At 35.5% G+C, this 143,275-nt stretch overlaps 11 protein-coding genes and 1 pseudogene across 19 annotated transcripts; 11 read left to right on the top strand and 1 right to left on the bottom strand.

The window, feature by feature from the left end:
- The first annotated feature begins 4,706 nt into the window (after positions 1 to 4,706).
- On the top strand, positions 4,707 to 5,380 carry LOC125422380 (receptor-like protein 47). Its single transcript, XM_048473806.2, has one exon. The coding sequence runs from the start codon at positions 4,745 to 4,747 to the stop codon at positions 5,378 to 5,380; it is 636 nt and encodes a 211-aa protein (XP_048329763.2). The 5' UTR covers positions 4,707 to 4,744.
- Positions 5,381 to 8,334: 2,954 nt separating this feature from the next.
- Positions 8,335 to 9,366, top strand: LOC125422451 (uncharacterized). The gene is made up of 3 exons (XM_060814184.1): positions 8,335 to 8,406; positions 8,498 to 8,729; positions 8,817 to 9,366. The coding sequence occupies exons 2-3, from the start codon at positions 8,621 to 8,623 to the stop codon at positions 9,287 to 9,289; spliced, it is 582 nt and encodes a 193-aa protein (XP_060670167.1). The 5' UTR covers positions 8,335 to 8,406; positions 8,498 to 8,620; the 3' UTR covers positions 9,290 to 9,366.
- Positions 9,367 to 35,392: 26,026 nt separating this feature from the next.
- Positions 35,393 to 36,040, top strand: LOC125422381 (putative receptor like protein 25). Its single transcript, XM_048473814.2, has one exon. It carries the CDS (start codon positions 35,393 to 35,395, stop codon positions 36,038 to 36,040), a length of 648 nt encoding a protein of 215 aa, XP_048329771.2.
- A 1,191-nt stretch (positions 36,041 to 37,231) lies between these two features.
- LOC107417508 (phenylacetaldehyde reductase) lies at positions 37,232 to 40,133 on the top strand. 3 transcript variants are annotated; one of them, XR_007240585.2, is made up of 7 exons: positions 37,232 to 37,492; positions 38,019 to 38,188; positions 38,282 to 38,473; positions 38,779 to 38,941; positions 39,129 to 39,315; positions 39,514 to 39,714; positions 39,843 to 40,051. XR_007240585.2 is itself a non-coding variant. In XM_016026114.4 (6 exons), the coding sequence occupies exons 1-6, from the start codon at positions 37,372 to 37,374 to the stop codon at positions 39,985 to 39,987; spliced, it is 978 nt and encodes a 325-aa protein (XP_015881600.2). In that variant the 5' UTR covers positions 37,234 to 37,371; the 3' UTR covers positions 39,988 to 40,133. The 3 variants fall into 3 exon arrangements, 1 of the variants encoding a protein (XP_015881600.2); XR_007240586.2 differs by having other exon boundaries at positions 39,514 to 39,744; XM_016026114.4 differs by lacking the exon at positions 39,514 to 39,714 and having other exon boundaries at positions 37,234 to 37,492; positions 39,843 to 40,133.
- A 775-nt stretch (positions 40,134 to 40,908) lies between these two features.
- On the bottom strand, positions 40,909 to 42,755 carry LOC112491814 (uncharacterized). Of its 4 annotated transcripts, XM_060814744.1 has the most exons (3): positions 42,239 to 42,755; positions 42,064 to 42,103; positions 40,909 to 41,436 (listed from the first exon to the last, which is right to left on the bottom strand). In XM_060814744.1, the coding sequence occupies exons 1-3, from the start codon at positions 42,746 to 42,748 to the stop codon at positions 41,351 to 41,353; spliced, it is 636 nt and encodes a 211-aa protein (XP_060670727.1). In that variant the 5' UTR covers positions 42,749 to 42,755; the 3' UTR covers positions 40,909 to 41,350. The 4 variants fall into 4 exon arrangements, with proteins under 4 accessions (XP_060670727.1, XP_048330146.2, XP_048330145.2 ...); XM_048474189.2 differs by lacking the exon at positions 42,064 to 42,103 and having other exon boundaries at positions 40,909 to 41,573; XM_048474188.2 differs by lacking the exon at positions 42,064 to 42,103 and having other exon boundaries at positions 40,909 to 41,432; positions 42,239 to 42,754.
- Positions 42,756 to 79,844: 37,089 nt separating this feature from the next.
- Positions 79,845 to 83,430, top strand: LOC107404164 (uncharacterized). 2 transcript variants are annotated; one of them, XM_025068539.3, is made up of 3 exons: positions 79,845 to 81,763; positions 81,849 to 81,992; positions 83,179 to 83,430. In XM_025068539.3, exons 1-3 carry the CDS (start codon positions 81,632 to 81,634, stop codon positions 83,305 to 83,307), a joined length of 405 nt encoding a protein of 134 aa, XP_024924307.3. In that variant the 5' UTR covers positions 79,845 to 81,631; the 3' UTR covers positions 83,308 to 83,430. The 2 variants fall into 2 exon arrangements, with proteins under 2 accessions (XP_024924307.3, XP_048330213.2); XM_048474256.2 differs by having other exon boundaries at positions 79,846 to 81,763; positions 83,172 to 83,430.
- Positions 83,431 to 89,211: 5,781 nt separating this feature from the next.
- Positions 89,212 to 92,323, top strand: LOC132800687 (receptor-like protein EIX2; annotated as a pseudogene).
- A 2,336-nt stretch (positions 92,324 to 94,659) lies between these two features.
- On the top strand, positions 94,660 to 100,843 carry LOC132800686 (receptor-like protein EIX2). The gene is made up of 3 exons (XM_060814905.1): positions 94,660 to 95,715; positions 99,020 to 99,176; positions 99,435 to 100,843. Exons 1-3 carry the CDS (start codon positions 94,660 to 94,662, stop codon positions 100,841 to 100,843), a joined length of 2,622 nt encoding a protein of 873 aa, XP_060670888.1.
- A 5,075-nt stretch (positions 100,844 to 105,918) lies between these two features.
- On the top strand, positions 105,919 to 109,471 carry LOC132799254 (phenylacetaldehyde reductase-like). 3 transcript variants are annotated; one of them, XR_009635796.1, is made up of 7 exons: positions 105,919 to 106,178; positions 106,679 to 106,848; positions 106,945 to 107,136; positions 107,444 to 107,606; positions 107,802 to 107,988; positions 108,516 to 108,752; positions 109,325 to 109,471. XR_009635796.1 is itself a non-coding variant. In XM_060814743.1 (6 exons), exons 1-6 carry the CDS (start codon positions 106,061 to 106,063, stop codon positions 108,655 to 108,657), a joined length of 972 nt encoding a protein of 323 aa, XP_060670726.1. In that variant the 5' UTR covers positions 105,919 to 106,060; the 3' UTR covers positions 108,658 to 108,776. The 3 variants fall into 3 exon arrangements, 1 of the variants encoding a protein (XP_060670726.1); XR_009635795.1 differs by having other exon boundaries at positions 109,269 to 109,423; XM_060814743.1 differs by lacking the exon at positions 109,325 to 109,471 and having other exon boundaries at positions 108,516 to 108,776.
- A 3,950-nt stretch (positions 109,472 to 113,421) lies between these two features.
- Positions 113,422 to 122,463, top strand: LOC132800457 (phenylacetaldehyde reductase-like). The gene is made up of 6 exons (XM_060814141.1): positions 113,422 to 113,539; positions 119,997 to 120,166; positions 120,301 to 120,492; positions 120,813 to 120,975; positions 121,654 to 121,840; positions 122,319 to 122,463. The coding sequence occupies exons 1-6, from the start codon at positions 113,422 to 113,424 to the stop codon at positions 122,461 to 122,463; spliced, it is 975 nt and encodes a 324-aa protein (XP_060670124.1).
- A 2,927-nt stretch (positions 122,464 to 125,390) lies between these two features.
- On the top strand, positions 125,391 to 133,648 carry LOC132800458 (phenylacetaldehyde reductase-like). The gene is made up of 6 exons (XM_060814142.1): positions 125,391 to 125,523; positions 130,961 to 131,130; positions 131,263 to 131,454; positions 131,710 to 131,872; positions 132,576 to 132,768; positions 133,342 to 133,648. The coding sequence occupies exons 1-6, from the start codon at positions 125,406 to 125,408 to the stop codon at positions 133,484 to 133,486; spliced, it is 981 nt and encodes a 326-aa protein (XP_060670125.1). The 5' UTR covers positions 125,391 to 125,405; the 3' UTR covers positions 133,487 to 133,648.
- Positions 133,649 to 136,441: 2,793 nt separating this feature from the next.
- On the top strand, positions 136,442 to 141,454 carry LOC132800685 (phenylacetaldehyde reductase-like). Its single transcript, XM_060814904.1, has 7 exons — positions 136,442 to 136,869; positions 137,263 to 138,250; positions 139,040 to 139,172; positions 139,349 to 139,373; positions 139,521 to 139,728; positions 140,394 to 140,586; positions 141,169 to 141,454. The coding sequence occupies exons 2-7, from the start codon at positions 138,130 to 138,132 to the stop codon at positions 141,320 to 141,322; spliced, it is 834 nt and encodes a 277-aa protein (XP_060670887.1). The 5' UTR covers positions 136,442 to 136,869; positions 137,263 to 138,129; the 3' UTR covers positions 141,323 to 141,454.
- The last annotated feature ends 1,821 nt before the right edge of the window (positions 141,455 to 143,275 follow it).

Below are 143,275 nucleotides of genomic sequence, written 5' to 3'. Positions count from 1 at the left end.
TTTTATGGGTTAAGGATCTAGTGATTTGTTCATAGTATTGGTGGTGATGCTAGAATTAAGATTTAAATTCCTTATTGCTTGAGGTGTGGATTCATGGAATTTATTTGAAATGAGGGAAACTTAGGGTTTTCAAGAATGGTATTTGGATGTTGAGAAATTTTATTCATGACCTTGATGAATTTAGTTAAAAGAAAGATTGATGTTTGTCGAGGTTAAGACTATTGGTTAATCAATGAGGAGCAAGGGTTTTATAATTGTAAGTACTAGGAGGGTAATCGAAGACAAGTGAATTAATCTCAACCTTAACTTGGCGATACCAGTATTTGAGGAAATTAGACTTAAGTTCTAATCTTACCTTTTGAATTGCTGATTGAGTTACGAGAGTTGGTTGTTCGTTTAAGGATGCATGCTTCAGAAGCACTTTATGGTTAGCGTTCGACTATGACCAAGACTTGCAGATTGTGTTCTCATGGACTAATTTGAATATCCTTAATTAGTGGGCATGAGAAGGAAAGTTGCATAAGAGGAAAGTTAAAGTCACTATTAGGCGTGATGGTAGTATAGTGATAATGGATGAGGCCTCTATTATACTTGCTATGTTATGCTGCCGACAAGTGGAAGCGGGAAAGCAGACATCGGCATGCAGCGTAATTGACGTGTTGTTGCTACAAAAGGACATCGAAGACCTGTCAGAGTCTCATGGTGAATTAATTTAGTCAAGGAAGCGACGTGGAAGCTCGATGCACAAATCCGCGACTGATGTTCTTATGCGTTCCAGTGACGTGCGGAAATTTCGAGGATGAAATTTTTGTAAGGGGGGAAGGTTGTAACACCCCGTCCCAAATCGCACCGGAATCCGTGCACGTTGACCGAGGTTGACCGTTGACCGAGCGGGTCAAAAGTTGACTTTTTGCTCCAGTTGGAATTTCTAGTTGACCAAGGTACCGTGGCGAAATGCATGACGCCCTGAGTTCGTAGACTAGCAGCACGTCGAAAACGGAGCTACAGTTTGAAAGTTATGGGCGAAACAAGTCGAAGTGCAAACAGTCCAAAAGGTGCCGAGAGTTGACTTTTTCTTGTGGTGTAATTTTGTGTTGACTCTTGTATGGTTGTAAAGTACTCGTCGATATGAGTTCATAGACTAGCGGCACGCTTGAATCGGACGCTTGGTTAAAAAGTTATGGACGTTTGAAATTCGCTGGATACCGTATTATTTTAATATATCTGGCTTAAGTGCACAGTGATGCCACGTGTCAGCTTCTGATTGCTCCACGTGGCATGAACAGCATCACACGGGGGTTTTTATTTGATAAAATTCTCGGGGAAGAGAGAGAAAGAGAGAGAGGAGAGAGAAAGAGAGAGAGAGTCTGACCGGTGCCGAAATTTTTCAAATTTTCTGGCCGAGTTACTGTACACGCACCGGCCAGCAATATTCCCCTCCCCATTTCCGACAAAACCTCAAATTTTCACAGCGATCGGCCGCCGGGCGCGCCCGGATCGGACGTTCGAAGATCGGCGGCGAGTTTTTCCCTCCACCGCCGGCCACCGCAGATCGACCCACTTCCGGCCATTTTCCAACCACACGCGCCTGACACCCTTCATCCTCTCCTCAAGTCCGGCCGACCCACCAAGTTTCACGGCCATCGGACCACCAACGCGCCGGGATTGGAGTGTTTTCCGGCGAGAGGCCGGAAATCTTCAAACCGTGATTTCTCCGCCGTCCGGCCTCCGTTTGCCTCACCGCCGGTCCCGTTGGATTGCTCTCCCTTGATCTTCAATTCTGCAAAAAATCACAGCCAACGGCCACCGCACGCGCCGCCGACGACGACGGTTGCCGGTGACCGCGGCGGCTCACCGGAAAGTACTGTTCCGGCAAGTACCTAGTTTCCCGGCAGGTTCTAGTCCACTGTGTTCGACCTCCTGAATCCGAATCTGGCATCCGTTTCCACCAATTCACGATGGTTTGGGAGAATTGCGGAGCCGAAAGCCGAAAAGCTTTCCGGCGAAATTCCGACCCCATCGGGTCCGATCATCGGAAATTAAGACCGAATCTGTGATCACCATCACTCGAGCTTCGATTCAGTATATAATTCGTAAATTTTAGATATCGTTTGGTGTTCGCTCCCCGGGTACCCATTTGGGGATTACCCGAGTAAAATATTAATATTGTGGTTTGGTGTACTGTGGATGTTTAGGTGCACGTGTGAGTAGCGGAGTCGATCCTACGGAGGATCTTGATTGAGATACGTGCTTGAGGTGAGTGACCTACCTTCAAATTAATTTTGGGAATTTAAATTTGTGATTATTATGGGTGGTCTGAATATTTGGAATTTAATTTCTATGTGCCAAATATTTATTGATTTATTGTGGCATTATTGGTGAATTTATTGAATTTAAGAAAATGTGCATTATATAAATTTATGCCATGTGAAATTATTTTATGGTTTTTGAGAATTTTGAAATTCTTGTGGTTTTAACGTTAAATCGGGCATGGTTTGATTTTCAAATATTTCGAGGAAAATATTTGTTTATGTTGGTGACTCCAATTTTTATAAAATATGCCCATGGAATATTTTGAGGTTTAATTATTATATTTCGAGAATTATTTATGCTATTGGAAAAATGTGAATATTTGAATTGGTGGATTTGGGAGTTGGTGGATTTGAAAATCATGGAATTTATGGTGTTGATTATAAAGAAATTACGGAGAATTTCCAGGTTCAAGCGGATGGACTATACCCGCTGTGTTTATGCAAAAGTGTGAGTTTTGATATATAAATTTAATATGTGGATTTTATGATTTTTGGATGCACCGTGCACGTACTGGTGTTCTGTTTATATGTGATATGGTTAGTGTGCACACGGGTTTGATTAGCGCGCAGGTGGGTGTGAGTAGCGCGCGGTTGATAATATGAGGTTGTCCTGTGGTTGCCATCGGATGAGGGTAGGCCACCCCCCATGGCCGGGACACCAGGTTAGTAGCGGCGTAGTGGGACGCCACGCAACCGTATGCCGGTTTCTTTCTATAACCTCCTGTCTGGCGGTACCTCGGGACGCTGGGTACTGTTGGCGCCACTGGTATATAGTGGGTGCATCAAATGATTTTCAGAACTGTGTTTTAAAAATAAAATGTTTGGAAACTGTATTGGAATTAAAAATATAATTATTACTGTTCTGGTATTTAATTGATGTCTTGGTTTTCGGGGATTATGAATAAGGGGTTTTGTGAAAAGGTTTTAAAAGGGGAACTTTTCCAACTGAGAGAATTGTAAGGGTTTTGAAAGAAATTATTATTTTCCAATTAATTATTATCTATCTACTGTATTACTGTGGTATTATATTGTATAGTAGGTAGGGTCACTCACTGAGATGATTAGCATCTCACACTCTTAAATTCCGTTCCCCTAGGTCCAGGTTGGAGACGTTGATTGTCCGGGACGAGCTCAACGTCTCAGTTCGTTGCCGAAGGTTCAAGAAGTTTTTTCTTCCCTTTTTCCTCTCTATCTTGTATTGCTTCTTTATCTGTCATTTTATAAATTCCACATTGATCTGTATAATGCTCTGTATACTGTATTGGACGTGTTGTTTTTATTTATGCACTGGGTTGCTGCTGTTATTGTTTGGAGTGCTGTAATTTGTGGAATCAATTAGTAGTATCGTGGGAGGAATAAGGGGATTTTTTTTTGAAGTGTGTTTTCAGTGCAGGTAATTTTTGGTTAGTCCCACCCTTAGGGGAGGTGCTGTCGGATTTTCCGTTGGAAGGTTCGGTGGTATTTCCCTGGGATCAGGGCTTGTCTAGGGTTCCGGGGAAGGAATTCTGGACGGGTCCTAACAAAAATGATATGTAACTAGTTAACTGTGCTACATGCTATGGGGAAGTAACAAAGTAATTGATGCTGTATTCTTGTAGCCCATTTGCAAAATCAATGCAAATGTTAGATAGGCTACAACCATTTGTCTAGAGCCATTCCTACCTTCTTGGGTGAACTAGGTGAGCTTAAATCATTGCATTTAAACGACAACAATCTCTACGGACAGCTCCCATCATCTTTCCAAAACTTATCGAGTTTGGAGACCTTAAATCTTGGAAACGACAGATTAAAGGGTAGAATTCCACCATGGATTGGGAAAGGATTTGAAAGTCTAAGAATTCTTAGCTTGAGGTCTAATTCATTTTCAGGAGAACTTCGAGCTCTGTTATCAAATTTTAAGTTCACTACAAGTCCTGGACGTAGCAGAAAATCAGTTGACAGGCAGTATTCCAGCTAGCTCTGGACATTTTAAAGCTATGTTACAAGCCCAGATCATTAACCGTTATCTATTGTATGGGGCTGCCCCTACACACCAAAATTCCAAAACTAGGAAGCATCCTGATAGCTGCGTAGGTACTGTTAGTTGAGAATTATTCCATGTATCTTGAAGATAAGGTTTATTTATTAGGAAGTTGATAAGTTTATAGACACAGATGCATGTATGCATGTACTAAGATTTCTAGGAGTGTGATACGTAATTATTGTTCTCAGTCCACATCCACATTCATTGTTTCTGAAATTATGTTCCTATTTTAAATAGCCTTGTAAAACTTAATGAATTTATGTATGAAGAAATGATATATGAATGTTTTAACAGAAGAATTTCTATATAGTTTATGGTCATTTTGTCTGGTGTATTTTACCAGCATATTTCATGTTTATCAACAAGTACCATGCAGTTTGGTAACTACTATGAAAGTTTTATTGTAAATATGAAAGGCCAACTTCTAAGATACACCAAGACCCTCTCTCTTGTAACCATGCTAGACCTCTCAGGGAATAACTTGAGTGGAGATCTTCCTATAGAAATGACAAACTTGTTGGGTTTGATCGTTCTCAACTTGTCAAGAAACCATTTCACTGGTCACATTCCCAAAAGCATTTCGAAGCTGAAGCAATTGTCTTCTCTTGATCTCTCAAGTAATAGGTTCTCTGGTGCTATTCCTCAAAGCTTGGGGTCACTCTCATTCCTGGGGTATCTGAATCTGTCAAACAATGATTTGTCTGGTCCTATTCCTTATAAAGATCAGATGGTCACGTTTGATGCATCCTCTTTTGCTGGAAATGTTGGCCTTTGTGGTGGTCCACTTGCTGTAAAATGTCCAGGTGATGACAAAAATGGGAAACCGGATAAGGAATGGATGACTCCCATGGATACTGGTAATGGTGAGAGCTTCACTGATAAGTGGTTTTATTTGAGCATTGGATTGGGATTTACAGCTGGAATTGTTGTCTCGTATTTGATAACGGCAATGAGAAAACCGTGGAGCGGAGCCTACTTTGATGTTGTTGATAAAGCTATGGATAGAATACTATATCTGTGGTTGAAATATGTAACCATAAAGTAGAGGACTAGAGGGTATCAGAGAAGAAGATAAAGGGTATGTTTTCTTTCTTCAGTTTGTTACTATATCTGCTTTCCTTTGCGAAGAAGATAAAGGGTATGTTTTCTTTCTTCAGTTTGTTACTATATCTGCTTTCCTTTCTTTGTTCATGTCAGGTTACGTTTTCAAACTGACTTTTTGATAAATAGTACTTCTAAAGTAACATTCCTGAATTATAATATGTTTCTTTGACAATGTGTTTCTCATTTACTTACTATACGAAACTCAGAAAATGTCATTTCTGTTTGTGACTACTTCCAGTTGGGGAAGGTGAGAAGCTTCACCAAATATTCAAGGAGGAAGCAAAGAGGTTTTCAATGTCAACTTCATTTCTTTGGAAGTGAATTTCAGGGACAGTGTTGAAAGCTTGAAGGAGAAGGATCTCCTAGTAGATTATATAATTACAAGTAGTACATTTCTTTTTGCTGTTTCACTATCCCTACCTTCTGTAATTTGTGATGGTTTTAAAAGCTGTGCTCAATCAACATTATAGTAAATGTTAGGGCCTGTTTGGCCAGCTGTTTTTAGAACAGTTTTCTGTTCTTGAAAACAGAAATTTGTTTCCAAAACAATTTTATACCTGTTTGGCCATTTGTTTCTAAAAACAAGTTCTGAAAACAAGTTAAAAAAAAAACAAAATTGGGAAAACATCAAAAAGATGTTTCCACCTGTTCTTTCACCTTGGCCTCTCTTGTCTCTCACCTTCGTCGCTCGACCAGCCCCTTCACTGGCTTGCGAAACGTTCACCGCTCGTCGACCCACACACACCAGCTAATCTCCATCGAACAGATCTCGAATAGTCAGCCGTGCCTTCAACAAAAACAGATCTCTGCTGAAGTTCACCGATCAGGTTTCCTCTCTTCTCAAATCTTTCAATACTAGTTGGATTCTCTGTTGATAAATTGTGTTTGTAATTGTTTTAGATTTGGGTTTAATTGCTTATTATTGATTATGAATTTTTCTTGGGTTTAATTGCTCATACCAATTCCACGATATGGCAAAAAAAATTCAGTCGGGACAATAATGATCCAATTCCATCAAAGAAATTAAATTAGGAAGTTCTGAATAATAATTGCTATTAGTTAATAATACAGCTATTTCACTTCACCCACCTCTTTTACGATAGCAGTTTTTGGTAAAACTCTCTTTTTCTCATGGAGATGTTGATGATGATGATGAAGAGGTTGGCTCAGTTTCTGGTTCTGGACTTATGAAGAGCAGAGTCTTTTAGAAATATATGCAGGAGGAGTAAAGCTAGTTTCCAGCTCTTCTCCATTTTTGTAGTAGAGGACACCCAAGATGATTATTTGATGGATCCTTTTGTAAGGTTGTCCAAATACGGCTGCAGCATTAAAGAGAGTGAAAAAAAAATTTGGTAGGGTTAATTAGTCATTCAATAAGTCCTGACTGAATTTTTTTTGCCATATTGAATTTCCCTTTTCTATGCCTTTGCTTTTTTGGTGATCTGGGTAAAAAGCTATACAGAAGTGTGTGGGTATTTTCTTTTTTTGCTGTGAGACAAGGACGCCTAAAGCTTTGGGTCTGCAACACTCTTCCACTTAGTTAAAGTAGTGAACCAAAATACAGGACCAGTTGATAATTAAATCTTAATAGTTTCTTTTAACAAATTAATTTTCTTTACAATCAATTTATATATAAACTGGCAGGCTGCTCTGCTCATAAAGAAGAAATGACTTACCACTAGGAGCAAAAGAACTATCCCAAATGCTGGGAGTCCTCCCATCTTCGTTTGCTGCTCCTTCCACCTTCCATGGAATAATATCTTTAACATAAACATCATTAATTACTTCTATGGCTTCTTGCATGTATGTATTTATATATATATATATATATATAGTCCAGCTCTTATCATGAGATTTTATTTTTAAAAAAATGCATATATTTAAAATGATATATATGAGAAAGCTGATTAGCTGAGGTTCCAGCGCCAAAGAGAAAGCCAGTAGGGAAATCTTGTCTGCTAAAAGCCTCAACCGCTAAGACCCCAACGCTGGTATTTAGCACAAAAACAGCAACAAACAGACTCTCGACATTTTTCTTTCTGCCGATCACTACTAATTATGATTTAGAGAGAGAGAGAGAGAGAGAGTTTTTTGATCGAACTGTGATAAATACACATCGAATACACAGTCAATATAGTCAATAGTGATTTATCTTTTCAAGCTGCATAATTATTTCCTTCTCTCTCACCACTGGAAAAGATGTCGATAATTTTAAATGATTCTTATTATTATTTTGTTTTTTGTTCTACAAAAGTTATTCGGATTGTTGTTTGTTTGGCTGCTTGGAATAGACAAATCATTATCTTTATGGTCCTACCTACCTACACACGCATTGAATTTTCCTTTTCATGGGGATAATTATGGATTATTCTCTTTAATTTTTTTACAGATTTGTTATAAGTGCAAGTGTGGCCTAATAGAGAGACATGTGGACACCTTTTATGTTTACATGAAACCGTGTACACATACATACATATACAAACAAAAGAAAAAAAGATAAAGGATGGGATGTTTTGACATGTGTATGTATATATATATATATATATGCATGGAGCCAAGAAAAAGTTTGTGTGGCTAAACAAAAGACATGTGGATACCTTTTCACATGTTTATATATATATAAAAAAAAAAAAAGAAAACAAAGCATATGGAACCGTGTGCTTTTATGGATTTTGTCCAAGTTCTACATGTATATATATATATATATATAGGTGGAAATTACATGTATATAAATATATATGTAGGTGGAAATTTCTTTTGGTGGGTTTCTTTAGATATATATATATATATTATTATTTGGATGAAATATATATATATATATATATATTATTCACGTTGATTATTTTTATTGCCTTTTCATTGATTGTTTTATCTTTGTGTCAGCATGGAAAAGAATTGATATGTCATACAAACTCTCCATTGCCTTCACATATCGTCAACAATCCAAAATATTTTCCATGGTTTGAGGTAAATACTTGCTTTTGTAAATATAATTTATGAATTTTGTTATTCTTAGTTACTTTTTTAAAACTAATACTATAATATTTTGGTGTTTTAGAAATGTATTGGTGCAATTGATGGCACACACATAAGCGCACATGTTCCTGCTGAAAAGCAAGTTAGCTATAGAGGTAGAAAAGCTATAGTGACTCAAAATGTTTTATGTGCATGCAATTTCAACATGATGTTTACTTTCGTTTATGCTGGTTGGGAGGGCACTGCAAATGATTCAAGAGTTTTTCTTGATGCAATTACAAGATCTGAGAATAAATTTCCATTACCTAAAGAAGGTAAACATAAAAAATTTGATTGTCTTATTTGATGTTTTTTAATAACCAAAATTTCCATACATGATTTCATTTTTTGTATCTTTTTAGGTGAATATTATGTTGTTGATTCTGGATTTCCATGTACCATGGGTTTTCTTCCTCCATTTCGAGGTGAAAGATATCATTTGCAAGAATATCATGGTAGAGGTCGCCAACCAAGAGGACCAAAAGAATTGTTTAATTATAGACATTCTTCACTTAGAAATGTTATTGAACGTTGCTTTGGTGTGTTGAAAGCGCGGTTTCGAATTTTGAAAATGATGCCACCTTACAAGCAAAGTAGACAACCTTTGATAGTTATAGCTTGTTGTACACTACATAATTTCATTCGAAAGTCGGCACAAAATGATGTTATGTTTACACAATGGGAAGAAGAAGAACAAGAGATTGAAGATGAAGAAGCTAGTACAAGTGGATCAAACAATAGTATAGATTTGTCAGACGAAGCAGCAACAGCTATGGCAGCTTATCGCAATCAGCTTTCACAAGTAATGTGGCATGACTATGTTATTCATATGTAAAATTAGTAATTTAATGGATATTTATAGTTGGAGATTTTATATTAGACTTATAAAATTTAATTTCCTATTAGCAACAATTATTTTATTATATACTATCAACTACGTTTTATTATATAATAATAGACAAAAAAATTCAATGGAAAAAAAAGTTTTATTAGATTTCAATATATATTTTATATTATATATGTATATAATTCATTAATATGGAAATGAATTAATATTATGTAAATATATATAAATATATTATAGCTACATATATTATATATAAGGTTCTTTGTATGAAAGAAAAATAAATAAAAACCTTGTATGTAACCCAAAAAAAATAAATAAATAAAAATAAAAACAAAAAACTGTTTAAAAACATGTAACCAAACATATTTTCTGTTTTTTGGTATTGAAAACTGTTTTCAAAAATAAATGGCCAAACGCTCTTTGTTTTCATAAAACAAGAGAAAACAGTTTTCTGTTTTCATTTCTGAAAACAATGTTTCAAAAACAGAAAACAGAAAACATGGCCAAACAGGCCCTTAATTTTCTACTAGTTTTCAGCCTTACGATATTTGTGAAATTTCAGGTTAAGTGCCGTGAAGCATATTAGCTTGAATATTGACATGCATATTCTTGGCTTCCCCATTGTAACACCCCGTCCCGAAGTACACCGGAAATTTTCCAACTTTGACGGAGGTTGACCGTTGACCGAAGGGATCAAAAGTTGACTTTTTGTTCTGGTTGGAATTCTAGGTTGACTGAGGTACCGTTACGAAGTACATGTTGGCACGAGTTCGTAGACTAGTAGCACGTTGAAAACGGAGCTACGGTTTGAAAGTTATAAGCAAAACAAGTTGAGGTCCAAACTGTCCAAGGGGTGCCGGAGTTGACTTTTTATTCATGCAAGGTTGAGCTTTGACTCATGCATGGTTGTGAAGTGCTCGTCGATACGAGTCCATAGACTAGTGGCACGTCCGATTTGGACATGTGGTTTGAAAGTTATGGACCTGTAGAGTTTTTCAAATACTGTATTATTTTAATATTATTTTTGAACGTGTAACGATGTGCCACGTGTGACTTAATGAAAGTGACCATGTGTCATCATGTTGAGAAGCCACATATCAACCATGTGTAATATCATATAATTTTATTATTATTTTAAATAATAATACTATTATTAATATTATTTAATTAATTTTAATTTATTTCTTTTTATTTTCCTTTTTATTTTTCTTTTTCTTTTTTTTCTTTTCCCCACGTGGGAAAAAAGGGCACGGGCCCTTCTTCTTCTTCTTCTTCTTCTTCCTCTTCTTCTTCTTCTTCTTTCTTTTTTTCTTCCTTTCCTTTCCTTTCTCCCTCTCGGCCTCACCGTATTTTTCAAATTCCGGCCACCCATAAGCTACACGCGCCAGACATAGACGTAGATCACACGCCGGTGAGCTCACCAGCCAAATTTGGCTACCGGCTGGCCGGCGACGCGCCCAGATCAGGCCGGGCAAAGTTGCAGCGGCGGGGTGAAATTTTTCCGGCGATTCTCGCCGTTTCCGGCCAGCCCAATCCAAATTGCCACCCCTCTCCCCTTATTTTGGGTCCTCTGAGTTCAAATATGGCCTCCAATCTCAAAAATTCGAAGCAGTTTGCGAGATACGAGGAATTGAAAACTGGCCGAAGCTTTCCGGCCAAATTTCGGCCACCTCCGGCGGAATTGGGGTCGATGGAGACCGGTAATGCGATCCTCGTTCCACGAGCTTCGATTCGGTATATTATTAGACCATTTTGGTTAACGTTTGTGTTTGACCCCCCGGGTACCGGGTATTATTTACCCGATTAAAATATTAATTTATTTGACTGTGTGTGAATTGTGTTCTAGGAGCACGGGTGAGTCGTGGAATTGATCTCATAGTGGATCGTGGTTTAATTGCGTGCTCCAGGTGAGTGACCCACCTTCAAATTAATTTTGGGAATTAAATTGGTGAATATTATGTGTGATTTGAATATTTGGAATTTAAATTCTATGTGCCAAATATTTAGTTGATTTATTGTGGAATTATTGGTGAATTTATTTTGACTAAAGCAAATATGCATTATATAAATTTATGCAAATGTGAAAATTATTTTATGGTATTAAGGATTGCGAAATTCTTGTGGTTTTAACATTAAATTGGGCATGATTTGATTTTCAAATATTTCAAGGAAAATATTTGGTTATGTTGGTGACTTCAATTTTTATAAAGTATGCCCATGGAATATTATGTGATTTAATTATTGTATTTCAAGAATTATTTATGCTATTGGGAAAATGTGAATATTTAAATTGGTGGATTTGGGAGTTGGTGGATTTGAAAATTATGGAATTTATGATGTTGATTATAAAGAAATTGTGGAGAATTTCCGGGTTCAATTGGATGGAATAAACCCGTTATGTTTATGGAAATTTGAGATCTTGATTTATAAATTAAATATGTGGATTTTATGATTTTTAGATGCACCGTGCACGTACTAGTGTTCTGTTATATGTGATATGGTTAGTGTGCACACGGATGTGATTAGCGCGTAGGTGGGTGTGAGTAGCGCGCAGGTGATTTTATGAGGTTGTCCTGTGGTTGCCATCGGATGAGGGTAGGCCGCCCCTCCATGGCCGGGACACCAGTTAGCAGCGGCGCGGTGGGACGCCACGCGACCGTATGCCGGGTTCTCTCTATAACCTCCTGTCTGGCGGTACCTTGGGACACTGGGTACTGTTGGTGCCACTGGTATATAGTGGGTGCATCAAGTGATTTTCAGAACTGAGATTTTAAAATAAATATTTTGAAATTGTATTGGAATTAAAAATATAATTATTACTGTTTCTAGTATTTATTTGATTGGGGATTTTAAATTGGTTTAATTTTCTCTTTACTTAATAATTCAATAAATTAATTTCCTTTAAATTAAAATTTTTGGATGCTTGACTTATTATATTTTATTTGATATTTAGTGAATTAATTGATGTCTTGGTTTTCGGGGAATACGAACAAAGGGTTTTGTGAAAAGGTTTTAAGAGGGGAACTTTCCAACCGAGAGAATTGTAAGGATTTTGAGAGAAATTAGTATTTCCAATTAATTATTATTTATCTACTTTACTACCGTGGTATTATAATTGTATAGTAGCTAGGGTCACTCACTGAGATGATTAGCATCTCATATTTTTAAATTCCGTTCCTCTAGGTACCAGGTTGTCGGTGTTCATCCGAAGCGGACTTGATCTTCATCGCTGTCTTAGTTCGTGAAGTACCCTGTTCTTCTTTTATTGCAGTTATAATACTTCTTTCACTCTTGTTGTATTCTATACTTAGTAGTACTTCCTAAAGTTCTGTATACTGTATGGGACACTTATGTATTTATTATGCACTGGATTACTGTATTTATTTTTGGAGTGCTAAAATTTGTAGAATCAATTTGTAGTATTGTGGGAGGAATAAGGGGACGTTATAGAAGTGTGTTTTTAGTGCAGGAATTTGTGGTAAGTCCATCCCTTAGAGGAGGTTCTGCCGGATTTTCCATTGGAGGGTCCGGTAGGGTTTCCCTGGAATCAGGGCTTGTCTAGGGTTCCGGTGAGGAATTTTGGACGGGTCCTGACACCCATCGTGTCAATTTCATATGTTTGAGGTTGTTACACCAATTTTACAGGGAGGAGGGAACATAACTTCCTTGCTTTCTTGACATTCTTACTTTAAACACACCCCTTCCCAAAAAAAAAAAAAAAAAAGGAAAAAAAAAAGAAAAAAGGAAAAATCAATTACCAAAACAGAAAACAAAAACAGAACTTGCCTCTGTTTAGCCTTGTAATTGCAAAATAGCTTTCCAGTTCTAAAAAGCAACATTAATGAGTTATGCATGTAAACAAAAATGTAATTTGAAACTATACTAAGCAAAAACTTTTGTCAACTCAAGTAATAAGCAAAGCCTTTTGTCATTTCTGGTTTTCCATTATTTCCTTGCATAGAAGCTCACTGCTTCAAAAGTTAATCATTTCTATTCGATACCATGTTATTCTTACATCTGATAAGTAACTTTAAAAGCAAAAAAGTCATTACTTTTGCCGCACATTTTATATATATAGCTTTTGAAAAAAAATTATTTTCTCCCAAGATTTTAATGGGAACTAATCAGACATGAGTGTTTTTCTTTACTCAAGACTAGAGAGTTAATCTGCATATTACAAAAGTTGAATTGCCTTTATAATATCTTTCACAACTTTATTTGATATTAAAGGAGAGAACTTCTGCTAAAATCCGACGTCTAAACAGGGCTTTAATGCTTGCAGATTGATGAAAAATGTTAAAACCAATAGCCTTTAATGCTCTATTTTGTCAAGTCTCATTCGGCCCTAACAAACTTTGCTATTTATAAATGTTTCAAGAAATACTTGTCAATAAATGGTTTGTTAAATATGGTCTTTGCTCCTTAGAATCACGAACAGCTACTTATTAATATTGCCTACAGTCTACAGAGCGAGTACTTTACATGCATAAAAATGATTTGATAAACAAAAAATTGGTTTTCTTGATCCATCTTCAGTTAGTTTTCTCATTTTTTTCAATTTCCGCATGATTTAAGCATCTATCAGCATAATGGGATCATTCCCTTAACAATACTGAATCAGACATTGACATGCTTTGTATTGCTCATTAAACCACAGTTATAAAGGCTATCCTTTTTCTTTTTTCTTTTTTTTTTTTAAATCTTAAAAATGCATTCTTAGTTGGGTTGGATATCTAATTTTTCAGGCATTCACATGCCTTTTTCAGTCAATTATTTAAATAATCTGCATAGCTTTGGTTTTATTTATAACTTAAAGTGATAGTAGTTTACAGTTAATAAAAAGGAAGGCAAACAACTTTTACGATCTTATGCTATCAGAATTTTGACTAGACAAAAGTAGAAAATAATTAGTAAAAAATATGGATAGATATAGCTGTGAATCACTCATCATTGTAAAATTGTTAGACAATAATTGAATGGTGGTGAAAAGGAATTATTTTTTATGTTAAGCTACTCTTATATATGAAAGGCGAAAAGCTAGATGATTATTTTATGTGGGGCTTTCCTAATCTGTTCTATTTGATATGGATCTTGTTACCGAAAGTACGAGAAATGGTATTCCCATGGTAGCATAGTTGGTATTTCATTTCTATATATTCTTTTTCTTTATTTTCTAATTTCTACTGTAAAGAAAACTACAGTAGGTATGATTGATGTTAAAAAAGGGTAATTGGTGCGTTTCCTCTTGAACTGAATATGTTTTGGCACTTCAGTCCCTGAACTTTGTTTTATACTTTGGTCCCTGAACTTGAATTATGCTTGCACAAATGGTCCTTAAACTAATCATGTTTTAGCACTTGAAGGACAAAATCTCAAGCAAAAATTGACTTTAAGGATCAAAGTGCCACCATTTACCCTAAAAAGAGAGAGAGAGAGAGAGAGAGAGAGAGAATAAAGAACACATAGAGTTTGTTGAAAATCCAAAGAGAGCAAGTTTTAAAATTTGCAGAGAAAGAAAAGTGGGAAACCAGGTTTGAATAATCAAAGATAAGGATGCAACATCTTCAAACTATTATTGCAAATGTCATCCTTAAAGTAAGCCTTTCGTGGATAAAATTTCAACAAATTTGGAAAAAAAAATGAATCTGATTATCACTATTATCTATATTAAACAACCAAAATGACTTGCTTTTTAGCCACTTTTGTTATAGTTTTATTCTTGTCTGCCATAAAGGGAGCTAAGGTCGAGGAAAGAAATTTGTATATCAATATCAGGGAGAGAAAATTGCTTTATCACTGACTTGGTAAAGCGACATACTTGCCTTGAGGGTCACTCTCTATTTGATTATTATAATAAAATACACATTTCATCAAACACTAGAAAATGATTACTTTTATATATAGTTTTACAATACTAGATTCCCATAGACTTTTCAACATGCATGGTTGAAATATAGAAGAGCAAATGTATCAATTCAAGTTGTAGAGAGAAGACCATGATTGGTTAAAACATAGAATATAAATATAATAGGCAACTTGTAGAAATTATATCATGAAGAAATATATTATGTGAATATATAAGGTGGAAAGGCATGCATAGCTTTATTTTATACCTATAAACAATTTTCCATACTTTTTGACAATTATAACTATATTTTACCATGAGACTGCGGAAAATATGAAAAGAAAAAAGGATAAATTAGCTTTACATGATCATGAATTTTTTTCCATGGCTTCCTCAAAAGTTGTTCATATTTTGGTTTCTCATTCAATCCAAATCTTCTATACTTTCATATTATTGTAGGTTAATTGGAAGTTTGTTCTTATATAAGATGCTTCTTCCTTCTTCACCAAGACACAGTTTATTTTTCAATTTCATTTCTGGTTTCTGATTATAACCCAACCCCTGAAGAAATACGCTTCTACTATAAAATGCTTTTGTGTAGAGGTGTTTTTAAAGTCTTCTCTTTGTAGTCACCAACTCAGTCTGAGTTAAATTCTTTGTAAGCAATGTACATGTCTTTTATTTCATTTTTTTTTTAGTACTTTTGTCCTTTCTTTGGTTTTTGTTTTTTGTTTCCGTTTCCCTTTTTTTCCCCCCATTTATTTATTTCTCTGTTGTAATTATTTTCAAATAAAGAATCTTATATATAAAAAAGTTCCCTATCATGTTGAATTTTTTACGTTGACAAACGAAAAACAAATATATATATATATATCGAAGTAATGAACATTTGAGTACAAAGTTTTAAACGTTAAAGTTTGAGAAACATAGAAGGACGAAGACCTTCTTTCGAGATTTGAAATAAGGAATGCAGAATATTGGATAAAAACCAAAAAAAAAAAAAAAAAAAAGCTTAATGACTATAAAATATCATTTACATTTTAAGTGCCAACTTTCATGAAAGAATTATTGCCTTTTTTTAAATAGTAGCAGTAATATTTATCACTCAATTAGCTAAAGTCATTGAAAGATAGTTTATGACGAAGAGAGTTTATTTGCTAGCGACATAATGAATGCTTAAACAAATATTGGAATTTACAATAAAAAATTAAAGGTAAATATATATTTTCATTATCATGAAATTCTGCCTCAAAAGTCATTAATGAAACTATACATGGCTTACATATGGATTAAGCCTTTTTTTTAAAAAAAACTTTTTGTTGTTTGGAAGTTGTTCTGATCTTTTCCTTTGTTCTTATTTCCCATAACTGCTAAATTCCTCGTGTATGAAATTAAAACCTTTTTCTTTACTTAGAATGCATTACATATTGAAATCCAATGGATGGTTTGTGGCTTACAAGGCTCCTTAACAATGCATTTGTAATTGGTAAATTTAGTGCGTGTTTATGATCCAACTTGGTCAATTTGTTTCCGTGTATGATAGCCATTAGGTCAAGGTCTTCGATGTATATAGAATTTGAAAATACTATAAAATTATCTTTGTTTTCTAATATAGTGAAGGAAATGTATTCTAATAAGTGGAAGACAAAAATGAAATGTCCTTATTGAAATTGAATTTATTGCGACTGAATTAAACCAAGTACATATACTTGAAAAAGAAAAAAAAAAAAAGGCAAAAACTCCCCCCTCCTCTGAGTGATAGATCCACATAGAACAGAACCTGTTTTCATTTGTATAGTTGATAATGCCAAAAAAAATATTGGGATTTATAATGAAATTTAAAAGTAATTTTGAATATCAACATAAATATGTTTTAAAACAACATTCAAATTCCATCTATACTAGTGTAAACATATTACCGTATCATAAAATTCTGACTCATTAGTTGTTAAATGAGTCCGTCTTGGTTGCTCATTAAATTCAACTTTTCTATTTTTATCGTTTTGTTGGTTGGAAGTGTTCTGATATTTTCCTTTGCTCTTATTTCCAATAACTATTAAACTCCTTTTGCATACGAAAGTAAGAATTTCTTCTCCACCAGAATGCATTATATATTGAAAATTAATGGATGGTTTGTGGCTTACAGATTTAGTGGTCTTCCCCAAGATGCCATTCTCATAGACCTTTCCCCTCAGACTAGGCTTTTTGACAATCCATTTCATAAAGGTAAATTTAGGGGGTGTTTATAATCCAACTTAGTCTATATAACCATTAGATCAACGTCTTCTATATAAAATTGGAAAATTAAGTGGCAGTTTGATTATGTTATTTTCTAAACAAACTATAAAAAGCCAACCCAACATAGAGTCAAATTATCAGAAATGTATTCTATTAGTGAAATACAAAAAATGAAATGTAATTATTGAAATTCAATTTATTACAAATGAATGAAACCAAGTACATATATTGAAAAAATAAAAAATAAAAACTCTAAAGCTCCCCCCTTATTTTGTCTTTCTCTTCACTTTCTCTCTTCCCATCTTCATCTATCTACTTACTTTCTCTTTTCATTTTATCTCTGTTTTCTCCCCCATTTCTATACTTCTAGCATTCTGTCTCTACTTTTATCAAATCCACCCTTTCTTTACTTTTTTCCCCTTAACATCTTTCCTATCTACATTTTTGTCTCTACTCTCTCTTTTAATTTCTCTTTTATTTACATTTCTTTCTACTTATCTTACACCTTTTCACCACTTTCTTCTAAAAACAATCTCTACACGTTTCACTACTTTCTCCATAGATACCTAATCTTATATAATCTTTTAAACTTTCTATTGCCACCTTTTCACCCTACACTTTTTATACTACATTCTCTTTCTAATCACTCTAACTCCTTATTCTAGTTGCTTTCTCCATTTGGCTATTGCAACAAAGTAAATGACTTATTCCACAAACTATCAGTGCCTTCTTGCAAATCCTATTTTATGTCTTTAATTATAAGTATTTCATTCATTACACTATGCATTCTTTTGGATTATTTTTTTAAGGTAAATTTTCTTTTCTCGTATATTTCTATCTATGTTGATAATTAGTACATGTGTCTGTAAGTCTTTTATCAAGTTACAGTTTTTTAAGGTAAACTCTAATTTCCTATTTATATACTAATTATAATGGTAAGTCTTTCATCCATTAACGCTATGTATTCTCCTCGATAGTTTTTTAAAGTAAATTTTCTTTTCTAATACATTATTATTAATTATCTATGTTGATAATTATTACACGCAAGTCTTCTATCCAATAAATGTTGTTAAGGTAAATCTTAGTTTCTGTTTACTATTAAGTTTATACGTGAATATATCTAATAGTGTTTTTTTTTTTTTTTAAATTAGTACTAAAAAAACTTAAAGTAAAAAACTTAAATATTAAATTATCTAATAGTTTTAAGTTCTTTTACTACTATTTTCTTAATAATTATTACAAGTAATGAAAGAATTTACCTGAAGTTCTTTTTTATTTTTAAGTTTTTTAATTACATTAAAAATGCAAACTATACCTTTTTTTTTTGGGGAAAGAATTGTAAATTATGCTTAGATGAAGAATATTTTAAATTATAGTCTTTATGAATTTTTTTTTCTTTTTACTGAGAGAATAACAATATATATTAAAATTTAACAATATAAAATTAAAACAATAAGAATATTTTGTTAATTTCTTATTTTATCTAAGTTTACTAATTTCTTTACATTTCTTAAATTGTGTTTCTAATTTCTTATTAAGTTTTTTGTTTTATTTTGTTTTCATGCCTATTTTAGGTTGTTTTACTATTTTACTTTTTCTTTCTTTTATCATTACTAATTTGCTTAAATGTTCTTTTTGCACGTCTAATCTTTTACTAATTTCTTATTTGTTTAATGGTTGGTTTCATTTTGTTATAACATTACTATAGTTCGTTATAATAAGAGTATAGCTCCTTTCTTTCTTTCTTTCTTTCTTTTTTTCTTTCACATTTAATTTTTTTAAGGACATATCAAAACTAAGCATTGATAGCATGTGGAATAAATAATTTACCCTATGGCTATAACGTCACATTGAAAGTAAACTAGAAATAAGGAACACAAAGAAATTAGTAAAAGAAAATAGAAAAGAAAGTTGAGAGAAAAAAAGTCAGTAAGAGAAAGTTTAAAAAAACAGACAAGAAAACTAGGGAGAAAGTAGCAGGTGTTGAGAAATAAAATAGAAAAAAGTATACAGAAAAAGCAGTGAGAAAAAGTAAAGAGATAACAACAAAAGAGAAAGTCAAGAGAGAAAGCATTGAGAAAGAGGAGAAGGAAAGGCAGAAAAAGAAATGCAGAGATAAAGACAGAGAGAAATTCAAGTGAGAAAAATTGAAAGGGAAAGGAAGCAAATGAGAGACAAGAGAGACATGCACTGTGATAGCCCAGATCATCCGCATGCGATATTGTCCTCTTTGGGTCTGAGAAATCCTCTTACAACCCAGCCCTCAAGGTTTTAAAAGGCCTCGCAATGAAAAGGTATCCACACGCTTATAAGCCATGCTTCGTTTCCCTTTCCAATAGATGTGGGACTTCACATGCACAGCACACCAACCCACACAAGAGGGAAGAGAACCTTGGGCAATTTCCGCATGATTCTCTTCACCTAAATGCCAAAATTTTCAGATTTTGTCATTAACAAAGAGTTATCACAGCAGGACTCAACCTTGCTTTACACCAAATATACACCCCCGACATTTTCTTTTTTACACATCCATGAAAAGTTTTCTATTGTGTAGAGAGGGAAGCCAAAGACCATCTGTAATTACTACATAAACAAAAAAATGAAAATTATCAGCAAGACTATCATGCATGTACATGTACATGTGATTTACCACAAGAAAAATACATGTACATTTGCAAGTAAGCAAGTCTATCATGCAAATATACAAGTTATAAGAGAAAAAACCAAACATAATGAGGAAAAATATAAAATTGACAAACTATGAGGATAAATTGTAACGTCATGGCAGTAGGACTTTAGGCAGATGTCACATAGGTCACCACTTATAGATTTTGAACATGACTAATAAGTAAGAGAATCTTATTTTTTAAGACGTCAAAGATCGATAGATCAATTGCGAACAAGGTACAAACTGACAAGCAAAATTATTTATACCTTTGCAAAGTAAGCATGCATTAGGCATGTTTAAATGTAATGTGCTCTCCTTGCCAACCAAAATTCAGACACTTTCTCTGGAGTTAAATAATCCCTAGTCCATTCAGATGCCTTTTTGATTTTTACAATAGTTTCCCCATCTAAATTTGAAGTTAGAAACTGAGAATTAAGGAAGACTAGGTGGATTTAATCATGGTATACATCATATAAAAAAAAGATAGAGGAAACTCAGTGTAGTAGACACCATCTGGGGGATTTGGACTAACAAGCCATTGGTAAGTATTATATTCTTGTTTGGGAATATGAATTACAACAACATCAGCATAGTTCTAAGAATATCAAGAAGGATATAATGAAATGTCACTATTAAATAAATATTCTTGACATCTAAGCAATTGCATCCTCTATTCATGCACATTGTCCAGGTAATATATTTATTTTTTCTTCAAAAAAAAAAAATACAAGAAAAAAAAAGGCATTGTCCATTAGCTATTATGCAGAAGCATCTAACATCTTCATAATCTACAAATAAATTTTGCCCCAAAAGCTGATAGCATATAGAAAAAAACTCACTTGACAACCAGTTTAAACCAACAAGAGCAGGAAGCATATAACAACAATTGCAGGCACAACATACATAGTTTGCGTGGTACAAATCTTAAGTGCACAACTTGAAGCTTGAAACATGACATCAATTACAAGCACAACAGTTTTGGCAGTCTTTGTAATGGTTCAAAAATTCTAGCAAGAATGCAATACACCCCCGAAATCACAAATAACTAATGCAATAATGTCATAGTTAGCAGTTGGCAAAGGGCATAACCATTTTCACATCTTAACATAAGGAGGAAAAACAGATATCATGTAAAGTCCATTTAACTACATCGTTTACCCCTTTTTAGATTAACAACGAATCTATTTAATTGTCAACTTTCATTTAAAATTATTTCTACATTAATATACATCGAAAAATCTGATTGTGTTTTGGAGGTTAACACAGTTATTTAACTCATGTTTAAAACACGGATTGAATAAGAGGTTGGAATGTTTTAGGATTTCAATACGACATAACATTAGTTTTTAAACTTAAACTGATTCAAAATAGTGTAAACTCATTCAATCAATAACTAGGGAAGGAAATATGAGAGAGATACCAAAACTAAATACAAATTATATTAGCTAATACTTGGTAATGTAAGGTGTTACTGGGATCATGCCAAGCCTTGTCGGATCCCATGCATTAGATGGTGTCTGTTATAAACCCCAAGTGGCAACTTTTTTATGCATTTTCACCACCCCTTTGAGTCACCCTGCCACTACCTTACCTAAAAATTCAATCATTTTTAACGAGTCACCTGCCAAATACCAAGAAGAATGACTTTTGTCAGGACCCGTCCAGAATCCCTTCCCCGGAACCCTGGACAAGCCCTGATCCTAGGGAAACCCTACCGGACCCTCCAAAGGAAAATCCGGCAGAGCCTCCCCTAAGGGATTTACTTAACACAAATTTACCTGCACTGAAAACACACTTCTAAAAACATCCCCTTATTCCTCCCACAATACTACAAATTGTTCCACAAAGTACAGCACTTCTCAAAAACAACAACAGTCCAGTGCATAAATAAAACAGAAGTATTCCAATAGTATACAGAGCTTTAAGAAGTGCTAAACAACAGAAATACAACAAGGCTGAAAGAAATAATACACTGAAATGAAAGAGTACAGAAGTACTTCTCGAAACACAACAGCAGCGGAAAACTTGGTTCGCTCCGGAAGAATGTCTACCACCACTTGCACCTAAGGGAACGGAAATTAAGAGTGTGAGATGCTAATCATCTCCGTGAGTAACCCGAACTACCGAACACCTCTATCATTAATAAAGTAGTAATAATAGCAATTAAGGAATAGAACAAATACCAACAATTAATAAATAAATAATAATAACTGTTGGAAATAATAATTTCCCTCAAAACTCTCACCAATCGCTCCGTTTGAAATGTTCCCTTTTTAAAACCTTTTCGCAAAACCCAATGTACATACCTCCCAAAAACCAAGGGATTAAACCATTTGATAAACAATAAATAAATAAAAACATACCCCAATATATAAAAATATAATAAATTACAGTAAATACTTTTGAACACCTTTGGGGTTTAAACCATTATTTACAATTTACACCGACGCACCACACCATATACCGGTGATGCCCTCCGATACCCAGCGTCCCGAGCACCGACTGGCGGGGGGTTAAAGAGAGAAACTTGCAACGGTCACTTCGGCGTCCCGACAGTACCGCTGCTAAAACCATCACCCGGCCAAGGAGGGGGACGGCTATGCGCAACAATAACCTTGCCTGTCCACGGTCCAATGGCAACAACGAGTGAAGTAATAACCGTGCGCTAAACCACATAATAACCACGCACTACCACGTGTCCATACACCATACACCAGAACACCAATACTGTATGAATGCGTCTAAAAATAAACATTACTAACCAACCGTACCGTTTTTCCAAAAACCACCGTGGGAAGTATGCCAAATTTTCACAAAACACCATTCCACATATTTTTATTCAATAACCCGGTACGAAACATTGATAACCAACAAACCTCAATTTTCTCGAAGTACGTGATGCAACCATAAAAATACCGCGGACATAATTTATAAAATTAAACCACCAACTTAAACAAATATTTTCATAAAATATTTAATCCAATTATGCCCGAAAACAATATAAAATCTAAACCCAATCAATTACTGAAAATACTTGCTCATGTGTAATAAATACCGTTTAATCACAATAAAATAATAATCGGGAATTTTCTAATGACCCCAAAATTTCATTTAGCACCATTGGGTAAATATATATAAAATAATATTTTTCCCGATTGTATTTAAAATACACCAAATGAGCACAAATTACAGATATCAAATTAATACCACATAAATACATTTAATTACCCCAAAAATATTTTTAAAGGTGGGTCACTCACCTGGAGCACATAAATCAACTAAGATCTTCCTCGGGATCAACTCCACTACTCGCGCGTGCACCTAAACAACCACAGTGCACAAACCAAAAATATTAATATTTTATTCGGGTAATTCCCAAATGGGTACCCGGGGAGCGAACACCAAACGATATCTAAAGGGTTACGAGTTATATACCGAATCGAAGCTCGCGTGATGAGCAATCCAACGGGACCGGCGATGAGCAAAACGGAGGCCGGACGGCGGAGAAATCACCGTTTGAAGATTTCCGGCCCCTCGCTGGAAAACGCTCCGATCCCGGCACGTCGGTGGTCCGATGGCCGTGATTTTTGGTGGGTCGGCCGGACTTGAGGAGAGGATGATGGGTGTACGGCGCGTTTGGCTAGAAAATGGCCGGAAGTGGGTCGATTTACGGTGGCCGGCGGTGGAGGGGTAAAACTCGCCGCCGATCTTCGGAGGTCCGATCCGGGCGCGTCCGGCGGCCGTTCGCCGTGAAATTTGGAGGTTTTGCCGGAAATGGGGAGGGCAAGCTTGCTGGCCGGTGCGTGCACTGTAGATTGGCCGGAACAGTGGAAAAACTCCGGCGGCCAACGGTCTCTCTCTCTCTCTCTTTCTCTCTCCTCTCTCTCTTTCTCTCTCTTCCCCGAGATTTTTATCAAATAAAAACCCCTGTGTGACACTGTTCATTCCACATGGACCAATCAGAAGCTGACACGTGGCATTTCACTGTTCACCGACCCAAAAACATTAAAATAATATGGTATCCAGTAAACTTCAAACGTCCGTAACTTTTTAACCGGATGTCCGTTTCGAGCGTGCCGCTAGTCTGTGAACTCGTATCGACGAGCACTTCACAACCATGCATGAGTCAAAGCTCATTTCCCCATAAACAAAAAGTCAACTCTGGCACCCCCTGGACAGTTTGGACCGCAACTTGTTTTGCTTATAACTTCCAAACCGTAGCTCCGTTTTCGACGTGCTAGCAGTCTACGAACTCGGGGCAACGTGCTCTTCGCCACGGTACCCTGGTCAACTCGCAATTCCCACCGAGTCAAAAAGTCAACTTTCGACCCCCTTCGGTCAACGGTCAACGGTCAACCTCGGTCAACGTGCACGGATTCCGGTGCGATTTGGGACAGGGTGTTACAACTTTCCTTTCAGTTTACCACCCCATTGTGTTTTTTCTCTTTTTAGTCATTAGTTAATCTCACTTTTGCTGTCAGGATCCATCTAAGACCCCTCACCTAAACCCTGGACAAGTCCTGATCCTAGAGAAACACTACCGAACCTTCCAATAGAAAATCCAGCTACATTTTCCCTAAGGAAAGGACTTACCACAAAATTTACTTACACAAAAATGTACTCCTATATGGTACCACCTTATCCTTCCCACCTTACTACAATAATTTCCACAGTGGCAGCACTTCGACAACAATTTGTATAAAACACACACACATATATGTATATATATGCAATAGGAATAATCAACTAAATAAACAACCAAATATACCTTTAATCATTCACGTCCACCCACACTACCCATTTATTGCCATACATTTCAAATACAATTCAAATATCGTCTTACAAAATATACCGATGCGGAATATAAGAAGAAAAGTAAAACAATCATCACATCAACAACAATAATAATAATAATAACAGTCGTTTTCATTATAAAAATAGTATTAATATCATTTGTCATACTTACTCGAAGGAAATCACTTGTCCAAGGGCTATCACATAATCACAGCTGTCCCAAGGACTAAATCACCTGTCCAAAGTCTACCACTTGTCCAAAGACTATTATACTTGCCCAGTGACTATCTTTCTTGCCCGTAGGCTATGATATTTGTCCGGATATACCATATGATGATAATAATAAAAGAAATAATACTAATAATAAAAATAAAAATAAATAATGACAATAATAAAAAAATAATAATAATCATAATGATGATGATAATATTAGTAATAATGAAAATAATTGTAAACATAATTTTGATAAATAATAATTGTAATATTAATAACAAGAATAATATTAATAATAGTAATGACAATAAAAGCAATTAAGTATAATGTTAGAAAATCAGGTCATAAATAGATAAAATAGTACGAGATCAAATAATATTTTAAAATTCAAAATATATTATGAAACATACACTGGTATCACGGGTACAAACGATACCCTCCAACATGATGCACAATCCATGATTCCAGCTATCCCCAACACCACGTTACCAATACAGTCCGAGGTGGTTGCCTAGATTGGCCGTCCAATCCCCTGGACTGGACTTGTGGGCAACATAATTATGAGGCTATCTCTTCATGGACCACATTAGACCGTTGTTCCCGTATAGTGTGATACATACAAATATAAAAAAAAAAAATATATATATATATATATATATATGTATATATAAAAGATACTTGATGCACATACTATATACCAGTGATGTCCTACGATGTCCAGCATCCCGAAGCATCGTCTGACGGGGAGGTTAAATAGAGAAACCAGTATACGGTGGCATGGCGTCCCACCGCGCGGCTAATAACAGGCGTCCTGGCCATGGAAGGGGGTGGCTGATGCTCACTATGCATTATACCCTACCTACCCTCAGTTCGATGGTAACCACAGGACAACCTTATAAATCAACCTATGCGCTAATCACATCTATAACTACAGAACACCGGTACATGTATGGTGCAACTAAAACTCTAAATTTTTGTAGTATTATTAAAATAATGAGTTTCGATAAAATAAGGTAAAATCAAGTGTATGAATAAATTAATTAATTAATTAATTAATGCATAAATATATTTTTTGAAAATACTTAATTTTAAATAAATATTTTTCTTCAAATCCATGAAATCAATTTTCAACAAAACAATATAAAAATTGTTACATAAATAAAATCACATAAATGCATTATTTATGCATCAAAATTTCAACATTTGAATCAACAATAAACTTAATAAAATTTAAATCATAATTTCATAAAATTAATCTCTTTCACAGTAATTCAATTCAACACAATTTGGAATCTTCAATATAAAGAATAACTTAGTTAAATATCCAACATAACTTAGCATCATAAATTTAAATAGCAGTTTCTTAGTATTAAACACATATAATACAATAAATTCTATATAACTAATATATTTAAATCACATAAAACTAACACATTAAAATCAAATAGCAATTCCTCCTAAAATTTAACACATGTATAAGATTGTTCAAAAATTTGAATGATATAAAATATAATATGTGTAAACATCTTTATATACTAAGCATATATATATATATATATATTAACATACACACGCACTTACATATATATATATATATGTCTCATGTATATGTACATGCACATGCATATATATATATATATATATATATATAAATTTAAGAAGTTAAAAGTTAGGCATTATGATCACCTAACTATAGTACACAGTATAATGTTCCAATTACTAACCCAAACTCAATGCCAACCAAAGCTTCTTGGTATCCATGCACCATTTCCATTGGTGAACTTTTAATAGAGTATAAAGATATATATATATATATATATATATAGGAACCTTTCACATTTATAATCTCAAAATCCTCAAGAATTTAAACCACCTTAGCATTGTGAATTCTAATACATGTCAAAACCTCACATTGGGATACACACACACATATATATATGTGTATATATATATATATACTCGTATACATATATTCATAAACTATTCAAATTCATAACATTTATAAATATTAGCTAAAAAATAACAAATTTCTAAATACCCACAATCAATTGACATATGATATATCAAATGGGAGCTTGAGAAACATATATTACCAATATTTAGAGTAACCAAGCATGTCCTCTTGGTACACCACAAACAAGCTCGAATTGAGCTAAACGGGGATCACCATCATCTTCAGAAGGTTCAGATTAGTGAGAAAGCACCGAAAGTTTACCGGAAACAGCCAAAATCCGACGCATTGAAAGGAAGCCAGTCGCCGGCTTTTATGGTGTTTTCCAATGTGTTTCCCACCGTCTCGGTGAACAGCGAGCACCATGGAATTTCTGGCATGATGGGTCATCAGCTGGGCATGGCGGTGATGCTCATTCCGGCTGGCATTGATGGCAGCACAAGGAGGAGGATGACCGGCGGGGAGGAAGAAAGGGAGAGCTCCAAAGAGTTCCTAAAAGACGAAGAAGAAGAAAAGAAGAAGAAAGAGCGGCCCGCCCCCCCTATTTTTCCCACGTGGGGGAGAAGAAAAGAAAATGAAAATAAATAAATAAACATATAAAATAATATAAAAATAATAATATAATATAATATAATAATATAATATAAAATAATAAAATAATATAATATGTAATTATGTTTGACATGTGGCATTTTCTTGTCGTGATACATGGTATCCTTTTTAATGTTACATATGGTATCATTGTTCACACACTCATATCAATGAATAGCAACGGTTGCATCGGAAAAACTTTAAAGGTCCGTAATTTTTAAATCACATGTCCAAATTAGGCATGCCACCAGTCTACGAGCTCGTATCGATGAGTACTTCACAACCATACATAAGTCAAAGCTCAATTTTATAAGAATAAAAAGTCAACTCTAACACCCCCAGACAATTCGGACCACAATTTGTACCGCTCATAACTTTCAAACCATAGCTCCATTTTCGACATGCTACTAGTCTACGGACTCAGGTCGATGCGTACTTCGTAATGGTGCCTTGATCATCCTAGAATCCTTGCCTAATCAAAAAGTCAAAGTTTGACCCTTCTTGGTCAACGATAGTCAACTTCAGTTAACTTGAGAAATTTTCGATGTACTTATGGACGGGGTGTTACATTTGCTCTCCGTTTTGGTTTCATTTTGTCCTAACTTCAATGATGTTTTATTTGTTGTTAGGGTTTTGTTTATTAAATGTTTTGTATACTTAACTAACTATGCAAGTGTTTTAGCAAAAAATCACTCAAAGAGGAAACAACAAAATTTACAAGGACATTTGGCAATGCAATTTTATTGTACAACCAAATCTAACCACATTTACTTCTCTGAGTTACATGCAAATCAAAATTATCTAACTGATTAACTCAACCATCAGAATGCATCCAGAAGCAAAACCCATATGTGAAAATTACAAGATTTTATGTGATTTTTAAAACCATTACATGATAACCGTGATCACCTGCAATCTCAATGATGCTTCTCTGAGTCAATCACTTCCAAAATAATTACCTGGTAACCACAACCATCAATTTCATCAACAGTTCCTCAACTTTCAAGGAATGAATCAATAAATAAACCCAACCATCAGACCGCATAGAAAAGCAAACCATATGTGTAAATTACAAAATTATGTGATTTCCAAAACAATTATAACCAACAATTCCAATGATGGTTCTTCGAGTCAAACCCACAACCATAAGTATAAAACAAGAAGAATATAATAAAAATCAAGTCATTTTCTCTCCTTTTCAAAACCCAAAAGGTAATTAAGAAAATTACGCACCTTTACAATTAAACATTTTACAATTAAAGACAAAGTAGAAGTTAAGATCCACCACAGAGAGTGAAAACAAACAATAATAGTAAACCCTAAATAATGAGACGAAAGCCCTAAATAGTAATCAGAGAGTACGAAAAATTTTGCATCTTAACCAATTCTTGGGATCGCTGATTGATGAAGTGGCAGACACTGGCCGACCCCATTACATTCTTCAACAATATTTCTTCCTTTGTCTTACCCATTATTATTATTTATTTATTTATTTATTTATTTTCCTTCCAGAGAAAGACATGGATTCTCAGCTTGGGAAGTTCATAATGTAGAAATATAAGGAGGGCTAAAAACCAAGAAAAGAAATTTTACCATTCCTAAATTCGAATTTTTTTTTTTTACCGTTTGTTTTTCAAAATTCAAATTATTATTAATATTATTATTAATTTTCTCTCTCTCACTCTCCTAGCCCAAGCAGCATTGGGTTACATTCGGGGTTTTTTTTTAAAAACTAGCCACCGTATAACTTAAAACGTGAAAAATAGCAAATTTTTTTTCTTTTTTAAAAACTAACCAATATTTTACACATTCGGACTAAAGTACCCTTTTTTATGTTTTTTTTATTTATTTTTTTTTGTTCTTTTCTCTATCAAAAAGCCTTTTGTCTTTTTTTTTTTTTTTTTGGTTTCAATTTTCTTTTTTCTACTTTCCCTTTGAAAACGCAGCTAGGGCTTTTCAAAAAATAGCATCCCGGTCGCCATTTTCACTAACATTCTTCTCCCGTTCACCGGCATCGTCCTCGCCCATTGTTGTGTCAGCAAGATTCATTCGATTGAGAGCCACCAGAGACAGAGGAGAGACACGAAAGGAAATGCCTTCCATACCGTTCACCACCATCGTCATCTTCACACCACTGTCGTGCCGTTCGCCATCGTCGTCCTCCCACCACGGGCTAGCCGTTGCCACAGCTACAAGGTAACCTTTCTCTGAAAGCACTGGTGCCGTCTGTTTTTCTTTCCAACAACTTAACATTTTTTTCTCCTTCTTGTTTGCTTAAAATCTTCAAGTACATAGAAAGTGTGCCATAGCTCACTGTTGCTTGCATTCCGAGTCAAATAGCAAAGCGTTCTTTTTGGGTGCGTGCAGCTTCCCCCACTGTCTTCGGCTTTCATATCATTTTCCAAAATAGAAAGAGAAATAGAAATAGAGAGAGAGAGAGAGAGAGAGAGAGAGAGAGAGAGAGAATTAGGGCATAATTTCATATTTCTATCATATTTCTATCATACAAAGAGTCCATTATATATGCCAAACGCACCCTCTGTCTCCACCATCTCTGGCCGGCGAAGATTTCTTCTTCTTCGTCTTCTTTTCTTTCACCACTCCATCCACCCTCCTTCGCCATCTTCTTTTTTTCCTCCTCAAGGTTCTCATTTTCTCTTTTCTGTCTTTTAGGATTTATTCTTCTTCTTCTTCTTCTTCTTTTTGTTTTTTTTTTTCATTTTTATATTTATACTTATATATATATATATATATATGTATGTATATATGTGCTTGTGCTTGTTCGATGTATGTATTTTCCATCTGAGCTTCACGATTCTTTTGATTATCAATTTTCTGAAGCATGTTCTTCTCCAATTGAGTATCTGATCATGAACTTAAAGCTTATGCCTTTCCATATTCTTATTGATTTTTTTTATTTAATTTTGTTTTTGGTCATTTCTGTTTGATCATTTTCGTTTCCTAGTTTTGTGGATTAGGCAAGTGTTTGGTCGATTGAGCAAGTTACGAGGTTAAAAGTTTATGGGAATTTATTATTCCTTTAGTGAATTGATATTTACTGGAGAGAATGTTTGTGTATATGTGTTGGCCTTCCAAATGGTTGAGCTTGGCCAAGTTATATTTGTCAGGACCAGTCCAAAATCCCTTCTCGAAACCCTGGACAAATCCTGATCCCAGGAAGACCCTACCGGATCGTCCTATGGAAAATCTGGCAGCATCTCCCCTAAGGGTAAAGCATGCCCAAAATTTACTTGCATAAAAATGTACTCCTATAAGGTACCACCTTATTCCTCCCACCTTATTACAATAATTTTCACCGTGGCCGCACTTCGATAACAATTTATATAAAACACATACGTATATATATACAATAGGAATAATCAACTAAATAAACAACCAAATATATCTTTAATCATTCACCTCCATCCATACCACCCACTGATTGTCGTACATTCAAATATATTTCAAATAATGTTACAAAATATACCGATGCGTAATATAAGAAGAAAAGTAAAAAAATCATCACATCAACAACAATAATAATAGTAGCAATCATTTTCATGATGACAATAGTACTAATATCATCTGTCATATTTACTTGAAGGTAATCACTTGTCTAAGAACTATCACATAATCACAGCTGTCCCAAGGACTATCTCACCTGCCAAAGGCTACCACTTGTCCATGGACCATTATACTTGCCCAATGGCTATCTTTCTTGCCCGTAGGCTATGATACATGTCTGGATATATCATATGCTAATAATAATAATAGAAATAATAAAAATAAAAATAAATAATGGCAATAATAATAATAATAATCATAATGATGATGATAATATTAGTAATAATGAAACTAATTGGCAATAATAATAAAAATAATAATAATAATAATCATAATGATGATGATAATATTAGTAATAATGAAAATAATTGTAAACATAATTCTGATAAATAATAATGTAATTTTAATAACGAGAATAATATTAATAATAGTAATGACAATAAAAGCAATTAAGTATAATGTTATAAAGTCAGATTATGAATAGATAGAATAATATGAGATCAAATAATCATTTAAATTCAAAAAAAAATATTATCAAATATACAGTCGTATCAAGGGTACAAACGATACCCTCCAATATGTTGCGCAATCTATAATTCCAGCTGTCGTCAGCACCCTGTTACCAATACAGTCCAGGGTGGTTGCCTAGATTGGCCATCCAATCCCCTAGACTCGTAGGTAACATAGTTATGAGGCTAGCTCTTCATGGACCACATCGGATCGCTGTCCCTGTACGGTGTGATCCATACAAATATAACATATATATATATACAAAAGATACTTGATGCACATACTATATACCAATGGTGTCCTACAGTGCCCAGCGTCCCAAAGCACCATCTGACAGGGAGGTTAAAGAGAGAAACCGGCATACGGTCCTGTGGCGTCCCACCACGCCGCTACTTAAACCGTCATCCCGGCCATGGAGGGGGCAGCTATGGCCAAGATCAAACTTGCCTGCCCTCGGTCCGATGACAACTCACAGGAGACATTATAATCTGCGCACTAATCACATCCACATTCACCTGTGCGCTAATCACATCCACAACTACAAAACATCGGTACATGTATGGTGCATCGAAAACCGATAAAAAAATATTTTATAATATTATATATATTTTTTAAATATAGTATAATATTATAAAATTTGAATTTTTATATGATACACTTAAATTTATGCACTTTTATCAAATTCACAAAATTTCATGCATAAATAAATAATTAAACACGTAAGTATAGTTTCGATCACAATAATTCAATATAATTAATTCTGCAAACCTTCAAATTAATTCATACTAAATGTCAATAGAACCACATACAATTCCACAAATAATTGAGCATATAAAGATACATTCTATTAGCCATCATAACTTCACATAACCTCACAGTAAAGTTAGCAATAATTTAACAGTAGTTTAAAATCTACAGCTTTCCAAATTTTAGAAACATTAATTCAACCCATATTTATGCAATTCAACACCATTGGACATCATCAATATAAATAGCAATTATTTAAACATCAAACATACATTTTTCAGATTACCACATTAAAATAATATTATTTTATCCAAAAATGGCATCTTTCAAAATACTCTATCATAATTCACAAACAAGGTACCTATAGAAAGCTAAAGAGATGAGGAATATGTTACCGACTTCCATTGGGCTCAATTCGACCGGCGGTGACTGGAAAATGGATGGAAAGATTCAGTCAAAGTTCAACTTCTCATATCTCTCAAACAGCAAGGAATTGAGCTGAATGGATCTCAAAATTGAACTCAGAGGGTCCGAAAATAGTAGAAAGAAGTATCAATTTGGCCGGGTGATGGCCGGATTACTGGAAAATCAACTTGCCGTCGCCGAAAATGGAGGCCCGATCCCGGTGCGTCCGGCAACATTGGACCTTGTCTTTATAAATTTACAATATTAATTAAATATATTATTTTTTTATTGTAATTATAAATAGAATTTTAAAATTTTTCACTTTTAAAAAAGTAAAAAATTATAAAATAGTTCAATCCTACATCAAACATGAAACAACTATTCCAATATTCAATCCGGAGCTATACCAAACACAGGAATGTACTATTCTATCCTGTCTAATCTAGTCCGATCCAAACCTATCCTGCGTACCAAACGCACCCTAAGACGCTACTTTTTTTTCTCCTTAAAAAGGGGTTTATATTAACCAAAAAAGGCAACCAAACATATACAAAGATGCCAAGGAAGCAGGAAAATGATATTAAATCATTTAATGGTCCATTATTTCAACAAAAGAAGAAGAGATGGTGAAAGGAGAGACAATGCCTATGCTATCGTTCATAAGGCCCCATCTGGATGCAAGATGAGCCAAGGTGTTGCTCTGTCTTGGAGTCCAGCTAAAACTGATGGATTCAAAATAAGGGTATAAATCCAGGATTTTCTAAAGGAAACTTACTACAGTCCAATGGCTGCAGCATTTGTCCGGGTTCTTTATACTTTGGATAATTAATTTAGCATCACTCTCACAACATAAATTTGAGTAGCCTTCTTCCAAAGCTAACTGAACTGCCCTCAGAATGGATGCTGCTTCAGCAGCCTCAAGAATGTCTATTTGTTCCTAAAGAACTTAAACTTTGAGGACCTTTCCAAAGTGGTCTCTGACAACAAGACCTAAACTCGCACTGCCATGACCCATAGAAGCATCTAAATTAATTTTGATTGTTCCTAAAGGAGGGGGTCTCCACGAAGGATTAGTCAATTGAGCACCGATAGGAGGTCCATTGGGGGAGGATGAAGTGGCCAAGAATTCATCAACCTTGCTGTAAATGATTTTGACTTGTTCCTTAAGATTACAAGTTTTACCCTCAACTGGAAAAGATTTCTCACTTTCCAAATAGTATGAAGGATCACCGCTGAGAGGAAGAATTTGCTTGTATCCTTAGGGTGGACTGGCAGATGTGTATCTGGTTTCGAAAGCCATTCAAGATAAGAGTCCAAGTTAAGAGAGGGATCTTCCAACCATCTGACACTCCAAGGGGAAGCCAACCAGATGGATCAAGCTACATTGCAGTGGAAAAAAAGATGAGTTTCATCTTCAATACTATTACACCCACGGGGACATCTGGGATCATCAATCTGCCAATTGTGACTAGCTAGAGTTGCACATACTGGGAGGTTGCGAGAGGATAGTCTCTACATAAAAACTTCAACCTGTCATGGAGATTACTATTCTAGAGAAAATTCCACCATTTCCGATTGTTGAAAGCTACTGGATTTAAGAATTGGTACATTGATTTAACTAAAAACTTCTCTGAAAAGCTTCCCATCCAGATTAGCTTATCGTCCAAATATAATATCAACCCAGAAAATGTTGGAAATTTTGTTTACAGAGTCCCTATCGAAAATCTGTTCCAGAAGAGGTATATTCCATTCACCACTTGGAAACAAAAGAGAGTCAACCATCCCAACCTGCAAGCTAGTGCTATTCAGAGTAGAAGTCGGACAAAAATTAAGCATATTGGGAATCCAAGGATCCTCTTTGTAGTTGATGCCACTGTCATTACCAATCTTATAATACAGACCTTTAGCTAGGGTGGGTTTCACGCCTAAGATGCCTTTCCAAAACCAAGAGCACGATTTTTTCCAAGTACAATGCATAAAGTCTGAGAATACTTAGCTTTTAAGGCTTACACCCACATCAAGTCAAAGTTGTTTGCCAGCGACCAACCTAATTTACATAGAAAAGCTCTATTAACATCTTCTAGTTGTTTTAGTCCCAACCCTCTTGCTGATTTAGGTTGACAAAGTCTCTTCCAAGAAACAAGACAAGTTGACTTCTCTTGATCACTTTCGCTGTTCCAAAGAAATCGGTTGGCCATGCTATCGAAATGCCTGTACCAGCTCTTTGGAATTTTTGTGGAGGACATGGCATAGGTAGGCATTGAAGAGATCATTGTTTTTACTAGCACAAATTGACCCGACTGCGAGATAAGTCTGTTCTTCCATCCTTGAAGTCTTTGTTCCGCTCTTTTCCGGAGCTCCTCATAGCTTTTAATCTTACTGTGCTCAATCAACAGCGGGTTTCTCGGGTATTTAGCATATTTTGGGAGCTTTTTCATATTGAGGATATGTTTGATGTTAGCTTTGCGACTTCCTGTTACATTCTTAGAGAAGAAACACCTAGATTTCGCAGTGTTCACCATCTGAGCAGTCCAATAGGTGTTTGAAGAAAACTTGGTTGTGAATATGAAAGACCAGTCTCTGATTTTCAGCAAGATCCTCCCCCTTGTAGTCAGCATGGATCTCTCTGGAAATAATTTGAGTGGAGATCTTCCAAAAGAGATAACAAAATTGTCAGGTTTAGTGTTTCTGAACTTGTCAAGAAACCATATGACTGGGCACATTCCGAAGAGCGTTTCAAAGTTGAAGCAATTGTCATCACTTGATCTCTCAAGTAATAAGCTCTCAGGTGCTGTTCCTCGCAGTTTGGCATCACTCTCATTTTTGGGGTTCCTGAATTTGTCAAACAATAACTTCTCTGGTAGGATCCCTTATACAGATCATATGACAACTTTTGATGCACCCTTTTTTGCTGGAAACATTGGTCTTTGTGGTATTCCACTTGATGTGAAATGTTCAGGTGATGATGTTGATCCAGAAAAGGGATTGAGTACTTCGAAGAGTAGTAGAAGTGGTGACACTTCTACTGATAAGTGGTTTTACTTGAGTGTTGGATTGGGATTTGCAGCAGGAATTCTTGTTCCTTATCTGGTAATCGCGATGAAAAGGTCTTGGAGTGTAGCCTACTTCGATGCTGTTGAGAAAGTTGTAGATAGAATACTGTTCCTGTGGTTGAAGTATAGAACCAGACAGCAGAGGAACCAAAGAAGATGAGAGTATGTTTTCTTTCTTCACTTTGTTATCTTGAAATGCAGACCCTGCTTTCTTTGTTACTAGTTCATGTTAGCTCATGTTACTTGTCAAGTTCCCTTTCACCTAATAGCTCTTGTAATTTCATTTATAAATTGTGTTATGTTCATTTGACTGTGTTTCTCATCTATGAACTATCACTTATGTATCTATATTTCAATCTTCAAAGTATTTTTTTCCTTGTTTATAATTATTGTTTATTTATTTATTTTTATGTAGAAGGGAGAGGGAAGCATGCACTGTATTATATTTGAAAATCTCAATTTTTGTCCAAGTAAAAATTGTGAAGGTTCTGTGATATGATAGAGCTCTAAGGAAAAGGTTGCTTCATTACTTCAAGATGGGAAAGTGAGAAGCTTCATCAAGTACCCAGAGGAGAAAGCAATATGAGTTTAGGACACTGTTGACAGCCTGAAGGAAAAGGGGTTTCTCAACATATAAGATAATACATATATATATATATATTTCTCAACATATAAGATAATATTATATATATATATAATATATATTCTTTTGTTTCTCTATCCCAACGTCACTGTAATTTGCTATTTTATATCGTTTGTGTTCAAATCCTTATAGCAGGAAATGATAAGCAATTTTTTAAGCTTATGGAATTTATGTTTACTCGTTTGCCAATGATACTTGGTTGTGGAATGTGCTTTTCTTACCATTTTCATGAAACATTAAGAGAGTCAAGGTGGTGACATTTTAAAACTTAAAAAAGCAGTTCATTAAATTTTCAGAATTAAAAGAAATAAATTATATTTAAATCAAATTTTAAAGGGGTGATACCATATATTCCCTTTTATAAATGCTATATATTCTTGACCAAAACTTTGACAAAATGGTCCCAGGCTGAGCTAGGTAGTGATTAGTACACGTGGTAAAATTTAGGAAAAGACAAATGTAAAACTGTCAGATGGGAACGTTTTTACTAATTTTGTCACATGGACTTTTTCTACTGAACAAAAAAAAAAAAGAAAAAAAAGAAAAAAAAAAGGATAAAAACTCAGTTGATTAATATATATATACATATATATATTTTTTACCAAGTTTTGATTCAATAATTATGATTCCAACGCGGATGGGAATATTTTTCTTAAAAATATATATATATATATATATAGAAAACTCGTACTAAAATTTAAGTAGGTGATCCATTCTGTTCGGACAATAATGACCATTTACATCGTATCTTTTCTTTATTAAGTACAACATCTAGTCAACACATCTTCGACGGACTTTGACAAAAAGGTCCTGACCAGACAGAGCAAAGCAGAGAGAGCAGAGGAATCATGGGTGGAGCAGAGCAAAAGGTGGTGTGTGTAACAGGAGCTTCCGGTTACATAGCTTCGTGGGTGGTGAAGCTCTTACTGGAACGTGGATACACTGTCAAAGCTTCTGTTCGAGACCCAAGTTGGTTTTCTTTACTCTTCCTTTTTAATTGGCTTCTTCAGATCTATATCAATTAGTCTTGTAAATGGTTTTTTATTCCATATTCTGGGTTTTCATTGTTTGTTGTTTATTGTTAGGAAAAATAAATAAATAAATAAAACCCAGAATATAAAATCTGAAGAGCAAGCTTTCGGTATTAATTTGTTCTGGTTGTTGAAGCTCAGGAAATGTTGATCTTGTGGTTTTGTAGTCAAATCCTTGTTTTGGGTGATGAAAAAAATAAATAAAAATAAAACGAAAACAAAAACCTTAAAAATAATATTGCTTCTTTCTTTTTTTCCCAATTTGATGGAATTGAGAGTTGAAATTGAGTGAGGTTTGTAGGTTTTGATAATAGCTTGTCAAAGGGTGTAGTGTTCTGTATGTTGAAACATAAAGAAAGCACATGGAAATCAATGGCTTGTCTGCGAGCAACTTCTAATTATACATGTTAATTGCATATGAAATCTCAGTTTCGAACTCCTGTTTCTGTATATGTATGTCATAGATGATCCAAAGAAGACAGAACACTTGCTTTCACTCAATGGAGCTAAGGAAAGACTACATTTGTTTAAAGCTGATTTATTGGATGAAGGAGCTTTTGATGCTTTAGTTGATGGCTGTGAAGGTGTTTTCCATACAGCGTCCCCTGTAACCTTTTCAGTCAATGATCCACAGGTTAATTCTTTGACTGCAATGCCCTAAACATTTTTTCCTTGGTTTTCGTTAGTCCAGTACTTATAGATTTATGCAAAATTTTGTTAATTTCAGGCAGAGCTAATTGACCCTGCAGTGAAGGGAACATTAAACGTTCTCAGATCATGTGCAAAAGCCCCTTCTGTAAAGCGAGTGGTTGTAACATCTTCCATGGCTTCAGTTGGATTCAATGGAAAACCTCTTGGCCCTGATGTGGTAATTGATGAGACATTGTTTTCAGATCCTGTATATTTTGAGCAGATGAAGGTGTGTACTATATCAATATGGGCTAAGCTTTTATTATCTCTTTCTAAATTTATCAATTTACTTCTATAGAATATCTTATAGAAAGTTCTTTTCAGACACACTTATGCAAAATTTATAGCATTACTATTTATACTACGATGATGAGTTTAGTAAAAACAGCATAGAATATAAAGCCATCATTTGTATTTATATCTATTGTTTAGTTCGTTTTTACTGGTAGCAAGGATATAGTAAGAGAGAAGTAGAGGAAATCATGCATCAATTTTTCTATATGTTTATTGTGCTGTAAATTTTTTCTTTTCCAGCTTTGGTATATGGTTTCGAAAACTCTAGCTGAAGAGGCTGCTTGGAAATTCGCAAAAGAAAATGGGATTGACTTAATCACACTACATCCAGGACTTGTGATTGGTCCTCTCTTACAGCCAACCGTTAACTTCTCTGTGAAGCGTATTCTGAATCTTACAACCGGTACCCTCTTGCAACTAATCCTTTTTCTTGCATGAGTGAGGCAGCATCACTTTTCTTGGTACAGCTGATATATATATGTATATATATATAGATACTCTGACCTTTCTAGAGTGCCTGAAACTTTAGACATTTGGCTGGTGGAACCTTGTTTTCCATTTCTGCTATTTTCTTTTTCTTTTGGGTGCAGGAGCTGAAACCTTTCCCAACGAATTTTATAGATTTGTTGATGTTAGAGATGTTGCATATGCACATATTCAAGCATTTGAAGTTCCTTCTGCCAGTGGAAGATATTGTTTATCTGGACAAGTTGAACACATGAGTGAGGCTTTGAAGATTTTGAAAGAACTCTACCCTTCCTTGAACCTTCCGGAAAAGTAAGTTTCCATTTGCAAGTATTAAGAGTCATGCTTCTATGGTGCATTTTGCAAATGCAATCAAGCTTTACCTATTTTCCTTATTAGTTCTTGTCAGTTCATGGTAATTTTTTGTCGTAAATATAATGTGTTTCTACTTGGTTGTGATTGTGTTTTTCTATGCTAAGTCTCTAAGTATACTAATCTACTGTCATACAGAATTGTCCCTGGTGTGTATTCAGAATTTTGCGTTACTTTCCATGTATTGAATGGATGACTAGCATTAAAATAGAGAGGGATAATGAGACACAAAAACACACTCAGAGAAACACAGTTCCAATACTTTCCATGCTTTATTGGGTTTTGCAATCACGAAGCAGTCTTGGTGGTTGCTCAAACGATTTCATGCTTCATTATAATGTATATTGGATTTCTTTCCTCGCATATTAGGTCAAAATTCTCTATCTGTTATTCTTTTTTACAACGAAATTTGATGATATGCAATAAACTTTGAAGTAGAAAAAAATTCTGTTTTTCATTAATTTCAGGTGTGAAGATGACAAGCCCCTCACGCCAACCTGCAAAGTATCCAAGGAGAAAGCAAAAAGTTTGGGTGTGAATTTCATTCCTTTGGAAGTGAGTCTTAAGGACACTGTTGAAAGTCTAAAGGAGAAGGGTTTTGTTAATGTTTAGATCAATGTCTTTGAACAAGATATGATGGAAAACAATAACAAATAGAACATATCTTGTTTTGTTACCCCAGTCTGCAGTACTTTGTTAGCAGTAAGGTAATTTGAACCTGTTCCCCCTAGCATCCTTATTGCTTTCAAATTATTTAATTTGTGTCCAATATTCTTTATAATGTAGCTTCTGAGAAGCTCAAACATATTAGTCTTTTAAGAAAATCCAAATGCATCAATCTAGGAATCATGGAGAAGTGCTTAAAACGTTTTTTACTTCAAATCTTAGGTATTATTGGAAGCACTTGAGTGGCCCATGAAAGATTCTTCATTTTAATCTTTTTTCTCCATCTCTTAGGAGCTAACAAAACTGAAACTCTGATCTCTAGGAAGGAAACACCATTTCCGTGGGGCTACACACTATCACTACTCTGTTCTTAAATAACTTGTATTTTTGCATTTAGCTAGAGTTGGTGAAATTCTTACCTCAATCATTAGACATATGGTGGGAGTTGAGTTCTTGCATATGTTAGATCTTCATTTTCTTATCACCAAGCTACAGAATTTGCAAACACTGAAACTATCACGCTGCAGTTGCTTACAAGAATTCTCAAGAGGCTTCAAGAAGTTAGTCAATCTCAAACATCTTAAGAATGATCTATGTGACACGTTGATTTATATGCCACATGGACTTGGACGATTCACTAACCTCAAGACTTTTAAGAAATTTCATATTGGATTACTGCAAAAAATAAAAATAAAAATATAAAAATTTCATTTGGGACAACCCCATTGGTTCTACCCTTAGCTGGAAAATAGTGAGGTAGGTGTGCTTAGTGAACTGGCTATTAGAAAAATTAAGACATGGAAAAGATGATAGCATGGTATATAAGAATGCAAAAATAAAGGAAAATCAAGAAATTAGTCATTTGAGTTATTTTGGCCACATAGAAGTGATGATATTGATGCAAATGAGTCTGTTGATTATGAAATTACATTGGAAAGCCTACAGCCACACCCAAATCTGAAAAGCATTGTCTTTGAGTTATTACTCTGGTTTTACACTTCCAAGTCAGTCTCCTTCGCTTACAAGACTTGTCAAATTCCTCTTAGTAGGATGTAAGAAATGCCAAAATTTGTGGCCACTGAATCAAGTTCTTTGTCTGAAGTCCTTGAAGTTGTTTGACGTGCATTCTTAGGAGTATATTTCAAACAACAATTGGCTTCACCAACAGCACTACTGTCAAACTTACAAAACCTTCTGGCTTCGAGACTTGCGTAATAAAGGGTTGGTGGAAGGGTCGTCTAGGTACTGGATGGTGAAGACTGAAGAAGATGATCGCTGTTGTTTACCTTCATTTTCTTGTCTTTCTGATCTAGCTATAAAGGACTTCCCCAGATTGACTTCCATGCCGCTTTACCCATATCAGTAAGATCTTGGGTTGAAAAAACAGTTGGCTGCCTTTCAAACAAACAATGCAAATGAGTATAGTCAGCAAGTGTCTCCTCTCTCAAATTTGAAGCATATTGAGATTTCTAGCATTGAGGATGAACAATCTCTTCCAGACGGGCTAAAGGTGCCTCACTTTTCTCAAAAGCCTGTGGATTCATTATTGTCCAAAATTAAAGTACTTGTCTCCTAATATTCAACATCTATGAATTAAGAATTGCCAAGAGATTGCCAACATAGATAGGAATATGTAGGAAGGTCTTAAAAGCCTTCATGGCCTCTATCTTTGAGAGCTTCCACAATTGGAACTCTACCACATGACCTCAACGCATCATCACTCTACAAGATCTTACTATCCGTGGCTATAAAATTAATTAGTAGCTATTCCAGAGTGCATGGTTCAGCAACCTCCATCATCTCTATCAGCTCCACCACTATTCAATTATCATTTTTCAATTTGACTATCGTTGAACTTCATATATAATTCCGAGTTCAGGAAAATCCAAATAGGTACATCAGTGTTCCTATAGCATGTTTTATTATGTGTTTCTATAGCATATTTTATTATGTGAATGTCCTACAAAGCTGGCAAACTATAAATTGTAAACATCATTTGAAAATGCAAACGCTCGAGCTTACTAAATTCAGGAACTGGATCAGCCGGCGTCTCAATGAGAACCTAATAAATAACCAAATTAAAAAAAAAAAAAAAAAAACACTCACACATAAACCAAAAATTGACATAATCCCAAAAATCAAATAATAATAATAATAAATAAAAATAAAAATAAACAAATAAATAATTGGGTGTAACCTCAGAGCAAATGCACAGATGAAGTCTCTTGATTTGAGGCAGTAGAGTCCGATAACTATCAAATTTGAATTCCTCCCAGAGACGGATCATTAAATAGGAGAGATTCGGAGCAGATATGTTGATTTTTATGTTTGCTGACGGAGGATGACAAGTATCCATTTCCATTTCCATCAAATTAAGGATTGGATGCTGATTCTGATGATGATGATCACTCGAGGAGAAGGAAGAGATTTCGATGTATTTCAGACTACAGTACTCGGGGGACTGCGTTATTTTAAAGAATTTGAGATTGAGAGGGAGAACAATCTTGAGCTTGTGAGTTTCACGTATATCTGCAACAGAAAAACGTTCAAGAAACGGAGAGTTGGAGAGCAAGCGGTGGATAGCAATTTCAGGGAGAACACAACCCTGGATATACAAATCCCTGAGCCAATACATTGGATACCTATCAGCCAGGACATTAGCGTCGCATGGTATTGGTAAGAAGGTGTCGAAGGATTTTAAATGCATTCCATACGGATAAACTTAACATTACTTTTGTTTAATAAATCGTAAAGTGGAATTTTGACATAAATAAATATTTTAATGATTTAACAATTTTAACAATGTATCTGCGTGATTTTTACTTTTTTATTTTAAATACTTATTAATCAGAACTCAAAAAAACAAAAGTTAAATTTCGATTTAATATCTTATAAGAGTTTTAAAAAATGGAATTTTATAAAACTTAAAACTAACGTGAGGGAGATATATTAATATTTTTAGTAAAAAAATAAAAAAATAAAAAAAATAAAGTAGGAATCTTTAAGGACAATTACCTATTTACTTTTTCTAGTTTTCATCGAGGATAAAAGAGGGCTTTCATTTTTATTTTGTGTCCCAATGTCTTGTGTAGCCCTAGAGAAATCTATTTTATTATCCTCCTGAGATAGTGCTTTTCATAGAAGATTCAGCCTAGGTCCTTGGTAATTCTCCTATTTTCTCTATTGCATAATGTTTACGTTTGGTGCTTTTCGAAGATTCTCTTTTAACTCCAGGTTAGTTCTCCTGCCATTACCTTCAATTTAACTTTTCCTTTTCGTCGTTGTTGTGCCTATCCTTTTCTTTGCTGAAATGTCGACTTTCACCGTTATATTTTGCATTCCCGCTGAAACAAGAAATTATTCACCGAGACTTCTTCTGGTGATAAATATTAGAAGAAATATTTCTTTGTTTCAGGCGAGTGGGGTTGTGAGGTCCCAGAATCAAGGCCATTTAGGATGGATTGGAATTTTCATTTTTGTGAGCTTCTCTTTATTTAATATAGATATGCCTTGCTTTCCCTTTCGCAGATCCTGCTTTGAATATTCTTCCAAAATATCTGGAGGAACAGATTGCAGTTTCAATCCAACTAGCAACAGTAGAAAGTTTTTCCTTACCCACAATTCTTACTACCGAGAATTTCAAGAAAGCTTGTAACACCCCGTACCAAAAAAATGCACATAATTAAATAAGTTTGACTAAGTTTGACCAAGTGAACAATATGTGGGTCCGAGTTGACTTTTTCAACAGTTAATATTTTTGGTTTTATTGAGGTACCATTGTATAGATCTCATCGTTACGAGTTCACAGACTGGCGGCACGCCAAATTCCGAGTTACGGATAAAAAGTTATGGTTCTGAGAAGTTTTAAACATAAGTTTTATATCAGTGTCCAAACCAGTCCCCAATTTTTGTCTGTTAGTGATTTAGGCTCTATATATGCCTCTGTAATTGTGCCAAACAGGAAGAAAAATCCAAAAATACTCTTTTCCTCTCCAAAAAACCCGAGAAAAAAAAAAAAAAAACACCCCATACCCACGGGCTCCAACTGACCCTTTTTACCTCCAACCGGATTTACGCCGTTTGACCCATCGGCGGCCACCACTTTGCTACACGCGCCGGCCAGAGAGGAGCGGAGGGAGGAGGCGAGCTCGGCCCTAAAATTTTCCGGCCACCGGACTCCGGACGCGCCCAGATCGAGTCGGCGAAGCTTGACGGCCGGAGTTTTTCTCTCTCCTCGATTTATGTGTTTTTCGGCCAACCTAGCTCATCCCATACCTCTATCCCACCATTTTTGACCTCTCTGAGTCCATTTTCGGGGTTAGATTTCCCAAAATCCCTACCGTTTGAGAGATCCCTCAAGTTTAAACTTGGCCAAGGTAAGGCCACTGGTGAACTCCTTGTCTCTTGGGCTTTCCATAGACATATAATTTGTGAATTTTGGAGATCGTTTGGTAATTTTCCTATTTTCGGGTTATTTTATTAATCTTTCAGATAAAAATTAGACTGTGTTTGGACAACAATTGGTCAAATAAGTTGAAATTGGAGTTGTATTAGTGCAATTAGATATTATTGGAACCTGTTTGGTGGGTCAATTGCGAAAAATTAGGCTTAGGGCAAAAAGCCCCAATTTGGAGTACCGGGTTCGAAAGGGACGCAGTATAATTGGACCGCCCGGTATCCAATTTTGAAAATTTTAGAGTTCGATAAATTATTGTAAGGCATTTGGGTTATAATAATGCCTTTAGTTTAGTTATTGGAGCCTGAGAAATATTTTTATATTATGACAGGCACAGGTACTGAGACCGGAGGTGAGCCTGCAGGAGAGCAGAGTTGAGCAGCATCTATACTGTGAGTGGTTATATTATTTTTAAATGATTTGGGTACATAGTATAGTATATATGTGGTTTAAATATTTTACATTTATATATCATTTGATTGGAATGTTGTTTTATGCGTATATAAATATTTGCTTCACATATATACGTTATCATTTTATATGATTTTTGAAAATATTTTAAGTGATTTTAAATTTTAATAGGTCCATAAATGGACTTGTGATATTTAAATATCTTGGTAATTAAATTGAGAATTTAAATCATTTTGAAAACTATTTGGTTTGAGAAACTAGATTGAAAATCATATAATTTTATGTGCTTAAAATTGGTTTATGGTGAATATAAATCACTGTGGTATTTCTGGTTTTCGTATAAAGTGACGATTTGAAAATTTTGAAATATTTAAACAAGCGGTTGAGCTTGATAGTTAAATTATGATTTATGATACAGTATTGTTTGGAAAAGTATATATACAATCTTACAAGATTGTTTCATGAATACTATATTGGTTATTTTAAATTGATATACCATGTAATGCCAATACCTTGGATTAGAATTATATTATATTATATTACCGCGCGCTGGGTTTACCACGGTGCCGTGAGGTTGGTTTCATCCAACGGTTATCTATTATTACCACGGACTGTGAGGTCGGGTTTACCCGACGGTTTGTTATTATTACCACGGTGCCGTGAGATTGGTATCATCCAACGGTTTATTATTGCCACGGACTGTGAGGTTGGGTACGTCTCGACGGTTATTTATTATTTCCACGACACCGTTCATATATTGAGGGTCGTGAGGTGGGTGTATCCCACAATTTGTATATTGGTATATCATATGATACATTGTATATGTTTATATATATTGTTGATTTACAAATATTGTGGTGATTTCTACTTTTTCATATTTATTTGGTGAAACGGTATTCATTATATTTTATGCCCAAATGTTTATATCATGAATTGAGACATTTCATAATATTACAATGATTGTTCCTTCATACTTTTGAGCACCGGTTTACATAATATTAATTGAGGTACAAGTTTGGGTTTTTGTGAAATGCTTTTTAAACGGGGAACCTTTCAATGAGTGGAATGAGAGGTCTTGAGAGAAAGATTTTTCGGAAATATATCATTATTTTTCTATTATACTATACCACTCACTAAGATTCTTTATCTCACGTTTTATTGTTTTAAATTCATTCCCCTAGGCCCAGGCAGCTAGTAGCAGTCTACCTCGCGCACGGCATACCACTTGTTTCCTTCCACTATAGCAGCCGTATTTATCCTTTCTTTACCTATTGTTATCTTCTGGACTTATTTATTTCTTATTTGTACTCATAGACCCTGTTGACACTCTTAGAATGCTCTGATATTAAATTTAGGACTCTATAAAGACCGCGGTATTTATGTTTTGGTTATGGCCTGTAGTACCTTAGGCCGGTTGTGGACTTTTATGCTGTTGTGGATTTATTTATATTTATATGTTGGGGTATTATTGATATTACTTGTGTGGGTTGTCCACGTGTCAAGTGGAGTTCCATTGGATATTCTTAGGAATTGTCCAGTGGTACTTCACCAGGCGGGACCACCAGGGAGATCCTAGAAGGGTCCCCGGGGCGGGTCCTGTCAAAGCTGGTCTTCACATGGCTTGCAAGAGACTCATGGCTGATATGGATCCATCCAGGCTTCAGATGATTAAAGAAGCTAAAAAGGCCAAGACATGAAAAAGGAAAGAAGCTCCCGAGACATCTCACGTAGAAGAAGTTTTACATGAGAAACGCTGGGCTTTTGAAGAAACCTAAGTTACATAGGCAAATCTTTCTGCTGGCTCGGCGGACTTGGTTAGTTCTTCTGTGGGTAGAGGGGAGATACCTCTTCCTCCGAAAATAATGAGATCCGAGGGTGCTGAAAACCTGTGAAGGATTTTTTTATCCGAGTCTTTTAATGGGAAGGAGGTTGTAATTACTTTTCCCGAGGGTTTTTCAGTGAGCAAGTCGAATCCAGATCTGCTTAACCTCACTAAGGCAATGCTACCTCTTGAGGAACAATACTACAGCGCAACTCATGGAACAAGACGCTGCTCATCTTTATTTGATGGCCCAAAACTGTATTGTAGCTGTCGATAAAGTCAAACCTCTAAAGGATAACGTGAAAAAGTTTCCTTCTTTGAGTTTGTCTTTGACCCAGTATAACCATGAGGCTGAAATTGCTTTGAATGCTGCCAAGGAAAAACTTGCTAAGGTTGAAAAGGAGAGGGATAAACTGCGCTCCGAATCTGAGACCTTGAAAAGGGATGTGAGAGAGAGAACAATAGCAGCTGAGAATGCTAACGATGCACTGGAAGTGAAGACTACTGAATCCTTGAAACTTTCTAAGGAATTGAAGAAGGCCATGGCCTTAGCAAGTCTCATTATCGAGGATGCTATTTTCAATCTCTCGGACATTGAGAGCGAGGAAGAAGTTTGGGTCCGACCCAAGGTGAAGTTCCTGGAAGTTCTGAACTCGCCACAGATCCACAGACAGATGCAGCACATCCAATCTTGGTACCTTCAGGTTCAGTCCCTAGCCGACCTTCGAAAAAAAAGGATAAGTTCGACAGAATTGCCAATCTAAAGATGATGGTCCGTGGTATGTGGGAGGTTGTTAAACAGAAATCCAGTGGAAAGAATCTCAATCAACTAGCATTTGCATGTGGTATTATCCTCGAATCGGAGACTAATACACATGGGGAGCAGTCTTTGCCCATTGAGGAAAGGACACATGACGAGGATGTTGCCAATTGACCGACGCCATCACCTGCTCAGCCTGATGCTTCTCCTGTTCATCCATCATAATCAACATATTCAGAGGTATTTTGACAAATCACAAATAATTCAATTTCAAATTTATCATTAAATATACATATAAGGTCTATGTATATATTGATTGTTTATTAATTATGTTATCTATATGTTATTATCACATGTACAGATAGAGATATACTAATTAGTTTTAACATTATCTCAAAGGGTCTTAAATGCTAGCTTGCCCTAGGCAGTGCCGATAATATTGTAGCACATGGCACTGTGTTCCCTTATCTCCCAATAGATGTGTGCCACAGTGTTAAGCTAGGCTAGCATCATTTAAAAGTCAGTGTCAAGGAGGTGTTAAGGCCAGGTGCCCCTTTGCATGTGCCGACGTCTACCTTTGGGCGTGTAGGAGAAGCTGAAAGTGAGTCATTGTATGGCCAATCGGTCTTGTTATTTTCCCAGATTCAGAGGTACCATTTCATCCGTTTGGTTTGTGCTAATTATATTATTAAGTTTAGCCAGTGTAGTGTTGTTGTACTTAAATAATTTTCTTTTGATATTTATAGGGAATGTCCATCCCATGGCCACCACATGTACCGCATGTAGAGGAAGTTTTAGGTGGTTACAACCCACCACATGAGGAGGCGACACATATGGTGGAGATACCAGATGGTTATAACCCACCACATGTGGAGGATACACATGTGAATGAAGTTCCAGGTGGTTATAACTCACCACATGTGGGGGAGACACATGTACCACATGCGGAGAACACTAATGTGGGACATATAAACCACATGTGGAGGAGCCTAATGTGGTGGATGAGTTATGATCCAGTAATCCATACCCCATTGATTCAGGAATTACTAAGATGAATAGAAGGCTTTCAGTGCAATCATTTATGGATACTCCCAATGGAAAGAGGAACTGAGGGGGATGTACAAGAATTGAGCATATCGAAGGCTGACATAACCGATTTCTGCAACATGCGAGAAATATCTTCAGAGTGCATATTGTTTTACATAAGGTAACAAAACTACAAAATGCGTGTGTAGTTTATATGTTATCCAATGTAAAATTTTATATTTACTTGTACGTTGATTCATGGATATTGGTAGGCACTTATATAATAGAATCAGAACCACATCGGATGTAGGGAAGTATTACTTTGTTCATCCCATACTGATTACACCATTTGGGAATCTCGACTTAGAACAGCGAATGGAACATATTTTGAGTAAATGGAAATATTCAACGCGCGGCCAATTATGGTTATTTCCGTACTGTGCAAGGTCGATGGTGTTAAGTTATAGTAATTTGTAACTTAATTAATTTACTAGTTCTGCACATATTAACTAATAATTTATTATTGGCTTGTAGCAAGCATTGGATGTTAAGGGTTGTTAACCCATACTTTGCATATGCTTGGTTCTTTGATTCTTTGGAGAGTCATAAGAATCAAATCCATACTGACTTTAAATCCTTGATCGACAAGTAAGTTCAAAAATAATTAATTATAATCATTCATTTGTAATGAAATTTAAACAACATTTTGTAATATTATTATAACGATACAATGTATGTGTTGATGATATACTACATTCGTTGCATGGAGGACAGGGAAGACAATGAAAAAATAAATTAAATGGCATAGAGATACAAAGGTAAATAATGCTGTTATAGTGAGAAATGGTTGTTGTTCTTACTTTACTTACCGATCAAACACATTTTGCAAATTTCTTACCTAATATTACAGATTCTATTATGTATGCAAATTTAGACTCCTAAGCAGCGTGGGAGTGTCAAATGTGGTTACTACATCTTGATGATAATGCGGGATATCATTAGGCAATGAATAGAACACGAGGACATAAAATCACATGTAGCGTATCTAATTGCCTGTACTTAAGATCTTTATAAATATTTGTATTAATTTCTTATATTTGTATGCAATTGTTGATGAAATTAACTGCATGTGCAGTATGAGGGTATGACTTGGCCGCCACATGTTGTCAACCAATTAAGAGCTGAATGGGCAACAGCTATGTGCACTGCTATTCCTCGTCCAGCACTACTTCTATAACAGTCTTGGGACTTTCAACTTCCTTTACCTCTTCGGTTAAGGGTTTGAGGTTCCATGATTGCTGTTTGTCTCCATAAGTGTTTTCTTTCATGGTCGCCACATAGCAATTTCGAGCACTGACTTGATCAATCTGCACAGCCACAATCTGATTTCCAATGGGTAACTTCACGACCTGATGGTAGGAAGATGGTACAGCTCCCATTGACAGGATCCATGGTCTCCACAGAATGGCATTGTATGCTGAATCTGCATCAATCACCATCATCTTCGAAAGCACCATTTTACCTTTTGTCAGGATGGGCACAGTTACTTTCCCATGGCTCGGCTCGTTTCACCATTGAATCTAACAAGATTTATAGCGTCGACCGTCTCTATATTGTCATTTTTCCACTTCATTTTGTTCAACGTTGATAAAAAAGATAATGTCGACCGAACTTCCGCTATCCATCAGAAGTCTTGAAACTAAATTGTTTGCTATGTCAGTTTTGATGATTAGTGCATCATCATGTATCATATGCAACCCTTTTGTGTCATGATCCGAGAATACAATCTGGTGGGTTGATTCCAGTTTGATATGTTTCTCTCTTTCTCTCACCGAGGTTCCTCCACATGCAAAACCACCATGGATGGTGTTTATAATGTTGTCATGCTTCTTTTGAGACTCGTCCTCTACGTCTGGCTTTTTCCCCTTCAGTTGGTATAAATTCCGTCAAGTATCCTCGTTTGAACAGCACCTCAATCTCCCACTTCAGCTGTCTGTAGTCTGCAGTAAGGTGGCCATAATCGTTATGGAAAGCACAAAACTTTCCTGCATCTTGGTGACATGGATCTGTTGTCATCTTCTTTGGCCATTTTACATACTTCTTCCCTTCCAAATGTTCGACCAAGCGTTCAGGAGAGACTGTCAGAGAATAATGTTTTATGTATACCCAGTACTCTTTGGGTTTTGTAACTATTGTAAATTTTGCTAATAATCAATGAAACTTTTTCTTTACTCATCTTCTGTTATATCTGAATGAATGCTGTTGTTGCTTTTATTGCTCTGGTGATTGTAAAATAATGTATGTACATCAATTACATTGTGTAGCAATTCAATTTTAGAAAAAAGACGTCGAGTGACAAATCCACCAATTTTCTTAATGCCAATTTCTCCTAATAGTTTTGGCTCTAAAATTCTGAATCTTGTATGTTCATGGCCGGATGACCAAGATAACTTTTTCAGGCCCTTCCTAGTTTGGTCCTAACTTTCGACATTGCATTCTTCTCCTCCAAGAAAAGCTTTCCTAAGGAAGAAATCCCCTACTTTGACTGTTGAATTATAATGCTTTGCTGTAATTTGTTGATATTTTGCAAGTCTAATGGAAGCAGCTTCTCCCATTTCTTCAGTCTTGTCAATTGCTTAGTTCATTAAGAGATCTTTTATTTGTCTAGGGTATCCGCTTGTGCATATAACTCCTTTCTGATATTTTGGCAGGAATGACTGCTTTGGCTCCGTACACAAGGGAGAATGGTGAGTGGTTTCTTACGCGTCGAATCATTGTCCTATATGCCCAAAAGACTCAAAGGGGTTCTTCGGCCCATAAACCTTTTCCATCTTCAAGTCACTTTTTCAGAGTATTCATTATACTCCAATTTGATGCTTTAGCATGGCCATTTCCTTAAGGATGCCTAGGAGAAGAATATCAGAGTTCTATCTTTCATTCCTTACAGAAAATCTTGAATCTTTTGCTGATGAAATGGGACCGGTTATACGAAATCAATACTCTCATCAAGCCAAATCTGTATAAAAAAATTTCCATACAAAATTTATCAAATGCGACACCTTGGTCTTTGCTAATAGAATCAATCTCCATTGTTTAGAAGCCAAGGGGAATGGACAAATAATATCGATTGCCCATCGCATGAAGGGCTAAGGACTAGACATGTTGTGAACTTGTTTGCTGGTACATGGTGTACAGGTGCAAACCTCTGGCATTTATCATATTCTTTCAAATACCTTTCGGTATCTTTCACTAGATTCGGCCAATAGAAACCGTGTAGTATAATTTTCTGATACATCTCTTTCCTGCGGAGTGATTGCCACAATGGCCTTCATGTACTATGGATATGACTTTCAATGCTGTAGCTGGTCCTAAACACCTTAAAAGGGTCATTGACAAGATTTTTGATATAGTTTATCTTCGAGGATACAATATCTAGCCGACTTTATCCTCAATGACCCTGATTAATATATTCAATGATTGGCATCATGCAGCTTTTTTCATCAATCTGATCACTGGTCAAGAGAATTTCAACTTCAAATATGCTTTTTTCGGGAAGAAATTCTATCGAAAAGGTTCTTTTCTGATTGGACTTGACTGAAGAAGCTATGCTTCATTCCTCGATGGTTGCTTTATCTAGGTATCTTCCAACTTTTCTAGCAACTATCTTAGCTTCTGCAAGTAAGCTGCCCTTACAGGATTAGTAGCCATAAAATTCCAACTCACATGAATTACTATCGGTACTTAGTCATTGTGTATCTTCGGCTTCTATGCTCTGAATTTGTAGGCTACATTTAATCTCTCAATCAAAGCCTCATATTCTGCCAAGTTATTTGGGGCTTGAAATCCAAACTGAAGAGAGTGTTTGACAATCTCCAATTGGAGTTTTCAGTAGTATTCTAGCTCCCAAACATTTTTCATTTGAAGATCGATCAACGAATAGTCTCCATGACTCGGTGCTTTCTTGTGAGGTTCCTCTTTGGGATTCAACTTCTAGCACTGCAAATTCTGCTAAGAAACCCTCTTATAATATTTGGGATTTAATGACCTATCTTGGGTCATAATCAATCCTATTGTCCGTTAACTCCGCCGACCAAATCGCCATCTTCCCAGCTTTATCGGGCTTGTTTGATAGAGATCGTATCCTATATGCCGATACTACATCTTCTTTGTTGCTCTGGAAAAATGGCTTGATTTTCCTGACTGTCATGACCAGTGCGAAGACCAATTTCCCCTTGCTTGTGTAGTTTGTTTCAGTATCCAACAAGATTTTGCTCATGTAGAAGATTGGGTGTTGTTTTTTACCAAAATGAACTAATGGTCAAAACCAATTTCAGTTGTACTGGTAGATATAACTAAACTACTTCTCCGTTGTTTGGTTTCACCAAAAGGGGAGGTGAACCGAGGTAAGCCAACAACTCTCGAAATGCTACCTCACATTCGGCGGTCTAGACAAAATCTTTAAGAATGTATAACTTCTATCTCAAGACCTTGACATAAATTGACTTAAGGGTGCAATTCTGCTGTTTAATTTCATTACTTTTTTTTTTTTGGTTCGAAGAAAAGGCATATCTACCAAGGCATTGATTTCCTTCAGATTTGCTTCGATCTTCCTTTGAGTCACAACATGTCTGAGAAACAACCCTATTGGAACTCCAAAAGTACACTTCGTGGGATTGAGCTTCATCCTGTTTTTCTCTTGCACATCGAAAGTTTGCCCCAAATATACTAGATGATCCTCTGCTTTAGCTGATTTCACGAGCATGTCATCTACATAGATCTCCATCGTTTTCTCGATCTGATCTTTGAACATCTTTTTCACTAACCTTTTGTAAGTTGGACCTGCATACTTAAGTCCGAAGAGCATTACCTTGTAATAGTAGATTCCTAGGTCGGTCACAAATGATGTCTTTTCTTAACATTTCATAACCAGTTGTTGCATCCACCAAGGTTTCGACCATCGGGAAAGGGAAATTGTCTTAAGGTCATGCCTTGTTTATGTGTGTGAAATCAATACAGACTCGTGGCTTTCCATTCTTTTTCATCACTACCACCACGTTTGCAAGCTATTCCAGATAATGTACAGCCCGAATGAGTCCACTATCCTTCAACTTTTGTATTTCTTCATTGATGACTCGACTTCTTTCGGATCTTCATTTAATTGGTGTGTGATTATCTCCAGATTTATTCCTTCCATGTCCAAAAAATCCCAAGTGAAACAATGCTTTCTTCCCTTTAGAAAGTTTCGAAACGGTTCTTTCATTCCTTCGGATAGATTTGCTCCGTTCTAACATTTTAATTTTGTCTCTCCTCGTCCAGCAAGTTCTTTTATAACAGTCTCGAGATTTTCAACTTCATTTACCTCTTCGGTTAAGGTCCCGAGGTTCTGTGATTGCTATTTGTCTCCATAAGTTTTTCCTTTCATGGTCGTGTCATGGGGGTGAGTAATTCCCTCAAAATTTTCTCACCTCTGTGCGGCCTAGGGCAACCACTCCAATCAGCCTCTTGATTAAGACTGCTCCAACAGGTTATTTTACTGCTCTTTTCAGACATCATTAGTAAAATATCAAGTGTGTTCGTGTAATCCTATTATTGTCCATATTGATGATATCTTGATGGTTGTGGAGAATTTTTATGATGCAACCCCTGATGTGTTGCACAGATGGAAGTCTTATGATGATTCTTAATTTAATTTTAGATACAGGTATGCAAACAGAGCAGCCTCCAACAACCATGCAAGAAATCTATAGTTTAGCCATTCAAGAGTGGCTGCTTGAAGTTGGAACCAACCACACATCCGATTGCTGCGAGGGACACATGAATAAAAAATTTGCAGTATTATACTATCTCATCCTACTATTTGAACAAAATTCCCTATGAAATTAATTTTAACAAAGTTGTACATTTTATTGAATGTCGTACAATGTTTTTGTATACTCACTGAAGTTTGTGTGGAATGCAAACTCCATTGAATTTGTTTACTGTATAGACCTCCTCACAATCTTCAAGAGCAAAATTTTTTTGTTAATATAAAGACAAAAATATTATTGTATTTAATAGTGAATTCAATCAATAATAAATATAATTTTACGATTCATTTACCATAGAAAGGACAAGTAACTGATTATAAATGTTATGAAATGTTTATAAATAACATTGCGAAAGGCATTTTTCAAGTTAGCAGATTAAACCTTTGCAAATGGGAAATGAATGGCTACATTTCTGTTCACCAATTTTCCGATCTAAGTTGAAGATCAAAGATCGGACACTGATTAAAAAAAATAAAATTATGTTGCAGACATTGAAACAAATACCTTTATATGAATATAAAGATTTTATTCTATTCCTAAATAGATCAAATTACAAATTTAGCTCGGATGCTCAATTACAATAAGCTTGAGTGTTTCGTAAAAGCTACAAATCTAATACAGGAAGACAAAGTTTAAGCGGAAAGCTACAACACGGCAGCAATTTCAACTCCGAACAATTTCACCAGCTGCTTGGAATCTTCTTCCGAGGGATCGAAGGACAAAATTTTTCCACCCTAAGGCAAATAAGGTGGATCCATCATCAGTTCGGTCCCTTCTAGCCGAAGAATCAAGATGCCAAAAACTTTGGAGCCATCTTAAATGGCAACCATGAAACTCAAAGAAAAGCAGCTCGAAACTCTTGGAACTCCGGAGCCTCCTTCAAAAAATGCTCATGAAACTGAAGGCCATTTGGAACTGAAACAGTGATCTTCAAAAGGACATTCCAACAGTAGTTTTAACATCCAATTAAGCTTTGGAAGTGTCATATAAAGGCGGCAACTAGAGGAACATTGGTTCACTGAAGATTGCAAATCGAAAGATATGGTTATTATTTTATTATCCAAACAATCACAAGAGCAAAAGGTGGAATTTCTTAAGTCCCTTTGCATCTTGCCTAGTCAAAAGCTTGATTGAATAATAAAACAGAAGCCAGTCATTCATTGGAAAAGTTATATGAGTTTAATATGGCAACAAAGGTTGTAAATATATGGCCTAAAAAAATTTTCAAAATCCACAAAAACTAGAACCTGGAATTTGAAAGAATTTGAATTTCAAAAGACGGGATAAAAAAAAGTAGATAACATTTATCCGCAACAAAAAGCTACAAGTTATGTTTATCCCTAAACATAATTATGAAGGAACTTTATCAAAAAAAAAAAAAAAGACATGCAAGTTAAGAATCTTCAGCCGCGATGTCAGGGTTGTTCTCATCTTCCTCGACCGTGATCGACGAATTCAAATTCGCTGAACTAGAAGGAATCAAGCTAGCATTTGTTGTCATCCCAATGTCAGGGTTCACAGCAAGGTTGAAACCCCCTACACAAGCTTCATCACGAATCAAACCTGAAGTCACCTCATCACCTTCGACATCCGAGAGATTGAAAACCACATCGCTTGATAAAGCGACGTCGGAAGATGCAGTTAAAGGATCTTCAACCAAATATTTCTTCTTGCATTCACTCCAACTGTGGTGGTATCCCTTGTCCGAGCAATGAGCTTTGATAATACTTGCTAAAGCCATAGCTTTCTTCAAGTCCTTAGAAAGCTTTAAGGCCTCTATAGTTTTTTCCTACAAAGCTTCAGCATTAATCTCGGCTGCCGTAATTCTTTCCTCCAGATATTTTTTCAGAAATTCGGACTTTGATTGCAGTTTGTCCCTCTCTCTTTCTACCTTAGCGAGTATCTCCTTAACAGCATTCATAGCAATCTCGACTTCATGGTTTTTCTGAGTTAAAGATGAGTTTAAAAAGGACAACCACTTTACATTATCCTCCAAAGTTTTAACTCTTTCAGCAGCCACTGTGCAATTCTAAGCCATATAAAAAAGTTGAGCAGCTTTTTTCTTCATGAGCTCCAAAGTATAATGGCTAGCCATCCTACTCTCATCTTCAAGAGGTAGCATTGACAGAGTCAGATTAAGAAAATCTTAATCCGATTTCTGAACTGAGAAATCCTCTGGAAAAGTAATCACAACTTCTTTTCCATTAGATGACTTGAACTAAAAAGCCCTTCAAATATCCCCATCTCCCTCAAATTTAACTCTCTTAGGGGGAAGAGTTTTCTCCCCTTTATGTATAGAAGAATCAACCAAGTCGGTAAAACCAATAGGAGGATTTGGAGATGTAGCTGGAGCCTTGTCAATAGTTCCAGAAGTTGTGGAAATAGCCTAACGTTTCTCACGTGTAACTTCCTCAGCGCGAGATGTCTCGGGAGCTTCTTTCCTCTTCTGCGTTTTGACTTTCTTAGCTTCCCTTGCCTTCTAAGCTATGACATGTTCACTAGCCATGTGGAGACCTGCTTTTTTAAGTTCTCCATAGTTAGAATGGTGGGTAAATAGAGACTCTCTATTGATGCCAATTGAATTGAAGCTGAGATTTGTTCTTCAGAGTATTCTGGAAGAGTATTTAAAGCAGGATCTGCAAAAGGGAAAATATATAGTCAAAATCAAAGCAAAAAGTGTTTATATCTATGAAAGGAAGGAAAAAACACAAAACTCACAAAAATGTAAATTCCAATCTATCCTAACCGACCTTGAATTCGAGACTTCACAACCTCACTCACCCGAAATGAAGAAATATTGTTTCTTCCAGTCTTTATCACCAGAGGAAGTTTCTGTAAATAATTTCTTGTTTCGGCGAGAATGCAAGATGTATTGGTGATAGTCACAAGAATTTTCTCTAACCTCGTACAACAACAACAAAGTGTTGACATTGAGGTTAATGTGATGCGAACCCGCCCGAGCTCACACCACCAACAACTCGCTGGGGTACTGATTTGATATGGATAAAGACTGGACCGATCACTAGGGCTCAAGCTAAGAGGTTTAAGGATAACCTTGCTGCCTTTATCGAGAGAGTAATTCATTCTCAAAAGGGCTTGTCCATACCTAAAGATAAAAGACCTGTTTTAAGTATCTAAGTGGTGGAGGTTGATACATCGAATACCCATACATCGGACATTTTATATCGGACACCCTTGTCTCGGACATCAGAGCCTTGCCTCGGACATTTGATCTCGGACTTCAGACATCGGATGTAACTTAGCTCGACCAGACACAACTTAGCTCAGACATACAACAGTTAGCTCGGCCAGACATAACTTAGCTCGGACAGACATCAGTTAGCTTGGCCAGACACAAGTTAGCTCGGACAGACATCAGTTACCTCGGATAGGCCATAAGTTAGCTCGGACATCAGGCAGACATAAGTTAGCTCGGTTGAAGACATAATTCAGCCTAGATGTCAAAGTCAACTCGTTACCTAATTTGAGATTGACTTTATTTCTTTTTGGGTTTTTATTTATTTATTTTCTGGACAAATAACTTTAGGAAGGTTTTTATTTTATTGTAAATTAATTAATTCCTAATTTAATATAAAGGAATTAATTAATCAAACTTAGATTAGAAAAGGAAGTATAGTTGCGGCCAACTAGGTTTCCTTATGTGTGGCCGGTTTTTCCTAGGGTTTTGAGGGTTTATTTTGTTTCTTTCAAAGCCTATTTAAGGGCTTATTTTTCAATAAGAATACAACTTTGATTTGATTAAGAAAATACTTGTGAGATTAATTATCTCTTTGTTCTTTGAGAACACCTAAAACACCATTAGAGAATTGGTTGTTTTAGCTTGACTTATCAATAAGTTTTCCATCCCCTATTGTGGCGTCTACATTATACCAAGGTTTCTAACCACAAGTTGGTTAGGGGTTGAGGTCCATTCCATTAGAACTTGAACTTAATTGAGATTCACGCTAATATAATACGGGTTTAGGAGCAGGTCGTCCTAGGTTCGTATTATTTGGTATCAGAGCTAAATTTTGTTCAGGTTTGAATCTATCTTTATTTGCTTTATTTGTTTTTATGTTGTTCTGCAATTTTAGCATTAGGTTAAGGCTGCATCCATCCCATACACGTTCTGCCTCTTTAAAAAAAATAAATAAATAAAATTCATTCCTAGTTGAATTAGGATTTCCTAGTTTTACCGTATTTTTTGTTTCCTAGTTTGTTGGTTGTTTTTCATCATTGTTCTTGTTAATTTTGGTTTTTGTTGATTTTTCTTTGCTATTTTAGTCTTAAATATTTGCATTCATCTATTCAAAAACCAAAAAAAAAAAAAAAAACTGCACATTTGTGTTTATTTGGTGGTCACGGGTTTGGTGAAGTTTTGGAGTTGGAATTGCAAATTTGTTGTTTATTCTTGCTACTGCAGTTGTGTCTGATATTCACTGAGTGAAAAAAAAAAGAAAAAGAAAAGAAAAAAATCGAATATTAAAAAAATATATATATATCGGTTTATTGAAAATTGGTGTTGAATTTTGTTGCTCGAAATTTCTTGTAACTGCTGCTATGTTGATTGTTTATTCCATATGTGGAGTTTCTGGAGAGTTGTTTTTTTTTTTTTTTTGCTGCTGGATATTTGAGTTTGAGTGCTAAATTATTTGGATTAAAATTAGTTAAAGGATTTGATACAAAACTTGAATTACAAGAACAACAACCAACATTTTTCCATATTTTTGTTCTCTTTGATTCTTGTTCGTATTTGAATTTCTTTTTCTAGAATTTTATTCTTGAACTCATAATCTACTACCATCTGGTGCAGTTTTCAAAAATTCCAACGTTTTCCCATTATTTTATGTGTTTTCTTGTCTAGAAAGCGGAAAAAAATTAGGATTTGTTGGATTCTTTCGGTATTGCCTACCTTTTGCTTGCTGTTTGTTGATAAGTTTAATTAAAGCATACTAGTGATCTAATTGTTGTTTTGTGGGTGTTTTAATTAGAACTTTGAGATAACTCATTGAGTGGAAAAAGGCAAGAGTGTGTGAGCTTAAAAGAAGGTAAAAGACGAAACAAGTGTGCAAACACGAGTGTCGAGTCCTCATTTGAGTGAAACACGTAAGGGAGTGAAATTATAAGGTCCTATTTTATTTCTATTGCATTATTATACTAACATGACAGAATCAAGAATGAGGAGAGGAGATCCACCTTTGAGGATCAATGAGGAGGAGTCCGTAGCATTCCATGGCGATGCCCGAGCTACCGGGAGTGGAGACCAAGTGGACATGAGAGCTGTTAAGGAGTCAATACAGCGGGTTAGTGCTCAAGTTGAGCATATGAATCAAAGAATGGGAAGGCTAGAAGTTTCCTAAGGAATTCTGAACACAAGAAATAGGCAAGAATTCCATGGAGGACGAGGAGGTCGCGAGAGACCGAGAGAGGAATTTGATGAGGAGCCATTCGGTGGAGACTTTGAAGAAGGTATGGACGAAACTTTTGCTGTTCAAGATAGAGCTGGCCATGGAAGATATAGGAGGGAAGATACAGATGATGATTTGGGAAATATCAAGGTTAACATTCCACCTTTTATGGGTAAAAGTGATCCCGAAGCTTATTTGGAGTGGGAAGAAAAAATAGAGATGATTTTTGACTGCCATAACTATTCGGAAGGTAAGAAGGTGAAGTTGGCAGCAAGAGTTTGGCCATTATGCACTCCAATGGTGGAAAATTGAGCAAAGCACCCGAAGAAGAGTTGGTGATGACTTGATTACAACATGGCGACAAATGAAAGGAGCCATGAGAAAGCGGTTTGTGCCATTCCATTACCATAGGTTGCTGCATCAAAGGCTTCAATCTTTGTCTCAAGGAAGTAGGTCCGTGGAGGATTATTACAAAAAGATGGAGATGTTAATGATGAGGCTGAATATGAATGAGGATAGAGAGGCAACAATGGCAAGATTTCTTGGAGGGTTAAACCGTGACATTGCCAACCAGCTTGAATTACAACAATACTTGGAATTGGAGGAGATGTTGCATCTAGCAATTAAGCTTGAGAACCAATTCAAGAGGAGGGGTGTTAGCACACGGTTTGGAGGAGTTTCTAGCAGTGGAAGGACAAGTTCAAGTGGCTGGAAAAACAATTCTACTTATGAAAGCAAGTTGAAGCTGAAACTGGGTGAAGAAACTACCAACCGGCCAAGAAGAGAAATTAAAGCCGAATTTGCCCAAGCCATTAAAGGTGAGGTAAAATCTGAATCTAAACCTCAAAAGTCAAGAGAAATTATTTGTTTCAAGTGCTAAGGAAGAGGACATATAGCCAGCCAATGCCCAAATAGAAGAATAATGGTAATTAAAGGTAATGGAGAGGTGGAATCCGAGAGTGAGGCTAGTGGGGCTGAAACCGAGCAAGAGGAGGATTGCAACGAAGATGAAGCCGAACCTGTAGATACATCTAATGCCGAGTTGAGCTTGGTTTCAAGGAGAGTACTTGCTGTCTACAAAGATGAAGAGTAGATACCAAGAGAAAACATCTTCCACACTCGCTGCGAAATACAAGGTAAAATTTGTAGCATTATTATAGATAGTGGGAGTTGTACTAATGTGATAAATAATCTTGTAGTTAATAAATTAGGCTTGAAAACAATTAAACATCCAGAACCCTATAGGTTACAATGGTTAAATGATAGTGGAGAGATGAGGGTAAATAAACAAGCCAAAGTAAAATTTAGTATAGGTAGATATGAGGATGTAGTCTTATGTGATATTGTTCCCATCATTGCTGGACATATACTATTAGGTAGACCATGGCAATTTGATAAAGATGCTACTCATTTTGGTCGAGAAAATAGTATTGTTTTCAGGTTTAAAGGGAAGAAGGTCAAGCTGGAACCATTATCTCCTAAAGAAGTTTACAAAGACCAATTACAAATACAACAAGGAGAGAAATCGAAAAGCTCAAGGAAAAAGCAAGTATGGCACCAACGGCTTCACCATCCTTTCAAGAAGGTAAGATTGAGGTTGCCTACCAAGGTAAGGTTTGTAAGGTTCATATTGAGTGGAAAGATCAAGGGAAAACCGAAATAGAGGGAAAAGGAAGTGGCAAACCCGAGAGCTTGGAGAAGGAAGAGAAATCCGAAGGTGTGCGCCAATCCAAGGGAAAAAAAAGAAAAAGAAAGAAAAGAAAGGCTAAGTAGCAATTTTTATTTGAGTTTAAAGGGTATTAATAAGGCTATTGAGTGTAAGAAACCTTTACTGGTCATGATTTATAAAGAAAATTATTTTAATGATCAAACTAACTTTGAAGAACTTGAATTGCCAAGTTCAATGATTTCTCTTTTGAAGGAATTTGGAGATGTCTTCCCAAATGAAATTCCAAGTGGACTACCACCCATTCGAGGGATAGAACATTAAATTGACTTTGTTCCAAGAGCTGCCATACCAAATAGACCAGCTTACAAGAGCAATCCTGAAGAAACAAAGGAGCTGCAAAAACAGGTAAGTGATTTGCTTGATAAAGGATACATTCGTGACAGTTTAAGTCCATGTGCTGTTCCTGTTTTGTTGGTACCTAAAAAAGATGGTTCTTGGAGAATGTGTGTTGATTGTAGGGCTATAAATAACATTACCATCAAATATAGGCATCCCATTCCTAGATTAGATGATATGCTTGATGAGTTGCATGGTGCTTGCATGTTTACAAAAATTGATCTTAGGAGTGGTTATCATCAAATTAGGATGAAAGAAGGTGATGAATGGAAAACCGCATTCAAAACTAAATATGGGCTGTATGAATGGTTAGTTATGCCTTTTGGATTATCCAATGCACCTAGTACTTTGATGAGGCTTATGAATCATGTAATACGTCCATTTATTGGTAAATTTGTGGTTGTTTATTTTGATGACATTCTAATATATAACCGAAATTTGGATGACCATGTGGATCAACTTAGGCAAGTTTTGCAAGTTCTTAGAAAGCAAAGATTGTTTGCTAACATTAAAAAATGTGAATTTTGCAAAGATGAGCTTGTGTTTCTAGGATTCGTAGTAAGTGCTGTAGGAATCAAAGTTGACCAAGCTAAGGTGAAGGCAATTCAAGAGTGGCCGGTTCCTACTTCTATCACCCAAGTGAGGAGCTTTCATGGCTTGGCAAGCTTTTATAGAAGATTTGTCAAGGATTTTAGTACCATAGCAGCACCATTGAATGAAGTTGTCAAGAAGAATGTCGGCTTTAAATGGGGGGAAGTACAAGAAAAATCTTTTAATTTGTTGAAAGAAAAATTGTGTAATGCACCTTTGTTAGTTTTGCCAAATTTTTCTAAGACTTTTGAAATTGAGTGTGATGCTTCGGGTGTAGGTATTGGAGCTGTCTTAATGCAAGAAGGAAGACTCATAGCCTACTTTAGTGAAAAATTAAATGGAGCTGCCCTCAACTACCCGACTTATGACAAGGAGATATATGCTTTGGTAAGGGCTTTGGAGACGTGGCAGCATTATCTCATGCCAAAGGAGTTTGTTATTCATACGGATCATGAGTCTTTGAAGCATATCAAGGGTCAAGGAAAGCTCAACCGAAGGCATGCCAAGTGGATTGAATTTATTGAGACCTTTCCATATGTGATCCGCTACAAAAAAGGTAAAGAAAATGTGGTTGCCGATGCATTATCCCGAAGGTATGTACTCTTTTCTACCTTAGATGCTAGATTGCTTGGATTTGAACAATTTGAAAGAACTTTATGAGCATGATAGTGACTTTGAAAAAGTTTTTAAAACATGTTTGAAACATGGATTTAATAAATTTTACATATTTAAGGGATATTTGTTTAAGGAAAACAAACTTTGTGTGGCCAATTGTAGTATTAGGGAGTTATTGGTTCGAGAAGGACATGAGGGTGGTTTAATGGGTCATTTTGGTGTTTTAAAAACTTTATCCTTGCTGCAAGAACATTTTTATTGGCCTAACATGAGGAGAGATGTTAAGAGAATTTGTGAAAGATGTTTGAAGTGCCGAAAAACAAAATCAACATTGAAGCCGCAGGGATTGTATAAGCCTTTGCCGATTCCTACCTATCCTTGGGTAGATTTGTCTATGGATTTTATTCTTGGTTTGCCTAGGTCAAGGAAAGGTCAGGATTCAATATTTGTTGTAGTAGATAGGTTTTCTAAGATGGCACATTTTATTGCACGTAACAAAACTGATGATGCATCCAATATTGCTAATTTATTTTTCAAGGCAATTGTGAGATTACATGGAATGCCAAGAACTATTGTTTCGAATAGGGATGCTAAGTTCTTAAGCTATTTTTGGAAAACTTTATGGGCTAAATTAGGTACTAAGCTTTTATTTTCAACTACTTGTCATCCACAAACTGATGGACCAACCGAAGTAGTAAATAGAACCTTTTCTGCATTATTGAGAGCACTAATTAGTAGAAATTTAAGAACTTGGGAAGAATGTTTGCCAGATGTTGAATTTGCATATAATAGGTCTTTACATTCAGCAACTAAATTTACTCCATTTGAAATTGTTTATGGTTTTAGCTCGGACAGACATCAGTTAGCTCGGATAGGCCATAAGTTAGCTCGGACATCAGGTAGACATAAGTTAGCTCGGTTGAAGACATAATTCAGCCTAGATGTCAAAGTCAACTCGTTACCTAATTTGCGATTGACTTTATTTCTTTTTGGGTTTTTATTTATTTATTTTATAGACAAATAACTTTAGGAAGGTTTTTACTTTATTGTAAATTAATTAATTCCTAATTTAATATAAAGGAATTAATTAATCAAACTTAGATTAGGAAAGGAAGTATAGTTGTGGCCAACTAGGTTTCCTTATGTGTGGCCGATTTTTCCTAGGGTTTTGAGGGTTTATTTTGTTTCTTTCAAAGCCTATTTAAAGGCTTATTTTTCAATAAGAATACAACTTTGATTTGATTAAGAAAATACTTGTGAGATTAATTATCTCTTTGTTCTTTGAGAACACCTAAAACACCATTAGAGAATTGGTTGTTTTAGCTTGACTTATCAATAGGTTTTCCATCCCCTATTATGGCGTCTATATTATACCAAGGTTTCTAACCACAGGTTGGTTAGGGGTTGAGGTCCATTCCATTAGAACTTGAACTTAATTGAGATCCGGGCTAATATAATACGGGTTTAGGAGCAGGTCGTCCTAGGTTCGTATCATAATGCTATAGAGGTTTATCAGGATTTGTGTAGCCAAAAGAACACGCCATGTGTTAGGCATTAATTGACCAGGGGAGGGATTGAAATATGAACAAAATTCACGAATGAAAGGAGGTAGAGGAAAACAAAGCTTTAAGTCTAGAAAATATTCATACATACATACAAATCCTTCCCAATATGAAGGTGCTCTTTCATCATCCTCAGCCAGAAAAAGTTTTATACAGTCGGGAATCATATATTTAGCTCTGATAATGTTAAGGTCATCTACAGATTTGTAAACAATTTTTAAACTAGACGGGTTAGTTTTTTTCCCTTTACTTAATAAGGGTCGTGAAGGTGTTTAGTTCTAGTTTCGGTCCAGGAAACATCAAAGTCTTCATCCGAAGAAGAAGGTTCACTATATTGGGTGAAATTTTCAGGATTACCCATAGAAGTCAACATTTTAGCAAAGAATGGGACAGGCACACAACGACGAAAAGGGAAAGTTAAATTGGAGGTAAGGGAGGAGAACTAACCCGGAGTCAAAAGAAAATCTTTGAAAAGCACCAAACATAAACGCTATGCAATAGATAAAATAGGAGAATTACTGAGGAACCAGGCCGAATCTTCTATGAATAGCACTGTCGTAGGAGGATAATAAATTACATTTCTCTAGGGCTCCACAAGATTTTGGGACACGAAATAAAAATGGAAGCCCTTTTTTATCCTCGATGAAAACTAGAAAAAGTAAATAGGTAATTATCATTAAAGATTCCTACTTTATTATTTTTGTTTTTGGGAAAAATATTAATATATCTCCCTTATGTTAGTTTTCATTTTTATAAAATTCCATTTTTTAAAACTCTTATTAGATATTAAATCGAAATTTAACCACTTTTTTTTTTTTAGTTCTGATTTATAAGTATTTAAAATAAAAAAAATAAAAATCATGCAAATACATTGTTGAAATTGTTAAATCATTAAAATATTTATTTATGCCAAAATTCCACTTTACAATTTATTAAACAAAAGTAATGTTAAGTTTATCCATATGGAATGCATTTAAAATCCTTTGACACCTTCTTACTAATACGATAAGGGTGTGTTTGGTAAGTGGGATTGGTAGGATTGGATGGGACTGTGTTCCAATCTGATGTTTGGTTTTACAATTTGAGATCCGGACAACTTATCCTAAACAGTGTTTTAATTCCAATTTATTGGGATTCATCTAACCCATCCCCCCCCCCTCCCCCCGCGGGTCATTTTTGTCCCAAACTCAAATGAAGCTTAGCTCACTTCGAGAGTGTTCTCTTGCAGAAGCAGATCCTCGGATCGTATCAAAAATCGAAGGAGCTCTCTTTTCCAGTGAACGATTGTTTCTCTCGCTGGACATCTGCACCTCTCAGAGAGACAAACACCGCCGGTGAGTATGGTTCTTACTCTACCCACCATCTCTGCATCTCTGTATCTATTCCAGCCGTTTCTTGACGTTTTTCTCCTTCTTCCTTCCATTTTGTGACCTTTCTTCTCTTTCTATTTGAAATGAAAGCCGATCTTACTCGATCTAGAAAATTTAGGGCTACAATTTGCCAGGACCCCAAATTTCCATCACTTCTTAAATCCCTACCAGATTTGCAAGGACCCAACCCTCTTCATATCGGGATTTTTTGCTTATTTATTTCTTTTTGGAATTTTTATTTTTTGGACTTGTAATTTAGATCCTTTTCTCAAGTGGGTTTCTTTTAACTTGGGAAAAGATTCAACCTTTCATTTTAATTTGAAATTTCAGGTTTGTTTCTCAGTTGGGTTGTGCTCAATCTCTGCTTCCCCTTCACTCAGCGGTATCTTGTGCTCGGCTCACCTCTTGCCTCGGTTTTGACTCCAGGAGCTCAAGGTCATTGTCTAAGGGTATGCTCTGCTGTTCAAACCCACGAGTTTGATATCTCCAATGTTTTGTGTTTAGTATCTGTAAGCAACTTTTCTATATAATTGTTTGATATTTGAATAAAAAGTTTTGATAATGATTCACTGAAATTAGTGACCTGTTTATGTTGGTTCATATTGATAAGTAAAAGTTTTCTATCACAGAGCATCAATCTGACTCTTGTGTGCTTGTTGGGTTGCTAATTGCCCTAAGTCCAACTTCTTGTCTGCAAAGAAATCTAAATAAGAGCTTGGAATAGATATTTAGTCTATGTTATTCTTGTTAAATTTGAGATACTTAGCTCTAGAACCGAGCAGAGACCTCCTGAGAACAATGATTTAATCCAGTGTTCAAGATACAATATGTTAGGATTTGTAGGTCTGATTCTTATATATATGAAGTAATAGTGCTGAAAGTTTTGAAAAATAAATTCTAACCATTAGCAATCATGATACGAATCTAGGACGACCTGCTCCTAAACCCGTATTATATTAGTCCGGATCTCAATTAAGTTCAAGTTCTAATGGAATGGACCTCAACCTCTAACCAACCTGTGGTTAGAAACCTTGGTATAATGTAGACGCCACAATAGGGGATGGAAAACCTATTGATAAGTCAAGCTAAAACAACCAATTCTCTAATGGTGTTTTATGTGTTCTCAAAGAACAAAGAGATAATTAATCTCACAAGTATTTTCTTAATCAAATCAAAGTTGTATTCTTATTGAAAAATAAGCCTTTAAATAGGCTTTGAAAGAAACAAAATAAACCCTAAAAACCCTAGGAAAAACCAGCCACACAATGAAGAGTTCTAGCTTGACCGAATCTTTCATTTTCCTAATCTAATTAATTAATTCCCTTATTTTCAATTAGGAATTAATTAATTTACAAACAAAATAATAAAATAAAAACTTTCCTAAACTTATTTGTCCAGCAAATATATAAATAAAAACCAAAAAAAAAATGAAAGTCAAACGCAAATTAGGTAACGAGTTGACTTTGACATCTAGGCTGAATTATGTCTTCAACCGAGCTAACTCATGACCGAGCTTGTCTTCCATCCAAGTTAGCTTGTGTCCGAACATGCCTTTCATCTGAGTTAGCTTGTGTTCGAACTATATAGTGTCAGCTGGCCAAGATAGTTGATGTTGTCCAAGAGTAAGATGTTCGATATAGTTGGACAAGAGTAAGATGTCCGAAATAGTTGAACAAGAATCAGATGTCCAAGATAGTTGATAGCCGAGGTGGAATGTTGTCCGAGGTATGAATGTGCTGTTGATGTCCAAAGGAACTGGTGTTGTCCGAGACATGGATGACACCAGTGTTGTCCGAGACATGGATGGACTGATGTTGTCCGCGGTAAAATGCTCCCCGAGGTGTGGATGTCCTCCAACGTATGGATGCCCTCCGAGGTATCCGAGGTATGGTTGCCCTCCGAGGTATGGATGTCCTCCGAGACATGGATGGATGTGTGGGCATGGACAGAATCACATCAAATCAGCTCATCATAATATGGAGAGAAAATGTGCTTTCGGTAACGTATGCACTAAAAACCACCTAATTGCACATTTTCCAAGGAGGTTTTTTTTTATCTAAGTTGCAAGACTAAAAAGCACATATTTATCAAAGGAGATTTGTGAAATTCTTGCCTTCTGTGCTAGTTCTATGGTGCTATAATTGCAACAGCATTCTTATGATTTTGGAATGATAAAACTTCAGTCCCAAATCAAATGGGGAAAATGTCACCATGACTTTGATTTGTAGCTATTCCATTGTTTGTATGCTCTTGAAGGATTACAAGCCCCCTAGGCCATGGTTTTTAAATGGTTGGTGAAATTATGGACTTGGATCAAAATGGGACAGCTGTATGTTCTGGTTGTAATTTGTTGGCATTTACCAATACTTCAGTTGAAAAGGTTTAGTTTTCTTTTTTTCATTCAATTTACCTTTATCTAAATGTGTTGGTGAGTTGACTAATTCTCACGCATTTATTAGAAAATGTCCCCAAGTTTTACCACTTCATTGTTCATATCAGTTTAGTTTGCTTGTATAGATTATCATTCTAAATGACTTATTGAATTCTTAAATTTTTGTTACATTATTTATTAGTCTTTTGGCCGTGGGACATGCATGAATCTCCTTGACCAATTAAACAATCAATTACATGAAATATATATAAATTATTATTAATATATATGTATGTATATATAAATATATATAATATGTATACAATATATATATACACACACACACAACTCGGATGTTGATCTAAGATCATGGACATTGGTGCTTACAAACATTAATTAAATAATTTTCGAAGTTGAAATCTACATGGGGTTTTAGTTATGTTGCTTATGTGCATCAATGCTAATATATGTGCTTTGTTTTCTTTTGAAAATATTCAGAATTGGGTCTCAGTGTGCCACGATAAGAGATATTGAAGTCGAGAAGAATATAGAGTTTGATATCTATGAGAGTTCACCGCCCATACACGTGCTAACTAATAATGAGTGCTGTAATGGTTTCATATTAGGCTGTTTATTTGGATTATTATCAATGGGTGTATTTACTTATTTGTTGTATAAGGAAATTATCCTTTACATATGTATGCGGACAAGTATGTGAAATCTATGTTATCAACAAGTTCTTAATTAAATATAATATTAACTTTTTTTATTTGTTGTTAATTGTTAGTTATGATTTAACATATTATAATTTCATTTTAATTAGTTTTAAAAACCATATATTAATGTAATTTGTGGGTGTAAAATAAAATTACAATTTAATTACAATGTAAAAAAAAATTACAATTAGAAAAGTTCATTAATTATCTTTATTTTTAATTAATTGTTATTTATAAAATATTACGTTATAATTTAATTTTCATTTATTTTTAAAATTATAAATTAATATAGTTTTGTGGGTGTAATAAAAAATTAAATTTCATATGTAAATACAAATATATAAATTTACAATATTAATTAAATATATTATTTTTTATTGTAATTATAAATAGAATTTTAAAATTTTTCACTTTTAAAAAAGTAAAAAATTATAAAATAGTTCAATCCTACATCAAACATGAAACAACTAGTCCAATATTCAATCCGGAGCTATACCAAACACAGGAATGTACTATTCTATCCTGTCTGATCTAGTCCGATCCGAACTTATCCTGCGTACCAAACGCACCCTAAGACGCTACTTTTTTTTTTCCTTAAAAGGGGGGTTATATTAACTAAAAAAGGCAACCAAACATATACAAAGATGCCAAGGAAGCAGGAAAATGATATTAAATCATTTAATTGTCCATTATTCAACAAAAGAAGAAGAGATGGTGAAAGGAGAGACAATGCCTATGCTATCGTTCATAAGGCCCCATCTGGATGCAAGATGAGCCATGGTGTTGCTCTGTCTTGGAGTCCAGCTAAAACTGATGGATTCAAAATAAGGGTATAAATCCAGGATTTTCTGAAGGAAACTTACTACAGTCCAATGGCTGCAGCATTTGTTCGGATTCTTTATACTTTGGATAATTAATTTAGCATCACTCTCACAACATTAATTCGAGTAGCCTTCTTCCAAAGCTACCTGAACTGCCCTCGGAATGGATGCTGCTTCAGCAGCCTCAAGAATGTCTATGTGTTCCTAAAGAACTTGAACTTTGAGGACCTTTCCAAAGTGGTCTCTGACAACAAGACCTAAACTCGCGCTGCCATGACCCATTGAAGCATCTGAATTAATTTTGATTGTTCCTAAAGGAGGGGGGTCTCCACGAAGGATTAGTCAATTGAGCACCGATAGGAGGTCCATTGGGGGAGGATGAAGTGGCCAAGAATTCATCAACCTTGCTGTAAATGATTTTGACTTGTTCCTTAAGATTACAAGTTATACCCTCAAACTGGAAAAGATTTCTCACTTTCCAAATAGTATGACGGATCACCGCTGAGAGGAAGAATTTGCTTGTATCCTTAGGGTGGACTGGCATATGCGTATCTGGTTTTGAAAGCCATTCAAGATAAGAGTCTAGGTTAAGAGAGGGATCTTCCAACCATCTGACACTCCAAGGGGAAGCCAACTAGATGGATCAAGCTACATTGCAGTGGAAAAAAAGATGAGTTTCATCTTTGATACTATTACACCCACGGGGACATCTGGGATCATCAATCTGCCAATTATGACTAACTAGAGTTGCACATACTGGGAGGTTACGAGAGGATAGTCTCTACATAAAAAACTTCAACCTGTCATGGAGATTACTATTCTAGAGAAAATTCCACCATTTCCGATTGTTGAAAGCTGCTGGATTTAAGAATTGGTACATCGATTTAACTAAAAACTTCTCTGAAGAGCTCCCCATCCAGATTAGCTTATCGTCCAAATATGCATCAACCCAGAAAATGTTGGAAATTTTGTTTACAGAGTCCCTATCGAAAATATATTCCAGAAGAGGTATATTCCATTCACCACTTGGAAACAAAAGAGAGTCAACCATCCCAACCTGCAAGCTAGTGCTATTCAGAGTAGAAGTAGGACGAAAATTAAGCATATTGGGAATCCAAGGATCCTCTTCGTAGTTGATGCCACTGTCATTACCAATCTTATAATACAGACCTTTAGCTAGGGTGGGTCTCACACCTAAGATGCCTTTCCAAAACCAAGAGCACGATTTTTTCCAAGTACAATGCATAAAGTCTGAGAATACTTAGCTTTTAAGGCTTACACCCACATCAAGTCAAAGTTGTTTGCCAGCGACCAACCTAATTTACACAGAAAAGCTCTATTAACATCTTCTAGTTGTTTTAGTCCCAACCCTCTTGTTGATTTAGGTTGACAAATTCTCTTCCAAGAAACAAGACAAGTTGACTTCTCTTGATCACTTTCGCTGTTCCAAAGAAATCGGTTGGCCATGCTATCGAAATGCCTGTACCAGCTCTTTGGAATTATTGTGGAGGACATGGCATAGGTACGCATTGAAGAGATCATTGTTTTTACTAGCACAAATTGACCCGACTGCGAGATAAGTCTGTTCTTCCATCCTTGAAGTCTTTGTTCTGCTCTTTTCCGGAGCTCCTCATAGCTTTTAATCTTACTGTGCTCAATCAACAGCGGGTTTCTAGGGTATTTAGCATCTTTTGGGAGCTCTTTCATATTGAGGATATGTTTGATGTTAGCTTTAAGACTTCCTGTTACATTCTTAGAGAAGAAACACCTAGATTTCGCAGTGTTCACCATCTGAACAGTCCATTGGCAGTACAGCTTCAAGCAATCACTCGCTGCTTTGACTTCCTCTTGATTAGCTCTACAAAAAATCATGATATTATCCGTAAAAAATAAATGAAAGATGGCAAGGCTGGTCCTACTAATTTTAATTCCATGGATTGTACCCTCCTTTTCCAACTTATGAAACAATCTAGATAAAAATTCAAAAAACTATAATATATATTATAGTTTCTAATCTTTATTTATTTACTTATTTATTTATTTATTAATTCTGATTCTCCTTTATCCATATGCGACATTGACTTTGTAGTCATTTATATTGAAATAGGACCCTGATGGAAATAAGGTTGTCAAAGAAGTCATTTTCAGTCGCAGCACAAAGAAGAATAGGTTCTGTAAGGTGAGAAATTGAAACAGCGTTTTTTCAATTTTAACTTCAGCTATAAGAATTGAATTCTTTTTGGTTTTTTTTTTTCATTTTTGCCTTTTTATTTAGGACTGATCTAGTCTGAGACTAGTTTGAAGCTTTTATTGTGAAGGCTCGACCTTTTAGGGCAAGCGCTCTTCTTGTGCTGTTCCACATCCTTATTGATGGCATCATGACATCTCGATTCTGTAGGATTATCGTAATCAGAGATAATTATGAGAACAGATATGATTATCGAGATTCGAAAAGATGTAAGTAATTCACAATATGGAAAGGTTTCACTTACGTGTATGGCATGGATTTCTTTCCTATTTTCTAGGCTCGTAATGTGCCGTACACTTTGAGAAGGCCTAAATATAGGGCGAGGTGGTTCCACTGTTTGTTCCATAAATGTGGCATTACTTTTTGGGTTTGTCTTTCTCCTTTCACTTGCTCTTCTTTTTCTTCACTTTTCTTCTTTCTGTATGCCAGTAAAATCATTGCTCTGGTTACCATGGTCTCGCTTAGGCAATGAGATCATCATTGCCAGTATCTTCAACATTTTCACTAAGGAGTGGGAATGTTTAGGGGATGCTGGCACCGATGATCTTTATTCTCTTGGTGATGGCTATTCGATACTAGCAATGTTGATCTCATTGGCGGAGGGTTCTTTGTAGGGTCTCCGGCCTTCTAGGGTGGGCAAATATTTCAGTGAGGAGCGTGGATAGTTTCATTTCCAAATCAATAAAATTATCCACCTGCCTATTTCCTGAATTCCAGCACGACTCTTGGTGGAGTTCCCACTCCTTAAAGTTATTCTAGAGGAGTTCTTTTTTTATCGTGGGGAGCAGCTTTCATCTTTTAAGGGATTTCTTCTCTGAATAACTTCCTAACTAGTCCTAGGGAGAATGGAAGTAGTAGAAGACATTGTGTTCCACTTGAAGAAGAATTCATAGTTTTATATATATATATATATATATATGTATCTCGAAAAAATATCCAATGTATACCCAGTACTTTTTGGGTTTTGTTGCTATTGTAAATTTTGCTAATAATCAATGAAAATTTTTCTTTACTCATCTTCTATTATATCTAAATGACTAGTGTTGTTGCTTTTATTGCTTTAAATGACTTTAAAATAATATATGTACATCGATTACATTTTGTTTCAATTCAATTTCATAAAAAAGACGTCGAATGATATATCCACAAATTATCTGAATGCCAATTTCTCGGAATAGTTTTGCCTCTAAGATTCTAAATCTTGTATGTTCCTGGCCGAACAACCAAGATAACTTTGTAGGGCCCTTCCCAATGTGGTCCTAACTTCACGACATTGCATTCTTCTCCTCCAAGAAATGACCGAGATAACTTTCTAAGGCCCTTCGCAGTTTGGTCCTAACTTCACAACATTGCGTTCTTCTCCTCCAAGAAAAATTTAGGAAGGACTAAATCCCCTACTCAAAAGATCCGAGGTTAACTTTTGGATTATCATGCTTCGCTACTATTTGCTAATATATTGCCAGTCTGATCGAAGCAGCTTCTCTCATTTCTTCAGTCTCGTCAAGTGCTCATTTCATTAAGAGATCATTAATTTTCTGAGGTATCCTCTCATGCGTAAACTCCTTATGATATTTCAGCAGGAGTGAATGCTTCATCAACAAACATAAGGCAGAATAGTGATTGGTTTGTTTGGGCTCGGATTGTTGTCCTAAATGGCCAAAGGACTCCAGGGAGTTCTTCGGCCCATAAACCTTTTACATCTTCAAGTCGCTTTTTCAGAGTATTCAAGATACACTTATGTCATGCTTCAGCTTGGCCAGTTCCTTGAGGATGTCTCGGAGAAGAATATCGAAGTTTGATTTCCATTCTTTGCAAAAATTCTTGAATCCTTCGCTGATGAATTGGGACCCCTTATCCAAATTCAGTACTCTTGCCGAACAAAATCTACATATAATGAATTTCCATACCAAATTTATCAAATGGGGCACCTTGATCTATGGATAAGCTTTGGCTTCAATCCATTTTTGAGAAATAATCGGTTGCTACCAGAATGAATATCAGTTGTCTAAAAGCCATGGGGAATGGACAAATAATATCGATTCCCTATAGCATGAAGGGTCAAGGACTTGATATGCTCGTGAGCTCGTTTGCTGGTGCATGGTGTAAAGGTGGAAACCTCTGGCATTTATCACATTCTTTCAAGACCTTTCACAATCTTTCACTAGAATCGGCCAAGAGAAACCATGTAGTATTATTTTTCGAGACAACGATTTCATCCGGTGTGATTGCCACAATGGCCTTCATGTACTTCGACCATTTTTTTCAATGCTGTAGCTGGTCCCAAACACCTCAACAAGGGTCCTTGATAAGATTTTCGATGAAGTTTCTCTTTGAGGATACAATATCTAGGTGACTATCCTCAATTTCCTTGCTTCGGATTTGTCCAAAGGTTGACTACCCCTGTTAATATATTCAATGATTGGCATCATCCAGCTTTTTTCATCAATCCAATCATTGGTCGAAAGACTTTCTCCTTCAGATATGCTTTTATTCAGAAGAAATTCTATAGGAATTGTTCCTTCCTGATTGGACAAGACCGAAGAAGCTATGTTTGTTAGTGCATCTTCAAGATTATTCTGATCCCTTGGCAATTGCATTATTTCGGTATCTTCGAACATTTCTAACAATTGTCTTATCTTCTGCAAGTAAGCTGCCATTACAGGATTAGTAGCCATAAAAGTCCAACTTACCTGGCTTACTACCGATGCTGAGTCACTCTGTATATTTAGCTTTCGTGCTCCTAATTAGTAGGCTAAATTTAATCCTGTAATTAAAGCCTCATATTCTGCCACGTTATTTGCGCACTAAAATCTTATACGAAGAGAGTGTTCAACAAGTTCTCCAATTGGAGCTCCTGACACTTTTTCATTTGAAGATATGTCGACGAATAGACTACATGACTCGATCCTTTCTTGTGAGGTTCCTATTTGGGATTCAACTTCAAGCACTGCGAGTTCTGCTAAGAAATCATCTAATATTTCAGATTAACTGGCCGATCTTGGGACATATCAATCCTATAGTTTACTAACTCCGCTGCACAAACCGCCATCCTCCCAGTTATGCGGATGGCTTGTTTAAGAGAGATCATATCGGATATGCCGATACTACATCTTTTTTGTTGCTTTGGAAATATAGCTTGATTTTCCTAACTATCACGACTAGTGCCAAGACCAATTTCTCCATGCTTGTGTATCTTGCTTCAGTATCCGACAATATTTTACTCATTTAAAAGATCCAATGTCATTTTCCTCCCTTGTTTTTTATGAGAACCAAACTAACATCCTTGTTTGATACCGCAACCGATGTAAGCCATCAACTCTTATAACTTCTATCGGACAACCTTTATATAAATCGGCTTAAGGCTGCAATTCTGTCGTTTAATTTCATTTTTTCTATTCTCGTTCGGAGAGAAGGCATATTTACAAAGGCTTTGAGTTGTTTTGGATTTGCTTCGATCGCTCTTTGAGTGACAACATGTCTGAGAAACATTCCTCCTGGAACTCCAAAACTACACTTCGTCGTATTGAGCTTCATCCAGTATTTCTCCAGCACATCGAAAGTTTGCCCCAAATGGTCTAGATGATCCTCCGCTTTAGTTGATTTTGCGAGCATGTCATCTATACAAATCTCCATGGTTTTCCCAATTTGATCTTTAAACATTCCTCCTGGAACTCCAAAACTACACTTAGTCGTATTGAGCTTCATCTTGTATTTCTCCAACACATCGAAAGTTTGCCCCAAATGGTCTAGATGATCCTCCGCTTTAGCTAACTTCACGAGTATCTCATCTATACGGATCTCCATTGTTTTCCCAATCTGATCTTTAAACATTCCTCCTACAACTCCAAAACTACACTTTGTCGTATTGAGCTTCATCCTCTACTTTTCCAGCACATCGAAAGTTTGCCCCAAATGATCTAGATGATCCTCTGCTTTAGCTGATTTCACGAGCATGTCATCTATAAAGATCTCCATCATTTTCTCGATCTGATCTTTAAACATCTTTTTCACTAACCTTTGGTAGGTTGCACCTGTATACTTAAGTACGAAGGGCATTACCATGTAACAGTAGATTCCTCGATCGGTCATAAATGAGGTCATTTCTTGATCTTCTGGATGCATCAGAATTTGATTATATCCTGATTACGCGTCCAGGAAGCTTAACATTTTATGTAAAGATGGTGCATCCACCAGGTACTGTTCTTTCACTTCTTCAGATAGATTTGCTCCAATTCTAAACTTTTGGTTCGGCTTCTCCTCGTTCAATACTACTTCTATAACAGTCTCAGGAATTTCAACTTCATTTACCTCTTCGGTTGAGGTCCTGAGGTTTCGTGATTGCTATTTGTCTCCATTATTTTTTCCCTTCATGGTCGCCACGTAGCAATTTTAGGCACTGACTTGATCATTCTGCACAGCCACAATCTGATTTCCAATGGGGAACTTTACAACCTGATGGTAGGAAGATTGTACAGCTCCCATTGAGTGGATCCAAGGTCTCCCCAGAATGGCACTGTACACTAAATCTGCATCAATCACCATCATTTTCAAAAGCATCGTTTTGCCTTTTGTCAGGATGGCACGATTACTTTTCCCATGACTCGGCTTGTTTTGCCATTGAATCCGACAAGATTCATAGCATCGACCTTCTCTATATTGTTGCTTTTCCACTTCATTTTGTTCAACGTTGACAAAAAGATGATGTAGACCGAGCTTCCGTTGTCTATGAGAATTCTTTAAACCAAATTGTTTGCTATGTCCTTTTTGATGATTAGTGCATCATTGTGTGGCGTATGCAACCCTTTCATGTCATGATTCGAGAATACAATATGGGGGTTGATTCCATCCTTAGGGCTTTTCTGGTAGGGGTACTTACCGAATCTTTCCTGCATCTCGGTGACATGGATCTGTTGTCATCTTCTTTGGCCACTTTACATACTTCTTCCCTTCCAAATGTTCGACCAAGCATTCAGGAGAGACTATCAGAGAATAATGTTTGGAGGGATCGTTAACCTCATCTTGCCTTCTTCTATCAGCTTTTGTTTCTTTTATCTGAAGTTGGAAGGGTCGAGCGGGTTGCTGTCGAAGTATTGTTCTTTTTATCTCCACCACCGGCTCGCCCTTCTTGACTCTTCTTATGCTGTCCCTTTTTTTCATCTTTTGGTCATCTTCTAGGTTGATATACTTCGTTGCTTGAGACATTGCTTCAATCATGGTCTCAGGGACTCTTTTCATGAGCAACTCGTATAACCGATTTTCCCATAGTAACCATTTCCTGAAGGCTTCAATTGCAATTGATTCATTGCAATCTAGGATGGTGACCTTTTCTTTATTGAATCTTTGCATATAAGCTTTCAAAGATTCATTCCTTCCCGGAGTTATGGTGAAAAGGTGATTCACTTCTCTCTTAACTTTCATGCTGAAGGCGAATTGTGCTCCGAAATGGTTCACGAGCTCCGCAAATGAATGAATTGATTCTGGTTTAAGACTATCAAATGAGGTAAGTGCTACTCCTTTGAGACTAGTAGCAAAGATTTTGCACATTATAGCCTCTCTTTTATAATGGGGCAGTCCGAGTGGGAACATGGCTTGGTGTTTGTGCGTCAAATGTTCCAATGGATTAGCTGCACCATCATAGAGGTTGAATTTTGGTGGGACAAACCGAGATGTTTTAGCTATCCATTTGGTGAATGGTGTATGTACCAGATTTGAGACCCATCATTGGTTAAATTGGGCTACTCCTTTCTGTCTTTTGACTTCCTCTTGTACAATCTCTCTCAAATCTTCTTTAAAATCTTCATGGGGTGGTTTCTTCATTTTTGAAGTTCCCCTCAACCTGGCCATGTCTCCTCTTCCGTTCCTTGTCATTGTGACTTTTCAAAGCTATATTGCGGAGCGATTGAGATTTCAATAGCCTATCCTGGGGTGACTTGTCTTGGCTTACATCCCTCTGATGCTCTTCCACCACTTCTTCTCTTCTTACTCCTAGAAGAGGGAGAAACTGTTTCCATTGCTGCATCAGTTCTTGATTCGCCTTTTAGGCTTGGTCGTGCATTGCCACCATCTCCTGAATTTGTGTTTGAAGTGTTTCCACTTCAGTTTTCAAAGCAAGGATTTTTCCCCTACCTGGTGAGCTAAACTGTTGATGTCGAAATTCGGTTGGCCTCCAACTCAACAAAATATGGACACGTTGATTGAGGATATGGCAGTAACAGTACATCTGCGAGACAAAGAAATGAACGACAAGTCACCTAGGCACCGGTGTATTACCGGCCCAAGGCACTTCAACACTCAAGTCAGACAACAAACAAAGGAAGTTGAAATTGTTTAGAGTTGGTCAATTTCTCATACCTTGAAACGGGATGACTTTGTATCCTTTATAGCAGTTAAATTTAGAATATATTTATAACATATTTCAAGAGGATTTTGTGGGTTCTGTTGACCCGATTTGAATTTGATTTGAAAGAATCTTGATTGCTGCTTTACCCGTTTTGATTCCTGATCTTCAGGATTTTTGTTAATGAAATCCCAACATTTATTCGATAATAATTTTGCCTCGTGCCTTTTATATTCGATAATTCAACATGTACGTCGGCTTCCATGGTATTTTGAAATATCTCAGATGATCTACGTTGGATGCTTTTTCTCAGACATATGGCTCTTATTCCACTTGTTGGATCCGAGTCATCTACCTCTAACCAAGCCATTGTAGTACTACTGCTGATGTGTCACTTTTTTGTTCATACGTGGCAATGTTGTTGCTATCCATTTGGACCAAAATTTTGTGACGTGTCCTTGGTTCATTATTTTACCTATACACACACCACCTAAATAAAAAACATCAAATCGATCATAGTTATGAGACAAATATATAGAACCTTCGACCAAAGTTGATCTGATTCTAGCTGAAAGTGACTTTGATCAGTATCAAATATACATAACAATTGACCCAAAGGTATACTATCTAGTCAAGCACCATTTTCAACTTCACAATACAAACTTCTTTTTTATTTATCAAATCTTATGGAAGTAGTTATGCAAATCATCGATTTAATTGCAATAATAATTAAGCAACTCTTTTTTTACGTCAGGAGACTCATGACCTAATATAACTAAGAAATTATACACAATTAGTTTGTTCAAGAGTCATTATCTGTTCAAAACATCACAAAATTCTATGGAATTTGGCTCAATACCCACTCAAATAGGTGTTTAATGATACATACATCCTCCTTTGGATGCTTTTTTTCTTTATCTACCGATATTTTTTGTATTATTTTAACTATACCCTTACTAACAACTTATCCACCACATTCAAGTTCTTTCTGTCTCTCTTTATTATCTTACCATAACTTTTTGCCTTTTTTTTTTTGGGGGGAACCAGTGGTTTGAATAAAAATTGTATGAAGTGAGGGGATATTCATCGTTGAGGTCATTTTTTTAACTTTTGAAAAATTAATAATGTTACAATCAATTTGTTTGCCTAAATATTGGGTAAAGGTTGCTATTCATTCAATGATACTATCCACTTTGTAAGTCCACTTGCATTGGGCTGGCCTAAAATTTTGGGGCCTTGGTCTAATTTTATAATTTATCTTTTTATTAACATTTAAAAAATAATAATAAATAAAATAAGCAAAAACAATAATTTTTATTAAATAAAAAGAAATCAAAATTACATATTTTAATATTTTGACAATTCTAAAAGTTCATTTAAAATTTACTATTCTAGTATTTTTAGATGCAAATCAGTAATCAAAATACAACAATTAAGTTGTTCTTGCATTAAACTACCAAAATTGTAGCTTTATTGGAAGGAAAAAGAAGAAGATAATTATGATCTAATTTTTTGTTTTGAGAAATGACAATATCATTTAAAAATATTAATGTCTAATTAATAAAAACAACCTAAAATAATAAAAAGGCCTATCTCTTATGATTATTTTTACTAAAACATTTTAATATTTCAATGTTTTAAACGATTTCAAATATTTTAAAAAATAGAAAAATTTAAAATATATATATTTGTAAACTTAGGGCTGGACCAAAGTGGGGCCTTGTGCCACTGTACACCAAGCCCATGGTCAAACTCCCTCGTACAAATGCCTTAGCCCTATTTTGCCATCTTCATCTCCTTCTTCCATCCCATCTGCTTTTCAAGAACCCAAAACTATATATATATATATATAAATATATATATATCAGAAGCGAAAATGGCGACTCCACAGCTTCGAGTTATCATTGTCGATTTCATGAAGGATGCTGGTGATAAGCGCATTCCTGATCAGGGAAGCAAAAATCGTCGAGACGGTGGAAATGTCAGCGACAGTTTCCGTTGTCGACCCCGTCCGACACTGACAGCGGGGGGAAGAAGTTTCTTGCACGCGTGTCGTCGATTTGTCGTCGGAATCGATGGAAGTCGACGGAATCGTCCATTGTCGGTGAAGATTTCGGGTTTTGGGTGGATAAGATGGAAAGATCGGCCGGTTGTCGACAGGAAAAGGTGGAAGTTTCTGGGATATGTCGGTCGGACTGGTTGGGTGTGTTTGTGTTGATTTGTGTGTGTGTTTGGTTTGTGGTAATCGGTCGGAGAAAAAATGAAGGGGGAAAAGATGGGGATACACAGAGAGAAGAGAAGAGAAGTGAAGAGAAAAGAGAGGGCCTGGAAATTTTGGTTTTTTTTGTTTTTGGTTGTTAACTGATCTGGCACAGAAGGGAGGGAGGAAGAAGACGAAGGGAAGAGAGGAAGAAGAAGAAAGGATAAGAAAGAAATCTTTCTTCCACGTGGGGGAAGGGAAAGCGAAAGAAGAAAAGAAAAAAAAGATAAGAAAGAAATCTTTCTTTCACGTGGGGGAAGGGAAAGAGAAAGAAGAAAAGAAAAAAAGATAAGAAAGAAATCTTTCTTTCACGTGGGGAAGGAAAGAGAAAGAATAAAATAAAAAACTAAATAAAAATCTATGTGATGGTGATTTGTCGTGGTGGTATGAAAAAGTGAGAAGCAACTAATTCAATTATATTCTTAGCTTTTACCTCATCTAATTCATGTTATTGTTTTTAGTTATCATTTTTAATATGCTTGATTTTTACTATGATAATATTTTAATATACATCTTTTTATTTTTTTATTTTAATGTTTAATTTAATTTTATTTATTTTTTTAATAAATTTAATTTTATCTATTTAAAAATAAATAAATAATATTGTTAGTTTTTTTGTTATATAATATATAAGATTTTAGTATATATATTTAATTGGATGAGTATTTTATTATTATTGTACTCTAATTATTGAATTTTTATATTATTTTATTATATTAAATATTTTATATCTCAAAATTTGTATTTTAAATTAAAAATTTACAGTTTCCATAATCTTATCGATATTTCCATCGATATGTCTGTAAATTCATACTTTCGATATTTTCATCGACATCGATATTTTCTTCACTGTTCCTGATCTGTGTCGACACGTGCGAGAAGTAAGGACTTAGCACGGCATCAACCGAAAGCACAATGGCAGGGATTGCGTCAGAAGGATCGTCATGGATGAGCTGAAGGAGCTCGAGAAGGTTGGGGAAGTAATCGTCAACAGGAAGCGCCATACTTGGACGCTGGTGGTGAGGGAGGTTTCTCCTCTCCGTGAGGCCAACCTAGATGGATTTGTTACGTATGGGGTGAGGGTGTTATTTAATTATTTATTTTTAGTTATAGAATTTTAGCAATAATTACTAAATAAAGAAATTGTTGTCTCTTGTCTAGGTCATCTTGGATCTTTTTGATGACAAGAAGCCTGGAAGACTCGCGCAGACATCCCGTTACTACGAACTGCGCGAGAGAAATCGGGATCTGCAACTACCGCTGAATCGGTCGGAATTTTCCACTCGCTCTTTGAGGCCTCGAATGGTAAGATTACACAGTTGTTGAATCCTTGCTTGGATTATCTTTTCTGGCATGTATTTTAGATTTTAGGTCCTAAATATATAAAGTGGATGATCTTTTCTGGCATGTATTTTAGGTCCAAAATAGTAATATAGAATCAAGCTTATTGTGGCTCTATTTTATTCTTGACAATTCAATTTTTTATCTATATAATCATCTTCTCATGGACACCATTGGCTAGTTATACCATATCTGAATTTATATTATGTATTCTTTTCGATAATCTCTTTTAAGGTAAATTTTATATTCTCATACATTTCTATCTATGTTGATAATTACTGCATGCGTATTCAAGTCTTTTATCAAATTAGTGTTTTCTAAGGTATACCCTAGTTTCCTATTTATATAGTAATTAATGGTATGTCTTTCATCCATTATAATGCATTATTTTTATTTATGTTGATAATTATTACATGTAAGCCTTTTATCCAATAACTGTTTTTTAAGGTAAATCTTAGTTTCAATGTACTGTTAAATTTATACTTGAATATCTGATAATTTTTTTTTTGGTTAAATAGTACTAGAAAAACTGAAGAAAAAAAAAGAAACTTAAATATTAAATTATCTACTAGTCCTAAACTTTTTAAGACTACATCCTTAATAATTATTACAAGTAATTAATTTTTTTCTTTTTAAGTTTTTTAAGTATATTAAAATTGTGTAAACTATACTTAGATGAAGAATATTTTAAATTATGTTCTTTATAAAAGCTGTTTTTAGTGAGATAATAACAATATATATTAAAACTTAACAATATAAAATTAAAAACAATATAAAAATTTTGTTAATTTCTTATGTGAGCTAAGTTTACTAATTTCATTACTTTTCTTAACGTGTATTTCAAATTTCTTATTTTATTTTTTTTATTTTGTTTTTTTAGGCCTATTTTAGGGTGTTTTACTAATTTACTTTTTTTTAATCATTACTAATTTACTTAAATGTTCTTTTTGCACATATAATCTTTTACTAATTTCTTATTTGTTTAATGGTTGGTTTCTTCAATGCGTTTCATTTTATGTTTTTTTTTTTTTTTTTTTTTTGTGTACATATTATTTTATAATAAAAGTATAGCTCCTTTCTTTTTTTTTTTTTGTTTTTGTTTTTTTTGTTTTTTTTTTTTGGTTTACATTTAATTTTTTTAAGGACATAGGGAAAGGAAGCAAATGAGAGACAGAAAGAGAGACACGCACGGCACTCCAACAAGAAGGAAGAGAACCTTGGGCAATTCCCGCATGATTCTCTTCACCCAAACGCCAAAAATTTCATATTTTTTTATTAACAAAGAGTACAGAGGGACTCAACCTTGCTTTACAAATAATATACATACACCCCTGACATTTTCTTATTTACACATCAATGAAAAGTCTTTTATTGTGTATAGAGGGAAGCCAAAGACCAGCTGTAATTACTACAGAAATAAAAAATGAAAATTATCAGCAAGACTATCATCCAAGTACATGTACATGTGATTTACCAAAAAAAAAAAAATACATGTACATGTGCAGGTAAGCAAGTCTGTCATGGAAATATACATATCGTAAGATAAACAAAACCAAACGTAATGAGCAAAAATATAAAACTGATAAACTATTGAGGATAAACTGTAATGTCATGGCAGTAGGACTTTAAGCAAATGTCACATAGATCACCACTTACAGTTTTTGAACATGACTAACTAATAAATACGAGAATTTTATTTTTTGAGAGGTAAAAGATAGATCAATTGAGAATGAGGTACAAAACGACAAGAAAAATTATTTATACCTTTGCAAAGTAAGCATGCATTAGGCATGCTTGAATGTAACGTGCTCTCCTTGCCAACCAAAATGCAGACACTTTCTCTGGAGTTAAACAATCCCTATTCCATTCAGATGCCTTTCTGATCGTTACATTAGTTTCCCCATCCAAATTTGAAGTCAGAAACTGAGAATTAAGGAAGACTAGGTTGATTTAATCATGGAATACATCATATACTCTTAAGAATATTAAAAGAGAAAAAAGACAGAGGAAACTCAATGTGGTAGACACCATCCGGGGGATTTGGACTAACAAACCAGCAGGGAAGCCTGCAACCATTTGCAAGTATTTTATTCTTGTTTGGGAATATGAATAACAACCACTTGCAACATGACACAGTTGCAAGCACCATAGTTTTGGAAATCTTTGTAATGGTTCGAAAATTCTAGACCAGAATGCCAATATGCCCGAAAAGCACACATAACTAATGCAATAATGTCATAGTTAGCAGTTGGCAAAGAGCATAACCGTTTTCACATCTTAACATTCAGAGGAAAAACAGATATCATGTAAAGTCCATTTAATTATGCCTCTTACACCTTTTTAAAATAATAAAAAATCAATTTTATTGTCAACTTTTATTTAAAATTATTTCTACATTAATAAACATTGAAAAATCTGATCATGTTTTGGAGGTTAACACAGTTACGTAACTTATGTTTAAAACATGGATGGAATCAGAGGTCCAAATGTTTTAGGATTTCAATACTACATAACTTTAGTTTTTAAACTTAAACTGATTCATAATAGTTTAAACTCATTCAATCAATAACAAGATACCAGCACAAGATGCAAATTATATTAGCTAATACTTGGTAATGTAAGGTCTTACTTGGATCATGCCAAGCCTTGTCAGATCCCATGCATTAGATGGTGTCTATTATAAACCCCAAGTGGCACCTTCTTTATGCATTTTCACCACCCCTTTTGAGTCACCCTGCTACTACCTTACCTAAAAATTCACATCATTTTTTACGAGTCACCTGCCAACTACCAAGAAGAATGAATTTCCTTTCAGATTACCACCTCATTGTGTTTTTTCTCTTTTAAGTCTTTAATTTTCTTTAGTTTTGCTCTCCTTTTTCCTTTCTTGTTTGTCCTAACTTCAATGATGTTTCATTTGTTGTTAGGTTGTTTGTTAAATATTTTGTATACTTGAGTAACTATTTGAAGGATATTCAACATTGACTGGTGTTTTTAGAATTATATATTTGGACAGCAAGTAAAGCTTTGGAATTGGTGAAGAAAATATCTAAGTTTTGCACCGACTTTGAAGAGAAATCCAGAAGGTTTGAGTGAATTTAGCAACCGACATGCGCATGCTATAAAAAGGGAAGCTAGGGTGCCATGTAATGTGAGTTACTCATTGAGTAGAGTAGGCTCCTAGAGAGAGAGCTCTCATGTTAGAGTTACTAAATAATGCGAAGTGTTTATGTGTTAGTGTCCCAAAGGTTATCATGTGTGTGGATCCCGCTGCATGTATGGATGTTTTATGCTGTGTCCATGTAATTGTTTTGTATAAGTCATTAATCTAATATAAATGATTTATTTTCCTCCTAACACTGTTGAAGTATTTTATGAAAAAATCACTTGAAGGGGAAACAACCAAATATACAAGCACACTTGGAAATGTAATTTTATTGTACAAACAAATCTAACAATTTTACTGCACAAACAAATCTAACAACATTTACTTCTCTGAGTTACATGCAAATCAAAATTGTCTAAATAATTAAATCACCCATCAGACTGAATCCAAAAGCAAAACCCATGTGTGAAAATTACATGATTTTATGTGATTTTCGGAACCATTACCTGGTAACCATGTGAAGGGTCAATATTGACCTAGAAGATTCTAGAATTAACTAGTATATTTGATATACTTGGTTGGAAGTCGAGCATTGGAATTTGTGAAAAAAATATCTAAAATTGAGGATGAGAGCAAGTACACAGTAGAGAAGTCTAGAAGCTTTGAGTAGGCCAAAGCAACCGACTTTGTCAAGTATAAAAGGAAGCTTTGGCTTCCCTGCTTGGTGAGCTAGCAAGGGAGCTCCAAGAAGGCTCTCGGTTAGTGTGACTGAGAGCAAAGTTGTGGTAGAGTCTAATGTGTGTCTGTGTAAGTGGTGTACGTATTAAAGTGAGTAGAGTAGGCTCCTAGAGAAAGAGCTATCTTGTCCAAGTTAGTAGTGTCAGGTGTGTAGGTGTTAAAGTGTTTTATAGGTTATTATATATGTGGATCCCATTGAATGTATGAATGTTTTATAAATATATATATATATATATATATGTAAAAGTCTTGTAGAAGTCATTTCATATGGTATAAGTTATTATTTTCTCCCCCAACACCATGATCACCAGCAATCTCAATGATGCTTCTTCAGTTGAGTCACTCCCAAAACAATTACCCGGTAACCACAACCTGCAAGGATTCAATCAATAAAAAAAAAAAAAAAAAAAAAAAAAAAAACCCAACCATCAGACCCCATAAAAAAGCAAAACCCATACATCGTAAATTACAAAACTATGTGATTTCCAAAACAATTATAACCAGCAATTCCAATGTTGGTTGTTCGAGTCAAACCCACAACCACAATTATAAAACAAGAAGAAAATTACAAGAAAAATATGCTAAAAATCAAGTTATTTTCTTTCCTTTTCAAAACCCAAACGGCAATTAAGAAAATTACGCACCTTTACCATTAAACATTTGGGAATCCTCTGATTTGTGCTTTCAAACACCTGCACACCAAAGACAAAGTAGAAGTTAAGATACACCGCAGAGAGTGAAAACAAAAAATAATAATAAACCCTAAAAAATGAGACAAAAGCCCTAAATAGTAATCAGAGGGTAAGAAAAAGTCTCTGTCTTGCCCAATTTCTCTGGGAACGCCGATTGATGGCGTCGCAGACACGTGCCGATCTCATCACCTTTTTCAACAATCTCTGTTCCTCTGTCTGACCCATTATTATTATTATTATTATTTTCCTTCCAGAGAAACAGAAGGGTTTTCAGCATGAGAAGTTCATAATGTAGAAATATAACAAGGGCTAAAAACCAGGGAAAGAAAATATTGCCGTTCCTAAATTTGAATTTTTCTTACCGTTGGTTTTTCAAAATTCAAATTATTATCAATATTATTATTAATTTTCTCTCTCGCTTTCCTAGCCCAACTAGCATGAGGGTCATCTGAAAATTGGGCTTGACTGATGGCCATTATATGCCTAATTTCAGCCCAATTTAGTAAAGTTTTACATTTGGGATTTTTTCTTTCTTTTTTTTTTTTTTTTTTTTTTTGGGTGAAAAAATTTACCTTTCTAATAAATGGAATATAAGGAGGAAGATCCCTTCACTTTATAATCTCCATATTATGCTCAACACAAATTAATATTAAAAATATTTTTTTATCAATTTAATTTTTCTTGTTTACAATACCCCTTATTTGTGATTTTCAAATAGATATTGATATAACCGTTTTAATTTTTTTTGGATGAACATTTCGAAAGTATGTTTCATAATTGTTTGTTTATATAACAAAATTACATGTTTATAAAAATAAATAAACAATTAATACACAAATACTAAGTTTAGTGTTAAAACCTCTCAAATACTTAACAATACACAAATACTAAGTTTAGTGTTAAAACATCTCAAATACTAAGTTTAGTGGTGCAATTCATCTTTATTTAAGAAACCTCTCTAGCTTGCGCTAATCACTCTGTGAAATATAGTTATTGATGTAAGCCTGTTTTGTGAAAAAAAAAAAAAAAAAATTTGCAAGAAAATTTGGCAAAATGAAACTGATGTTCAATATCTTTTATGCTAAATAAGTAATATATATATAAACTTGCTAGTAACAATTTTTGTTATTCTTTATTCTTTTCTGCATAAAAGCTGACAGAGAACTTCAAGCTACGGATAAAATATTTGACATCATGATCAGGTAGCAGACACAATAGCATTATCACTTGGAATTTTCTCAATGGCTTCCTTATTGACTTTGTCACCTAAAGTAAAATTGTCCAGGTGACAATGATGATGTTTTAGATGGTAGTGGTGACAGCTTCAATGTTGGATTCGGAATCTCTGCAGGATCCTTATTCATATTAGCAATGAGAAAATCTTTGAATGAAACCAACTTCAGTTAGTTGAACTGAAATACATGTGAGCCACATAAATATAATAATTAATTCTTTGATTTTCATGGTTTTGCAATAATTATAAAATCACAAGTTTAAGGGCTATCAAGTGTTCCCCAAGTGTTCCCCCTCCTCTCCTTGATAATGCATTCTTAGTTGGGTTTGCTATGTGTATATGTAGGCTTTATTAATTTGTCTACCATTTTCACAGAGAGAGAGAGAGAGAGAGAGAGAGAAGGTTTTTGTATACTATTTTTATTTCATCTTCAGAGGAAAAAAAAAGACTTTGTATACTTTTTTTATTTTGATTATTTAAATAATCTGCTTAGCTTGAATTTTATTTCCAGAGTGCATTATAGCAAAATTATGACCTGTAGAAATTAAATAGTAATACACACTAAAATGAATCATTCAATTTTCAAAAATTTCAGAGATGCTTTATTGTGGTCTATTTATAAATTATAATTGGAAGGGGTTATGAAAACGAATAGTTTCATATATATGTTAAGTTTCAGAGATCATGAAAGGCAAAAGCTAGATGATTACGATCCAACCCAACTACTGAAGAAACACGCTTCAATTCTCTATTTGCCCTTTATTTTAATCGAATTAATATTGTGCCACAAATCACTATGTGGGGCTTTCAAATTTCATCTCTTTGCAGATAAAGAAAACAGAGAAAGCAGGATTGAAGAAACTAAAGGCATGAAAGAAGCAACAAATTCCAACCATATCCATAACTTCATTATTAAAGTGGGTCTTTTTTGGTGGAATAGATTCCAGCAAATTTTCAAAAATGAAGCTGATGATCATTATATCTTACATTAAGCTAATGATATATATTACTGGCTTGTGGTCTTTTTTATTATAGTTTATTCTTTTATGCATAAAAGCAGGTAAAGACATTTTCTCAGTGGCCTCTTCATTCTCTTTTGGACAAGACCAGTTTGTCTTCAAAGTCGGTATTGAGTCTATACTACTATTAATTGTCATCATCACCGTGGAACAACAATGGAGGAACTAGCTTTTAACAATTTTATATTATCAGCACTAACTTTTTCATTCATAAATATATCCACTATTTAATTAAAAAGAAAACAATAATGTATAGAGCCAAGTACTATGTTAAATTGTTTATATATATTACATTGAATTCAAAGTTTCTTCATCCTCTTATAAAAAACGAAGCTTATATTGAGATTTTGTTTTTGGTGTGGCATAAATGTTGTACCTCATGGAAACAGTTACATGGATTCCATTATTAACGTTACTGATTCTCTGCTTTATGGCACGAGAATTTCTTCCCAGAATTGATGCTGAGATGGTGAATTGCTTGGATTCAGACAAAGAAGCTCTTATGGACTTTAAGACTGACCTTCATGACCCTGAAAACCGGCTTTCTTCATGGAAGGGAAGCAACTGTTGTCAATGGCAAGGAATAAGCTGCAACAACACTACTGGAGCTGTTATTGCAGTTGATCTCCATAATCCACATGGTTCTTCTAGCAGGCATGACTTCTGGAGCCTCAGTGGAGAAATTAGACCTTCATTGACAAAACTGAAGTCCTTAAGACATTTGGACTTGAGTTTCAGCACATTCAATGACAATCTGATTCCTGAATTTTTTGGATATTTGAAAGATTTGCAATATCTAAACCTGTCAAATGCTGGGTTTAGTGGTGCACTTCCTCCAAATTTAGGAAACCTCTCTAGCTTGCAGTATCTTGATATCGAGTCGTTGGATTTACTTGTTCATAATCTTGAGTGGGTAACAGGTCTAGTTTCACTAAGGCATCTAATCATGAATGAAGTTAATCTTTCAATGGTAGGATCAAACTGGATTAGGACACTAAACAAACTCCCATTCTTAACTGAGTTGCATCTATCTTTCTGTAGTTTATCCGGTTCCATTCCACCTCTTACCTTTGTAAATATAACTTCTCTTGTTGTATTAGATCTTAGTCTTAACACCTTCAATTCAAAAATACCTGATTGGCCTGTCAATATTAGCAGCGATGTTACGTTGGATATAAGCAATAGTGACTTGTTTGGAAGAATTCCACTTGGTTTTGGCGAGTTGCCAAATTTGCAGTTTTTAAATCTTGCTGAGAATGACAATATCAGAGGAAGTTGCAATAAATTGTTGATGGGACGATGGGAGAAGATAGAAGTAGTCAATTTATTTTCCAATAAACTACATGGGGAACTTCCCAGTTCCATTGGAAACATGACATTCCTCACTCTCTTCGATCTCAGAAAGAATAATATTGAGGGAAGGATTCCAAGATCCATTGGCAAACTTTGCAACCTGATGCTTTTTCATATGTCAAGTAATAACTTGACTGGAACTTTACCCGGGTTACTTGAAGTAACAGAAAATTGCCTTTCCAGGCGGCCACTACCCAGTTTGCAGTACTTGGATTTGTCGGACAACCACTTGGTTGGTAAGTTACCAGAGTGGTTGGGCCATCTTGAGAGTCTCGTACATCTTCATTTGTCCACTAATTCTTTATATGGTCCCATCCCAGATTCTTTAGGATTACTGCAAAACCTTGTTGATTTGTGGCTACAAAGGAATGAATTAAATGGGACACTCCCAGAAAGTTTAGGACAACTTCCTGAGTTGGATACCTTTGATGCTTCTTCCAATCATTTGATGGGTATAGTCACTGAAACCCATTTTTCAAAACAAGGCAAGCTAAGTTATTTAGCTCTGTCTTCAAATTCTTTCGCCTTGAATGTCAGCTCCAACTGGGTTCCCCCAATCCAACTCTTGTATCTTTTTATGCGTTCATGCCATTTGGGTCCTTCATTTCCTCATTGGCTTAAGTCACAAAAGGATATCAGGTATTTCGATTTGTCAAATGCTAGAATTTATGGTACCATACCCTTTTGGTTTTGGGAAGTTTTCCCTAATGCGGTACTGTTGAATGTTTCCTTTAATCACTTAGAAGGTCAGCTACCAAGTTCATTACCATTTCCTAATTCTTAACCAGATATTGATTTGAGTTCAAACCTCTTCTAAGGTCCCATTACTCTTCCAATTTTCAGGAGTGACTTACGTGATTTGTCCAATAATAGATTTTCTGGTCCTATGCCAAGTAACTTTGATGGTTCAGTTAGTTTTCTCTCTATTTCGAACAACCAGATAGATGGAGAAATCCCAGCTTCTATATGTAAGAGATTTGCCCAAGTCATTGATCTTTCAAATAACAGCTTAACAGGAAGTATTCCATCATGCAAAGGGGAAAGTTCAATGCTCCAGGTATTAGACCTCAGTAAGAACAATTTACCTGCGAATATTCCTGGATCCTTAGGTCAGCTAAGTATGCTTCAAACATTGCACCAAGACGACAACGAGTTCTCAGGAGAGCTCCCATCATCTTTCCAAAACTTATCAAGTTTGGAAACTCTGGATCTTGGAAACAACAGATTAATGGGTAGAATTCCACCATGGATTGGAGCAGGTTTCCAAAGTTTGAGGATTCTCATCTTGAGGTCGAATGCATTTTTTGGAGAACTTCCATCGGCGCTATCAAACTTAAGTTCGTTACAAGTCCTGGACTTGGCAGAAAATCAGTTGAATGGCAGCATTCCTGCTTGCTTTGGAGTCAAAGCTATGTCGGAAGTCCAAACCAATAACATTTATTTATTCTATGGGGCACTCAACTTACAATCGGTATCTATGATAATCAGCAAGTATTATGAAGAAAATGTTGTTTTGACTATGAAAGGCCAGTCTCGAATATTCAACAAGATCCTCAACCTTGTAGTTTGCTTAGATCTCTCAGGAAATAATTTGACTGGAGATCTTCCTGGAGAAATAACAAAATTATTGGGATTAGTTTTTTTGAACTTGTCCAGAAATCATATTAGTGGACACATTCCCAAGAGGATTCCGGAGTTGAAGCAATTGTCATCACTTGATCTCTCAAGTAATAAGTTCACAGGTGCTATTCCTCAAAGTATGGCATCACTCTCATCTTTGGGCTACATGAATTTGTCAAACAAGAACTTCTCAGGTAGGATCCCTTACAAGGATCATTTGACAACTTTTGAAGCATCCTCTTTTGCTGGAAACCCAGGACTTTGCGGTGATCCACTTACTTTAAAATGTCCAGGCGATGATCCGGATAAGTATACTACAAGTGGTGAGTCTGGTGACAGCTTTGTTGATAAGTGGTTTTACTTCGAGTATTGGATTGGGATTTGCGGCTGGAATTCTGATAATGGCATTGAGAAAATCTTGGAGTGTTTTCTACTTTGATGTTGCAGATGATGTTGTTGAAAGGATTCTATATCTGTGGTTGAAAGATAGAACCATACAACAGAGGACAAGAAGGCATCACCAGGGAAGATAGAGTTTCTTGATTATCAGGCTACAGAAAGAAGGGCGATCTCTTGATTCAGATTTTCCTTCAATTACTGGAAGCTTAAAGAGCTATGCATATAACTTCCTCTTGCTTGAATGAACAAATAAATCTTTTATTTACTTTGAAGATGATCATTCAAACCAAAAAGACTTGGTTTTGGGTGACAACTCTGTATTTTGTTTTTGCAATTTAAAATTTTGCATCTGCTTCACAGAAAAAAAAAAAAAAAGAAAAAAAAAAAAAGAAATCAATATCTCAATAAAAGCAGAGGAGTATAAAATTGTATGATAACTATATCTATATATTGGTTGTCCCAAAAATAAATTGGAGTATATGTACACAAGCCTGACTAGAATTTTGTAGTCCAACAAATTTTCTATCTCTGTTTAGACTTCAGAGATAACTGGCCTTACAAACAGCTATTTTTGATGGGCTACAGAGTGAGTGCAAGTACAGAGTGCCTGATAAAAAAAATAAATAAATATAATTTGCCAGTTTAAGCATTCGTTAGCATGTTATGATCATTCCCTTAACAATACTAGTATATATCAGGCGTTGACATACTTTGTGTTACTTATAAAACCACAAGTTTAAGGACTAACTAGTTTTTTTTTTCCCCTTAATAATGTGTTCTTACTTGGATTTACTATGGTAGTATATAGGCTCTGTTACTTTGTCAACCATTCTCAATACCACTTTTATTCATTTATTTAAATTAAAATCTGCTTAGGTCTAATTTTCGTTTCCAAAATAAATTTATACGGATTATGTTATTCTACCAGGTGAAAGTAGAAATTAAGTATTTATTAGTTAACATGGATGATGGATATAAATATATATATATATATATATATATCTTTAGATCAATCATTTTTTAAAAATTTCCACATATGTTGAACCATGACAGATTGTAATTGAAGGGGGTGGAAAGGAATAGTTTTTTATGTTAAGCTCCAGCCATGACAAGTAAAACCTAGACGATTATGGCCCAACAACTAAAAAAACAATTTTCAAACGTCATAGTATAAACTACAGAATGGTTTAAAGGGTCCATTTAATTACCTTTTATTTTAATCAAATGCTGTAACGTCATGTCCCACTAAATCACTCTGTGGAATGTCATTATTAAAGTAAGCCTGCTTTGTGGAATGAACTTGCAAACAATTTGCAAAAATGAAGCTGATCATTATTATCTATATTAAACAAGTAATATATAGTCTTTCTTGTATTCTGCATAAAAGCTGGCAGGGAACTTTGTCACCAAGAAAGCTAAGAATAAAAAAATTTACACCGATATCAGATAGACTCAATTGCATTATCTCATGGAATTTTCTCAGTGGCTTCCTTATTGATTTGGTAAGAAGATATGATAATAGAAGATCGTCTGAGTTCTACTCCACCTACTGTAAATTGTCTAGGTGATGATGATGATGATGATGATGATGATGGTTCTACATAATATTGGTTACATCTTTAGTGTTGGATTGAGAATTTCAGTAGGATTTTCTAGTTCCTTATTCATATTGGGAATGATAGAATCTTTGAATGAAGCCTATAAAATCTTTGAGCGAAGCGTACTTCAGTTTTATATTATATCAAAGACTTAAGCCATTGAAAATAAAAAAGCCTACTATAGAATGCTTTAAAGGTTTCTTTTTTGTACCTTTTATTTTAATCAAATGCTATGCCCATTTTCTTCTACTAAATCACTCTGTGGGGCTTTCCAAATCTATATTCCATTTGCAGAGAAAGAAAAAGAGAGAAAGCAGGTTTGAAAAATCAAAAGGGTATTAAGGATGCAACCAATTCCAACTATATGCCAAATGTCATTATTAAAGTAAAAGCCTTTTGTGGAATAAACTGCAACAAATTTTTGAAAAACGAAGCTGATGATCATTATTAGATTTAGTTGTAGTCTTTTTGTATAGTTTATCATTTTCTGCACAGAATCTGGCAGAAACCACTCACCAACAGAGCTAAGAAAAAGAAAAGGAAGCGATTTCCTCATTGGCTTGGAAAAAGAACCTGCTTGTCAACAAATTCATAACGGGTTAATACTATTTGTCATCACCACGTAATACCGAAAGTGAATTGATCGGAACAACAGAGGAGAACATAGTTTTTAAAGGTTTCTGATGGAGTTAGTTAGAGACAATGCTTTTGGCAATTTTAAATTATTAATCACCACTAACTTTATCATGGATAAATACAGCCACTACTTCACATTGCTTTATATGTTACTTTGAATGCAAAGTTTCTTCTTCCTCTTCACCAAAACGCCTTTTTTTTTTTTTTTTTTTTTTCACATAAAGGTTGTTCCTATGATGGGAACAATTGCGGGGCTTCCATTAATGTTACCGATTCTCTGCTTTATAGTTATAGGAGAATTTCTTCCTAACACTGATGCTAAGTTGATGAATTGCTTGGAGTCAGACCGAGAAGCTCTTACTGACTTCAAGAATGGACTTCATGATCCTGAAAACCGGCTTTCTTCATGGGAGGGAAGCAACTGCTGTCAGTGGTGGGGAATAAGCTGTGAGAACACTACTGGAGCTGTTATTTCAGTGGATCTCCATAATCCATATCCAGAAGCTGAAGCTGGTTTGGATTCTTCTGGCAGGTATGCATTCTGGAACATTAGTGGGGAAATTAGATCTTCATTGACAAAACTCAAGTCCTTGAGACATTTAGACTTGAGTTTCAACACATTCGATGACAACCCAATTCCTGAATTTTTTGGATCTTTGAAAAATTTGCAATATCTAAACCTCTCAAATGCAGGGTTTAGTGGTGCAGTTCCTCCAAATTTAGGAAACCTCTCTAGCTTGCTATATTTTGATTTGAAGGACTCTAGGAGATTACATGTTGATAATCTTGAATGGGTAACAGGCCTTATATCTCTAAAGCATCTTGTGATGAATGAAGTTGATCTTTCAATGGCAGGATCAGACTGGATTAGGACACTGAACAAGCTTCCATCGTTAACTGAGTTGCATCTATCTAGTTGTATGTTATCTGCTCCCATCCCACCTCTCACCTTTGTAAATTTAACTTCTCTCGCTGTCCTAGATCTCAGTTACAACTCCTTAAATTCAAAAATACCTGATTGGCTTGTCAATATTAGCAGCCTCGTTTCCTTGGATTTAACATTAAATAACTTTTATGGAAGAATTCCACTTGGTTTTAGTGACCTCCCTAATTTGCAGATTTTAGTTCTTAATAGTAACTACAAGCTTACAGCAAGTTGCCATCAATTGTTTAGAGGAAGGTGGGAGATGATAAGAGTTCTTAATTTAGCAGGCAATAAACTTCATGGGAAACTTCCTGCTTTCATTGCAAACCTGACATTTCTCACTGACCTAGCCCTTGGTGCCAACAATGTCAGGACCCGTTCAAAATTCCTCACCGGAACCCTAGACAAGCCCTGATCCCAAGGAAACCCTACTGGACCCTCCAATGGAAAATTTGGCAGAACCTCCCCTAAGGGTTGGACTTACCACCAATTTCCTGCACTGAAAACACACTTCTATATACATCCTCTTATTCCTCCCACGTTACTACAATATAATTCCACAAATTTACAGCACTCCAAATGAATAACAGTAAATCAGTGCATAAATAACAACTACATGTCCAATACAGTATACAGAGCATTATACAAATAAATATAGAATTAATACAATGACAGATGAAGCAATACAAGATGAAGAGGAAAAAGGGAAGAAATGCTTCTTGGACTTCTGGCAATGAATTGAGACTTCTAGCTTGCCCCGAACAATCAACGTCTCCCAACCTGGACCTAGGGGAACGGAATTTTAAAAATATGAGATGCTAATCATCTTAGTGAGTGACCCTAACTACTGTACAATTATAATATTAATAATAATTATAGTACACTTGATTAATTAAGAATAAATAAATAAATAGATAATAATTAATTGAAGATAATACCTCAAAACTCTCACCATTCACTCGGTTGGAAAAGTTCCCCTTTTAAAACATTTTCGCAAAACCCAATTATTCTTATGCCCAAAAATCAAGGAATCGTTAATTTAATAAATAATAATTAAATAATCCAAATATAAATAAAATGTAATAAAACACAATAAATAATTTTAGAACACTTTAGGGTTTGAAATTTCTATCCGAAAATTTATATTTGACGCACTACACCATATACCAGTGATGCCCTCCGATACCCAGCGTCCCGAGCACCGACTGGCGGAGGGGTTAAAGAGAGAAACTTGCATACGGTCGCTTCGGTATCCCGACAGTGCCGCTGCTGAAACCGTCATCCTGACCACAGAGGGGGGCGGCTATGGCCAATATCAAACTTGTCTACCCTCGGTCCAATAGCAACTCACAGGAGACATAATAACTTGCACGCTAATCCACATATACAGCCAAAACACCAATACTATATGAGTGCGTCTAAAACCAATTATTAAATTTATTATTAAAGTACCAATTTTCCAAAATTCACCGTGGGAATTACACCATTTTTCAAATTCACAATCCCACATTTTCCTTTAACATTTCCGGTACAAAACCACCGATAACAATATACAAATAATTTTTCTCGTATCACAAAGTCCACCAATTAATATTCCACGGGCATAATTATAAAATTTGAAACCACCAATTTAAACAAATATTTTCCTTAAAATATTTAAACCAATCATGCCCAAAAATAATATTAAAATCCAGATATAATTAATTAATGAAAATACCTTGCTCATGCGTAATAAATACAATTAAATCACAATAATAATAATCGAAAATTTCTTAATAACCCAAACTTCCGTTTAGCACCAATGGGTATATATATATATATAAAATAATATTTTTTCCACAATTATATTTAAATTCCACCACATGAGCATAATTCTAGATACCAAATTAACACCAAATAAATATAATTAATCACCCCAAAATAGTTTTAAATGTGGGTCACTCATCTGGAACACGCAATTAACCCACGATCCATCATAGGACCGATTCGTCAATCCACACGTGCTCCTAAAATAACAATTCATACACAGTCAAATAAAATAATATTTTATTCGGGTAAATAATACCCGGTACCCCGGGGGTTAAACACAAACGTTAACCAAAATTGATGAGTAATATACCGAATCGAAGCTTGAGTGACGAGGATTATGAATCCGGTCTTACTTCCCGGAGATCGGACCGGTGGTGGCTGAAATCTCGCCAGAAAGCTCTCGACATTTAGAGCCTCGATTCTCCCAAACCGTCACGAATTGGAGGAAAAGGATATCGGGTCTGGGTTCAGGGGGTCGGAATTAGTGGGGAAGGACCGGCGGTGCAACTGGGTACTCGCCAGAATAGTAATTTCTTCGGTGAGCCGTCGCGGTCACCGGCAACCGTCGCCTGCAGCGGCTCGTCCGGTGACCGATGGCTGAGATTTTTGGGAGTTTTATAGATTGAATAAAGAGGGTTCCAACGGGACCGGCGATGAGGCAAACAGAGGCCGGACGGCGAAGAGATTTGGGTTTGAAGATTTTTGGCCCCTCGCCGAAAAATACTCCGATCCCGGCGCTTCGGAGGTCCGGTAACCGTGAAATTTGGTGGGCCGGCCGGAAATGAGGAGATGATGAGGGTTGGATGGCGCGTGTGGGCTGAATATGGCCGGAAATGGGTCATACGGCAGTGGCCGGTGGTGGAGGGGAAAAATCACCGTCGCCAGAAAACGCTCCGATCCGAGCGCATCATCGGTCGGTTGGCCGTGAAATTTTGGGGGTTGGCCGAGAATGGAGAGGCGCTCTTGCCTGGCCGGCACGTGTGGCAAGATTCAGCCGTAAAAGTTTGCAACTCCGGCGGCCGGTGGTTTTCTCTCTCCCTCTCTCTCTCCTCTCTCTCTTTCTCTCCCCTCCCCCGCCGTTTTGCCAAAATAAAAGCCACCGTGGGTGACACTGTTCACCCACATGGACCTCTCCGATGTCGACACGTGGCATCACTGTTCACTTAAGCCAGATATATTAAAATATTACGGTATTCGAAAAACTTCACATATCCATAACTTTTTAACTAGGTGTCCAATTTAAGCGTGTCATTAGTCTATGAACTCGTATCGACGAGTACTTTACAACCATACAAAAGTCAAAGCAAAATTCTACAACCATAAAAAGTCAACTTCCAGCACCTTTTGGACAGTTTGAATCTCGACTTGTTTTGCTCATAACTTTCAAACTGTAGCTCCGTTTTCAACGTACTACTAGTCTACAAATTTGTGCCAACATGTACTTCGTAACGGTACCTCAGTCAACCTAGAATTCCATCCAAGTCAGAAAGTCAACTTTTACCCCTTGGTCAATGGTCAACGGTCAAAGTCAACAGTCAACGGTCAATCTCGGTCAAAGTTGGAAAATTTCCGTTGTACTTTAGGACGGGGTGTTACAAACAATGTTGAGGGTGAGATTCCAAGCTCAATTGGAAAACTCTGCAACTTAATGTATTTTAGTATATCAGATAATAACTTGACTGGAACCTTGCCAGAATTCCATCAAGGCATAGAAAACTGCCTTTCTGAAAGTCTATTGCGCTTGAAATTGTCACAAAATCACTTGTTAGGTAGCTTACTACAATGGCTTGGTCAGCTTAAGAATCTTGTCCATCTTGATTTGACGAATAACTTTCTATATGGTCCTATACTAGATTCTTTAGGATCACTACAAAAATCTTTCTGTTCTGTGGCTAAATGGGAATGAATTGAATGGTCCCCTCCCAAAAAGTTTGGGACAACTTTCTGAGCTGTCTTCTTTGGATGTTTCTTCCAATCAATTGACGGGTATGGTTACTGAAACACATTTTTCAAATCTCGGTAAGCTAAAATATTTACGCCTATCTTCAAACTCTTTCACCATGAATATTAGATCCAATTGGGTTCCCACATTCCAAGTCTGGCGTCTTGACATACATTTCATGCCATTTGGGTCCTTCGTTTCCTGCATGGCTTAACTCACAAAAGGAAGTCAATGATTTGGATTTGTCAGATGCTAACATTTCTGGCTCCATTCCAAACTGGTTTTGGGACATTCCTCTAAGCTATCATCGTTGAATATTTCTTACAATCGATTAGAAGGTCATCTGCCAAGTCTTCTAAACTTGGCATCAAACGCAGTGGTTGATGTCAGCTCAAACCTCTTCAAAGGGTCCATTCCTCTTACAAGTGATGATTTTTACTTTCTCAACGTATCCAAAATTAAACTTTCTGGTACTATTCCATATAACATTAGTGGTTCCCTAATTTTCCTCTCGATTTCAGACAACCAAATAACTGGAGAAATCCCAGCTTCTATAAGCAACAATCCTAGTCTTCAAGTCATTGATCTTTCCAATAACAACCTAATAGGAAGTATTCCATCAGTCTTTATGAATTGTTTTTACATTAAAGCACTGGACCTTAGTAAAAACAATTTATCTGGAAGTATCCCTACTGACTTAGGCTTCTTAAGTATGCTTCAAACATTGCACCTAAATGACAACAACCTCTCTGGAGAGATCCCATCATCTTTCCAAAACTTAGCAAGTTTGGAGACGTTGGATCTTGGAAACAACAGATTAACAGGTACAATTCCAGCATGGATTGGGAAAGGTCTTGAAGGACTAAAAATTCTCAAATTGAGAGGCAATGCATTTTCGGGAGAACTTCCACTGGTGCTATCAAATTTAAGTTCAATGCAAGTCCTGGACCTGGCAGAAAATCGGTTCCAAGGTAGCATACCAGCTAGCTTTGGAGATTTCAAAGCAATGACACGAGTCCAAAACATAAACCGCCATCTACTCTATGGGATGTTTGGAAAACTTTATGAAGAAAACTTGGTTGTGAATATGAAAGACCAGTCTTTGATTTTCAGCAAGATCCCCTCCCTTGTAGTCAACATGGATCTCTCTGGAAATAATTTGAGTGGAGATCTTCCAAGAGAGATAACAAAATTGTCGGGTTTAGTGTTTCTAAATTTGTCAAGAAACCGTATCAGTGGACACATTCCAGAGAGCATTTCAAAGTTGAAGCAATTGTCATCACTTGATCTCTCAAGTAATAAGCTCTCAGGTGCTATTCCTCGAAGTTTGGCATCATTCTTATTTTTGGGGTTCCTGATTTTGTCAAACAATAACTTCTCTGGTAGGATCCCTTATACAAATCATATGACAACTTTTGATGCACCCTTTTTTGCTGGAAACATTGGCCTTTGTGGTATTCCACTTGATGTAAAATGTCCAAGTGATGATGAAGATGATGTTGATCCAGAAAAGGGATTGAATACTTCGAAGAATAGTAGAAATGGTGACACTTCTACCGATAAGTGGTTTTACTTGATTGTTGGATTGGGATTTGCAGTAGGAATTCTTGTTCCTTATCTGGTAATCACGATGAAAAGGTCTTGGAGTGTAGCATACTTCAATGCTGTTGAGAAAGTTGTAGATAGAATACTATTCCTGTGGTTGAAGTATAGAACTAGACAGCAGAGGAACCAAAGAAGATGAGAGTATGCTTTGTTTCTTCACTTTGTTATCTTGAAATGCATACTCTGCTTTCTTTGTCACTAGTTTATGTCAACTCATGTTACTCATGTTACTTGTCAAGTTCCCTTTTCACCTAATAGCTCTTATAATTTCATTTATAAATTGTATTATGTTTATTTGACTCTGTTTCTCATCTATTAACCATCACTTCTGTATCTATATTTCAATCTTCAAAGTATTTTTTTTCCTAGTTTATAATTATTATTTATTTTTCTATTTTTATGTAGAAGGGAGAGGGAAGTATGTACTGTATTATATTGGAAAATCTCAATTTTTATGCAAGTACAAATTGTGAAGGTTCAGTGATATGATAGAGCTCTAAGGAAAAGGTTGCTGTTCCTCATGACTTCAAGATGGGAAAGTGAGAAGCCTCACCAAGTATCCAGAGGAGAAAGCAGTATGAGTTTAGGACACTGTTGATAGCCTGAAGGAATAAGATAATGTGATATATATATATATATATATATATATTCTGTTGTTTCTCTATCCCAACCTCGTTGTAATTTGTTATTATAAAATAGAAACAGAAAAAATGTGAATAATGGGATATTTTATTATGCTTCTGTACATTAGGTTTTATAACCTTTTCTAGGATACATAATAGGTAATAAATCCCCTAATTCTAAATATAAATAAAATAAAATAAAACTGATTCCTAAATATCTGTACAACTCATAACTACCTAAAAAAAAAAAAAAACACACATAATCAAACACATATGTACAAAATCTTCCAACACTCCCCTTCAAGCTGGCATGAATATATCACTCATGGCAAGCTTGCTAACTAAGTTCTCATACTGCCCTCTAGGAAGTCCTTTGGTAAGAACATCTGCTACTTGGCTCATGGTGGGTATGTAAGCCATACATATCACACCGCTGTCTATCTTCTCCTTGATGAAATGTTTATCCACTTCTACATGTTTTGTTCTATCTTGTAGAACTGGATTATGAGCTATGGAAATAGCTGCCTTGTTATCACAATAGACTTTAATAGGTTCTGGTGTAGGAATCTTCAATTCTTCTAGGAGTCTTTTGATCCATAACACTTCACAAAACGTATGTGCATCAGAGCGGAATTCTGCCTCTGCACTACTCCTTGCTACAACATTCTGTTTTTTGCTTCTCCAAGTGACCAAATTCCCTCCTATCAAAGTGCAGTAGCTTGAGGTAGATCTTGTATCATTTATATCACCTGCCCAATCTACATCTGTGTAGGCTTCAACTTGGAGATGACCCCTATTTTTGAACAAAAGTTCTTTTCCCGGAGTTCCTTTTAGATATCTCAAAATCCTGAACACAGCTTTAAAATGAGTAGATCCAGGTGAATGCATAAATTGACTTACTAGACTTACTGCAAAAGCTATATCAGGTCTTGTGTGTGATAAATAGATTAGCCTTCCCACTAGTCTTTGATAGCGTTCTCGATCAACCACCTCAGTTGTTGTTGCTGCTTTTAGCTTCACATTTGGGTCTATTGCAGTTTCTGTAGCTTTACAACCTGTCATCCCTGTCTCTTTGAGCAAATCAAGAATGTATTTTCGTTGGTTGATGAAAATTCCCTCCTTGGACCTTGTAAACTCCATCCCTAGAAAATACCTAAGCTTTCCGAGGTCTTTAATGTCAAATTCAACCTCAAGCTTATTCTTCAGCTTGTTAATCTCGAACAGATCATTTCCAGTTATTATAATATCATCTACATACATTATCAAAACCGCTATCTTACCCTCGGTGGAGTTCTTGAAAAATAAAGTATGATCAGCTTGGCTTTGTGAGAATCCGTGCCTCCTTACTACATCCTTAAATCGTTCAAACCAAGCTCTTGGTGATTGTTTCAACTCATATAAGGATTTTTTTAAACTGCAAACTTTGCCTCTTCCAAGACTTTCTTCAAATCCGAGTGGAAGGTCCATATATATTTCTTCCTTTAGGTCTCCGTTCAAGATCTTGTAGAGTTATCCGAGATGTGGGAAAAAGGTTTTCAGAATCTGTAAAGGTGTTTCATATTTGAAATCTTTAGATGGCATTCTATTTATTAGATAACAAGCAGTTAGGATTGCATTTCCCCATAGATATTTAGGTACATTCATAGAAAACATGATGACTCTAGCTACCTCAAGAAGATGTCTATTTTTTCTTTCAGTAATTCCATTCTGTTGTGGTGTATCACGACAAGTTGATTGATGAATAATACATTTTTGGGTCAGAAATGCTCCTAAATATTTATTAAAGTATTTAGTCCTATTATCTGATCTTAAAATACTAATCTTGGTTTGAAATTGATTTTCAATCATTAGGAAAAATTCTTTAAATCTTTGTTCAACCTCTGATTTCTTTTCCAACAAGTAAACCCAACACACTCTTGTATGGTCATCAATAAAAGTTACAAACCATTTTTTGCCAGAAAGTGTAGTAACCTTAGAAGGACCCCAAACATCACTATGAAACAAATAAAATGGTTTTGAAGCAAGATAAGATTTTATTGGAAATGAAACTCGATGATCTTTAGCCAAATGACAAGACTCACAATGAAGTTTTGAACAATCAATTCCTTTAAATAATTTAGGAAATAAATATTTAAGATATGGAAAACTAGGATATCCTAATCTTTTATGCCATAATATAACTTGATCATAGACAGGGTTTGAACTAGTACTACTTAGGCCATGAACTCTTTTATTACCAGTAGCGGTTTCATCAAAGTAGTAGAGCCCATTTATCTCTCTAGCAGTTCCAATCATCTTCCCCGAGTTCTGGTCCTGAAAAATACAAATGGAAGGAAAGAAGAGAATGGAGCAATTAGTATCTTTAGATAGTTTGTTGACAGAAAGAAGACTGCAGGCAAGTTTTGGAACATGTAAAACAGATTTTAGAGTAATTTTTTCAGAAATTTTAATGTTTCCCTTTCCTGCAATAGATGACAAACTACCTTCAACTATTCTCACTTTATCAATACCAGAACAAGGATAATAGGAACTAAACAGGTTAGAGTAACTTGTCATATGATCAGAGGCCCCTAAATCTATGATCCAAGGATATGATTTTCCTAGAACTGAGAGTGCCAAAGAATTGCTACCTGTTTGTGCCATAGAACCGACAGGAGTATTAGGTGATGAATAAGATTTTAGAAGTTTAAGAAGATGATCTAGTTGTTCTTTACTGAATGGAGATGATTCTGCCTCGTTTGCTAAGGGTAAATGCTGTTTACCAGATTTGGTCATCCTTCCGATGGGTGGTCTACCGTGCAACTTGTAGCAATTCTCTCGAGTATGGCGAGGTTTCCCACAGTAATCACAGCGTAGATTATACTTGTCTCCAACCCGCTGATTTTGGAATGACTTTCGACTGACTTGGGCTTTGGATATAATTAGGGCTGATCCTTCCACAGGTCCGGTTGTACTTGCAGTCTTCTTCACTAGCATCACTTGTCTCCGGCTCTCTTCTCTACGTACTTCTGCAAAGACGTCACCAATTGGGGGCAAAGGGTTCCTTCCAATAATCCGGCCACGAACCTCATCAAATTCAACATTTAAACCTGCAAGAAACTTGAAGACTCGGCCAACATTCACCATCTTCTTGTAGTAATTGCAGTCATCGGGTGACTTCCACTCATAATCATTGAATAAATCCAGGTCCTGCCAAATTCTCTTAAGAGAATTAAAATATTTAGTCACAGAGTCCTCACCTTGGCGAATATCTCCAAGTTGTAGAGTTAATTCATAAACTTGGGATTGATTCTCTAAATTTGAGTACATTTGTGAGACATTATCCCATAATTCCTTGGCTGTAGAATAGCAGAGATAATTTGCCCCTATCTCTTCAGCCATAGAATTAACCAACCATGTCATTACCATGGAGTTTTCAGCATCCCAAATAGCATAGGCTAAATCATTCACATTGGGCTTCTTTGTGTCTCCTGTGATATAGCCAATTTTCCCTCTTCCTCTGATATACATTCGAACAGATTGTGACCACCGGAGAAAATTGTCACCATTTAGTCGGATTGTAGTGATCTAAAAAGGGTGATTTTCAGGTAAATTCTGGGCAATCTGAGGCTCAGATTGAGAAGATTGGGGCTGAAAATTGGATGTGATTTCGGACATTTTTAGTGCAGAAACGCAGAAAATACTATTTATGCGAGGAACTGTTCACATGGGTTACTGTTCATGTATGATTACTGTTTACGTAGGTATTGTTCACGGCACCACACTTTTTCACAGATAGGTTTAACCTGCTCTGATACCATATAAAATAGAAACAGAAAAAATGTGAATAATGAGATATTTTATTATGCTTCTGTACATTAGGTTTTATAACCTTTTCTAGGATACATAATAGATAATAAATCCCTTTAATTCTAAATATAAATAAAATAAAATAAAACTGATTTCTAAATATCTGTACAACTCATAACTACTTTAAAAAAAAAAAACACATAATCAAACACATATGTACAGAATCTTCCAACAGTTATTTTATATAACTTATGTTCAAATCACTATAGCAGGAAATGATAAGCAATTTTTTAAGCTAATGGAATTTATGTTTACTCGTTTGCCAATGATACTTGGTTGTGGAATATGCTCTTCTTACTATTTTCATGAGACATTAAGAGAGGAAAGGTGGTGACATTTTAAAACTTAAAAAAGCAGTTCATTAAATTTTCAAAATTAAAAGAAATGAATTATATTTAAATCAAATTTTAAGGGGGGTAATACCGTATATTCCCTTTTATAAATGCTATATATTCTTGACCAAAACTTTGACAAAATGGTCCAAAGCTGAGCAAGGTAGTGATTACTACACGTAGTAAAATTTAGGAAAAGGCAAGTGTAAAACTGTCAGATGGGAACGTTTTTACTTATTTTGTCAAATGGACTTTTCCTACTGAACAAAAAAAGAAAAAGATAAAAATTCAGTTGATTAATATATATATATATATATATTACCAAATTCAATAATTATGATTCCAATACGGATGGGAATATTTATCTTAAAAAAAAAGAACAAGAAAATTCGTACTAAAATTTAAGTAGGTGATCTGTTCTGTTCGGACAATAATGACCATTTACATCGTATCTTTTCTTTCTTAAGCACAACATCTGGTCAACCCATCTTCGACAGACTTTGACAAAATGGTCCAGACCAGACAGAGCAAAGCATAGAGAGCAGAGTAATCATGGATGGAGAGCAAAAAGTGGTGTGTGTAACAGGAGCTTCCGGTTACATAGCTTCGTGGGTGGTGAAGCTCTTACTGGAACGTGGATACACTGTCAAAGCTTCTGTTCGAGACCCTAGTTGGTTTTCTTTACTCTTCCTTTTTTATTGGCTTCTTCAGATTTATATCAATTAGTCTCGTAAATAGTTTTTTATTCCATATCCTGGGTTTTGATTGTTTGTTGTTTATTGGTAGGAAAAAAATGTAAAACAAAATAAAACCCAGAATATAAAATCTGAGGAAATGTTGGTCTTGTGGTTTTGTAGTCAAATCCTTGTTTTGGGTGATGAAAAAAATAAATAAATAAATAAAACAAAAACAAAAACCTTAAAAATAATATTGTCTCTTTTTTTTTTTTTTTCTTTTTTCCTCCCCAATTTGATGGAGTTGAGAGTTGAAATTGATTGAGGTTTTTATGTTTTGATAATAGCTTGTCAAAGGGTATAGTATTCTGTATGTTGAAACATAAAGAAAGCACATGGAAATGAATGGCTTGACTGCGAGCAAGTTCTAATTACACAGTTTATTGCATATGAAATCTCAGTTTTTAACTCCTGATTCTGTATATGTATGTCATAGATGATCCAAAGAAGACAGAACACTTGCTTTCACTCAATGGAGCTAAGGAAAGACTACATTTGTTTAAAGCTGATTTATTGGATGAAGGAGCTTTTGATGCTTTAGTTGATGGCTGTGAAGGCGTTTTCCATACAGCAACCCCTGTAACCTTTTCAGTCAATGATCCACAGGTTAATTCTTTGACTGCAATGCCCTAAACATTTTTTTTTCCCTGGGTTTTCGTTAGTCCATTACTTATATAATTATGCATAATTTTGTAATTTCAGGCAGAGCTAATTGACCCTGCAGTGAAGGGAAAATTAAACGTTCTCAGATCATGTGCAAAAGCCCCTTCTGTAAAGCGAGTGGTTGTGACATCTTCCATGGCTTCAGTTGGATTCAATGGAAAACCTCTGGGCCCTGACGTGTTAATTGATGAGACATGGTTTTCAGATCCTGCATATTGTGAGCAGATGAAGGTGTGTACTATATCAATATGGGCTAAGCTTTTATTATCTCTTTCTAAGTTTATCAATTTACTTCCACAGAATATCTTATATAAACTTCTTTTCAGACACCATTTATGCAAAATTTATAGCACTACTATTTATACTACGATGATGAGTTTAGTAAAAACAGCATAGAATATAAAGCCATCATTTCTATTTATATCTATTTTTTAGTTCTTTTTTACTGTTAGCAAGGATATAGTAACAGAGAAGTAAAGGAAATCATGCGTCAATTTTCCTATATGTTTATTGTGCTGTATATATTTTTCTTTTCCAGCTTTGGTATATGGTTTCAAAAACTCTAGCTGAAGAGGCTGCTTGGAAATTTGGAAAAGAAAATGGGATTGACTTAATCACACTACATCCAGGACTTGTGATTGGTCCTCTCTTACAGCCAACCGTTAACTTCTCTGTGGAGCCTATTCTGAATCTTACAACTGGTACCCTGTTGCAACTAATCCTTTTTCTTGCATGAGTTGAGGCATCATCACTTTTCTTGATACAGCTGATGTATAGAGATACATATATATATATATAGATACTTTGACCTTTCTAGAGTTCCTGAACTTTAGACATTGACGGCTGGTGGAACCTTGTTTTCCATTTCTGCTATTTTCTTGTTCTTTTGGGTGCAGGAGCTCAAACCTTTCCCAACATAGTTTATAGATTTGTTGATGTTAGAGATGTTGCATATGCACATATTCAAGCATTTGAAGTTCCTTCTGCCAGTGGAAGATATTGTTTATCTGGACGAGTTGCACACGTGATTGAGGTTTTGAAGATTTTGAAAGAACTCTACCCTTCCTTGGACCTTCCAGAAAAGTAAGTTTCCATTTGCAAGTATTAAGAGTCATGCTTCTATGGTGCATTTCGCAAATGCAATCAAGCTTTACCTATTTGCCTTATTAGTTTTTGTCAGTTCATGGTCATTTTTTGTGGTAAATATAATGTGTTTCTACTTGGTTGTGATTGTGTTTTTCTATGCTAAGGCTCCAAGTATACTAATCAACTGTCATACAGTTTTGTCCCTGGTGTGTATTCAGAATTTTGCGTTACTTGCCATATGTTAAATGGATGACTAGCATTGAAAGAGAGAAAGATAATGAGACACAAAAATAAACTCACAGAAACACAATTCCAATACTTTCCATGCTTTATTGGGTTTTGCAATCACCAAGCAGTCTTGGTGGTTGCTCAAACGATTTCATGTTTCATTATAATGTATATTGGATTTCTTTCCTCACATATTAGGTCAAAATTCTCTATCTGTTATTCTTCTTTACAATGAAATTTGCTGATATGCAATAAACTTTGAAGTAGAAAAAAATTCTGTTTTTCATTAATTTCAGGTGTGAAGATGACAAGCCCTTCATGCTCTACGAAGTATCCAAGGAGAAAGCAAAAAGTTTGGGTGTGAATTTCATTCCTTTGGAAGTGAGTCTTAAGGACACCGTTGAAAGTCTAAAGGAGAAGGGTTTCATTAATGCTTAGATCAACGTCTTTGAACAAGATGTGTTGGAAAACAATAACAAGTAGATCATATCTTGTTTTGTTACCCCAGTCTGCTGTAATTTGTTAACAGAAAGGTAATTTGAACCTGTTTTCTAGCATCCTTGTTACTCTCAAATTATTTAATTTGTCTCAAATGTTGTAACATCCCACATCGGTTGGAGAGGGGCACGAAGCGGTCTTTATAAGGCTGTGGATACCTCTTCCTTCAGGACGCGTTTTGTGAGTAAAACCTTGAGGCCAGGGGGGAGAGAGGGTGTGAACCCTGGGCCAAAGAGGACAATATCCTGATGCGGGTGGTCTGGGCCGTTACAGTGGTATCAGAGCTAGTACCCGGATCGGTGTGCCAGCGAGGACGCTGGGCCCCAAGGGGGGAGGATTGTAACATCCCACATCGGTTGGAGAGGGGCACGAAGCGGTCTTTATAAGGCTGTGGATACCTCTCCCTTCAGGACGCGTTTTGTGAGCAAAACCTTGAGGCCAGGGGGGAGAGAGGGTGTGAACCCTGGGTCAAAGAGGACAATATCCTGATGCGGGTGGTCTGGGCCGTTACAAATGTTCTTTATAATTTAGCTTCGTTTTAAGTTTTTTAGTAAAAGTGGGAGTTTCTTATCATCTACAAGCCGTGTATCACTGTTGCAAATAACAGGTTGGTACAAGTTTTCAGCTTTATGGAACTTGATTTTAGCCCCATGAATGCCTGTGGAAACTGAGAAGTTCAACCATGTTAGCTTCACTGCATGGAGTACAAAATAATCTGAACTTCCAGCTTTTTAGGAAAATCCAAATGCATCAGTTTAGGAAGCATGGAGAAGTGCTTAAAACTTTGTTTACTTCAAATCTAAGGTATTATTGGAAGTACTTGAGTGGGCCATGAAAGATTCTTCATTTAGTCTTTTCCCTCCATCTCTTAGGAGCTAAATAAACTGAAAATCTAATTTCGAAGAAGGAAACACCATTTCCGTGGGGCTACACACCATCACTACCCTGTTCTTAAATAACTTGTATTTTTGCATTTAGCTAGAAGTGGTGAAATTCTTACCTCGACTATTAGACATATGGTATGATATGGTATGAATTGAGTTCTTGCATATGTTAAGATCTTATTTTCCTATCACCAAGCTAAGGAATTTGCAAACACTGAAACTATCATGCTGCAGTTGTTTACAAGAATTCCCAAGAGACTTCAAGAAGTTAGTCAATCTCAGACATCTTGAGAATGATCTATGTGATGGTTTGATTTATATCCCACATGGACCGGGATAATTAACTAACCTCAAGACTTTTAAGAAATTTCACGTTGGATTTCTGCAAAAAATAAAAATAAAAATTTAAAAATTTCATATTGGGACAACCCCATTGGTTCTACCCTTAGCTGAAAAATAGTAAGGAGGATGCGCTTAATGAACTGGCTATTAGAAAAATTAAGACATGGAAAAGATGATAGCATGGCATATAAGAATGCAAAAATAAAGGAAAAATAAGATGTTAGTCATTTATCATTTTGGCCACATAGAAGTGATGATGCTGATGCAAATGGGGCTGTTGATTATGAAATTACATTGGAAAGCCTGCAACCACACTAAATCTGAAATGCATTGAGTTATTGCTCTGGTTTTACACCTCCAAGTCAGTCTCCTTCGACTTACAAGACTTGTCACATTCGTCTTGGTAGGATGTAAGAAATGCCAAAATTTGTTGCCACCGAATCAACTTCTTTGTCTAAGTCCTTGAAGTTGTTTTACTTGCATTCTTTGAAGTATATTTCAAACAACATTTGGCATCACCAACAGCGCTACTATCAAACTTAGAAAAACGTCCAGCTTCGAGACTTACCTAATCCAAGGGATGGTGGAAGGATCATCTAGGTACTGGATGGTGAAGACTGAAGAAGTTGATAGCTGTTGTTTACCTTCATTTTCTTGTCTTTCTGATCTAATTTTCAGGGACTGCCCTAAATTGACTTCCATGCCACTTTACCCATATCAGTAAGATCTTGGGTTAAAATAACACTTGCTGCCTTTCAAACAAACAATGCTAATAAGTATAGTAAGCGTCTCCTCTCTCAAATTTGAAGCATATTGAGATTTCTAGCATTGAGGATGAACAATCTCTTCCAGATGGGCTAAAGGTGCCTCTCTTTTCTCAAATCCCTGTGGATTCATTATTGTCCAAAATTAAAGTACTTGTCTCCTAATATTCAACATCTATGAATTAAGAATTGCCGAGAGATTGCTGACCTAGATGGGAATATGTAGGAAGGTCTTGAGAGCCTCCATGGTCCCTATCTTTGGGAGCTTCAACAATTGGAAACTCTACTGCATGACCTCCACACATCATCACTGTACAAGATCTTACTATCCATGGCTATAAGATTGATTAATGGCTATTCCAGAATACATGGTTCAGCAACCTCAGATCACTTAGACATGTCGAAATTTTTTCTAAACTTGAAACAATTAACATTCCTACCACAAGGAATCTATCAGCGCAGCTCTTTGCGATCACTTTCTATTATTAAGTGCCCAAATCTTATCTCAAATATGTCAGAGGAAAATAAGGGAGGATTGGCATAAGGTTGTTCACCCTCTGGACTTGATTTTGTATTCGGCTGATTCTACCATTCATCATTCTTAATCATCTGCTTTTTCTGGTAATCTGTAATAGTTTACAGCTTCATGCATGCATTATCTTCCTTTTTAATACACTTCCTTGGATTTGTGTTTCAATTTGCATTCTTTTTCTTTTTTGTTGGTAATACCTGGTTGGAAAAGATATTTAAGAGGTTTCAATTGGCAACTGCATTTGTGCAATAAATGAATTTTCTAATGGTGATGGAGGTGATGTTAAGGTGGCAAGTACTACAATTAATTATCATTTTTTTCCTTTTATTTTAGTTTTTGGCACTCAATAAGATACAAAAATGTTAACCTACAGCATAATCATGACAAGTTGATGGGCTTTCCTCCACCACTATTCAATTATCATTTTCATTCTGACTGTCGTTGTACTTCATATATGCTTCCAATTTTAGGAAAATTCAAATACGCAGATCAATCTTTCTATAGCATATTCTATTAAGTAAATGTCCTATAAAGCTGGCTTTGAAATTACATTTTCTCATTCGGATATGCTTATCTTTTTAGCATATACATTGACCAAACTTTCACAAACAGTCATGTAGCAAATTGGCAAAAAGACAATTGTAAACGGACGAGATAGGATCGGTTTTTCCCATTTTGCCACATGGAGTTTTCCTACCATAAAAACTTCAATTCATTTATTATGTTATTACAAGTTTTGATTCAATGATTGCAACATGGACAGGAATTTTTCTTTTTTAAAAACAAAAAACCACAAAAAGTAAAAATTTGTAGTGAAAATTTAGTAGTTGATTTGAAAATGGGTTTGGTCAATGGCCTTTTACATCTAATCTACTTTGCACACCACCTAGACAGAAGGTTCAGAGCAGAGCAAAGAGAGAGAAAGTGAGAGGGGGATCATGAGAGGAGAGCAGAAGGTAGTGTGCGTAAAAGGAGCTTCCGGTTACATAGCTTCGTGGGTGATGACAGCAGGAGATTTTTATTATCTACAAGTTTTCATTCTTATGGATCATGATTTTGGCCTCATAAATGCCAGTGGAAACTGAGAAGCTCAATCATATTAGCTACACCGCATGGAGAACAAAATGAATTCAACTTCCAACTTCTAAGTGAAATCCAAATTCATCAACCCTGGAAATTGGAAGCACAGTGGAAGTACTTGAAACTCTGTTTACTTGAATTCTGAGTGGACAGAACATACATATTGTTGAAATATAAACTTGATTTTTTATTGTTTTTTTTAATAATTAATTTTGTGGGCTTTAGTTACTTAGAGTCCAAGTTTCTTAGAGTCCAAGTTTTAAAAATTTCTTTTATGGTAATTTTATGATGTTTTATGTAGGTAGGGTTAATTATTAGTATAAATATTGTTATGTTTTTTTTTCTTGTGTATGCTGCAAGCCACAAAAGCTGAGAACCATTAAATAAACCAGCAGTAGTTTTTTTTTTCCTTCTTCGGTTGTTTTGCTCTCTATTTTGCTGCTCTGTTTCTGTTTTTGCTTTTGGTGTTTTGTTTTCATCCAACAGAGATTTGTCTAATTTCCATGTACTTTGGAGGTACCAATTCTGAGTATTACTCCTAATTTAGTTTCCTTTCTGATTCCGTTATGACAAGTTGAATTTTCCTCCACCAATATTCATACATAATATTTTTAGGAAAATCCAAATACTTTAAACTTTCATACATAGTATATTTTGTAAAGGAGATGTTCTAATAAGTTGGATTTGAAATTACTCATGCTCTTTTTGACATTTATATTGACCAAACTTTGACAAATGGTCCAGAGCTTGGAATTGACAGATGGCCCACGTAACAAATTTAGAAAAGGACTAAAGTGTAACAGCAAAGATAGGACCCTTTTTTTGTCATTTTGTCACGTGGAGTTTTTCTACTTAAAAGACTTCAATTCATTGTTATGTTCATACAAATTTTTTATTCAATGATATTCCAATGCTGATTGGATTTTTTCTTTACAAAGCAATAACAAAAAGGATATAAAAAAGGAAAATTTGTACCGAAAATTTAGTAGGTGACCTGTATATAGGACAACGTTTTTTAGTACATGAGTTTGGTAAACGTTCATTGGCTTTCATTGCTTTCCTATAATTACCACAGAATGAGAGAGTGCGAGAGAGAAGAATCATGAGTGGAGAGCAAAAGTTGGCGTGCGTGACAGGAGCTTCCGGTTACATAGCTTCGTGGGTGGTGAAGCTCTTATTGGAACGTGGATACGCTGTCAAAGCTTCTGTTCGAGACCCAAATTGGTTTTCTTACTCTTCCTTTTTTTTTTTTTTTTTAAATTGCCTTGTCCGAATTTTAATTTTCAAAAGCCACTTTAATGGTAAATTGTGGGTTTTGATTGTTGTTTACTGAGATAGAAGAAAGGTAAATCCCAAAGCATTGAATCTGAAGAGCAAGCTGTGGTGTATGTATGTGTTCTGGCTATTGAATTTCAGAAAATGTTGGTCTTATGGTTTTGTAATTAAATCTTTAATTTGGGTGTTAGAAACAGAGGGGGGGGGGGGTGAAGAAACGAAACAGCAAAATAATTAAATTAAATTAATAAAAACAAAACAAAGAAAAACAAACAAAGGAAGGTAATTTACATCTATATTGTCCAAAAATATGTTATTTATATCTATGCCTTTTGATCTTTATATCGATTTTCAGTTGGTCCCATGAACATTGCACTTGTCACATACGCCTCCTAAACTTTGCAGAAATTCAAACTTATGTGAAATTCCAATGCCCCCGTACATATGACTATAGGCAATAGTTGCAAAGTTTTTAATAGTTTGGGGACATAGGTAAGAATTGCAAAGTTCAGAGGAAAATCGCAAATCGGTGCAAAGTTTAGGTACCAGGGTCAAGAAAGGAAATATATATATATATATATATGTATATGTATATATCCTTTTGAACGTTTTCCTAATACTATTAGAAATTCAGCCCAATTTGAAGGAATTGAGGCTAGAATTTAGTGTGGTTGTAGGCTTTGGAAGCTTGTCAAAGGGTATGATGTTCTGTTGTTGAAATTGAAAGAAAGCACATGGAGATAATTATTCAAGTTTGTTGCATATGTTGTGGTTCTCTGACCACTTTAGAGAAGAAATATGAGAAGAAAAATAAAAAGAATTCTATTACTCTTTTGGAAATAGAATACAAAAATAAAAACTTCTCTCATGGAGGATTCTCATGTGGAACACCTCTCTACACTATCAAATTCTCTCCGGAATTGCTCACTCTTCTCTCAAGCTCTCTCTGGAACTTAAACACTCTCTCTCTCGGAGTTTACTCTCAATACTCCTCACTTGGGATGATATTGATCTTGCTCTCTTGGCTTGCCTTGCATGCAACGGGATGAACCTATTTATAGGCTTACAAGGTCGGTTGCATGGCCACAATCTTCAACAGCTTCTGACAGTAGCCCACAATTGTTGAGCAAGTTGGAGTGCGGTATTAAATGCAGCAATGGCCTTTGTCAAAGATGGTGGCTGAGCAGTCTTCACACTATCGGTGCAGTGGTAGTGCGGCTGGACTTCACAATTATCCCCCTCCAGCCGCGTTTAAACTAATGGTCATCTGCCATCCATTCCGGCTATGTCTCTGCATAGCTTCAGCTTCTCTTGAGCAACAACTTTTGTTAGCATATCTGTTGGATTCTCTTTTGTGTGGATCTTCATTAGTTTCAGTAACTGTTGATCTATTACTTCGCGTATCCAATGATAGCGGATGTCAATGTGCTTTGTACGGGAATGATACATTGAGTTTTTGCTCAAATCCATGGCACTTTGGTTATCATAATGTATCTTGTAGTCTTCTTCCTTGATTCCCAATTCTATGAGAAAACACTTTAACCACAACATTTCCTTACCCGCTTCCACTGCGGCAATGTACTCTGCTTCAGTAGTGGATAAAGCAACACACTTCTGCAATTTTGACCACCATGACACAGCTCCCCCCACAAAAGTGTAGAGATAACCTGATGTAGACTTTCTATTATCAGGGTCTCTGGCCATATCTGCATCTGTATAGCCTTCTAAGATTGGATCACCTCCTTCGTAGCACAAGCACAGCTTCGTTGTACCTTTAAGATACCTGAGAATCCATTTGACTGCTTCCCAGTGTTTCTTTCCAGGATTTGAAAGAAATCTGCTGACAAAACCTACTGCGTGAGCAATGTCTGGTCTGGTGCACACCATTGCATACATCAGACTTCCTACCGCTGACGAATATGGTACTGAAGCCATCTCCTCTATCTCTTCTTTGGATGAGGGGCACAATCTCTTGCTCAACTTGAAATGATTTGCAAGTGGAATGCTAACTGGTTTGGCTTTATCCGTGTTGAATCTCTTTATCACCTGTTCAACATACTTCTCTTGAGATAGCCATAACCTTTTATTCTTCCTGTCTCGGATTATTTGCATTCCCAAAATTTGTTAAGCTGGTCCTAAGTCTTTCATATCAAAGGACTTAGACAATTCTTTCTTCAGCTGACTAATCTTCTTGCATCTTGCCCAACGATCAACATGTCGTCCACATATAGCAAAAGTGCAATGAAGTTTCCACCTGAAAATTTTTGGATATAAACACACTGGTCTGCTGCAGTCCTTTTATAGACTTGACTCACCATGAATGAGTCAAACTTCTTGTATCATTGTCTTGGTGCTTGCTTGAGGCCATACAAGCTCTTCTTCAGCTTGCATACGAGGTTTTCTTTCCCTGAAACTTCAAATTCTTCTGGCTGCTCCATGTAGATTTCCTCATGTAAATCACCACGAAGAAATGCTGTCTTCACATCCATCTGTTCAAGCTCTAGGTTTAGACCTGCTACTAAACCATAAATGACTCGAATTGAAGTCATTTTTACCACTGGTGAAAAAATCTCATCAAAGTCAATTCCTTTCTTCTGAAGAAATCCTTTGACTACAAATCGAGCTTTGTGTTTCACCACCCTTCCGCTGCCATCTTTCTTGAGCTTGAACACCCATTTATTCTTTAGTGCCTTCTTTCCTGTTGGAAGCTTAACCAACTCATAAGTATGATTTTTCTGCAAGGATTCCATCTCATCTTGCATTGCTTGCAGCCACTTTTCCTTCTCTTGATGAGAAACAGCTTCCTGGAAACTCTCTGGCTCCCCCTCTTCAGTAAGCAGAATATAGTCAGATTCTGGAAATCTCTTTGATGGAATTCGGCCTCGCTCAGATCTCCGAACTTGTAAACCACTAGTTTCAGGAGGTGTACCATCATCTGACCGCTGTGATGGCCCTACAGTTGCTTGAGAGGATTGAGTCTCCCCCTGCTCATTATCCCCTTCTTCCTCCTGGTCTGCTTCTGGTATATCTTCATGCACCTCATTATCCTCTGTGGCTATTTGTGCTGGTGCTGGATTAGAGCCAAAATTCTCGGCATTAGAACTACAATTAGGAGACATTCTGGGCTTTTCAATGTCTTCCATTGTCTAGTTTTCATGGAATACTACATCCCTGCTTCTAATAACCTTCTTTGTTTTTAGGTCCCATAACCTGTATCCGAATTCTTCATCTCCATATCTTATAAAGATGCATGGAGTAGATCTTGCATCGAGCTTTTGTCTGAGCTCCTTGGATACATGTACATAAGCTAAACAATCAAACACTCTTAAATAAGAGTAGGAGGGAATCTTACCCGACCACACTTTCTCCAGAATTTCAAAATTCAACAGTATTGACGGTGATCTGTTGATTAAATAGCAGAGGGCATGAACAGCTTCTCTCTAGAATGGCTTTGGCAGCTTAGTCATACTGATCATACTTCTGACCTTTTCCATAATGGTTCGGTTCATTCTTTCAGCTATTCCATTATGTTGTGGGGTGCGAGGGACCGTCTTCTCATGTCGAATGCCGTGTCTTCTGTAGTAGGCATCGAACTCCTTGGAAGTATACTCGCCTCCATTATCTGAGCGGAGACATTTTAGCTTCTTTCTTGTTTCACGCTCTACCATGGTATGAAACAGTTTGAAGTAATCCAATACCTGGTCCTTTGTCTTCAAGAAATATACCCATACCTTCTGAGAAGCATCATCAATGAAGGTCAAGAAATACTTGTTGCCACCTAATGATTCCACCTCCATGGGACCACAAACATCAGAGTGCACCAGACTAAGTAACTCTGATCTTCTCGATGCAGAGGAACTGAAGGAGACTCTATGTTACTTACCAAACAAGCAGTGATTACAAGGATCTAGTGCAGCATCCTTGCAAACAGTGATAAGCTTCTTCCTTGCCAAAGTGGACAATCATTTTTCACTCATGTGACCGAATCTCTGGTGCCACAGATTTTGAGACGCCTCTCCTTCTACAATATTGATGCTATCTGCACATATCTTCACATGAGTCTTGTACAGTGTTCCACAAATATGTCCTCGGGCCACAACTATGGCACCTTTCGTCATTTTCCATGTGCCTTTGCTGAAGTAGTTGTCATAGCCTTACTTGTCTAAGGCTGCTCCCGAAAGTAGATTAAGCCGAAGATCTGGAACATGACGGACATCCTTCAAAGTTATTGTACAACCAACATTTGTTTTTACCTGAATATCACCAGTTCCCATAATTTTTGCAAAACTGGAATTTTTCATCTTTACCGTACCAAAGTCTCCTGCTTTGTACGTTTTGAAGAAATCTCTATGTGGAGTGATATGGTAGGATGCTACAGTATCGACTACCCACTCAACATCTTGGGTTGATATATGAAGGCATGTCTCTTCTTCGGTGGAGCAGAGCGCCACTTCTCCTGTAACAGTAACTAGTGTCTCTCCATCCTCCTTCGACTGATTACCTTGTAGTCTCTGCTCTCTCAACAACTTTCTACAGTTCTTCTTCATGTGACCCTCCAGGCCACAATGATAGCACTTATATGATGATTTTTTACCGTCTGTAGATCTGTCTCTGCTCTTGCTCCTGCCTCTCCCCCTATCTCGACCACCTCTTTGCTGTCTTCCTCTCTCTATGACGAGGGCATGTGACTGATCCATGCCAATGTCCTTTCTCCTGACCTCTTCATTAAATAGGGCATCCTTAACCATAGACATAGTAAGATTGCCATTCGGGACCGAATTGCTGAGAGAGACTACCAATGTCTCCCAACTATCTGGAAGAGAGCTTAGAAGTAGGAAGGCCTGATCCTCATCCCCTAGTTGGTAATCCACAGCAGATAGTTGATTTACCAAGCTTTAGAACTCACTGGTATGCTCGGCTACAAAAGTTCCACTCTGTAACTTTAGATTTACCAATCGCTTAAGCAACAGGGCTTTGTTCAGAGCAGTTTTGGCCTGGTACATGTCCTCCAATTTTGTCCAAAGGGCATATGCATCTGTTTCCTTCGCTACATGATGGAAGACACTGTGGTCGATCCATTGCCTGATCTAACTGATCGTTTTCTTGTTTAATTTCTTCCATTCTGCTTCTTTGCTGGGATTGAGGTTTTCTCCTTTAGCTTCTATAGGATCAAACAGATCCTTACAATTGAGGAGATCTTCCATCCGAGGTCTCCAAAGTGTATAATTTATGGCAGTGAGCTTAACCATAGCTCCCGAAGATGATTCTTCCATTGACATTATGGCTTGACAAAAAATGGAGCCGAATTTGGAAAAACGGAGTTAACCGTTGCGTCCGGAACTGCTGAAAATGGTGGACTTGACTCTTCTGGGGTCAAAATATAATTACCAGAAATTTTAGGGCAAAAATGTAATTTCATAAAAAATTCTAGGTCAACCTGTAAATACAGAAACTAGGGGCCAATCTGGAATTTCCAACAATTCAGGGGCTGTTCCGTAATTTCAGAAACTTCTGATGACATGGCAGACTATGTTGACGTGTCAACACGTGGCAATTGCGTGGCTGACGACGTGTCGGGTAGCGTGGCAAATGACGTGGCTGAGTGCGCTGACGTGTCTGCTGACGTGGTAGTCTTAACCTCCAGACGGCGCGTGCGGCCCGTGAGGCGTGTGATCTGCTGCAGAAAATTTCAGACGGCATGTGTGGGCGCGTGAAGCTCTGCGTTTCTCTTCGGCGAACTTGGTTGTTCTCTTCTCGTCGAGTACTTTCACCTGGTATTGTCAAATTAATTATTTGAGTAACTTTTCGAAACACCAACTTGAAGAACAAAGGCTCTGTTTCTTCAAATTTTGAACCCAAGCTCTCGACCTGGAGCTCTCATACCACTTGTTGTGGTTCTCTGACCACTTTAGAGAAGAAATATGAAAAGAAAAATAAAAAGAATTCTATTACTCTCTTGGAAATAGAATACAAAAATAAAAACTTCTCTCGTGGAGGATTCTTACGTGGAACACCTCTCTACACTGTCAAATTCTCTCTGGAATTGCTCACTCTTCTCTCAAGCTCTCTCTAGAACTTAAACACTCTCTCTCTCGGAGTTTACTCTCAATACTCCTCACTTGGGATGATATTGATCTTGTTCTCTTGGCTTGCCTTGCATGCAACGGGATGAACCTATTTATAGGCTTACAAGGTCGGTTGCATGGCCACAATCTTCAACAGCTTCTAACAGTAGCCCATAATTGTTGAGCAAGTTGGAGTTTGGTGTTAAATGCAGCAATGGCCATTGTCAAAGATGGTGGCTGAGCAGTCTTCACACTGTCAGTGCAGTGGTGGTGCGGCTGGACTTCACAGCATATGGAATCCCAATTGAACTCCTATTTCTGGATATGTATGTCACAGACAATCCAAGGAAGACAGAACACCTGCTTTCCCTCGATGGAGCTAAGGAAAGACTACATTTGTTTAAAGCTGGTTTATTGGATGAAGGGGCTTTCGATGCTATAGTCGATGGCTGTGAAGGTGTTTTCCATGTAGCATCGCCTGTACTCCTTTCAGCCAATGATCCACAGGTTAATAATATTAGCTCTACAATCAATTCCATCATGAAATTTTAAAACAGAGACTGCAATGCTTTAACATTATTTTTTCAGATTTTCATTCACCTAGTAACAGTAGATTTATACCGTATTTTGTTGATTTTCAGGCTGAAATAATTGACCCCGCAGCGAAGGGAACACTAAACGTTCTCAAATCATGTGTAAAAGTCCCTTCTATAAAGAGAGTGGTAGTAACATCGTCCATTGCTTCAGTTGCTCTCAATGGAAAACCTCTTAGCTCTGATGTGGTTGTCGATGAGACCTGGTTTTCAGATCCTGTATATTGTGAGCAGCAGAAGGTGCATACTTACGTGTTAAAGATTTTTTTTATTTTTATTATTATTTTTAATAATCTCTTTCCAACTTTCTTGGTAATTTACTTCAACGAATATCTCACATAAACATTTTTTTTTAAGATACCATTTATTAGAAATTTATAGTCAATGATGATTTTAGCAAAAATAGGTTATAGTATATAAATCTTATATCATTGTAATTGGATCTCTTTTTTAGTTCTTTTTGCTATTAGCTAGGATATGGTGAGTGAAAATTAAGTAACTTATGCATCAGTTTTCCTATATGTTCACCGTGCTGTATATGTGTTTTCTTTCTTTCCCAGTTTTGGTATATGGTATCAAAAACTTTAGCAGAAGAGGCTGCTTGGAAATTTGCAAAGGAAAATAGGATTGACTTGGTCACACTACATCCAGCGCTTGTGATTGGTCCTCTCTTGCAGCCAACTATTAACCTCTCTGTAAAGCCTATTCTGAATCTTATAACTGGTACACCGTCTTGCAACTAATCCTTTTTCTTGCATGAACGAGGCAGAATTTGATGCAAAGCTAGAACCACTTTTCTTGATACGGCTGATGTATATATAGATACTTTGACCTTTCAAGAGTGCCTGAAACTTTGGACGTTGACATTTATATCAACTTGCGCACCTTTATTTCCCGCTGCTTCATAAAAGTATAAATATATGATTAAAAAAGAAAACTTATTAGCTCTGTTAGTCCTTGAACCATATCCATAGATGCACTTTGTTCCCGTACACTTTTTTGTTTTTTTTCTCGTGCACGTTGGTCCTTCTGCTATTTTGTCTACTTTTTAGCAATCTCAAGATATTTAATGCACTTGATGCAACATGTGGGAATCTTGTGAGATTGTCTAATATTATGATGTCATTGTTTTTATTGTTCTAGTAAATGTATTATATGATATGAAAATAGTTTTAAGGGCCAAATTACACCTTAAAAGGTTTAAGGAGTAAAATGCCTAAAAAATTTATAAAAAAAGTTTAAGAGCCAAAGTGGAATTATGAGTATAGCCAATTAACAACCCAAATAATAATATTAATAACAACAAGCAGGCTTCCTACTCAACATTATTGACTATAGAACCTAGTTTCCGTTTCTGCTTTCTTTTTTTTTTTTTTTTTTTTTTTTGGTCTTTAAGTGCAGGAGCTCAAACACTCCCCAATGAAGTTTACACATTTGTTGATGTTAGAGATGTTGCTTATTCACATGTTCAAGCATTTGATGTTCCATCTGCCAGGGGAAGATACTGTTTAGTTCAATGCGTTGCACACCTTATTGATGCTTTGAAGATTTTAAAAGAACTCTACCCTTCCTTGAACCTTCCTGAAAAGTAAGTGTACATTTGCAAATATTATAGCTTCTCTGCTGCATTTTTCAAAAGCAGTCAGGCTTGATCTATATTGCTTATTACTTCATATCTAGTCATGTTAAGGATCCGGGTTCCTTTTTACCTGATGGGAGCTTCTGAACTTTTACCTTACATGGTAAACGCCTCTAGGATGATGTATGTCTACTTGGTTGTGCTTATGTTTAACTTTTCTGCTAAGTATACTAATCTACTTTCCCCTGATTTGTATTCAAAACTTGCATTCCATGTATTAAATAGATAAACAGCATTAGAATAGAGAAAGATAACGGAACACAAATATACACACAGAAACACAGTTTCAATGTCAGATTGCATTTCTTATCATGTTTATCAGATTGCATTCCTCTTATATCATATTTATTTTGGTGCCTAAATGAAATCTGCTGCTATGTGATAAACTTTGAAGCACAACAAAAATTCTGATTTTCATTGCTTGCAGATGTGAAGATGACAACCACCTATTGCCAATCTATCAAGTATCCAAGGAGAAAGCAAAAAGTTTGGGTGTGAATTTCATTCCTTTTGAAGTGAGTCTTAAGGACACTGTTGAAAGCATAAAGAAGAAAGGTTTTGTTAATTTTTAGATTGATGTCTTTCATCAAGATATGTTGGAAAACAATTACAAACAGGACGTATTATATATTTTTTTTTTTTTGGGTAATAACAGAACATATCTTGTTTTGTTACCCCAGTGATATGTTTGAAAACAATAACGGATAGAACATATATTGTTTTGTTACCCCAGTCTTCTGTAATATGTTAACGGTCAGGTAATTTCAACCTGCTCCCTAGCTTCCTTGTTTATCTCAAAATGGTTTCATTTGGGTCCAATATTCTTTATCACTTAGCTGGTTTTAAGTTTTTTTAGTAATAGTAGGAAGAGTTTCTTATTATGTACAAGTGCAAATCACTGTAGGAAATAACAACTTTGTACAAGTTTTCATCCTTATGGAACTTCATTATATTAGCACCATGAATGCCAGTGGAAATTGAGAAGCTCAATCATAATAGCTTCACTATATGGAGAATAAAATGAACTGAGCTTCCAACGTTTAAGGAAAATCCAAAATGCATCAATCTATGAAGCATAGATGAACTTGAAACTCTGTTTACTTGAAAAATCTGAGGGATTATTGGAAGTTCTTAATGTTAAATCACCGCTTATCCCTATGGCTAGTAAAAGGCAGGTCCAACAATATATATCTTAAGGTTAGTTTCCAATAGTTGAGTGCGCCACACAAGATTCTGCATTTCTGTCCTCTACCTCCACGTGCAACCACACCCAAATCTTAAAAAATTGTCTTTAAGTTGTTACTGTGGTGTTACAGGTCCAAGTTGGGTTCCTTTGCTTACAAGACTTGGCACGTTGATCTTGGTAGGATGTAAGGAATGCCAAAATTTGATGCCACTAAATCAACTTCCTTTTCTGAAGTCCTCAAAGTTGTTTGACTTGCCATGTTTGGACAATATCTCAAACAAAAATGTAACCAACGACTTGGATTTGCAAACAACGCTACTATCAACCTTTCAAACCCTTAGGTTTCAAGACTTGCCTAATTGGTCTGAAGGATCATGTAGCAGTAGTATTGGATGGTGAAGAAGATAATAATCGTTATTATCTTCATTTTCTTGTCTTTCTAAATCAACCATCGAGGACTGCCCCCTATTGACTTCCATGCCACTTTACCCATATCTGAAAGATCTTCATTTGAAAAAAATACTTGCTTGAAGCCTTTCAAACAAACAATGCCAGTGAGTGTCGTCAGCGTCTCCTCTCAAATTTGAAGCATGTTGAGATTTCTAGCATTATGAATCTACACTCTTCCAGATGGGCTAAAGTGCCTCACTTTTCTCGAATTCCTGTTGATTCATTGTTGTCCAAAATTAAAGTACTTGTATCCTAATATTCAACATCTCACCTCTCTTCAACATCTATGGATAAGGAATTGTCAAGATATTTCTGACTTAGAAGGGATCAATATATGTGGGGATGTCATAAAAGCCTTCATGGTCTTACCATCCTGACTATAAGAAGTTTGATAGCTATTCCAGAATGGTTCAGCAACGTCAAAGCTTTTGTTACTATTCCAGAATGGTAAATACTATTACTACTAGTCATAGTAGTGGCAGCATAAAGCTTTTGCTCTACGCCCATTATTGGGTATCCCCTTTGTGTTTAATTTTGTCTTATAGTTAATAAAAAAAGCAGGAATGAATCAAAGTTCATTAGCTTTCGTTCCACATTAGCACTCTGCCCAAGCTTGCTCTCACACGCACTAACCGAGAGCCTCCTTGTAGCTCACCTGGGTAGCTCAGAGTGTATGCAAGCCAAAACTTCCTTTTATACTTGTTACTGTCGGTTGCTTTAGCCGACTCTCACATCATCTAGACTTCTTCACTCCGTGCTCTCATTCTCAATTTTAGATATTTTCTTCACAAATTTCAATGCTTTACTTGCTAGCCAAATATACCAAATATACTAGTTAATTCTAGAGCCTTCTAAGTCAACATGATCCTTTAGGGGATTCTTATCATCTACAAATTTTCATCCTTACGAAACATGAACTTGAGATTCTATAGCATATTTGGTAAAAGAGATGTTCTGTGAAGCTGGATTTGAAATTAAACTTTCTCGTTTTGACATTTACATTTGATGGAATTTGTTTGAAGGGTATTTTGATTTAGGTGACAAAGGAAGGTAGAAATAAGTTGAATTATTTGAGTAAAAGATGGGATACTCTTGGTGGAGAAAGAAATATAAAATATGACTGATTTTTTTTTTTTTTTTAATGTAATTGCTATATATGTTGTGCAAGCAACAACTTCCTATTTACACAAATAAAAGGTTGGTTCATTGGCCAATTAAATCATTCATGAATGTTGTAGAAAATCAAATTAAACTTAAATATTTATACACATGAATGTTCTAAGAAGTCAAATCAAAGTTAAACACTTACACATATTAATATTCTAGGAAATCAAGTTAAACACTTACACAAAATATCTTCATCAATCTCCATGTCTTACTTGCCACTTAAGTAGTTCTAGAAAAGTATTTATTTATTTTTAATTTCTCTTTATAAATAGGCAGCATTAATTGCAACAACATTGACCAAATTTTGGCAAATGGTCCTGAGCTTGTAACTCAGAGAAAGCCCACGTAACAAATTTAGGATAGGGCTAAAGTGTAACGGCAAAGATAGGAACGTTTTTTTGTCAGTTTTTCACGTGCAGATTTCCTACTGAAAAGACTTCAACTCATTGACATGTCTTTACAGAGTTTTTATTTAATGATTTTCCAGAACTGATTGGAATTTTTCGTTAAAAAGAAATAACAAGAAGGAAATTTGTTACCAAAAATTTAGTAGGTGGATGTGTAGTACAACTTTTTTTAGTACATGGGTTTGGTAAAAATTCATTTTTACATTTTTGGCTTCTTTTGCTTTCCTATAATAACAACATCTAGCACCGAGAGAGAGAGAGAGAGAGAGAGAGAGAGAGAGAGAGAGAGAGAGAGAGAATAATCATGAGTGGAGAGCAAAAGGTGGTGTGTGTAACAGGAGCTTCCGATTACATAGCTTCATGGGTAGTGAAGCTCTTACTGGAACGTGGATACACTGTCAAAGCTTCTGTTCGAGAACCAAGTTTGTTTTCCTACTCTTGCATTTTTTTTTCTTTTTTTTTTTTAACAATTGCCTTTTTCAGATTTTAATTCTCAAAAGCGACTTTTTTAAACGGTTCTTTGAGTTCTAAATTATGGGTTTTGATTGCTGATTACTGAATTAGAAAAATGTTGTAACAGTGCCTAGGTAGCTGCATATGGAGTTGTTGTCAGCTGACCAAGTCATTAGAATATTTGTTATGCAGTTAGCTAACCAAGTCTTTAGGATATTTGTTATTATTTATGTTGTTATGCTGTTTTACTTGTTAATAGCTAGAAATTAAGAAGCTGTTAGTCATGCCTTGTGTTTAGGAAATATTTTTGTTTTTCTGTTAAAGGTTAGCTCTATATAAAGAGTAGTGCAGTGAATAAAAAATATATATTCTGGTCTTCAATTTTTTGGTGTCATATAAAAACAAATTGGTATCAGAGCAATTTTTCTTGAGGGATCTGTGAGCTAAGTCATCTCTTGAGGGATCTGTGAGTTGAGTGAATCTAAACACAAACCCAGAAACACAAACCAAAACCGGTAACTTGAAAGACCAGAAACACAAAAACCTTCAGAAATGGAAGCTGAAACAACATTTTCTCATATTGCTCCACCAATTTTTGATGGTGATAACTATCAGGCTTGGGCTATTAAAATGATGGTCCATCTTGAGGCATTAGATCTTTGGGAGGCTGTAGAGGAGGACTATGACGTTCTACCATTGCCAGAAAATCCAACGATAGTACAACTAAAGACTCACAAAGAGAGGAAGACAAAGAAGTCCAAAGCTAAAGCATGTCTATTCTCTGCTGTTTCATGCACCATATTTACAAGAATCATGAATCTACAGACAGCAAAGGCTATTTGGGATTATCTCAGAAGCGAATACCAAGGCAATGAAAGAACCAAAAACATGAAAGTGCTTAACTTGATCAGGGAGTTTGAAATGCTGAAAATGAAGGAGACAGAAACCATCAAAGACTACTCTAACAAGTTGCTGGGCATAGTAAACAAGGTGAGGTTGCTGGGTAAGGATTTTTCTGATGAACGAATTGTACAAAAAATTCTTGTGACTTTGCCTGAAAAGTACGAATCTAAAATTTCTTCATTAGAAGAATCTAAGGATTTGTCAAGTATATCCTTGGCAGAATTAGTAAATGCATTGCAGGCCCAAGAGCAAAGGCGAATGATGAGAAAAGAAGAATCTGTAGAGGGTGCTTTTCAAGCAAAGGCACAAAATTCAGGAGGAGGCAAAGACAAGAAGGACAGCAAGAAGAAGTACAGCAAGAAAACTGAATACAATGACAAAAAGGATGTGGTAACATATCCACCTTGCCCATACTGTAAAAAAACTAACCACCCACAAAGGAAGTGTTGGTGGAGACCAGATGTCAAGTGCAGGAAATGTGGTCAGATTGGGCACATGGAGAGAATCTGTAAGTCACAACAACATGAAGGAAAAGCAAATACTGCTGTTGAGCAACATCAAGAGGAGCAGCTATTTGTTGCAACTTGTTTTGCAGCAAGCAACAGTTCTAGTGATTCTTGCTGATTGATAGTGGTTGCACACATCACATGACTAATGATCTAGAGCTTTTCAAAGAACTCAACAAAACTGAAATTTCCAAAGTAAAAATTGGAAATGGGGAATACATCTCAGTCAAAGGCAAAGGAACTGTAGCTTTAGAAAGCTTATCAGGTTTGAAGTATATTACTGACGTTTTATATGTGCCTGATATTGACCAAAACCTACTTAGTGTTGGACAGCTGATTGAGAAGGGCTTCAAAGTTATATTTGAAGACAATTGGTGCAGGATTAAAGATGCAGAAGGAAGAGATGCTTTTAAGGTGAAAATGAGAGCAAAAAGCTTTGCTCTAAATCTGATGGAGGGGGAGCAGATAGCATTTCCAAGCAGTGCAAGCAATGCGGAATTGTGGCACAAAAGGCTTGGGCATTTTCATCATGCTGGACTTCTATACATGCAGAATCACAAAATGGTAAAAGGAGTACCATTACTGGAAGACAAACTTTCTGATTGTGTGGCTTGCCAATATGGAAAGCAAGTCAGAAGATCCTTTCCTCAAACTGCATGGAGAGCAACACGCAAACTTCAACTGGTACATACAGATGTTGGAGGACCTCTAAAAACATCTTCCTTAAATGGCAGTAAATATTATATTGTATTTATTGATGATTGCACCATATTTTGTTGGATTTATTTTCTTAAATTTAAATCTGAAGTTGCTAATGTTTTTTGGAAATATAAAACTTGGGTGGAGAATCAAAGTGGTTACAGGTTGCAAACAATTAGATCAGACAATGGAAAGGAATACACTTGTGATAGTTTCAAAAATTTCTGTGATGAAGCTGGCATTGAGCACCAGTTTACAGCACCGTATACTCCGCAGCAGAACGGTGTAAGTGAAAGAAAAAATAGAAGTATTATGGAAATGACAAGGTGTTTGCTGCATGAAAAGGAATTGCCAAAGAACCTGTGGGCGGAGGCTGCAAATACTGCAGTTTATCTGTTGAATCGATTGCCAACCAGAGTTCTACAGAAAAGAACTCCATTTGAAGCTTGGTTTGGTTACAAACCAGACCTGCAATATTTAAGAACTTTTGGTTGTCTTTGATTTGCTCATGTGCCACAGGTGAAAAGAGAGAAACTCGATAAAAAGGCAGAACCGGGAGTTTTTATTGGATATAGTAAAGCATCCAAGGCTTACAGAATTTTCCAACCACAAAGTGGAAAAATTCTTGTAAGTAGAGATGTCACATTCATGGAAGATAGACAATGGAACTGGGAGGAGTCAGTAAAGGAGCAGCGGTCTGAAATTCACCAAAATATGGATGATAACATAGATGATGAACCAATTAGAGGTACAAGGTTATTATTTGATATTTATGAAAGATGTAATATTGCTGTGTTTGAGCCTATAGAGTTTAAAGAAGCTGAAAAGGATGTTAAGTGGATCGAAGCAATGGAAAAAGAGCTTAAGATGATTGAGAAGAATGACACATGGGAGTTGGTGGATAGACCTCAACATAGAAAGGTCATTGGAGTCAAGTGGGTTTACAGAACCAAATTTAATGCAGATGGTTCTGTAAATAAACACAAAGCCAGATTAGTTGTGAAAGGGTATAGTCAAGTGTTTGGAGTAGATTTTTTAGAAACCTTTGCTCCAGTAGCACGCTTGGATACAATCAGAATGTTACTTGCTTTAGCTGCACAAAAGGGATGGAAGATTTACCAGTTGGATGTTAAATCTGCTTTTTTAAATGGTTATCTTCAAGATGAAATTTATGTAGAGCAGCCTGAAGGATTTCAAGTCAAGGGACAGGAGGAGAAGGTCTACTTATTGAAGAAGGCATTATACGGTCTTAAACAGGCTCCTAGGGCCTGGTACAGCAGGATCAATGAATATCTTCAAAGCCTTGGTTTTGTTAGAAGTCCAAGTGAAGCTACGTTATACATAAAAAAAACAGATGCTAACTTAATTATAGTTTCTATTTATGTTGATGATCTTCTTGTAACAGGAAGCAATGAGATGCTGGTGAAAGAATTTAAAGCCAAAATGCTTGAAGCATTTGAGATGACAGACCTTGGCTTAATGTCCTATTTTCTAGGAATGGAGGTGAAGCAAGACCATCATGGAGTCTTCATAAGCCAAAAGAAGTATGCAAAGGAAATACTCAAGAAATTCCATATGGAAGATTGCAAAAGCACTAGCACACCCATGAATCAAAAGGAGAAATTTAGCAAAGAGGATGGAGCTGAAAAAGTTGATGAACGCTTATACATGAGTCTGATTGGTTGCTTGATGTATCTTACAGCTACCAGACCAAACATAATGTTTGCAGTAAGTTTGCTCTCAAGATTTATGCATTGTGCTAGTGAAATGCATTTTCAGGCTGCCAAACGAATTGTAAGATATATCAAGGGCACAACAAATTATGGAATTAAATATTCTAGCTGTCACTCTTTTAAGCTTCATGGTTATTCTGATAGTGACTGGGCAGGTTCTATAGATGACATGAGAAGCACAACAGGTTTTTGTTTCAGTTTTGGATTAGGAATTTTTTCATGGAGCTCAAAAACGCAAGATGTGATAGCTCAAAGTACAGCGGAGGCAGAGTATGTTGCAGCAAACGCTACAGTGAATCAAGCAATTTGGATCAGGAAAATACTAGCAGATTTACACATGAACCAAACTGAGCCAACAGAAATTTATGTAGATAACCAAGCTGCCATTGCAATTTCAAATGATCCTATTTTTCATGGAAGGACAAAGCATTTCAAGATCAAGCTATATCATTTGAGAGAAGAATAGAAGGCTGGTGAAGTTAAACTGGTTTATTGTAAGACTGAGAACCAAATTGCAGATGTGCTTACCAAGGCTCTTCCAAAAGCAAGATTCGAAGTTCTGAGAAACAAACTAAGTCTATGCAGCTATTAGGCAAGGAGGAGAAATTGTTGTAACAGTGCCTAGGTAGCTGCATATGGAGTTGTTGTCCAAGTATGTTATTATAATATCATTAGAATATTTGTTATGCAGTTAGCTGACCAAGTCTTTAGGATATTTGTTATTATTTATGCTGTTATGCTGTTTTACTTGTTAATAGCTAGAAATTAGGAAGCTGTTAGTCATGCCTTGTGTTTAGGAAATATTTTTGTTTTTCTGTTAAAGGTTAGCTCTATATAAAGAGTAGTGCAGTGAATAAAAAATATATATTCTGGTCTTCAATTTTTTGGTGTCATATAACAACAAAAAAAGGTAAATCCCAGAAATATATAATCTGAAGAGTAAGTTGTTGTATGTTTTCTGGTTATTGAATTTCAGCAAATGTTGATCTTGTGGTTTTGCAATTAAATCTTTAATTTGGGTGTCAGAAACAGAGAAGGAAAAAAAAAAAGAAAGAAAAATCAAAAAAACAAAAACAAGAAACAAACAAACAAACAAACAATGGTTTGTTTACATCTATGGCTTTTAATCTTTGAATAAATTTTCAACTTGCCCCATGAATTTTGCATTTTTCACATATGCCCTCTAAACTTTGCAGACATGAAGACTTATGCTCGATACATATGACTACAGGCTATAGTTGCAATGTTCTTAATAGTTTAAAGGACATAGGTGACATTTACAAAGCTCAGGGGCAAATTGAAAATCAGTGCAAAGTTTAAGGGACATAGGTGCAACCCCCTCCTCCAAAAGAAAGTTCTCCTTTTGAAGTTTTCTTAATGGTGTTAGAAATTCATCCCAATTTGATGGAACTGAGGCTAGATCTGAGAGAGTTTGTAGGTTTTGGCAGCTGGTTAAAGGGTAATATGTTCTGTATGTTGAAATTGAAAGAAAGCACATGGAAATAAATTATTCATGTTTGTTGCATATGGAATTCCAAGTGAAATCCTGAGTATATATGTCATAGATGATCCAAAGAAGACAGAACACTTGCTTTCGCTCGATGGAGCTAAGGAAAGACTGCATTTGTTTAAAGCTAATTTATTGGATGAAGGAGCTTTTGATGCTTTAGTTGATGGCTGTGAAGTTGTTTTCCATACAGTATCCCCTATACTCCTTTCAGTCAATGATCCACAGGTCAGCAATATTAGCTCTAAGATCAATTCCATCATGAAATTTGAAAACAAAAACTGCAATGCCTTACATATTTTTTTGGATTTTCGTTCACCTAGTAATAGTAGATTTATGCATTATTTTGTTAATTATCAGGCAGAACTAATTGACCCTGCAGTGAAGGGAACACTAAACGTTCTCAAATCATGTCTGAAAGTCGCTTCTATAAAGAGAGTGGTTGTAACATCTTCCTTTGCTTCAGTTGCCGCCAATGGAAAACCTCTTACTCCTGATGTGGTAGTTGATGAGACATGGTTTTCAGATGTTGCATACTGTGAGCAGCAGAAGGTGCATACTTACATGTTAAAGTGTTTTTATTATAATCTCTTTCACTGGGATATCTTACATAATAAATATATTTTTAGATACCATTTATTAGAAATTTATAGTTAATGATGTTTTTTAGTAAAAATAGGAAAAAAATTATAAATCTTTTTTAGTTCTTTTTGCTATAAGCTAGGATATGGTAAGTGAAAAGTAAAGTTTCTTTTGCATCTTTTTTCCTATATGTTCACTGTGTTATATACTCTTTTTCTTTTTCAGCTTTGGTATATAGTTTCAAAAACTTTAGCTGAAGAGGCTGCCTGGAAATTTGCAAACGAAAATAGGATTGACTTAGTCACACTACATCCAGGGCTTGTGATTGGTCCTCTCTTGCGGCCAACTATGAACCTCTCTGTAGAGCCCATTCTGAAGCTTATAACTGGTACCATCTTGCAACTAATAATTTTTCTTGCATGAGCGGGGCAGAATTTTACGCCAAGCTAGAACAACTTTTCTTGGTACAGCTGATGCTAATATATATATATATATATAGGTATTTTGACCTTTCAAGATTGTCTGAAATTTTAGGTGTTGACAATGTTTGTCAACTCAAATGCCTTAATTTCCGACTAGCTTTATTAGTCCTTAAACAATATCCATAGTTGCACTTTTTTTCATCAACTGTTTTTTTTTCTTTTTTTTTTTTTTTTTGGCGCTTTGTTCCTTAAACTTCAATTTTTGGTGCACTTTGGTCTTTCAACTATTTTTGTTTACTTTTTTTGCAATTTTGAGTTGTTTAATGTATTTAATGCAACTTGTAGATATCTTGTGAGATTGTCTAATATTGTAATGTGATTGGTTTTTCTTGTCCTAGTAAGTGTATTGTATGCTAAAAATAGTATCGAAAGCCAAAGTGCACCATAAAAAGTTTAAGAACTAAAATGCTTAACAAAAACTAAAATAAAAAAAGAAAAGAGTTTAAGAACCAAAGTGCAGTTATGAGCATTGCCAATTAATAACCCAAAAATAATAATAATAATAACAACAGCAACAACCAGGTTTCTTCCCAAAACTATTGAGTATAGAACCTAATTTTCCATTTTCGCTGGTTTTTTCTTTTCCGTTTTAATTTTTTGGTCTTTTAGGCGAAGGACGTCAAACATTCCCCAATACAGTTTATGGATTTGTTGATGTTAGAGATGTTGCTTATTCACATGTTCAAGCATTTGAAGTTCCTTCTGCCAATGGAAGATATTGTTTAGTTGAACGTGTTGCACATCTTATTGAGGCTTTGAAGATTTTAAAAGAACTCTACCCTTCCTTGAATCTTCCCGAAAAGTAAGTTTACATTTGCAAATATTATAAAGCATGCTTCTCTGCTGCATTTTTCAAAGGCAATAAGGCTTGATTTATACTGCTTATTAGTTCATGTCAGGTCATGTTAAGCATTGGGGTTCCTTTTTACATATGGGAGCCATTAAACTTTTACCTTATATGTTAAATGCCTCTAAGATGATGTTTGTCTATTTCGTTGTGCATATGTTTAACTTTTCTATGCTAAGGCTCCAACTATACTATTATACTGTCAAACTGTGTTTACCCTGCTTTGTATTCGGAACTTGAATTACTTTCCATGTATCAAATGGATAAATTGCATTAGAATAGAGAAAATGGTAACAAAAATACACACAAAGAAACACAGTTTCAATGCTTTCCCTGATTTATCGGTTTTACAATCACCAAGCCATCTAGATGGCTTCCAACTGTTTCATGCATCATAATGTTTATTAGATTTCATTCCTCTCATGTTAGATGAAAATAGTCTATTTATTTTGGTGCTAACAATGAAAATTGCTGATATGTGATCTGAAGCAAGAAAAAAAAAAAAGTTATATTTCTCACTACTTTCAGATGTGAAGATGATAAACCCCTATCGCCAATCTACCAAGTATCCAAAGAGAAAGCAAAAAGTTTGGGTGTGAATTTCATTCCTTTGGAAGTGAGTCTTAAGGACACTGTTGAAAGCTTAAAGGAGAAGGGTTTTGTTAATGTTTAGATTGATGTCATTGAACAAGATATGTTGGAAAACAATAAAAATCAGAACACTCTTTTTTCTTTTGGTTTGCTGCACTCAATGAATACAAAAATTATTGTAAATCAACTTATTAAAATATTATTGCGCATATTCACTAGCCTCTTCAGTGGAACCTTTTGATGATTTTTGAGTGTGGTTTCTCTTTCTTTAACATCATAAATAATTTAAAGCTTTCTTTGACATAGTTTTTGCTTTTATTTTTGCTTCTAATGATTTGTAAAGAAGCCATTTTTTATTGGCTTTCGTTAAAAGTTCTCATGGAAATCTAAAGCACTTCTAGTAAACTATTCAAAAATTCCCAGAAACAACTTTTAAGATTTAAAAGCTACCTTTGGCTTCTTAGGAGCAATGCCAATAAGAGCTTTAGTATGCAAGTTTATACCATAGCATTTACATAGTATTATTATTGGATATGTTTTTAGGGTTTATTTTTGGATTATAATTAACAAACAGCAGCGTCGAATACAAAGGTCATTAGATTTTCTTCCCCATTCATTAGAAGTTTTGAATATCTTCCAAAACCAAAAATAAAATTATAAAGAAATTAAAAAGAGTGGAAAAGAAGAAGATAGATATTTGTCTAATTTCCATATATCTTGGAGGTACCAAGTTTGAATTCATATCAAGTAAAATTTTCCTCCACCAGTGTTGAATTATCATTTTTAATCTGATTGTCGTTGAACCGCCTTCCTGCCTTTTTTAGGAAATTCTAAGTACATCAATATTTGAAATTACATTCCGCATTCGAATATGCAAGCTTTTCTTGCTCTTTTTAGCATTTAAAGTGACCAAACTTTGACAAATGGTCCTCAGGTTGGGAGTGAATGAATAATGTTCCATGTAGCAAGTTGTCAAGAAAAGACTAGTGTATACCGTCAAATAGGAACGTTTTATGTTATCCCATTTTGTCACGTGGAGTTTTCCTACTGAAAAAAACTTCAATTCATTGATAATGTTTTTTCAAGTATTGCAACACGGATGGGAATTTCGATTTAATAAGAACATTTAACAAAAATAAAATTAAAAGTTTAAATTTGTACTAATAATTAACTGGTAGAAGAACCATAGGACAACTCTATTTTTTAGTGCATCGTATATTCTAAAAATTTATAATCAATTACATAATCATTACTTTTCTTTCCCATTATAACAACATATGGAGAAGATATTTTGGACACACTTCGATAAAAGAGTCAAGAGCAGATCAAAGCTCAGAGAGAGAGAGAGAGAGAGTCAGTGCAAAAGTTGGTGTGTGCAGCAGGAGCATCAGGTTGCATAAGCTTCATGGGTGGTGAAGCTCTTACAACAACGTGGATACACTGTCAAATCTTCTGTTCGAGAACTAAGTTGGATTTCTACTCTTCCCCTTCCTCTTTTAATTGCCTTGTTCAGATTTATATTAAATGGTTTTTTATATGGCTTTTAATGTTTTGATTTTTGTTTACTGAAAGAAAAAAAGGTAAAATCCAGGTTATAGAATCTGGAGAGCTAGATTTTGCATGTATGTGTTCTGGTTGTTGAATTTCACGAAATTTTGGTCTTGTGATTTTGTAGTTAAATCCTTGTTCTGGGTTTATCTCCTTTTGAAGGTTTTCGTAATGCCATTAGAAATTTGTCCCAATTTGATGGTTTGATGGAAGTGAGGCTTGAATTGAGTTAGGTGTTTGCTTTTGATAGCTTGTCAAAATGATATAATGTTCAGTACGTTGAAACAGTAAGAAAGCACATGGAAATAAATTGTTCTGGTTTATTTGCATATGGAATCTGAGTGAAACTTCTAATTCTGTATATGAATGTCATGCTCACAGATGATCCACATAAGACAGAACGCTTGCTTTTGCTGTTTGGAGCTTAGGAAATACTACATTTGTTTAAAGCTGATTTATTGGACGAATGAGCTTTTGGTGCTTTAATTGATGGCTGTGAAGGCATCTTCCACATGGCATCCTCTGTAGGCCATTCAGTCAATGATACAGGTTAATAATATTAGCTCTACTATCAATTCCATTTCTGCAAATAATGTAGCAGACTTCCTACTGTAGACCATTGGCTGCTGGAACCTAATTTTCCATTTCTGCTATGTTCTTGTTCTTTTGGGTGCAAGAGCTCAAACATTCCCCATTTTCGTTTATATATTTGTTGAAGTTCGAGATGTTGCATATGCATATATTCAAGCATACGAAGCTCCTTCTGCCATGGAAGATATTGTTTAGTTGGAACTGTTGCACACTTTATTGAGGTTGTGAAGATTTTGAAAGAATTCTACCTTTCCTTGAAGCTACCTGAAAAAGAAGTTTTCATTTGCGAGTATTAAAAAGCATGCTTATGCGGCATTTTGCAAAAGCATTTTTAAAAAGTAGCTCTATCTTATCCTTTTTCCTTTCCTTTCTCCACTGAGAGTATCCCACAATATCTTTCAATAAATATCTTAAGTGGTATCAGAGCCTGGTTAGATCATAAACTGGGCGTAGTTATTTTCACTCACCATGGCCGAGAACACCTTCTGCACAATTCTAGTTCCAGTCTTTAGCAGTGAAAACTACGATTTTTGGTCTATAAAAATGACCAGTTATTTTAGATTTCAAAAATTATTATGGGGTATTGTGTGAGGACTACACTATTCCTGCTGATATTACCATTCTTGATGAGAATCAACAAAAAGATTCCCATGCTTTGTTTGTTCTGCAACAAGCGGTGGCAGATGAAATTTTTCCAGGGATTATGGGAGTTACAATAGCAAAGGAGGCATGGGATAAGCTATAGGAGGAGTTTCAAGGCAACGTTAAAGTACGTGCCCTAAAACTACAGATTCTGAAAAGAGATTTTGAAAATTTAAAAATAAAAGATAATGAGACCGTTAAAGGTTACTACTCAAGAATAAAAAAACTAGTTAATCAAATGAGAGCCTATAGGGAGAATATTTCTGAAAAGAAAGTAGTAGAAAAAATTTTAATTAGTTGCACAGAAAAATATGATACAATTATTACTGCTATAGAAGAATCAAAGGATAATGAAAATTTAACAGCAATAGAATTAATGGGCTCTCTAGAAGCATATGAGAAAAGACTAAATAGGCAGAATGAAAATTCTTTGGAAAACACCTTTCAATCTAAAATAAAAAGGAGGTCTCAAAATATTAAAGATGGCTGGAGAAAACCACGAGAAAATTCTAGAAATAGCACATATCCTACTTGTGATATTTGCAAATAAAAAAAGTCATTTGGAAAAAGACGGTTGATTTAAAGGAAAACCACAGTGCAAAGTCTCTAGAAAATTTGGGCACGTAGAAAAAGATTGTCGCTTTAAATTCCATCAGTGTGTTTTTGTCGATGCTGAGGCTCCAGGTATACTAATCTACTGTCTAACCGTGTTGCCTCTGGTGTTTATTCAGAACTTTGCATAACTTTCCATGTATAAAAGGGATAAAATAGCATTAAAAGATTGAAAGATAATGAGACACAAAAATACACACAGAAACTCAGTTTCAATTCTTTCATGCTTTATCAGGTTTTTCAATCACCAAGCAATCAAGATGGTTTCCAATTGTTTGTTGCCAAATGATTTCATGCTTCATCATGATTTATATTTGATTTCTTTCCTCCTATATGAGATCAAAATTGCCTATCTATTTTAGCACTTCCAACAAAATATGCTGATATGTGATAAACTCTGAAGTACCCAAAAAAAAAAAAAAAAAAAAAAAAAAAAAAAAAAAAACCATTTTTCATTACTTTCAGGTGTCAAGATGACAAGCCCTTCATACCAATCTACAGAAGTATCCAGGGAGAAAGCAAAAAGTTTGGGTATGAATTTCGTTCCTAGGGAAGTGAGTCTTAAGGACACCGTTGAAAGCCTAAAGGCGAATGGTTTTGTTAGTGTTATATATTATTGTATTTGAACAAGATATGATGGAAAACGACAACAAACAGAACATATCTTGTTTTGTTACCCCAATTTTCCATAATTTGTTAACACTTAGGTAATTTGAAGTTTTGAACCTGTTCCCTTCAAATTATTTCATTTGGGTCAAATATTGTTTATCATTTTGCTGCTTTTAAATTTGTCAGTAACAGTGGGAGACCCTCATCATCTACAAGTTTTCATCCCTATGGAACATGAACTTGAGATTCTATAGCATATTTTGTAAAGGAGATGTTCTATGAAGCTGGATATAAAATTACTCTTGCTCTTTTTGACATTTACACTGACCAAACTTTGGCAAATGGTCCTGAGCTTGGAAGTGACAGATAGTCCACGTAACAAATTTAGAAAAGGACTGTGTAACAGCAAAGATAGGAACCTTTTTTGCCATTTTGTCACGTGGAAGTTGCCTACTGATAAGACTTCAATTCATTGATATGTTTTTAAAGATTTTTTATTCAATGATACTCCAATACTGATTGGTATTTTTCTCTAAAAAGAAATAACAAAAAGGAAATGAAAAAGGAAAATTCGTACCAAAAATTTAGTAGGTGATCTGTAGTACAACTTTTCTTAGTACATTGGGTTGGTAGGTCATTTTTCCCATTTCTGGCTTTCATTGCTTTCCTATAAGTACAACACCTAGCAGAGAGAGAGAAAGAGAGAGAGAGAGAGAGATAGTCATGAGTGAAGGAGAGCAAAAGGTGGTGTGTGTAACAGGAGCTTCTGGTTACATAGCTTCGTGGGTGGTGAAGCTCTTATTGGAGCGTGGATACACTGTCAAAGCTTCTGTTCGAGACCCAAGTCTGTTTCCCCATTCTTCCTTTTTTTATTTTTTTTATTTGTTTGTAAACTGCCTTATTCAGATTTTTTTTCTCAAAGGCCACTTATGTAAATGGTACACTGAGTTCCAAATTATGGGTTTTGATTGTTGTTTACTGAGATATATAAAGGTAAATCCCTGAATATGGAATCTGAAGAGCAAGCTGTCGTATGAATGTGTTCTGGTTATTGAATTTCCGGAAATGTTAGTCTTGTGGTTTTGTAGTTAAATCTTTAATTTTGGTGTTAGAAACAGAGAAAACCCAAAAACCATACAGACAAACAAGGGTTATTTACATCTACACCTCTGATCCTTGTATCAATTTTCAATTTGACCCAAGAACCTTGCATCTGTTACACCCCTAAACTTTGCAGAAATTCACACTTATGCCCCCATACATATGACTATTGGCTATAGTTGCATAGTTTTTAAAAGTTTGGGGGACATGAGTGACAATTATAGAGTTCAGAGCAAATTGCACATCGGTACAAAGTTTTGGTGACATAGGTGCAAACCCAACTTCCCCCCAACCCAAAAAAAAAAAAAAAAAGAGGGTCCCTTTTTGAAGGTTTTCTTAGTACTATTAGAAATTCATCCCAATTTGATGGAATTGAGGCTAGAATTGAATGATGTTGTAGGTTTGGTAGCTTGTCAAAGGGTATAATGTTCTGTATATTGAAATACAAAGAAAGCACCAGGATATAAATTGTTCATGTTTGTTGCATATGAAATTTCAATTGAACTCCTACTTCTGAATACGTATGTCACAGATGATCCAACGAAGACAGAACACTTGCTTTCACTCGATGGAGCTAAGGAAAGACTACATTTGTTTAAAGCTGATTTATTGGTTGAGGGGGCTTTTGATGCTTTTCAGACGTTGTATATTGTGAGCAGCAGAAGGTGAATACTTACATGTTAAAGTCTAATTTATTTTTATTTATTTTTAATCTCTTTCCAAGTTTCTTGTTAATTTATTTCATTTTGATATTTTACATAAACCTTTTTTTATATATATATATATATATATATACCATTTATCAGAAATTTATAGTCAATGATGATTTTAGTGAAAATAGGATAGAAGATAAATCTTGTATCATTGTATTTAGATCTCCTTTTTAGTTCCTTTTGCTCTTAGCTAGGATATGGTAAGTGAAAAGTAAAGTGACTTATGCATCAGTTTTCCTATATGTTCACTGTTTTAAACTAGGATATGGTAAGTGAAAAGTAAAGTGACTTATGCATCAGTTTTCCTATATGTTCACTGTTTTAAATATACCTTTTCTTTTTCAGCTTTGGTATATGGTTTCAAAAACTTTAGCTGAAGAAGCTGCTTGGAAATTTGCAAAGGAAAATAGGATTGACTTAGTCACACTGCATCCAGGGCCTGTGATTGGTCCTCTCTTACAGCCAACTATTAATTTCTCTGTAGAGGCTTTGCTAAAGGATATAACCGGTACCATCTTGCAACTGATCCTTCTTATTCCATGATTGATGCAGCATTTGATGTGAAACTAGATCCACTTTTCTTGATACAGCTGATATATATAGATACTCTATCCTTTCAAGACTGCCTGAAGCTTAAGACGTTGGCATTGATGTCAACTATGTAGCTTGATCTCCCACCACTTAATAAATGTATGATAAAAACAAAAAAAGTTATTAGCTATATTAGACCTTGGACTATATTCATAGTTGCACTTTTTTCCCTAAACTATATATACATATATATATATATATTTGGCACTTTGGTCCTTAAACTTTAATCTTTGGTGCACTTTGATCTTTCAGCTATTTTTGTCTACTTATTAGCACTTTTGAGATGTTTAATGTACTTGATGCAAAATGTAGGAATCTAGTGAGGTTGTTGTCATTGTTTTCCTTGTTCTGGTAAGTGTGTTGTAAGACTAAAAGTAGTTTTAAGGACCAAAGTGCACCATCAAAAGGCTTCAGGACTAAAATGCCAATATGAAAAAAATAAATAAATTGAGAACCAAAGTGCAACTATGAGCATAGCCAATTAATAACCCAAAAAATATAATAATGGTAATAACTGGAAGGCTTCCTACTCAAAACAATTGACTATGGATCCTAATTTTCCATTCTGGTGCTTTTAAAAAGGTACGGGAGCTCAAACATTCCCCAATGCAGTTTACGGATTTGTTGATGTTAGAGATGTTGCTTATTCCCATGTTCAAGCATTTGAAGTTCCTTCTGCCAGTGGAAGATATTGTTTAGTTGAACGTGTTGCACACCTTATTGAGGCTTTCAAGATTTTAAAAGAACTGTACCCTTCCTTGAACGTTCCTGAAAAGTAAGTGTACATTCGTAAATATTATAAAGCATGCTTCTCTGCTGCATTTTCTAAAAGCAATCAGGCTTGATCTATATTGCTCATTAGCTCATGTCAAGTCATGTTAAGCATTGGGGTTCCTTTTTAAATAATGGGAGCTTCTGAACTTTTACTTTACATGGTAATGCCTCTAAGATGATGTATGTCTATTTGGTTGTTCTTACGTTTAGCTTTTCTATGCTAAGGCACCAAGTATACTAATCTACTGTCAGACCATGTTTCCCCTGATTTGTATTCAGAACTTGCATTACTTTCAATTTTTTAAATGGATAAATAGCATTAGAGTAGATTAAGATAATGGAACACAAAAATACACGAGAAACACAGTTTTAATGCTTTCCCTGATTTATCAGGTTTTCAATTACCAAGCAGTCTATATGGTTTCCAACTGTTTCATGCTTCATCATAATGTTTATTAGATTTCATGCCTCTCATATTAGATCAAAATAGTCTATATTTATTTTGATGCTTACAATGAAATTTGCTGACATGTGATAAACCCTGAAGCACAAAAAAAAAAATTATGTTTTTCATTACTTCCAGGTGTGAAGATGACAACCCCCTGTTGCCAATCTATCAAGTATCCAAGGAGAAAGCAAAAAGTTTGGGTGTGAATTTCATTCCTTTTGAAGTGAGTCTTAAGGACACTGTTGAAAGCCTAAAGGAGAAAGGTTTTTTTTTAATGTGTTTAGATTGATGTCTTTGATCAAGATATGTTGGAAAACAATAACACACAGACCATATCTTGTTTTGATACTCCAGTTTTCTGTAATTTGTTAACGGTTAGGTAATTTCAACAGGCTCCTTAGCATCCTTGTTGATCTGAAGTTATTTCATTGGGTCCAATATTCTTTATAATTTAGCAGCGGTTAAGTTACTAACAGTGGGAGGTCTTATTATCTATAAGTTGTGTGCAAATCACTGTGGGAAATAACAACTTCGTAGATGTTTTCATCCATGTGGAACTTGATTTTAGCCCCATGAATGCCAGTGGAAACTAAGAAGTTTCTTCATATTAGCTTCACCATATGGATGACATAATGAACTGAACTTCCAACTTTTAAGGAAAAATCCAAATGCATCAAGTACTTGAAATTCTGCTTACTTAAAAATATGAGGGATTATTGTACATGCTTAATATTAAATCACTTTATCTCTAAAGCTACAAAAGAGCAGGTCCAACAATGTATAGCAAGCTTGTTTGTTTGGAGTATATTTCTAACAATAATATAACCAATGATTCGGCTTTGCCAACAGCACTTCTATCAACCTTGGAAATCCTTTGGCTTCGAGACTTGCCTTATTGGTGGAAAGTTCATGTAGTAGTAGTACTGGATGGTGAAGAAGATGATAGTCGTTGTTTAGCTTCATTTTCTTGTCTTGCTGAATTAACCATTGAGGACTACCCCAGATTGACTTCCAAGTGGCTTTATCCATATCTGAAAGATCTTGGGTTGGAAAACACTTACTTGATCCTTTCAACATCTCACCTCTCTTGAACATCTATGGATTAAGAATTGACAAGATATTGTTGACTTGAATGGGATTAATATATGCGGGAAGGTCTTAAAAGCCTTCATTGTCTCTATTTTTGAGAGCTTCAATAATTGGAAACTCTACCAGTTGGGCTTCAACACATTACCACTCTACAAGATCTTATTTTTTGTGACTATAAGAATTTGATGGCTATTCCAGAATGGTTCAGCAACCTCAAATCACTCAAACAAGTTGAAATTTCCAAACATGAAAAATTGACATTCCTACCTTAAGAAATCTATCAGCTCACCACTTTGCAATTGCTTACTATTTCTTAGAGGTCAATCTTATCTCGAAGATGTCGAAGGGGAACAGGGGAGGATTGGCATAAGGTTGCTTACTTTCAGAAGTTGATTTTGGATTCAACAGATTCTACCATTCATCATTCTCAAGCATCTACTTCTGGTGATGCATTATAACTCCATGCATGCATATGCAATGTCTTCCTTTTTTTTTTTTTTTTTTTTCCCCAGTATAGAACCTGGTTGGAAAAGATATTTAAGAATTTTGGATGATCGGCAGCTGCATTTGTGCATCAATAAATTCTCTAATAATGATAATAAATCGGTAAGTACTAGTACTACCGCTGATCATCAACGGCCAACATAATCCACCTAATATAACCCAATAGAATAGAATTTTATACATATACAATCAAACTTAATGCTTTCTCTACAAGAAACTTTATGATAATTCTCAAATATGGTTTCTCTTTCTTTAATATCATATATAGTTTCGTGTGTGAGTTTATACTATGGCATATAATAGACACTAATCATATAATAATTTAAATCCATATTTTTTTCAAATTCTCAAAAATCAATTTAAATCAATAATATGAAAACCATATAAATTCCATATATAATTAATTCATATAATTGTGCACAATAATTAAATAATAACCATAGCAATAATTAAAATAAATCAAAACCACAATTTCTCTAAATTCCCAAATATATTCTTTTGGCACCAAAACATATATTAAAAATATTATAAATTGGCAATACAATTCTAGATAGAAATTCTCATAATATCAAACGCATAAACATATTTTTGAAATATTCAATTATGAAATACTCCAACAAATTAATTTAATAATTAATAATTTCAATTT

The sequence above is a fragment of the Ziziphus jujuba genome, chromosome 2, assembly GCF_031755915.1.
Source record: "Ziziphus jujuba cultivar Dongzao chromosome 2, ASM3175591v1".
Taxonomy (NCBI): domain Eukaryota; kingdom Viridiplantae; phylum Streptophyta; class Magnoliopsida; order Rosales; family Rhamnaceae; genus Ziziphus; species Ziziphus jujuba.
This window is presented reverse-complemented; position numbering and strand designations above follow the sequence as displayed.

What these genes read in the sequence shown, in the direction of transcription:
- LOC112491814 (XM_060814744.1), bottom strand. Translation starts at nt 42,748, where the DNA reads ATGCATTTAAAATCCTTCGACACCTTCTTACCAATACCATGCGACGCT. An exon ending in ATCTGTGCATTTGCTCTGAG is followed by an intron (nt 42,104 to 42,238) that starts GTTACACCCAAT and finishes GTTATTTATTAG; the next exon opens with GTTCTCATTGAGACGCCGGC. An exon ending in TGATCCAGTTCCTGAATTTA is followed by an intron (nt 41,437 to 42,063) that starts GTAAGCTCGAGC and finishes TTTGTTTGAAAG; the next exon opens with GCAGCCAACTGTTTTTTCAA.
- LOC132799254 (XM_060814743.1), top strand. Translation starts at nt 106,061, where the DNA reads ATGGATGGAGAGCAAAAAGTGGTGTGTGTAACAGGAGCTTCCGGTTAC. An exon ending in TTTCAGTCAATGATCCACAG is followed by an intron (nt 106,849 to 106,944) that starts GTTAATTCTTTG and finishes TTGTAATTTCAG; the next exon opens with GCAGAGCTAATTGACCCTGC. An exon ending in TATTCTGAATCTTACAACTG is followed by an intron (nt 107,607 to 107,801) that starts GTACCCTGTTGC and finishes TTTTGGGTGCAG; the next exon opens with GAGCTCAAACCTTTCCCAAC.
- LOC132800458 (XM_060814142.1), top strand. Translation starts at nt 125,406, where the DNA reads ATGAGTGGAGAGCAAAAGGTGGTGTGTGTAACAGGAGCTTCCGATTAC. An exon ending in CATACTGTGAGCAGCAGAAG is followed by an intron (nt 131,455 to 131,709) that starts GTGCATACTTAC and finishes TTTCTTTTTCAG; the next exon opens with CTTTGGTATATAGTTTCAAA. An exon ending in TCCTTGAATCTTCCCGAAAA is followed by an intron (nt 132,769 to 133,341) that starts GTAAGTTTACAT and finishes CACTACTTTCAG; the next exon opens with ATGTGAAGATGATAAACCCC.
- LOC132800457 (XM_060814141.1), top strand. Translation starts at nt 113,422, where the DNA reads ATGAGTGGAGAGCAAAAGTTGGCGTGCGTGACAGGAGCTTCCGGTTAC. An exon ending in TATTCTGAATCTTATAACTG is followed by an intron (nt 120,976 to 121,653) that starts GTACACCGTCTT and finishes CTTTAAGTGCAG; the next exon opens with GAGCTCAAACACTCCCCAAT. An exon ending in TCCTTGAACCTTCCTGAAAA is followed by an intron (nt 121,841 to 122,318) that starts GTAAGTGTACAT and finishes CATTGCTTGCAG; the next exon opens with ATGTGAAGATGACAACCACC.
- LOC125422380 (XM_048473806.2), top strand. Translation starts at nt 4,745, where the DNA reads ATGAAAGGCCAACTTCTAAGATACACCAAGACCCTCTCTCTTGTAACC.
- LOC107417508 (XM_016026114.4), top strand. Translation starts at nt 37,372, where the DNA reads ATGGGTGGAGCAGAGCAAAAGGTGGTGTGTGTAACAGGAGCTTCCGGT. An exon ending in TTTCAGTCAATGATCCACAG is followed by an intron (nt 38,189 to 38,281) that starts GTTAATTCTTTG and finishes TGTTAATTTCAG; the next exon opens with GCAGAGCTAATTGACCCTGC. An exon ending in TCCTTGAACCTTCCGGAAAA is followed by an intron (nt 39,316 to 39,842) that starts GTAAGTTTCCAT and finishes CATTAATTTCAG; the next exon opens with GTGTGAAGATGACAAGCCCC.
- LOC125422451 (XM_060814184.1), top strand. Translation starts at nt 8,621, where the DNA reads ATGATGTTTACTTTCGTTTATGCTGGTTGGGAGGGCACTGCAAATGAT. An exon ending in ATTTCCATTACCTAAAGAAG is followed by an intron (nt 8,730 to 8,816) that starts GTAAACATAAAA and finishes GTATCTTTTTAG; the next exon opens with GTGAATATTATGTTGTTGAT.
- LOC107404164 (XM_025068539.3), top strand. Translation starts at nt 81,632, where the DNA reads ATGGATGAGCTGAAGGAGCTCGAGAAGGTTGGGGAAGTAATCGTCAAC. An exon ending in ATGGATTTGTTACGTATGGG is followed by an intron (nt 81,764 to 81,848) that starts GTGAGGGTGTTA and finishes TCTCTTGTCTAG; the next exon opens with GTCATCTTGGATCTTTTTGA. An exon ending in GCTCTTTGAGGCCTCGAATG is followed by an intron (nt 81,993 to 83,178) that starts GTAAGATTACAC and finishes TTAAGGACATAG; the next exon opens with GGAAAGGAAGCAAATGAGAG.
- LOC125422381 (XM_048473814.2), top strand. Translation starts at nt 35,393, where the DNA reads ATGAAAGACCAGTCTCTGATTTTCAGCAAGATCCTCCCCCTTGTAGTC.
- LOC132800685 (XM_060814904.1), top strand. Translation starts at nt 138,130, where the DNA reads ATGAGTGAAGGAGAGCAAAAGGTGGTGTGTGTAACAGGAGCTTCTGGT. An exon ending in TATATTGTGAGCAGCAGAAG is followed by an intron (nt 139,173 to 139,348) that starts GTGAATACTTAC and finishes TAGTGAAAATAG; the next exon opens with GATAGAAGATAAATCTTGTA. An exon ending in TCCTTGAACGTTCCTGAAAA is followed by an intron (nt 140,587 to 141,168) that starts GTAAGTGTACAT and finishes CATTACTTCCAG; the next exon opens with GTGTGAAGATGACAACCCCC.
- LOC132800686 (XM_060814905.1), top strand. Translation starts at nt 94,660, where the DNA reads ATGGGAACAATTGCGGGGCTTCCATTAATGTTACCGATTCTCTGCTTT. An exon ending in TAGCCCTTGGTGCCAACAAT is followed by an intron (nt 95,716 to 99,019) that starts GTCAGGACCCGT and finishes TAGATTCTTTAG; the next exon opens with GATCACTACAAAAATCTTTC. An exon ending in AACACATTTTTCAAATCTCG is followed by an intron (nt 99,177 to 99,434) that starts GTAAGCTAAAAT and finishes ACAATCGATTAG; the next exon opens with AAGGTCATCTGCCAAGTCTT.